We start from the raw sequence: 144,179 nt of genomic DNA, 5'->3' as shown, positions 1-144,179 counted from the left end.
TACCAAAGCCTAATTTTAGCATAATTCTAGCGTAAAAATACGCGCCTAATATCATAATAATTGAATATTTCAAAATGAATCAGTGTCTTTTACAAATGAAAAAGATATAATTTATTCAATATTAATTTGCAGTATTTTGTACACTCTAGCATGTATAATGCTTAGAAATTACCACTTTTCCCCAAGATACTACACTATATTTCATGACAATTTATCAATGTTAAAACTCATTTTGATAAACATGGATTAGCATTTACATTCTGAGATCAGTTGTGATTCAGAGATTAAATGTCTTCTTAGTGTCGCAGAATCCACTTGAAAACAAGGATTGTGAATAATGCAAAATACATGACTTTCCATTCCCGAGATGCGAGAATTGAGAAATGTTTGCGATATTCTACATAGAGAAATCTTATCTCTCGAACATGCAAATTGATTGCTTCAAAAGATAAATATATAAAAATAACTCAAGTTACTATAATACTGTTATCAACAAGTAATAAACATTTATGAGAATCACCATAAAAAAACTATCAATTTGATATTGTTTTAACCACCTTTCGTATTTTTTTACAACAGCTTGAGAATATAAGGAGGTTTGGTACTTCATATGCAAAAGATAAATACAGTACAAAAGGATGATTTAAAATGTTCCTTTGGAGATGTTCAATAAAATAGAAATATTTAAGGTTTTCAATATAAACCCATAAAACTAAACACATGATACAACTTTTAAAATATCCATTGGCTTGATTTGAATGTTGTTTGATTTTATTCATTTCATACGATGAACTTGAATTTTTTTCCCTTTAAATGCCAATAACGTATTTTCTAGTAACCCCATAAATTTCATAGTCACCATCTGCTTTAAATAACCCAAAGAAATAAAAAGAATATGACTAACGAGAGCTCGCCTCGTGGTCGAAAACTCGACCAAAATGATCTATTTTGCAAACTTCTCTATTTTCACCCCACGCTGTAAATAAAACATGTGATTAGAATTTCTTCCATTTGTTTTGATTTTCTGTTTATATTTTGTTGATATTTCGTCACCAATTTGGCAACCCATAAGATCCATGTTAATTTATTACAATTTTAATTTCATTTTTTGTATTTATTTTTGAGCCTATTTTAATGTGTAAAGGGATTCTGCACATCTCCAGGAGAATATCTTTCATTTGGTACCAACAGCGTGTAATTTGGTCCAGTAGTATGGTCAGGCTAGCTGTTTTGTAAAAGTTGTTTAGTATATCAAATGTGTTTTACAAAATAAGTTAGAAACCAATTAGTAAAAGAATTATGGGAAATATAACCCAGTTACAAGGCTTGTGATAGACTTCCTAATGCATTAAAAAGTTAGGTAATGAATTAGTTTATTTAAACGCGATTCAATAAAGTTATATGTTTTGTAATAAACTAAACAACCTAGGCAACAAAACAAAACTGTCATAGTAAAAATGTGATAGCCAGTAAATGAGACCTAAAGAAAACAATACCAGGTGTAAAGGAATCTGTTTCAAAAGTCATATCGACGGATTCAAGAGAATTTAGAACATCAGTTCATTTAACTGTTGAAGATGACAGCAGAAACTTTGACTTTTGTCTTTGTCTGAAGTTTTAACGAGATAAATCAGATGTGGGACGATTCCTTTGACAACTTTGTTGTGATAAAAAGGCTGAGAGAACTATTTATAAATTATAAATTCTGGTAGTCAATTCACTTGATTAGATAATATACGGGCATCAAAGGACTTATAAACGTTTTAACTACACTGTTTAAATGGTATTCCACTAAAGGAACATAAACAAATCAACTTAAATAATAGAAGATGGATGCGTTATTACCTTGTGGGGAAACGTATTTATTTATCAAAGTATACAGAGGAGACTGGTTTACTTAGCTTCTGTTTGGAAAGTTCCATTTGCATTTCCATCGTTTGAGTTAGTTTGTAATGAAAGTCAAACAGGTAGCATCATATTTAACTGTGCTAATATTAGTTTTAAAATGTTTGAAAGTGATGCACCATATCATAAAAGTATCTGCTTTTCATCATCATTTAATGTTTGAATCAGTTTTAATCATAACTAGCTGTTACCCACGGGCTTCACCCCTTTTGACTTTATAAGTATCAACGTTAAAGCAATTGATTGGTTAAGTTAAGCTGAAATAAACAAACACACTCCAAAAATACAAATAAATAATCACATCAGATTTTAATAAGGTAATAAATTGAAATAATAACACACAAATAAGTACAGCTGAGGTATTTTTAACATAAGGTATTTGGAAAGTTCCCTTTGGAAAGAAATTACGACATTAGGGAATTTATGAAATAATGGATAGTTTTGAGCACGGTTTCTCGTCATGACGAACATTTTAAGTATATGGTTTATGGGGGTGTGACTTGTAAGTTCATGGGTGCTTTGGGATTTATATATGGATATCATATGATCATTCGACAATAACGCTAAATTAAAATTACCACAAAGGTTTTCTCGTTAAAAGAGTAGTTCACTCTCAATGTTGTAATGAAAGTCAACCAGGTAGCATCATATTGTCTCCTTCAAATGAATGTTTTATTTATTAACAAGCCTTTTAGTCAATGATTTTTGTCATTTGCAGTGTGAACCTTGATAATAAATACTTACATTCAAAGAATATAAATTTAAATATCAGGCGTATAATTTATTTGACCTAATAATTTCAAAACGAAAATAATACAAGTTGTTTTTTCATAAGTGGAGTCCAAGATACCTGGACGTTACGACCTAGTTCACAATCAGTGTTCAAAGACTTTAGGTACTCATTATATATGCGATAAAACAATTACAAGTTATTATTATACTATTGTTTCCATACTCTACGACAAATGTAGAATAAGTTTCACACATATATTATCACATTATATAAAAAATTACAATTTCTTCAGTAAACAGGAAAAGTGATTAAGGTTCATAACAGGATTTTCTTATTGTTATCTGTTAAGTTACACAAATACTTAAACAGATACATTCAGAGATTCAATCGTTGGACACATACACTCACTACAGTAGTTTCCAAAAAGGTATCTTAATAAATGTTTTTGTATCAGATTCACCGTGCCGTGCAAAGAACTTACTTTAATTGCTACATGAACTAGCATAGTACTATGTATATACTGTATATATATAAAACAATTTGAACGCATAGGGGTTTTTTTTTTTGCAACTGGAGAAATCAAAATTAAAAATTCGGTCCCGAATCTAGAATCTAGGTCTTACCGTACCACTTACGTGAATAGCTACTTTCCAATAGGGAAATTTTCTAAAATATTATCAAAACATGCGATATCAATAATAACTATATTTTTAACAGTACTTATATTTTGAACTATTCACAAATTTTTTTGTAGCTTTGTCTAGTTGTCATAAATGTTTGTGCAAAGTTTCAACTTCGTATGTTTAACCAATCTTCAGAAAAAAATTAATAAGTGAAAAAAAACAAAATGGCGGCTATCTGAGTAAGTAAGGACCTCCGGACAATTTAAATATGATATTTAGATATGTTTCTTACCCAGGAACAATGCCCTAAAATATTGGTAGAGAGTTCCGGGACACCCTGTATAATAGTAATATAATAATTATAATTGCTGGTTGCATAAATATCGAGATAAGCTTAATTTTCGTGCGGGATTGCGACGTCATAATCCCTGCCAGCTGTCACTGCAGTCGACGTATTAATTAAATTAACTTTATCTTCAATTTGTTGTTTTTATAAACAGTTAAATTTATTTGTCCGCATTCATTTTGGATAAATACAGTCGTAATGTATCCATCATATTATGCTTGAGTTGATTTAACCAACAATCTAAATTAAGGTTATCAACGTATTTTATCATTTAACAAAGACAATTATTAATACATTATGTTACGTTAAAATTATTTACTAAGTTTGTATCCCATGGATGAATTATATTAAGATTTTATAGGAAATTAACTAATACCCCACTGGAGTCACAAATAAAAGGATTGATTAAACTAAAAAAAAATAGTATTAACAGTTTTTGTATATATTTGAATTTTTAGTATATTGATCGCCATTCTTTAACAAGCTAATATAACCTTTCTCAATATTACCTTTCTCAAAAAAAATTAAACAATGGTGTATTTATATTATATATAACGCTATATGTTGCAATATTAAAACATTAAATAAACTATATTAATAGTCGTTTATTGTTTCACAATACAAATGAGGTTGGTTAACATGTGTTTCAGTAATTACCTAAGGGATTGTGGGAGAGAAACAGTTTTTCCTCTCATTTGTCAAGCTCCACTGCAGTGCTACTGATCTAACACATGTTTTAGTGAACATTATCATTCTAAAGCACAATTTGTGTTTATTACATTAATGTTACAAATAATTAAAAGAAGTATAGATTAACACTGAGAAATTATATTTTTTGTAATGTTAACAGCAAACAGTTTCATAAAGAATTGCCCCCTCATTGTTTTTTTATCGAATTTATGATATAGGAAATATGCTAATATCGTAGGTCTTGTCGTAAGTCCTTGACCCGGGACCGATTTTCTTTTTTGAAAAATAAGTAGCATACAAAATAATTCAGTCTATTTGTAGAAAAGTTTAAAAACGTAAACTCGAATTCCCATGTTTTTCTTGTGGAGAAGAAAAAAACTGTTGCAGTTTGTTTGATTTTGGATACATGTTAATTGAATCTGGCAAATTTGTTTTTAAGCAAATCTAAGTAATCAATAAAATTACTCTTATTTAAATTGGAAATGAATATGAAATTTTGAAGGGAATAGTTTGGTAAAAATCCAGCCAGGTAAATGGGAACTCGCTTTGTCTGCAGGTTTACTGTGGCGGGGGTATTTACTATTAAGCTTATGTCGAGCAAATTTACTTCAATGCAAAATAAATTGTGATTTTCATAGCTCCATCTGATTAACTGTTGGTTTACTCTTGTTGTAGTCCATAACGCATAATGTAGCGGTATATCAAACAAAACTTGGAACGATGAGATTTCCTGGTGATTATAAATACTTAAGAAAACTATTGAACTATAGAAAAGAAAACTACAACTGTTTATACTAGATGTAAATTGTAAGGCTGCTTCGGATATGTAGCGTATTTCTACTTAAGTTCTAAGTCAGTATAAGATCTAGGTTGCTTTAAGGGCTAGATCACTTCAGGTTCTATGTACTAGAGTATGTAAATGAGATTTAATCGATCTAAGTAAAGGTAGATCCTTTACTTTGACGCCGCAAAATGGTGAGGCATATATCGTAGCAAAAGTCAACATTTTTTGGTTTAATTGAATAAAATATATCCCAGTATATAACTCATCATCTAGATATTACACGCTTTAAAAATATTCATAGGAGAACGAAACTACGGATAGTAACTTCTAAAGTGATTTGATAAATCTTCATTATTAGCATGGTGGTTCTTTTCCTGTTCAAACATTCATCTAGTATGAAAGCCTGAAAGCTAAACAAAAATATTTTATTAGAATTGTTTCAACAGCTTTCCTGTGATATTCAAAGCGATTGATAGCTTCATGTACGTACATTGGTAGTATTGGCTTTGCCTCTGAAACAAGGCTTTTGTTGTGACTATTCCACATAAACAATCCCGACATGTCCACAATCAATGGATGGCAAGATCGCGTCAAGAGCTCTAGACCTCTCCAGATTTTTTGGAATACACACTCTCACAATCGTAAAATGTTGATAACCCATATGATACTTCAGACATGTGTTCTTTTTACAGAGGAAATGCTCGTTTTCCATTTCAGTCACTGAGTACCATAATCACGATAACAATTTAAATGTTGGTTTAGATCTTAAGTAAGAGCGTTGAACCATAGACCATTTGATCCTGAAGTAGACGTCTCATCTATATGGACCAGCTGTAGCAATTTTTTTGTCAAAAAAGAACGTAGTTGTGTGAGCATGTCACAGATTGTGCTAGTGACTGAAATTCTATTTTCTACCTTATTTTTTGTTGCTGTCCAAGTTGATGCGTCATAGCTCACAATAAGTAATTCCATTCTGTTGAATTGGTAAAAAAGATTGTGTATTCAACAGAAATCAGCAATTTAGATCAGCACTATCAGGTGGCTCACATCAACTACGATTTTGGAAAATAAGCTGGCTACAAATTTAACATGGGTATGGAATATCTAGTGGAACGTAAGGACGAATCACAATAGTCCATGTTTTATCGACGTGCCCAGTGGGTCAGAGCCCTCCTTAAGCAGGAATACAACGTAAGATAGGTTTACTTAGAAAGCCAAAAGAGATATATATATATTTAGGGACTACTCCAGTAGTCGTTTGGATGGAATTATAACACTCTTATAAGGGAAGGCAGCAAAATCCCCTAAATATTCTGGGATGCCGGTGTTCAAAAACAAGGCAAGCAACACGACCCTTGAGTTATTTATTTCATTTTAACCTGTCATGAAAACATAATTAGTTTTTTTCTGCAAAACTTCTATCAGTTATGTTCACTGGTAATTGTATCGATGTATTACTCAGAAAAATATTCATGCAGTGTTTCGATAGTAAAAAAATTACTAATTTGTACCTTCGATGATAGTTCTCATGCGCTGAAGTTTTATAAATTTCCTCCAAAATTTAATTCTGTATATTCAACAAAAGTTTTACAGTACACTAATGTGACTAAATTCCCTTCTTAAAAATGTAGTCAAACATTCAAAATATCGGTCAACCTTGTACAGAACTAACTATACCTAACTACAAAGTTATTCAAATATTATTTTGGTACATAAGAGTGAATGATATTTTATTCTAAATTTTTAAAAAAAAATGTGAAGAGTAATGAATAATTCTGCTAGCTGTTGACTTTTTTGAATTAAAATATAAAAACTAGGTTATCTGAGATAGGAAAAATATAAATAATATATACTAATGTAGATTGCAATGGTGTAGTATTTATTTTGTAGATAAATTCTTTCCTCATATCCTAGTTTCCTAACATGCTAGGCTCTGAAAACATTGGATAGAAAGCTGCAGTTCGCGAGTGGGAGGGTGTCATCCCCTAAGATAAGTTTAGATTTTATGCATCAACTGTTTCCAACATTTTTGTTTTCTTCCAAGGAAGTCTTATTTTAGCGAATTTATACTCAAAGCAGTTTTATCTTACACATTTTATCTCTCATCATTGAATTGTACTTTTTTCTCAAGGGGAAAGAAGATAAAATCTAATCGCTGAATAATAGCTAACTTGGAAGAAGTTGCATTGGATGGAAAAAAAGAAGAGCGTTTTAAAGTGTTTTGTAAATATATACAGGACACAAAATTTTGTCTAAAGTATGTAAAATCCGTTAATTTTTTTATGACCATGACAATTCTTCACTTTCAAACATAACTTATAGATTAAAAGAACTAACGTAACTACGAAATAGATATCTTCCTAATAACAAGTTTCATAATCTTTATAACCGAAATTTACTAAATTGGTCCGTGTTAAATGCCAAATAGTCTACATTGGAAATGGCTCAACAAATTATTTTAGACCTATAGCCCCTACTCTAGCCGAAATTTTATCATTTTTACATTACCATCATAATTATAATGCATTGTCTTATGTACGATAAATTTTATAAAAGATCTCAGTTACAAACAGATTTTCCAAATTGTCTTTCACCAAAAAATGTTAATGAAAATCTTTAAAAGTTAGATTATGTCAGCATTTTTAGGATTTATGGAAGTGTCAAAAAATATATCGTATTTCGTGTTTCTACTCGCTCATACTTAATAGTTTCAAAGGTAACAATTTTTTCCCATTTCACAATAGTTTAGTTTAGTTGTTAATTCATGATTGCAACAGTACAAATACTTTTGAACAGTTTATATCAGAATACAAAACAACATTCCCACTGTATACCTAGTCATTCCTGCTCCACTAGTAAACTCATTTAAATATCATCTAGGTAAATTAAAATATAATCTTAATGTTGCAATAATAACCGTTACGTGGTAAAGTGGATACTTTCTACACTATCGGACAAACAGCTCGCTGAGGCTTTTAGCGTTCTCACGAAACAACTAAAAACACGTATTTCCATACCACTGGGTGGATTTATAGTGGTCAGAAATAGTGCATGGAAGTTGTTCTGTTACACGTTATCCATTAATTATTTGCTAGTTTTAACTTCAACCTTTGCTAAGTATTATAAGACAGCGACATACATTGTGTGCTCGTTTTGGGTGAATATAAAAAACACAGTGGGAGTAAATTGGATTAATATGACTTTTGTCACTTTTTTACGAACACCTGCTTCTTCAGCCCTACTTATTTTTCTTTTTATCCAACCTGTGATCTTAAGAATGTTATACAAAAACTATTTTCCCAGCTTATAACTATCAACCAAAATTAACTCTATGTAAAGTTTATGTTAATTCAGTTTATAATGTATCTTGCCCTACAAAAACGCATAAAGAGAAGGCAAACAGTTTTTTCAAAAAATTTTTGTTTTAGTTGAGCCTGAAACCCTTGTAAATTCACAAATTGTTTATAGATTTTTGTCACCAAAATATTTAATGTTAAGCTAAAAACTCTGACGTTTGTATTGTTTACTAATTTTACTTGTTTATCCTGAGATGCGAAAATCAATCTTAAATTATAAGTTCATACCTGAATTATTAGCTTAGCATCAAGTTATGATCTATAGGTGACGAGAGATAACATGGGAAAGAGAAACCTTACATATTCTAGTTACAAGTCTTGGTGGTGATGAGATATTCATAGTAGCATTCATAAATGGGCTTAATATAGATATCGTAGTCTAATAGTAGTTTACGCAACGATTGCGTTAAGTTAGTCTTTACGACACGAGTAGAAAATTTAAAAACTTAAAACTTAAGTTTTAAACTTTAACATTTAAACTTAAAACTTAAAGTTAACTTAAAAACTTCTACGAGTGTCGTAAAGACTATTAACGCGAGTTGCGTACACTACTTTACCTACGACAGTTTTTTAAGTACTAACAATCTGGTTTTTAATTACTAACAATCACTACTCATAACTTCCTAGAGCGGTTATGTTTTCGTTGATTGTCATTGCCACTGAAAGTGATGCAACGACTTATTGTATAATCAGCTGATTTCATGTAATTGCATGTACATCTCGTCAACTTTACTTTCACTAAAACTGAAATTGATAAATCAGTTTAATCTACCTTCCTTTAACCACCAACTTAGGTTAAAATTACGCGAGTATCAACAGGAACATTGAACAAGACGGACCAACAATTAAAATTCGAAACATTACAATTTTACTTATTTTTTCTCAATCCTTGAATCTCATTGGTCCGTTACCCGTGTTGTTATGAAAAAACTATGCTGTTATGAAATGAAACTATGCTGTTCTGAAAGTAAACAGCTGTTAAGTGAAATCTTTTCAATTCTAAGAACTAAACGTAATTGGCTACTTAAAAAAACGGTCGTAGGTAAAATAGTTTTCAAGCTAAATAGACTCTCAAAATAGTATAATACTACGAATTTTATATTTACCTCAACCATACCAGAGTATAATTTTTTCTTAGACCTAACTTTTTGAAGGCCAGTGGACATATTTTCCTAATGGTAAGGATTGTCGCTGTTCATTGAAGGAAACCGCGTTTATGGACAATATAACTGGCAAGTTATTTTATAACACAGGAATATGATGCCAACTTTTACCTTGCCTTTTTGGAACAAAAAATAAAGGTATAAGACAAGCGTCCACAATGTACTCCATATAGATAAAAAATTAAATGGATTAAAAAACCTTTTGTAAATTATATCATACTATACAACTCTTTACATTGACTAGTAAAACGTAACAAACCAACTGAGTAAATATTTGACACAGTATTCCAGAGTGTATAAAAACTAACAGGTTTGATCCATGGGGTAACTTTAAGCCTATTGTACGCTGTTCTCTACTCCAGGAATAGTCTGTGATAAATTTTGTACATCTTAATTCTCTTATTCCCTTTGGTCAGTCGAGTCTGCTTTATAAATCATTTGCTAGCCTCTGGAATGGAGATTTACAAACTACCATTTATGTGCTCTTTGATTACATTGATACTGTCTGTATTAACACTTAGGGTTTCAAAACTGTATAATTGTATTCGTTTGCATTCGGGGTTTTAATATAAAATCCAAGATATTTGCATATACAAATTCTGTCACCATATATTGTTAATGAAATACTAAGATAATGCAGCTTGAGTTCTATTAAATATTGTTATATCTTTAAACACATTAACATATTTGTCCTTAAATAAACATATTTGAAATTTAAACCATAGATTCATGTGTGGTAGTCAACGTGTAAATGCTATATACTTAAAAAAAACCTTTTAATAATTATTATAATTTATTACATAATTATTTTTGTTACATGAGAGGTATAATGTTCGTTTTGTTATGTGAATATAATTTTTGTCTATGATATGAGTGAAGGATATGAGTTTAATAGAATGAGATGCTGTTTGGAGCTTTGTTACAAATACAGCAGTTTCTTTAGCTAGTCCAATTTCTCATAAGTCCAGTGATCAGGGAGAGCTTCAGTTTTGAAGAAATTTCCTACTGGTCTAACACAGGCTGGCTAACCTCCTAGTACCTACTATACAATTATAGCAGGATTAAATCAAATTTAACCAAGTACTCCGTAACTATATAAAATGACAGTCTATTAATGGATAATTACAAACAAAAATACATTTCGACCACAGAGTATTCTGATCGTAGACAGTTCTTTATCCGTTACCAATATAGATCAAATGTGCTGTGACACACTGATATATGTAAAGTATAATTACAAACGTCATACGCAGACGGAAAGAAAGTTATGAGTGCGTATGTATATTTATGACTACGGATAACAGAATGTCTATTTCAGAATCCGTTGACAATATTTATGCCACAATAAATCGATCAGCTCTATAATTGAAAACTATTTCAAGCTATTTAATATTGGTAATGTTTACCACCACATAAAATAATATTATCTGTAATACATACTAATTTCCTTGGATGTATGGATGACCAATTCAACATCTCAACAATTAATAACTATTGCCCTTCATTGAACTTCCACAAGTAAGGATCTACAGTTATAGTCTATGACTCCAGGTGATTTTTTGCCTAAGAATTCATAGAAATAGTCTAACCTTACAGCTGATTTACAAAGACAGTCGTTTTCGTAAAATAACTCTGACAATACTTCATACGAAGTAAAATCTCAAAACGCAATGCTGTAAAGATAGTTTTAAATTAAAAAAACTAATCGAGTGCAACAAATGCTACTTATGAGATTCCTAGGACACCAAGACACTTCTCGGGCACAACAAGGCGCCGTGCGCCACGTCATGTAAATATTTGATAACCCTGGCTAACACTGTCTCAATTGTGATACGGTATATTTATTGCGGTGGCGCCCTACTATCAAGGACCTCCTGGTAAACAGTCAACAATGATGTGAAACCTGCTACAGGAAACACATCCTTTACCTCCAGTGACTGAGAACACGATCATACGTACGCCGTCAATGAGTTACATTAGACATAAGATCAGCACATTTAGTTAGACTTCGGATAGTTCGGACCTCGGATGGTTCCAACTTCTGATAGTTCGGACTTCGAATAGTTCGAACAGCAATTTACGTATTTTGGATATTATCGCGCATAACGTGTTGGATCTTGAGCTGCTTAAGTAAAGTCCTGGAGTAACAAACATCCAGAACTGTACGGATGTTTTTTGGTGCTCTTTTTATTTACATGCAGCACTGTAGTTTAATATCTACGGGCTGCACAAGTAATTTTTTGTTTAACCAGGAAACCCATTCATTGTTCCCATCCCATTTGATCTAACTCAACCGGACAAGGGTCTGCCCCAAGGTATTTGACCAGCAGAAGTTCACTGTAGAGTATATCAATGCGTCAGTATTTGTGTGTCTGTACCGAATTTTCCAAGTTTACCAAGTCAATAAAGGTAGTGGCTCCTGACTACAACCAATTCTCGTAACTCGCACATTGAAGTTCGTCTGTTGCAGCAGTAGACATCACATCATCGTCAGACAGTGCCACATGGGCTTTTTGCGCTCTTGTATAAACTGATACCCAGAGTTAATAGGAACAGAATAAGTAGTGTCTACTTCTTACTTCTGTTTTGGTGTTAAGAATTTCCTTCGCAAACCTACACATCACTAGTAAATTATTTTCTAAATACCGCACTTTCAACGTTTCTCATAAATAGGATATTTTACAGTTATTATCTAGTCTAAGGTGAATACTCTGTTTCAGGTGAGTGTTTGACAGCAGTTCATGAATGTAAGTATAGAATTACCACTTTTCTAGAATATTAATTCCAACGTTTAAATGAGCTAACTGTACATTAATTCAATAACATGCATATTGTGGTGTAGTTATCGTAATGTGTGTATTATATTTTACAGTGAATCTTTTCGTATTTGTGTTTATACTGAAACTATGTTTAAAGCTGTAATCAGGAGCAATTTTCACAATCATAAATATTATTTTGGAAAAGGTATCTTAAAAGTTTCACTTTATGGATACATTATGCACTCTGACACGAATAAAAAGCTTTGACTCAAAACTGTATACAAATAAACAAATGGTTCACGGGACATTTGACACAGCAAATTGGCGAGACGATACGCACGAGTTTGTCATCTTGTTTGGCAGAGGTCGTGCTGAGCGTCTTGACACGTTGAGCTATTTCTGTACTACAAGTCTTGCAAATATCTGCAAATTTTTGTCTCGACTAACTAATGGCTGTCTGGTTTTAGTGCTTCTGTATAATTGAATGAATCATTAGTGTTATTAGCTTAATAATGACCGTCTGGTTTGGTTTGTTGTAAGTTGGAATAGGTTTATTTTATGTCTAGTTAAACAGTTATCTATTTTATTGCCCGGACACTTTTAACATTGACTAAAAAAGAAGGGAAAATCCTATTTTTCTTGAATTTTTACTGTAATTTAAAAGCTGCTGTATCGATCAAAATGTATTTAATTTATCTTCAAGTGCAGCCGGTTACGTTAACTGTAAGCATACTTACTTAACATAAAATGCTAAAGAAAGCATATTTTGGAACATCACGTACATAGAGTTGATATAAGATAAGTACAACAGACAATAAAATATTTAATTAAATAATACTGTTAATACCTTGTGGCATACCTATACCAAAACCTATACCCAACCAGAAGTGTTTTTCTACAAATATATTCGCATAAATGTAACTACTTTTTTCATTTATTTACTTTGAATAAATATTAAAATGTGATTTGTCAGTTTTGTAGAATGTTCGAGTGTGTGTTTAGCTAACAATCCATCGTTTTAGGATTCGGCGAGTTAAACAGCATTCAACGATAATTACCTAAGGGAAAATGGGAATACAGTTAATAGTGGCTACGTTGTACCCGTACATCCGCTAACAGGTGAACTGGCATTGCATGCTTTGTGAGTGTTGCTTTGGAAATACAAATGTTTGGATGATTCGTTTATTTGTTGTGAAAATGTATATGGACGATTTACTGTTGATACATTTGCACTTCAATATTTATAACAGATGTTGAAAGGTGATGGGTTTGACTAATTTCCATCGGAATGTTTATTGAAAAGAAAATAACCCTCGGGTGCAAAAAACTATTTAGGAAAACATAAAGCTATCTAAAAACAAGAATGTAATTCAGTAGTAGAAATATCAACTACCTTTTCTCGACTGCAGTGTTCTTGGTTTTTACAATGTATCAGCAGCCGGCAAAACAATTAAATGGAGTACTGACAACCAGAACCAATATAAGTTTTGGTAAAAGAGCCATTGTGGGATCATTAAAGATCTATTTTCTTACGTACCACCTTCACGTCCTGTAACACTAGGCTATAAATAAGAATCGTTTCACTTATTACTTCTGGCGAGGCAGACATGGTTCATTGTGAATTTAAGAGATTCAAGCTCGAGACCCCGGAGAAAAAAATGCGGTTTAGAAATACTAAGCTTTACCATGATGCAAAATCTTTTTGTGTTGATTAAGTCATCCCACTAAATGAAAACCCCCAGAGCAAATATCCAGAATATACCCTAAGAGTAGATGAATATTAAACACATTATCAAATTGCTAATTTTTTTGCTGACGAAATTTTTGTTTTTAAACATGGGGAGTGAACAAATGAAAAAAAAAACTATTGCATCTTGTTTCTAAGGCTACGTGCTTTGATTATTTGAGTAATGTTACGTTTTTCAACTCCTTTGATAATACGTTAATTGGAACATTTTCGTAGTCTGAAGTGTCAAAGTGTTCTTCGCCTGTTTTGGTAATCGACCGGTTTTGTGGAATACAAGTGATTCCACTTAAAGCCAACAACCTCAAACAAATCATGCCAACTCTTCCCTTTCTCCTAAGTCACATTCCAGAGGTTTGCTATTCACACAGTTTCAAAATATATGTCTCAAAGTCGATACTTCATCTTCTAGGCTAATTAAAACGGATGAAAAGATTGAACCAAAAGTAATTTGTATATACATTGGCAGGTATTTATTTATTTTATGAGCACAAGAAGAACCAAATATTAAACCCTACGATTTTACAAGTTGTTTGTTGTTCGTAGACCCATGTGATTTAATGGTTAGATTGAAATAAAACTGGATGAGTTATTTTGAAATAATTTATGTTAAAGACCAATATGTTTAGCTGGCAGAGTTATGTTTTTAATATGTAATCCTCCAATAGTCGTTATTACTTTTTATTTCCGGATTTTTTCACTTACTGTGAATTTTAATGCAAACTATTCAACACACATGGATAATTTGTTTGCTCTTTCTGTAGGATTAATTAAACAGAAATGCTTGAAGAGGTTGAAATATAACAATTTGCCTAAGATTCGTATCAACCGCATTTTTTACATGTAAGTGATAAACAGTAAAGTGGAATAAATGTATTTCAGCGTGAAATTAGAATTAAAATATTAACCTGAATAATAAACTTTATTTGGCTTATCTAGAAAAATTAAAAGACTCACTAAACGTGATTTGGGTTAAGTATTTTTCCTTAGTATGCGCATAATACTTCTTATGTTATTTTATTTGGTTATTTATAAATGAAAAAAAACTATTGCGCTAATTTTTTCGTAGTTTGAAATAAACCCATTTGATTTTTTTTAAATAATAAGTGACTTCACACATATCACTGCAATTGCTATATTAAAATATTAATATATATGGTTTAAAGGCAATTATATTAATCCTATTTTATCAAAGTCAAATCAGTTTAATTCAGTACATTTAGTAGGTGGGTTTATACCTCAGGATTTCACATTAACTGATTAATTAAATGAGATTCATACGCAATCAGATTATCAACAGTGGCATTAGTTTACGCTAATCCTGCAAATCCATATAATCATAGAATCCTTATTAGGTCACATAAACTGGCCGTTGGAAGGTTTTGAGATGAATGCTCATTAGTATTAGTGATACCTAGTAAGACAAAGTTCTTGTGTACGTCTTTTTAGACACCTATTAATGTATACTCTACCAATTTGGAGTCCATTATGGATTTATTAAATAGTTATGGAAAATCAAATATCGCAGTCGTAATTACCGTTCCGAATACTTTTTTTATAAACATAGATAAAGTTATTCCTCTACTTCACAGAATTGTGATTAAAATTTAATGAGCTATGCACTATTTTATAAAGAACCCAACTAAGAAAAGGCGTACCTGTTTTATAAACGAAAAATTTGACTGGATGTATTATTATTTTGTTTTGATAATCGTTTACAAATACCGACAACAAGCTCCCATTCGCTTTATATCAAAGTATTAATAAGTTTTTGATCTTTAAAACCATTTACAATGTGTTATTTTATTGGGCCGCAATAAAAACACTGGCAAACAGATTCTGTTGTAAAGAATCTTTACGCTATATGACAAGAAAGAGATAAATACCAACAAAGGTTTTGCTCTGAAAGACAATGGAAGTTTTACCCATAAAGATCTGATTTCGAAATAACTCCCAGCCTTAAAACAACGTCTTTCAAACAATAAGACAAAAACAAAGGAACGCCATACAGCACATATCTGATTTGGTTAAAACATGACATGAAAATGTATTCTAATGAGATGCGACAGATTTTTCTCTTCGTCGAATTCGTATCTTTGAACTGCCTTATGTTAATTGATGTTCTGTAAGAAACTGTTTTCGTTTGTTGACGATGTAGAGTTCTATTGTTTGATCTTTCCACAAAATAGTGTAAGATTTGAGTGGATAAGAAATCAGTTATTTTAGTATAGTAATAGTACTCAATATATTCACATGCATGCTTTGATATATAAATTAGCTAAATTCCTATTACATTTTGACATGTATGAAAATTCATCATAAGGCGTAAATCGGGACCCTACAGAATACCACTTTTTATTTTAATAATTTTGTTGTGTGTTTTATATATGTAAAGAAAAATTGCATAATACTTTGATACTCCTTCAGAATTCTTTAACCTTGTAAAATTACCATAATAGTTACTAAAAACATTTTTTCATCTTGTATTATAAAAATATATTATTAGGCTATAGCATCATGAATTACTTCATGAATATTGTAATGATATACGTAAGTTTACTATACGCGGATCGATGTTTTCAATCAATGAGTAGGGTTTTATTTTAGTATACATTTCCCTCTCTAAGCTATGCTTAAAAGTACCAGGGTATTAAAGTACTCTTGATCCTCTTGAAGAAGAAAAGTGCCTTCTCAAACCCCCATTTTACCAATTTGACTTGGGTTTGTAGCATAAATAGCAAACCACAATGTATATGCCACCATGCAAGGGGCGATGGAGTATAATTTTAAAATCAAATACCTATTTAGAAGATTTAAAGAATGTTTTTCACTATGAATTTTATCAATGCCTTTTTGAACTTACAGTACAAAGAATCTTCTTCTATTAACATATTGATTAAATTTATTGCACTATTTGTTAGTATAAATATTATTTCTTTCTTCAACTAAGCACCTAAAAAGAATCACATATGGCCTGACTTCAGCCATTGGCGACCAAATGGTTAGTCAAAACATGTTCTATTTTAGAATCCAAAACGAAACACAACACGAAACATATTGAACGCGTCTCGAATCAACAAACAAAATCCATACCGACCCAAACTATGCTACTTCCTTCCTTAATTTTTATTTCAAGGATAAAAATAAGGATTTTTGTAAGTCGCATAATCATAGGCTCTTCTTAATTAATTATCCTGTTTTATAACTTAATTTTTTTTACGCCACACAACACTATTTTGACCAACTTCCCACGCAAGGATTTAGTCCAGAAAACAGCTGTTTGCCGCCAGCTTAATCAAATGGGGTTTCATTGCGTACTGCTGTACTGTAATGAGTTTTACCGGACACCAATCAGCTGATTATACTGTATTTTGGTGGCAATGAGTAGTTATAAACAAAAACATAACCTCTCTTAGAGTTTATGACTAGTTATTTTCAGTCCTTTAGTTGGTGGTAATATATAAGAATTTTTACAGATTTAGTAGTATGGCTTAAACTATCGTACGTAACTTGTCCAGAATGTGTTTACTCGTATGGTAATGCCGTACTCGACTTCGTCTCATACGGGAACGACCACACTCGTCCGGTAAACACTTATTTTCAGGACTAGTAACGTAATATACTATTTCAATGATCGCACGAATTTGCTACAAACAAAAAATTATTTGTATTCTCTTCATGTTGTACTACAAAGTTTTTAGGTCAACGGTCTTTAAAACCCACGGAACTCGCAGAGTGTCATTGCGAATATTATTCACAGTGAATATCGAATGTGCGATCTTGAATATCAATCAAACCGACAATGTTTCACGCGGCAGGAAATTGAAAATGTGACGGAAGTGAGAAAATAACAAATTCAAACGGACCGCTTCGCTTGGCCAACAACCGATACTTTGATATCTGGCGCTAGTTGATTGTATTCATTGTTGCGTCCAATATAACTTCCTCTTAGAAGTGTGAAAACTTCATAACTGTATTTACAAAGTTTTAGGCCTTTTGTTGCTCTTTTTAACTCCTACAGATTGACATTTGGACACCAAAGGTACAATGATTTATCTTGGACAGAGAAACCTCAGATTTTACTGTTAATTATACCTTATTTTTCACCCAACCAAACAACATTGGTTAATCCAAAACCCAAGTATTTGACCAACTACAATGTTGGTAGTATTTGACCAACTAGATTTTGACCAATCTTCACTCCTAGGTTGTAGCTTTAACTCATTAGAATGGTTGTAGCCTATGTCAGACATAGCGTCTATGATTGGGTTTACATCGCATATTGATTTGTAAGAAGAGGTTCGGCCATGTTACTAATATTCCTGAAATGTCAGACTTTGTAGTTTAAAGGGTTCTTAAAATAACCATAGTGCTTATTATACAAACAAATGTAACATCAAGATTTTACTATTGTTTTAACTAGTCCATAACCTATAATTAAATGTCATTGGTGAATTTTTAATTTAACTAAGTTCATTTTCCACAGACATAGTAAACACTATTACATTTACACTAATATAAATTCGCACAAACAAAACTGTTCATAGGTAAAAAAATGCATAAAAGATTCCTTCCAGAGTGTCCATTTCGCAGGGTCGCTTAACACAAAGAAATTACTATATGCAACTCTCCTTTTAATGTTTTTTTTTTTATAGTAATTAATTACCGTATTACAAAAAGAACCAAACTTACAAAGTATTTCAAATTTGATAAAAATTTACTTCGTCAAATTGTCAAACATACGATTACGATATATTGTACAGAGGCTAATAATTCCGCAAATAACTTAAAAGGTACAATTTATGTACGGTACTTAAAATAGGATACATTTTAGATTGATGAAATTGTTATACGAATTTGACGAACTTCTATTCGGATGGATCAAACTAGACACAATCTTATACACACATGTGTTACTTAACTTGAACGATTTGATTTGTAGAATTATAAGTAGGCTTAATTAAAATAAACTCCATAGTAACGTTACAATTATGCATATAAAACAGCAGTTTTACCATGGACAATTTACTCAACATCCAAGTTATCTTGTAAATGGTTAACCTTTTTATTATCTTACCTGTTTTTGTGTTTAATTGATCAGATTTTTTTATCCGTGTTGAGGAGAGAAATATGTTTCGTATCCATAGGAACATGGAAATGACTCCTCCTGGGCACAAATTCGTTGTTATTTGGTGGTGTTCAAAATTTGTAATCTGTGTAAAGCAATATTTAGAGAATGTTTATATGTGAAGTCAAGGTAAATATAATTTAAGGTTTGGTAAAATAATACTTAACTGGATCACGAAATATTTATACTCGTTGTTAATTACTCGATAATTTACAGGACAGAAACAATTTGGAACGTCATTTATCAAGCAATAAGCGAGAACTGGGCATAAATGCTACCTATGTGCATCTCATTCCACTCATGTATCTAACTAAAACAATAGCTATCTAAAGTTGTGTGCATTGTTCTACAATGGCTATGTATGTTGACAATGTTATCGTTGAAGCACTCTAATTGGTCGATGATATGTGTAGACCCACTTTAAACAGATATTGGATATGTATTCATTACAATTAGGAACATGACAAAACTCATAGCAGTTTTAGATAATGCCTTCAATTTAAAGTTAATCCAGTATTTACCTTGGTTGTACAATTTTGGTTGTTGAAATTTTGAAACAGTTGACAAAACAATGACAAATCTTTGTTTGTTTACATCGGCAAAATCCATAAAAGATAGTAAACATTACATTCGCATAGCAAACATTCTTTTGCCGTAGTAAACAATGTACGGTAATGATGAATTTTTGCAGGCGATAAACATGTAACGAAAACAGGTCATTTCATAGTAGGGTAGCGAAAATAATATTTTATTCTCCGTGTTAACCCACTGTTGTTAGTGCCTACGACAATGGAAAATCACAGTACCTAAAATCACACCGAAAGATGCTAAAGACTAGGCTAACAACCCACATACAAATACCTTTGAATCCCACAAGGACCAACATATGAATTAAATGTGCAATATAGCCGTATCTTCTTACAATCTGTTGACAAACTGTAACATGTAGACATTCCAACAAAACCTAGAAGACGCTTCGACTGCGTCTTTCAGATACTGCGACAAGCGGGACTCATCATACAACTGATCTCAGCAAGTTCCATCACGTACAAGACACAACACGTAGACCACGATCAGCTGTTTAGCTTACCAGATGTCACAACAATGATGCAAACTCTGTGAATGCTGTGCAGATATAATCATGTGGGTCGCGTCATTTATCTTGTTAACGTCGATATAGTTTATGCATTGCGTCTTTATGAACCTTAGTTTGTACACTGATTTTATGATAGTATACATAGCTGAGATTTGGTTACTATTGGTGCAAAGGTCAATGTTTCCAAACATCAACTGCTCTTTACTATTTGTTCCGTGCTTCGGTGTAAAGAAAACGGAATTTCTGTATGATATTTATCCGTGTCGTAACACTTCGGCCCAGTAACATTTCGGCCCGAAACCCTCAGATGTGGCCTACGGTCCAACTCTCTACCTGCCCACTAGTAACACTTCGTCCCAGCAAAATATTTTGACAGGTTAGGTTAGGTTAGGTTAGGTTAGGTTAGGTTAGGTTAGGATAGGTTAGGTTAGGTTAGATAGGTTAGGTTAGGTTAGGTAAGATTCCACCGATTCTCCGTCATGTGAGGTCAGAGGATGCAAGGGGTTACGGTTGGGCGACATTCCACCAGAGGGTGGTTGCAAAGTATACAGGTCATGTACCTCTTACTACCTGAACTGCGTTCCTCAACCCTTGTCAATTTTTCGTCGGGCCGAAATGTTACTCCATTAGCTTATTTAATCATCTGTAAAAGCGAGTGGGACGAAGTGATACTGTTTTTCTAAGAAATTTGAGTTTGGAAAGACCATTTATTTGTAATCAGTGATATATTGAATGCGGATGTCTTTGAACCACCTATGAATTGTACACTACTTATGGCTTATCGGTGCAAAAGGATTAAAATGAGTTACAGAGTTCAGTACTAAACTGATGTCTGTTGTTTAGTTTTGACTATTGAGCTTTTCAATTAAGTTGTTTGTTTTTCCCTCGGTAATGGTGAAAAACTAATCAATTTGTATGTAAACATTAACCATCAAACTCATGAGAACTAACGTAGCCAGTACGTTATGCATATCTTCCATAGTTGCTTTCATCATGTATATTTTTAAACTTACGTAAGTATTTGCAATAAAAACATTCAAATTATGAAATTAAAGAATAGCTTTGGAAATATAAAAATAAAACAACTACCTACACCAAAATACCAACTAGGTTTTGTCATTAGTTTATTAATTTTCCTCATGGCTTATAATTAGTTTATTTATACCGCATAATTTTACCTACTACAATTATGGCTTTTGATGATCCAATTCACTCGCAAAAGCTTTACAACCAACCTGAGCAACTGGTTTAAATCTATGTTAAATATAGTCATTTAATCTGCTAAGGTTTCGGATGATATTGTATTTATTTTGTGTTCTTAGTTCAAATACTTAAATATTTCATTTATTGGTGATTTCCAAATTATTAAGTGGTTAGGAAATCGGAACTGTATTAGTTAGGTACAACTATCTTTGATATTTATTTATCAAAATATAAACTCAATGATTAACGTATCAAAAAGGTCTGCTTTAAACGTTCACAAGTTAAGACAGTTTTAATAAAAACTTAATAAAAATGAAATATTTTTTACTTGTTTAGTCTGTATATTTTACAATGAACTATAAAAACATAATCCATCAGAACAAGTTACGATTGTAGTTAAATTGATTCTCGAATTGAAACTTCAGAGTACAACTGCTAACATGATTAAATTGCTTTCGTCCAGGGAACCAATCTGTTATTGTAGTGACTATCCAGTTGGTTTAATCTATACAATAGCAGTAACGAAATGTTTCAAATTATGCTGGTTAAATAAGCAAAAAACTTCTTAGTTTAAGATCGTCACGATAAAAAACATGCATAAAAGGTTTTTTTATTATGTAACAAAATAAGTTACTAGTTTCAATCTTTTTAAAATGAGATTTTCTTAAACTATATATTTCTAAAATGTTAACAAAAGGGTTCGCTTTTAATTCAGCATTTATAAAGCTAAAATACAGAATTACAGGGGCTTATGTCCTAGGGGCTTAATTAAAACGTGTCATTTTTGTGATGTCCACGGAATAGAGCCTTTAGCCAGGTTTTAATTTGTTATAGGGTTGCAGTGACTGGTTTTAAATAATAAATATATTTTTTTGCTTTTTAGCGAATTTCCCATATAGGGAATAAGCTATTACCGTAGTACTCATGGTAAGACCTGGACGCGGGACCGATTTTTTCTTTCGTTTTGAGGTCTTTAGGGGCCAAAAACACCATCCGTTCAAATTCATATATATATATATGTCCGTCAGCACGATAACTCGAGCAAAAATGATCCGATTTTGATAAAATTTGGTACAAACGTGTAAACGTACGTTTATTCGAACGAGTTCGCGATCCAGCATGATCGGACCATGGGAACGGGGGTTTACGGGGGGTTTTATGGGGTAAAAATAGGTTTTTCCCATTTTTGACCCAAAAAACATAAAATTTAGCAATTTCTTTCCAAACCATTTTGTAGAGCTTAAAAAAACAAATAATTTAGTATATTGAAGCGTTATTATGCGCCTAATGGTTACGGAGAAAATTCCAAAAAATGTAAATTTAAAATTCCCATGTTATTCTTATGGAGAATAAGTCAACTGTTCTAGTTGGCTTGTTTGTGAACATATCTTGATCAAATTTGGAAAATGTTTTTATTTCTTACTAACTATTCACATTTTACAAAAAAAAAGCACTTTTACCCTCTCTGATGCAGCAAACCACTTAAGTACCTGTTTAAGTACTTGTTAAACTAATTCTATTTAAATCAAGAATAAATGTTATATTTGTAAGTAGACATTTCAGTGTAAATCCAATCAGTTAAATGGAAATTCGCTTAGTCTGCAGGTTTGCTGCGGCGGGGGTATTTAATATTTTCGGTATTAAGTCTTTTTAGTTAGTCAATAAAAAATAAATGAAAAAGCAACTCAAATAGCTTAAGCTTTCCAGCGACACATTTTTTTTAATCGATCCAATAGAACTGAAGATTAATCGTACAAAGTTGAAAAGATTCAGGAGTTGCTTAACGTTTTTGCATTTTATAACTTTTGAATGGTGAGAAAATCTACGAAAGTGGAAGGTAATACTCCAAAAGAAAAGAAAATTTCCTACATTTTACCATTATGCATTTCTTGAAAATAATCAATGAAGGCAGCCTAGAATTTCCTCAAAATGAAGAAATATGAAGATCGGGTTTTCAATGTAGAGACAATATCCATAGTAAACAATTTATTTTTATTTTTTAGGTAATCTTTGGCTACGTATATTGAGTATTTTCAAGAAATACGAAATAGTAAATTGTAGGAAATTTCATTCTCTTTCGGAATATTACCTTCCAAGTTTGGTCGATTTCCTCACCATTTAAAAGTAATGTGTAAAAACGTTAAGCAACCTCCGAATTTATAGTTGTGAAAAAATGTGGAGATCTATTTTTAGTTTTGTGCAATTAAATCTACAGTGTCATTGGGTAGATTTTTTTAATAATTGGTGTGTCGTTGGAAAGCATAAACTCTTTGAGCTGATTTGAAAGCGATGTGTTATTTATAGCGGTAAGTTCAAAATATAAAAGTTATAAAGTGCTAAAGCCCTGTTATTTATTTAATAACACCCGGTATTATCATTAACCTTACGATGCTAAAGTAGACACACTACCTATCAGGACCATGCCGTTGAGTATAAACAACTTCTTGATCAGCATTGTACTTGCTGATTTAAATTTAACTTAGTTAACACTTAGCTTAAATTGAATTAAGTGGAATTAGACGTATTTTTTATTTACTTTCCGTTGAGTATAAATAAAGGTATTTGTTATACTTACTATATGTCATAATGCGGTGACCTGATGCTTCAATCGTGACGAATGAGTAGTTCAGACCACGCTTCATCTAGCCAAAAAACAATAAAGGCTATGTTTTTCAGAAAGAGAACATTCTTCTCAATATTGGAGGATAAAGAACTCCCTCCATTTATTTTTTGGTAATAATCGGTAGGAGAAAAATTAGAAACAGTATAACTTCATGGACCTGGGTTATTGGAAAGTCAGTTTTTCTTGTTTAAAGAGATATATTGCGTATTATACCCAGATCAACTACTGATTGGATGTTGTAAACATATTTCTTAGCCCTTTTTAAAGTTAAGTAATATTTTAATGTTTTATTTAAACATTGAAAGTCCTGACAAATAGGCCTTCCTACTGCAACGACACAAGTTTACGATGCGGTTTTGTTTATGACGTCATAAAGACCGGTTTGGCGCTGCAGACATATTATGACCTCATGAACATTTGTTGAACATGTCACGTTTTATATTACCTAAAGTTCATAAACGTGACATCATGAAGGTGGGTGGTGTAACAGTTTTCTTTTAAGTTAAATGCCAATTTTGGCGATTGTACGTAAAAAATGTATATGCAATTGAAATTTATATTTTTTATTTTATTGATTAATAATATCACTACATGAATTAACAATATTATTGCAACACAAAGTATGAATTATAGAAAAAACTCAATATAAGCCACTTGTTTGATAGCTACCAAATAGTTTGGCTAACGGTAATAATTCAATGCTTATGTATGGATTCTGGAGGGATTTTGCTTATTCATGAAGATAGGCTAGTTATTTGATTCCATGTTACTAACCTAATTACTTATGACTCATTAATTTTAGTAAACAAAAACTTGGTATACCTACAGTGTCCTAGCAAATGTAATTGAAATTGTCTATCCATCCATCCGTTCGGTGCTATTTTTCATAATGTTCAACATTTGTTTGGAGTTAAAATATTTCTCCATACAACTTCAAACGTTCTACTGTACCACGAAGCTGAAAAGTCTGACAGACTATAACTACCAATTATAAAATAACACAAGGAATTTTTTGTTGTCAACATAACCTTTCTTTGACCTTTTGGCTATGTTATTTACTAGGTCATTAATTTATTACAAATATAACCCCTCAAGACGTTGGTTGTGAGATCAGGTTAGGTTTAAACTAAAATGTTCGAGTGATATTTATACTTACTGATCGAATTATTTCCACACTTATGTGTGCACTAAAACAGACGTATTCTATTATTTTTACCATATTAATACTAGGCATTAGTGTATTAAGTTTATCTTACATCATTCAAATTTAAAATATCTAACTTAAAACTTATTCATCAAAATATTTATGAATATAAAATAGCGAAATTCAAAAAATGGATGAGAAAGATTGGCAGTAAGTAAGTCTACTACTCAGGTAATTTTATGAAAGAAGTACAATAAAAGTTAATTCATCTAAAACCCGCCTTAATTAAAGGTTTTCCCGCCATTAATGTAATGGATCTGTCTCCGCTTGCCTAACTAGACAGCCAACAATGAAGGCACGTTATCTTAGTAATTTCGTTGTTTTTGATATTTATTATTTTCTATTCCATTTCATAGTGCTCCTTCCTACACTACCAGAATACTATTTATTTTTGAAAACAAGGCTGGTTTATATCAGTAGCAGTTTACAGTCGTACATTTCTTATTTGTATCTTGAAATATCAGTAGTAAGTTATATAGTTTTTATCCATAAAATGTGAGTGTAGAGCAAAATAGGTCAGTGCAGGTCCAGATCTATTGCACTTTGGTGAAGTAAAGTGAAAAAGGCCATCTGCTAAACTATACTCGATTCTGTAGTAGAAGAAAAATTTTATATGTAAAAATGAAGAATTTAAATAATAAAAGCTGTGTAAATCAAGTGTTTTAAAACAGATTTTTAAGAAAACTTCGCTAATTATTATACTTGGTTTGTAAAAATAAAACTGAAATTTGTATTCATACATTATTTAGACATTTTAGTTTATTTAAAGATGAATTTTTGTAACTGCGGTTTTGTGCCAATTGATCAATGTTAAGAAATTAAGCTAACGAATATTTTTGTTGGCCATTTCGAAACAATTTCATTCAAAGCAGAAGTTGGTTTTTGGGCAGATGGCCAGCGATAAGTGACCCTTACAGGTTCTGTATTTTGATCACGTTCTCTGGTTATAGCATTTCAAAAACAGCATTTCCTTCATTTTCTTAAGTGTTTTAGTTATTTGTAATGACAATTTATTTTTAAATAGTAGTAAACTATGTAATTAGAAAAGGGTGGTTAAAAACATACAACAATAATATTATACGTTCCCGTATTAAACATTTCCCTCTTAAGTAATTTTTTTTTTATATATGTATAGTTTATTTATTTAGTTCAATTCCACATCACAGGAATTCACCTAGTTAATATTAAACCATCCAATACACGGTGATCATGTAATTAAAAAATCGATATACTTTTATAAAGAGCACAATAATGTTCAAATTTATCATGCTATCTTACAAAAGGTCGGCATTAGATAGTAACAAAACTGACAAGACTGTCTCTAAGCATAAAATATTTAAATATCCCATTGGCTCATAAACAAAAAAAATCTAAATAATTAGATCCAATACATTGTATTGTATTTTAAAGTAACTTGTATATTTTACAAATCCAAACTTTTAGTGGATAAATGTCTGAAACTGCAACATTTTATTTTCGTTTGGTTTACAGGACTAAAAACGGTCTTAGCAGGTGTTGGTAAATATTTATAAACATGTTAAAAACTCCACAGTTATATTAGTGATTCTTATAAGTTAGTACACACAGGTAATCAAAATGAGTACATGTAAAATGGCTCAATTCTGTTTTTCTAATCGTCCGTCGATTAAACACATTTCACATCAAACAAAGCAACTTTTGCTGGGCTTGTAGGGAAATTTGCCGTTGGGAAGAGTAACTTTTCCTGTTCATTCATAGAGTTACTTGCATAGATCTATTTTCTAAATAATTTTAAAAACCTTGTAGGCCTACTCAGTAATGAGCAATGTATTCAGTATTTTTTGTATTCATTCAACATAGACCTACAGTTATTCTGTCTTCCTTATAGTTATTTAAAAGAAATATGTATTATTGCACATTAAGTTGGCAATTTAATTTATTACCTTATATAATAGAGTTATGACCATATGACTTTGGTAGGGCTATGAGTTCTGAAATACAGAGAAAAGTCTTCTCACCCTTAATTTTTGTTGCGTTTTGTTAATGTGGGCTCCAAACACACAACAGTAATCAGTAGATTTAAGCCAGTGGTGGATTGCGGGATTTGAACCCGATATTCTTTGGAAGAGGTCTTATTCTCTAAACCACTAGAGTAGACGGGTTTTCATATTTATAAATAGTGTGTGTTAATATGAAGGTTACACACAATGCCAAAGAATACCTTTATTTTGGATCAATTTTTAATCTAAGACAGTTGATTGTTTATTTCCAGTATAGGCGTACGCAGATTTTGGGAATTTATTTATCAACCCATTGTAAAGCTATTTTAACTAAATAAAATGCAAATTTTGTCAACTTTCTGTTATCAATGTTAAAAATCTACTAAAATACGAACGAAAATTGTTTCGACATCAGCACTCTCGAATTCAATCAAAACAAACATCAACACGTGATTAAATTGTACTGAAGGAGGACAAAACATGTTCTGAGCCGTGACTATTTCCACCGGGCGAATGTCACGACTCATGATCAATGGTTCAAGTGTTTTTTTTATAGTAGGCTAGTTCAGTGTTTCTCACTCCACGACCCCGAACAAGGCTGTGGGTTTTGTTCTTATTACTCCCACCGCCGACGATTCAGAGGCTCCGAGACTTTCGTTAGCGCTGCATCGGCATAAATTTTGCATCGTCTTTCATCTTAATTTTGTAGTATGTTTGCGTTGTATTTTTGCCTTTTCCTTACTTGTGTGAAGATATTCTCTACTATGCAGTAAATTAAGAGCGCCCAGCGCGCTTGATGGGTAAGTTTGGACTATTTTCTGATACTTAGGTTAGAGCACATGTTGCACTAGGTCTGGAACCTAGTCTTGGGGTCGTGGAACCCTTTTTGATAGTTAGTTTCCCTGTTCTCTGTGGTTTTGTATAATTCAGGGCTTTGCCCGAAATGCTAGGCCTAGAATTGACTGAGAAATGTTTGTTGGAAGGCCGCTATTTGAGAGAAACTGCCAAGTCAGTTTTGGGTCCTTCTGACTGTTTTGTGGTAGGCCTAGGCTTACAATTTTTGCTCAGTAAATGTAATTGTCTTAGGCTACTACTTCTGGTAGTCTTTTGTTTCTGTGTCCCGTACAATTTTTAGTGTTGTTTTGTCTTGTAAAATGTTCAGTTTGTGTTACCCAGTCAAGTAAGGTTAAAGTCTTTTATTTTGCTTTGTCCTTGCCAAACTAGTTAAATTAAGTTGAATTAACTGCTCTTAAAGCTCCCCTGAAAGTTTGAGTCATTTTACTCAAGTTTTAAGAAAGTTACAGTAACTTTTAGTTTGGCAACTTTTCATTCAGGTTTGAACTGGGTAACCAATAGGCCAACTGGTTTCAGCCTTTGAGTTAAGGTTTGGGATGGTCTGGAGAAGCTGCTGGAACATTCCCCCCAGCTTTTAAGACCTTTCCGAACAAATTCGGATCACAACTTTTGGAGAAATTAGCAAAAATACATGAGTCGTTGCGTTAGGCCTTAAATTTTTGTATGGAACGTTTTTTTGTCAATTTTAAAGTATTTCTCTGTGTTTAAGTGTCAATTGTTCTCTGTTAACTTGTTCTTCTGGCCACTTTGGACCAGGCAATTTAAATATTTTCTCTCTATTGGTGAAATTTATCACTGTCACATACCCGTCTAGCCTGCTGACACCTTTACCGCAAATATTAATGTTACCGTTCTTGTACTGTTTAACCTGTTAATTGTTATGTTTAAAATATTGTTATTGTTTGAAATGTTTTATATTGATAGAGAGCTGTGATAGAGAGACAAACCTTTTAAAAAATTTAGAAACTTGAAAATGATATGTTAGGCCTAAAGCAGTGAAATATTGGAACTAAATGTAAATGGTGAAAGATGTGACAGTGAACCTTGCGGATATGGACTCAGTCTATTACTCTTACTACTGTGTTTCCTGGGTTTTGTCACTCAGGGCCCGTGAGGAGGAACATGGAGTACCGGTAGTCTGCATCAGCCTTGGCGGAGTGGGAATTACAACTCTTGGCCACCCCTGGATCTTGGCCCCCCTCTTCCGTCATGCCTGCTTCCCCTCCGGTGCTGCTCGCCCAGAAACATGAACTAGTACCGCAAATTCCGCAAGTTTTAGGCCTAATTAATTATTGCTAACCACCGTCCTGGACTTGGAGATTTCGTTACCTATTTGTTAATTTGTGCACAGAGATTTATTAATTGTTTTTCTTTTTAAATTTTAAATTCTTTAGCCTAGGCTACTTGTTGATCTTTTTTAAATTTTATAATTTTATTAAATATTCTATTGAATTCTAATTTGGGGCCCCTAAAGTTTCTATAGTTACCAGATGAAATGAATTTATTAAAAGAGTCATTATATATATCATGTTGTAATTTGTTAATTTAAAGTTTTTTGAAAGGTAAAAGCTAGTAAGATTTATTTTTGAAATTTAGCCTATTTGAAAATGATTAATGAAATAATTGTAAGTTAGTAGGGTAAACGGGTATCAAAATTTTTAAAGTTTAATTGAGAGTATTTAATTCATGTATTATTGTTAATTATTGTTGTTGATGTTATTGTTGTGTTATTTTTTTAAATGGTTAATTACAGCTCGTTTCTCTCAAATGGCGTGTTGTTCTTGAGCCTCCATCCATGGTTCTCATTTTGTTATGTAAAGTTTTGTGAGCCGCTCCTCGGGCCTGCGCATGGATCACGCTTCCTTTTCGTTAGTCTGGGTGCAGGCGCGAGGGCATGGTTCATCTGGTAGCAGAGCGTGGTTAGTGGGTTGCGTCCTGGGTGCCTTGTCGTGAAACTTGGTTTCACGACTCGGATACTTAGAGATGCGATCACTGTCCGCGTTCTGTTTTTTGTTTTGTTTTGAAGAGCCGTGGATGGATTGGTTTCTTGGAAATGTTCTGGCCTGGCAGTTTTGGAAAAAGGTCTTGTTGTTGTTGTGGTGGGGCGTAAACACATTTTTATTAGGAGCTCGCCCTTTGGCCGAGGCACCGGGTGGAATCGGTGGTAATGACTTGCATCCTTCGGGAGCAAGAGTGTCAAAAGCATGGTCATGTGTCAAAAAAAAAAAAAAAAAAAAAAGGTTTGTGTGTACCCCCCATCACACAAGTGTTAGGTGTTGTCTAGTGTATGTATCGGTGTATGTTTGTGTGTGTGTACGTTCGTGGGTCATTTGTTGTTGTTTTTTCTTGCGGTACTTGCGGTATGAATGGGCAGGTTCTTCTTTTGGGCCCCATCAGGTGCGTAGGCATCAACGTCCAGAAGCCTTAGGAATTAAATTTCTGTGTTTGTTTTGTGAAAAAATTTTGTTGGCTGTTATTTTGAGTCAAGTGCTGGTTGAGACTCGGTATGGCGTCAATTGTGCCGGAATATTTGAGGAAGCCGGAGCTGGTGTACGAGGTGCGGTCCCGGGGGGAGACTCCTGGAACTGATGTACGCACTTTGCGTACACAGTTCAGACAAATTGCTAGCATGCCTCAAGCTTGGGTTGAGTCGCTCAGTTTGGATGAGGAACTGGAGGCATGTAAAGAGAGGATGGAAGAGCTAAGTGGGGAAATTGATAGTTGGAGTAGTTTGCCTATGGGCTCAGCTAAGAGTTCGGCTATCACACAGCTGACGCACTGGCGTAAGCGTCTGCTCTTGGTTTCAGGGCAACCTGAAATCCAAGATGAGGACAAGAGCTGGGTGGAAGCCAGAATTCTTGAGCTGGAAGGAATTTTGGAGAGTATTAAGGCAGGAAAGTCTGTCAAGGAGAAAGTTGAAATTTTTGAAGACAACCGTTCTTCGGAAACTTCAAACGAAGTGCCAAAGTCTGTTGTTGAAGTTGTGGCTCCAGTGGGTACCCCCCAGGCTCCGCCTACGCCAAGTACACTGCTCCAGTTGCCTGCAAATGTTCAAATGTCAAATGCAAATGTCACACCGTCCCCCTCTCACACGTCCACCTTGGCTGCGGCTACGCTGAATGTCCAGTCCCCATCTCCCTTTCCTTCTCAAGTTCATAGTTCCCCTTCCATCTCTAACTCCTTTGGCAAACTTCCCCATCCCCTTGCCTCTGTCCTGAGTGGTTTCCGGCCGGTGGACGGGTTAGATGTGAATGGTCTTTGTTTTTTTCTGGAGAGTGTTTTGCGCATGCGTGAATACCCTGGCATGTCAGACGCAACTTTGATGGAACTCATTGCTCCATACTGTCTGAAACCGTTGGGGGACAGATTGCTTGATTGTTTGCGCAGAGGCGTCACCTTTGATGTTTTCCATAAAGAAGTTTTGGAGCTTTTCATGCCCCGTCGGGTCATGGAGAAGCTGAAAGTTGAGAGAGTTTTTCGTCCTCAGCAGCCAGCCGAGTCTCTCAGCCAGTACGTGGGGGACATTCGCACGGTGGAAAGGGTCTTGCGTTTGGGGATCAGTGAGCTTGAGCTCATTGACATTGTGCTTCAGGGGTTGAAGCCTGAGGAACGCTCCCGTCTGGTTTTTGCACCACGGCCTTCTTCTTTTGCGGATCTGGACAGACTTTCCATCCTTTCGAGATCTGTCCAGGACGCTGATTTTCAGAGAGACCAAGCGGCGGGGCATCTTCCCCTAGCTGGTCATCATGCTGTCGTAGCACCCGTGGGAGTGTTGGGTCCTGAACCGCCGCAGTGGCAGAGGCAACCTGTTGTTTGTTTTGGTTGTGGGCAACCAGGTCACATTCGGCGGCATTGCCGTCAAGGTGGAAATTTTGGACGTGGTCCAAAAAACTAGTTTGCTCACAGGAGGAAAAATTGCCCAATCCTTCCTGTGAGGTTGTTGGTGATAATGTAAAGGGCAATAATTTGAATGTTTTTTCAAGTAAGTCAAAGTCTAAGTTAAAGTCAGTTAATGTTTCTGTTGCCTCCCCTTCTGGGAGTGTTGTGCCTGTGACCGAGCCTCTGCTGCGGGGGATTGCGGGCCTTGCTTCCATGGGCGTGAAAGCGGCGCGCTCAACTTGCCCACGTCTCAACATCTTCATAGGTTCCACGGTGCAGAAGGCCCTAGTGGATTCTGGGTCAGCCCGTTGCCTCATTTCCTTGTCCCTTTTTGAAAACCTTGAATCGTCTGGGCTTATCAAGCAAGTTGAGCGAAAAACCCCTATCTGCTGGACTGCGTCAAATTCACCCCTTCCCATCATCTATGAAGCCCGTTTCAAGTTCAAAATTGAACATTTTTCTTGGGTTTGGAGTTTTTGGGTGGCTAAGGACCTTTGTTTCCCTGTCATTTTGGGAGCGGATTTTATCAAGCACACTGGCCTAATTTTGGATTTAGGCAGAGGTCAGTGTTTTTTCCGATTTGCGAGACGGGTATTAATATCTTTTGCTGATGAAATTGGTGGTGGTGCTGCGGTAGTCGAGCCTGAGATACCCAGCAAGCCAACAATTGATCCGTTAGGGCATCTGACTACTTGCGAGGCTGAAGCCATCAGAACCTTGTGTTCTCGTTTCCCAGATGTGCTGACGCCAAAGCTTGGAGTCACTAACCTGTTGGAGTACGAGATTCGTCTAACAGATACCCGTCCCGTTCGTTCTCACCCATACAAATTAGCTCCACCCAAAATGGAAACTCTCAGAAAAATCATTGACGAACTTCTGGAAAATGGTGTCATTGAACCTTCCCGTTCGAGCTACGCTAGTCCAGCCTTTCTCGTCCCAAAACCCAATGGCAAGTCCCGAATGGTTTTGGACTATCGCAAATTGAATGCGCAAATTGAAATCGACTCTGTGCCTCTCCCCGATTTGCATTCTGCGTTTGATTGGTTCGGTAAGGCCAAGTATTTTTCTGTTTTTGATCTGAATCAGGCCTATCATCAGATTCCTTTGAAACCTGAGTCTCGACCTCTCACTGCTTTCTGCGTTCCGTGGAATTTGTATCAGTTCACAAGAGTTCCGATGGGTCTTGCTGTGGGGGCCCAGACTCTCACCAGACTCCTTGATTCCATCTTTCATGATGTCAAGTTCAAGTTTGTGTTCAATTACCTCGACGATCTCTTGGTGTACAGTGAGAGCTTCGAAGATCACCTGATTCATCTTGAAGAAGTCATGAGTAGATTGAATAGGGCTGGCCTTACCGTGAATCCTGACAAGGTTAGTTTTGCAAAGCCGGAAATTTCGTTCCTTGGTCATCTTATCTCTCATAGAGGCGTCTGCATCGACCCCGCTAGAACCCAGGCTATCAGGGAGTTTCCTCCTCCCAGAGATGTCAAGGGTATTGCTAGGTTCATCGGCATGGTAGGTTTTTACCGACGCTTCATACCCAATGTTGCTGAATTGGCGGCTCCTCTCAATGAGCTTCGGAAGAAGGGCGCCAAGTTTGTCTGGGGTGAAGCGCAGCAGACGTCTTTTGATCTTCTCAAGGAGGCTATCATGCAGCCCCCTGTTTTGGCGATGCCGGATTTCAATCAAAACTTTGTCTTGCAAACAGATGCTTCCTCCGTCGCAATTGCGGCTGTGTTGTCACAAGAGGTGGATGGTGTTAGGCAGCCAATTGCGTACGCCTCACGCACTTTGAGTCCCTGCGAAAAGAAAAGCTCTTCGGTGTATGAACTCGAGTGTTTGGCTGTCGTGTTTGGAGTCAATAAATTCAGACGCTTTTTGGAGCACAAGGAGTTTTTATTGGAAACCGACAACCAGGCACTCTCGTGGCTTCTTGCACATCCACGCCAGCTTGGGAAAATTGGTCGTTGGGTTGTCCAAATATCGTCCCTTAAGTTCCAAGTGCAACACGTTCGAGGCACTCAGAATGTGATTGCTGACACACTATCTAGGATGTACCATTCACCCGACGATCATCCTTCTGACCAAGAGCAACCGGGTTGTGCCGTGCTCTTGGAGTTTCCACTCGCCTTTTCTGATTTCATTCCCCATCAGCTGAAGGATCCTGAGCTGGCAAAGATCATTGGTGAGCTTCAAAATGGGGGAGCCCACCCCCCATATTTTCTGTCCCAGGGTGCCCTTTGCTGTCGCGCTCGGCAGCGAGGTAAACCTAAAGTTGTGCTGCCTAGTCTTCTAATCCCTATGGTCTTTGAGTATTTTCATTCGTCTCCTGTGGGTGGGCATCTAGGTATCCACAAGACCATTGCGAAGGTTAGGGAAATGTTCATCTGGAAGGGTATGGATCGGGATCTTGCTGCTAGGGTGCGTTCTTGTCAAACGTGCTCACTGAGCAAGCCCGCTCAAAACTCTAAGTTTGGTTTGTTGTCATCTGAGGTGGCGGAAAGACCTTTGGAGAAGGTTTTCATTGACTATGTGGGGCCTCTCCCGCGTAGCAAGTCAGGAAATAAGTTCCTACTTGTTTGTGTGGATGCCTTCTCCAAGTTTTGTTGGCTTTTCCCCTTAAGGAATGCCACTGCACAGCTCACCGTGCAGGTACTTCGAACTCACCTTTTCCAACATTTTGGAATACCCGCCACCATTGTTTCCGACAACGGAACACAGTTTGTTTCCCATCTGTTCAAAAGAATGTGCTTTGGGCACGGAATCCGCCATGTGACTACTTCCCCTTACTATCCACAGCCTTCTCATGCTGAAAGGTTCAATCGCAATCTTCGCTCCGCTCTCATAGCTTTCCATGCTGACAAGCAGACCACCTGGGATCAGGAACTCCCTTGGCTTCAGTTTGCTTTCAATACTGCTCACCATGAGAGTCACAAGGCGGTCCCTTTCGAGCTGTTTCTAGGCTATCCGCCTAACAACCCGTTAGCGAATGTGTGGGGAATTGGCGACCTTCTGCCACCTCCTGGTGCGGCTGATGTCAAGGCAACTTGGCAAGCGGCCAGGAGAAACTTGATCAGAGCTAGGGAATTGGTCCGGAGGAAGCACAATCGTGGTAGAGTAGACAACCCTTTCCAGGTGGGGGATTTGGTGTTTTGTAAAGCTCATCCAGCCAGTTCGGCTGTGGACAAGAGAGCTGCAAAGTTGTGTCATCGGTGGTCAGGTCCCCACCGCATCCTGAGGTTTTTGACGCCTGTCACGGCGGAGCTTGGAGATCCGCGGACTGGAAAAGTTTTCCGGAGGGCGCACATTTCTCATCTCAAGCCCTTCCGCGGAACTCTTCCGTAGGCAATTTTCTTTCCTCTTGTGTCTAGGTGGGAAGTGCACTGGGCCAGAGAACCTGATCACTTCTCCTGTCCCCTGTGTTCTGCGAAGGAATTTCCCTCACAAAATTTTCCAGCTCTGGCCAGAGCAAACCCTGGGGGTGAGTTTTCCCCTCAGTTTGGAAGTCCCTTGGCGTTCCCCACCACAGACACTTGAGTTGTCTTTCAGGTCAATCTCTTTTCAGGAAGTGGGGGAGAGGCTTGTTTGTTTGTCCCTTTTGGAGAGGAGTGTCCTCTTTTGGGGAGGGAGGTTGAGCCGTGACTATTTCCACCGGGCGAATGTCACGACTCATGATCAATGGTTCAAGTGTTTTTTTTATAGTAGGCTAGTTCAGTGTTTCTCACTCCACGACCCCGAACAAGGCTGTGGGTTTTGTTCTTATTACTCCCACCGCCGACGATTCAGAGGCTCCGAGACTTTCGTTAGCGCTGCATCGGCATAAATTTTGCATCGTCTTTCATCTTAATTTTGTAGTATGTTTGCGTTGTATTTTTGCCTTTTCCTTACTTGTGTGAAGATATTCTCTACTATGCAGTAAATTAAGAGCGCCCAGCGCGCTTGATGGGTAAGTTTGGACTATTTTCTGATACTTAGGTTAGAGCACATGTTGCACTAGGTCTGGAACCTAGTCTTGGGGTCGTGGAACCCTTTTTGATAGTTAGTTTCCCTGTTCTCTGTGGTTTTGTATAATTCAGGGCTTTGCCCGAAATGCTAGGCCTAGAATTGACTGAGAAATGTTTGTTGGAAGGCCGCTATTTGAGAGAAACTGCCAAGTCAGTTTTGGGTCCTTCTGACTGTTTTGTGGTAGGCCTAGGCTTACAATTTTTGCTCAGTAAATGTAATTGTCTTAGGCTACTACTTCTGGTAGTCTTTTGTTTCTGTGTCCCGTACAATTTTTAGTGTTGTTTTGTCTTGTAAAATGTTCAGTTTGTGTTACCCAGTCAAGTAAGGTTAAAGTCTTTTATTTTGCTTTGTCCTTGCCAAACTAGTTAAATTAAGTTGAATTAACTGCTCTTAAAGCTCCCCTGAAAGTTTGAGTCATTTTACTCAAGTTTTAAGAAAGTTACAGTAACTTTTAGTTTGGCAACTTTTCATTCAGGTTTGAAGTGGGTAACCAATAGGCCAACTGGTTTCAGCCTTTGAGTTAAGGTTTGGGATGGTCTGGAGAAGCTGCTGGAACATTCCCCCCAGCTTTTAAGACCTTTCCGAACAAATTCGGATCACAACTTTTGGAGAAATTAGCAAAAATACATGAGTCGTTGCGTTAGGCCTTAAATTTTTGTATGGAACGTTTTTTTGTCAATTTTAAAGTATTTCTCTGTGTTTAAGTGTCAATTGTTCTCTGTTAACTTGTTCTTCTGGCCACTTTGGACCAGGCAATTTAAATATTTTCTCTCTATTGGTGAAATTTATCACTGTCACATACCCGTCTAGCCTGCTGACACCTTTACCGCAAATATTAATGTTACCGTTCTTGTACTGTTTAACCTGTTAATTGTTATGTTTAAAATATTGTTATTGTTTGAAATGTTTTATATTGATAGAGAGCTGTGATAGAGAGACAAACCTTTTAAAAAATTTAGAAACTTGAAAATGATATGTTAGGCCTAAAGCAGTGAAATATTGGAACTAAATGTAAATGGTGAAAGATGTGACAGTGAACCTTGCGGATATGGACTCAGTCTATTACTCTTACTACTGTGTTTCCTGGGTTTTGTCACTCAGGGCCCGTGAGGAGGAACATGGAGTACCGGTAGTCTGCATCAGCCTTGGCGGAGTGGGAATTACAACTCTTGGCCACCCCTGGATCTTGGCCCCCCTCTTCCGTCATGCCTGCTTCCCCTCCGGTGCTGCTCGCCCAGAAACATGAACTAGTACCGCAAATTCCGCAAGTTTTAGGCCTAATTAATTATTGCTAACCACCGTCCTGGACTTGGAGATTTCGTTACCTATTTGTTAATTTGTGCACAGAGATTTATTAATTGTTTTTCTTTTTAAATTTTAAATTCTTTAGCCTAGGCTACTTGTTGATCTTTTTTAAATTTTATAATTTTATTAAATATTCTATTGAATTCTAATTTGGGGCCCCTAAAGTTTCTATAGTTACCAGATGAAATGAATTTATTAAAAGAGTCATTATATATATCATGTTGTAATTTGTTAATTTAAAGTTTTTTGAAAGGTAAAAGCTAGTAAGATTTATTTTTGAAATTTAGCCTATTTGAAAATGATTAATGAAATAATTGTAAGTTAGTAGGGTAAACGGGTATCAAAATTTTTAAAGTTTAATTGAGAGTATTTAATTCATGTATTATTGTTAATTATTGTTGTTGATGTTATTGTTGTGTTATTTTTTTAAATGGTTAATTACAGCTCGTTTCTCTCAAATGGCGTGTTGTTCTTGAGCCTCCATCCATGGTTCTCATTTTGTTATGTAAAGTTTTGTGAGCCGCTCCTCGGGCCTGCGCATGGATCACGCTTCCTTTTCGTTAGTCTGGGTGCAGGCGCGAGGGCATGGTTCAGTTCTCTCAATATACAATGTCAAAGAAATAAAATTTATTACAGAGAAAATGTTGACGTTTTTGCTTACAGGTTGTCCGAAAATATTATTTATCCCAAACCCTACACCTTATCCTGCATACAAATGTGAAGGCTTGTATTTATTGCTGAGGTACTAGGACAAAACTTAAATTAAACAATTATTTACTGTAACATACAAGTTAAAGTCTGGTCTTTATATATTATTTAATAGACCTAATATTTATTTGGAAATTACAGTTTAAGGAAAATTTAAGTATAAAATAACAAACTATCGCTGTTATAATATTCACCAAGTTTTAAAATATTTCTTCTAGAAGAACTTTGAACTGAATCGGTGAAGTCAGTATTAAAACCACTTCATAACTTCGTCGACTTGTCTAAACAACAAAGATCTCAGAAAAAGAAAGTTTGCCGTGGTTATTTTCCCTTCTTATATCCACTATATATCTTCTTAGAAGAATAGAATTGAATCATTTCAACTCTTGACATGGCTGTGGAACTTTGAAAACATATTGTATATAAATATCTATAAATAATAATTTATAATCTATCTGCCCACATACGTCTTTTATAAACTATGGCATGAACATAGTTTGATTGTGTCGTTAATTTTGGATTACCATCGTATTGAGTTATCTTATGAGTTTTTTATGTGCATTCATAACCAAACCGGTTATGGCTTAAAGAATATTTTACAGAGTTTACCGTATTACCTTATTAGAGTTAAACACCAAGGAACTGTCGCTAGTCCCTTAAAAATGAACTAATCCATTAAGGAGTATGAAAAAGTCTTAGGAAATTACACATTCTAGTAACTGTAACGAATATTTTCACATCCATTGAACATACCTACTTGAGAGGATGACGTATATACTTGATGTGAAGAGTTAATAATCGCACGTTCCTAGAATCTGATCAACCCTAGATATAAGTTTCCGCCCCTAAGGCTACTTTAGAGGGCTTTACCGTTATGTTTACAACTGGTACAACCTACTTATCTATCACCCAGAGGAACTCATTCTGGTGATTTAGCAGACGGGGATAGAGATTATCTTTATGATTAAGCCCACAACGTATTTAAGTCCCCAAAAAATTCAGGATAAACCTAATTTGTTATCTCCTGTATATACTTACTGTAAACGTTTTGGTCGTTGAATTCAGTTACCTAACATTTTCTACCCGTTTGAAAGTTAAGCTTATGTATGCAATGTATCCATAAAATCAAGGGGTGAGTGGTTTCAGTACAAAACCGAATTAAACTGATACATTTCGAGTCTGGATTATCGAGACACGAATCCACGATAGTTCGTCGCAATAGAGACAAATACACTGACTCATCATACAAATATTTAAAGAATCATGTTTCTAATCTACTTTTTTGAATATCCTAACATAGATTTTATAGATTTAAGCGTAATAGTCAAAATAAAATGTTCGCCCAGATAAAGTTACCTCGTAAAATATTTTAAACGCTTTTAGTCAAAGATTTTCTTGTTAGCTAAGAAAACAAAAATCTCTCCTATAACATTATAAATTAATTCAATAGATTTATTCACAAGAAACAAATCAACAATACACGAAGAAGGTATAGTGCTTTATTATTAACTATTTATAAAGTATGACCCTATTATAAATTTGTCTCCATGTTGTCATCGCATACCAGTACAAATAGCTAAACAACACAAATAATTATTATTATAAACTTGCTCGATTAAAATAGTATAATATATATTTTTACATTTTTCCCGTGGAAACTTCACATCCTACTATATTTTTGTTGTTGTTCCTTTATCGCTATTCAAATATTTCTTACAGTATGCCTATATTATTCCCAATCTAGCAATTAATTTCATTTGCCTCATGTTGGTTGGTGAAATCAGTGACTATTAATTACTATTCAAGACGGATTAAACCGCATTTCAACTAAAGCAATTAGAGCTTTCTCAACTAAATTTCACAAGGGATAGATAAAACGAATCGAACAGAAAAAAGTTATAAACTGCTACAAGCAGAGTCATGGTGAAGAATAAAGTACAGAATTTCATCAAGTGACCAATAAATCACCAGCATGACTCACACTAATTACAGAAATCTCTTAACGACCCATGGACAGTTGGGAAATGGTGAATCACTGCATGTTGGGGCGGGTAGGAGGGGAGGTCACCCCAATCAGCTGTGGCATTGTTGCTAGCCGACATCGTGATCATATGGGTCGAACCTACCCTAACATGGATAACCTTACAGCCTCACTGTCGACAAACATAACTGTAGGTGCTCGAGTTGCAATATGTTGTTGTGTTTTATTAAATTTTAATTTAAAATACGTGTTGGTTTTCATGGGTCAATTACAAACTCATTCTATTTTACTTTCTCCAGACACATAGCATACGGAGAAAGTGTTGTATTCGTAAAAATTTTCAAGTTTGATTTTTGAGTGAATATATATGTTTCGGGTCGCCCTGAACCCAAAAAAGTGGTTTTCGAAGTGATGAGTGTCCATGAGTGTATCCGTCCGTCTGTATGTGTGGATGTTTACAGATCTACAGACCACACCTTTAGTCCGATTTTGATTAAATGTGGTATGTAGGTATTAATCCATGGTATCTCCAGGTATTTTTGTATTATTTATATTTTTAATGGCGATTTTCCCATAAAATAAAGTAAAAATCAAAATTTTCTCGAAAGTTGCCCGAACGGTTTTGTTACAAATTTAATATGTTGTAGGCCTTTAAATTGTGAACAAAATGGTTGATTCCTGTAAAATTACTGTACAAAATTTATTGTAACTTATGTTGTTTTCTCATAAAACCAATGAAAAAAAAACGGAAAAATATATTTTTTTAAACCCGGTACTGACTGAAATTTGTCTGTTATTATAATTTTAAACAAAATTGGGAAACCTTCAATTACTGTAAAATTTGCTGTTTAAAAGTGAATTCTACCTTAGTGAATTCCTTATTAAATATCATAGTTAACATTAAAAGTCATAGTTAAAACTAACCAAAAACATCGGACTACAAGAAACAATGAACCAAATCCTAAAAGTAGACCAAAAACCTTGATCTCCTCCGAAAATCTGATCCCAAACATACCTTGATAGTAATTAAAACTCTTCACATCAAAATAAGCAAATTGTAATGACCTTTTTTAAGCTAGGGAATGTCCCGTAATGTTCTTATACCACTGTGTGTGCCAAGTTATGTGTGATCAGCACATACGTTTGTGCTTGCATTTCTCTTATCACTTCAGCGGAAGACGTCTACTGATAACAAACTGTGCTGTCTGCTGCTGAACATGTGGTGTGATAGCGTCTCTAAAGCATCTCTCAGGGTCTTTGCTGACTGCTTAGAAACGTAGTTTACCAAGAAGTATGGAATACTAGCACTAATTATTTTGTCTCTGCACTGTAGAGAATGTAAAAGATTATGAGGAATTAGTCTTCGATTGAGGCTGGTGAGGTGTGTGGCTGGTTGAAACCAACTAATATTGTGACATCTTATACACAGAGACTACATTTACTGTTTTAAACATGTGTAAAGTTGTGTAGATGTTGTGTAGATAAGTGTAGGCTTAATCTTATATTCGTCAAATCTATAGACATTATGGCTGGGCTATGCTCGTACTACTGTAAATGATGCCAGTTCGATCCTGTTTAGGTAATTTTTTTACTATACCAAACAGGTCCCAGCTGACGTTAAATATTTTGTAATGAATGATCCTTGCTTTTAAGCCAGCTTATTGTGATCAAATTTAAAAATTGTATGTCCTCTCTTTCCACTGTGTAAAATACGTTCGAGTGTAAAATCATTTTACTTTCGATCTGTAGTAAAAAAAAGCTTAAACATATGTTTTTCATATCACAGATACAAAGTTTTCCTCTAATTCAAATATATACATTTTCGTCTTCAGATAAAACATTTGGTTCTGTTTTAAGGTATTAAAATAATAATGAGTACGTGGTTATTTTGTATTCCAAACCAGGTTTTTGTAATTTTTCCATACTAAAGAATGGAGTTACCATGAGTAAACTAACTCTAGAACTTTAAATAAGACCGCATTCTAACATGATAAAACACTACACCGAATGTATTCAGGAAACTAAAATTCAGAAGGCATTTCTTGACAAAATAACCCCTTCTACGAGGCTATTTAGTCCTATAAATGGCCTGTTTAAAGGTGCTAAAGTGATGTTGAAGTTAATGCGTTATTTTAAAAGAAAGCTTCATTGAGAAAACTTTTCTTAGACCTTTAAATATTGCTCGGCAAGATTTAACCATTAGCAAAGAAAGGAAGGGTACATAAATAACCTTCCTTTGTTGTTGGAAATTTAATTTAATCCTTCACCGGGCATCTATAAAATCTTTTATGTATTTCCATTTTCCTCCATCACGTCTTTAATATTACGGAGGACCGGGAAAGGATAATTTATTTCCTAAGTAATCAACTGATCTTAGGGAAAGATATAACAATTCAATTTCATTTTATTGGCTTGAATGGTGTTCCAACATTAAATAAATTATATTGAAGTAATACAGAAATATTGTAATTAGCATTATGTGAATTTTTGTAGAATGGCTTTAATACATGCATATCCATGGACTCTATGATCTTAAAAAAATTATGGGCGATAACAATGAAGGAAATATAATAGACTTTTTTTACTTCTTGTAGGACTGAGGGTGGTTAGTTTTAAAAATCGAATCAAGTAGGTAGGCATGACAGTCGACAATACTTCAACTACTTATTTTATGCAGGTAGTTAAGCCGTTGAACAAAAACCAGCACTACAGAGCCGAAACTAAATTTTAAAACAATTAAGTTTCAAGTAATAAAATAAAAGCATTCTTGGTGTTCAAATCATATTAGTCTGTTTGGCATTTATTCAACTACAGTACATGTATGATGTGGTCTATTGTCTAAGTGTTATGATTTTTTGTAAATTAAGATACTATGCTTCGTTCAAAAAATTTAGGTGGTTGGAGGAGGAAGTCCCACACTACTTTTTTTGCTAAATATATAAGTAGCAGCTAATTGGTATTTTGGAAAACCTCAGCTGTTGAGCTATTATATCAAACATATGATCAAGTAGAGAGGATATATTTTCTTTCCCTAAAACCACCTAAATTCTTTGACCGGAGTATAGGGATTTGTAAAATATAGAAACTTAGTTTCCTTGAATGTTTCAGATATTATTTTTCAGATACACCCAATTGAAATATAACCAAATTATTGTTTTATATCATTACTTAAACTTGAAATTGAAAATATCAAAAAGTCACTTACATATAACATAAGCTACTTATATAAACAAAGTGTTGTTATATTTTCAGGTTAATTCACTTGAAACAGAAATGGAACTTTCAAATTATTGTGACTTTAAGTTTGCGCCGGTAAAAGCTCCAGTAAAACCGTTGGTTTATTGATATGGGACAACCCACACACCTTGCTGATGGACTATTTACAAAGTCACTTGAATGCAAATAAGCTGCTTTTGCCAAAGTTACGGGGTTCAGATTGCTAATTTGTTCATTCCATTCCAATTTCGTACTTTAATTGGAAAGGTATACAAGGCATTTTTTGTTCTTTTGAACTTGAATCTGATTTTGTTAAGCACTCTAAAAGTCGTTTAGTTGTTTTTTGTTGAGTGGCATTTTGTTGCTGAGAACTCAAAAAGCATTTTAAGGAACGCACTTAGAAGGAGAGGTATTCCTCTTACAAATCTCTGATTTTTTTTAGATATCCTAAAGATCAAACTTGTGTCTTTTGTAATAGTTTTCTTAACCACGGAGCAAAGCAACACACACTAAACCGGAAGGAACTTTAATCCGATATGTTAAAACAGTCAGGAGTACTTACAATAAGCTTCAGAATAATACATGCCGAATATGACTAAGCTTAAATATTTTATGGATAATTGAATTGTATATACTTTTAAAATTATTTTTAGGCTTGTAGCTATATTTTACTCACTTTATAGTGATAACAATTTCAAAATTATCCGTAATTTTAAGGAATAATGTAATAGTTGTTTGTAAGTGCAAAGTGACACTTTTTAAACAAGATAAAATCCTCATGCGTAAGTATTTTCGAGTAAAAAATACGTGTGATCACGAATTTCATTTTATACATTGATTGTCAGTCTTAGACAGGTACTAATATTGACTAATATAATCTTTTACTCAAAAACTGACTAACAGCATTGAGATAAGGCTGAGTAGCTGTGTATTGATTAACAATTTCATTGCCAACTTTGAATTCAAAAAATACTATTCCTATCACATACTGTTAATAATCTTAAAAAATTATAACTTTATAGTTGTTATAGTAAAGCTTTGTTAATAACATTTATTTATATATAACGTTAACTATGTAGGATGAAATTTAATCATTCAACGGCATTTCATGTTGTTTATTTTTCAATTAAACTCACCATTTTTTTATAAGATATCATCCGGAGTGAAGATATCTTAAGTAGTGAAGTGGCCAAAGTAAATTTTGGGAATTAGCTGTTTTGTAAACTAGCTCAAGTGAACAAAATGCCACTTGTGTGACTTCGTAGTCAAAATAATTTACCGGGGTTTTCTTAAATTTTGTTTCATCTTTACTTAAACGTAACCATATATAAAACCACACTCTAATAAGCTGCAGGTTTTACGTTATGACGAGAAGTCTACTTACATTGTTGAAGCTAGTGGCAAAACGTAGTATTGTTTCACACATGACCTTGATAAATGTTGAAAAACCTAATAAGGCCAGACTGCTGGGTGCCTGGGAGGTTATCGAAAGGTCTGTTATCTTGAATTCAACCTCAATATATATCTTGTAACATGTAACGCATTCATTAAACTGAGTTTTACAACAATACAAACGCAAACTCGTTTATACCATTTTAAAATATTGTGTCTGAATTTTCAGCACAGGAAAATCACTGTGTACGATTAGTTGAAATTTTCCACATACAGTAGATAGTCTAATTCGCAACTGTCCGGGCTAAATAATTCTGTATCCACGCGTAGGCTCAGCGACCTTTAACGACAAAATGTGTCCCTAAATAAACAAGTATTTCTCTTCATTCATTCATTCATTCATGTGATCATTTAGTCCTATTTGATCGCTTTTATAGGCCATGGTGACAAAATATTTAAAATAGTAAAGGTAGAAATTCCATGAATCTTAAGTGATAGTTATAAATATACAGCTTTTTGCATTTATCAAATTCAAATTGAACAACCAATTTACTCATACAAAATATTACCTGCTAGGTGCTTCTCCTTTAACCCATTCCCTTGAATTGATATATTTCTTAAACTATTCTAGGCCAACTAATTTGTAAGTAATGCAATCAAATTTACTAACTTCTGTTAGGTACTTATAAAACCGTATATTTTCAAACTAATGTTTTTGCACTGTTTGATTAGAAACTAAGTTTAAATCTTTGATTTTTAAAATATGAGTAGAAATTTTTATTAAGCACATAAACCAAATCCCCGTTAGAAGAAAGCGTTCTGCAAAACATTTATGTAAATGTATTCAAATTACTAGAAACCAGCTGGACATAAGGATTTGGCAAGACAAACGGATTAGCTTATAAAGCAAACTGTGGGTTCCATAAACCACTTGTGGGCTTGTGTGAGAGAGAAGGAAAGTGTGTTTGTGCGTGTGTGTGTGTAGTTATGTGTCTAGCACGGACTTGAAACGTGGGACTTTAAATGAAACACCTGGAAAAGATGGTTATTTTTAATTGGTTGGACGCCATCTCCTTTGCCAAACAAAACTTGGTATTTTTAGACTCTCCAACAGACAAGGTCATGTTTTCGATATTTTTAAATATATTTTTATTGAGTATGTTTAGAATATTAGTTCTAGATGATATTGACTAAGCCCTTGAGAAGGTAGATTGTTTTGTTGCTCGTACAGTAAATGAGCAATTCCAGGAAATATCACTCTTCTTTTTTAGTTTGTAGCAATATACAGTCTTTAAGTTATCGATATTCAAACCATAACAATTTTTCTGTCAGTATTTCTTTTCCAACGCCAGTGGCATTTCACAAGAGTGTCACGAGAGAATAAATATTTGTCTGAATCGAGTATTGAACCGGCAACCTTCTTGTTAGCCCTACAACTGCTCAGCTGATCAATATTGATTGTATAATTTATCCTACAATACCTATATTGACACCATACCACTTAAACGTAGCCAAGCATAAAACACATATAGTCCGTACCCATTTAAAATGGTGAAAAGTGCTAGGAGTATTCAAAGTCAATGTTTTAACCAACGACAGCATCGACGAATTAGTCGTTCTCGTCATGTAAATGTACTAAAACAATGGTTTTCATGAAAATACTCAACTGTAGTAAACCATACTCACATAGCTGGGTAGCTGAGTGGTTATAATGCTCGCCTAATGAATTGAAAGGTCACCGGTTCGATCCTGAAGAAAGTCAGAAGCATTTTGATGGTTCAACCCGGACCCATCTGATATTAGGCTATATAATGATCCTGAATGATTTACCAGCTGATCTTAGTCAGTGACAAAGCTACATCTCATAACATTCTCCAGCCATCCTTCACTTGTTTTCGGGTTAAAATACGCACCTAGGTGGTGGCACCATCTCAAAGTAATTGATTATTGTATTGAGTTTAACTTCTGTTATTGGGCAATATTATGATCCTAAATGATAAAACCTCTTATCTTAGTCAGTAACAAAGCTACATCTTACAACATTATCCACTCATCCTTCACTTACATTTGGGTTAAAATACGCACCTAGGTGGCGGCACCATATGAAATAATTGATAATTGTATTGAATTGAACTTATTTATCTCCGGTCCATACAGTATGTATACAATACACAAGTCCACATATACATAAGTTGACGTTATATAAGGCTGATGTTAATGATACACAAATAGATCAAAAACTGAAATACTTAAGTTTTATTACGTACTAAAAACTATTAGCGAATTCCCCATATAGAGAATAAGCTATTACCGTAGTACTCATGGTAAGACCTGGACCCGGGACAAATTTACTTTTTTGTTTTGAGGTCCCTAGAGGCCAAAAACTCCATCCATTCAAATTCATATATATATATGTCCGTTAGCACGATAGCTTGAGCAAAAAGTAATCAGATTTTAATTAAATCTGGCATGAATGTGAAAGCCTACAATTATTCGAACGAGTTCGCGAACCAGCATGAGCGGACTATGGAAATGGGTATTTATTGGGTAAAAATTGGGTTTTCCCATTTTTTACAAAAAAAAAAACATAAATTTTAGCAATTTATTTCCAAAAAATTTGTAGAGCTTAAAAATAAATAATTTAGTATATTGAAGCGTTATAATGTGCCTAATAGTTACGGAGAAAATGCCAAAAAAATAAATTTAAAATTCCCATGTTATTATTATGGAGAATAAGTAAACTGTTGTAGTTTGCCTGTTTATGAACATATTTTAATCAAATTTGGAAAATGCATTTATATCTTAATAAACTATTAAAATTAAAAAAACACCTTTACCCTCCCTGTTGCAGCAAACCTAAGTACTCGTTAAACTAATTCTATTTAAACAGGGCTTAAATGTGGTATTTTTAAGGAGACATTTTAGTGTAAATCCAATCAGGCAATTGAAATTCGCTTAGTCAGCAGGATTGCTGTGGCGGGGGGTATTTTTTTCATTCAAAGCACCGAACTGTATCAAATCAATATCAAATATTATGTTTATTGGTCCATTAGTATGTTCCAAACGCACAATACCCTCGTATACCTTCGCTGATGTATCACGTAGGTCCATGCTGTACAGATGCTGAGTCCACTTATTGTTTATTGCTCTCTCAGCATTGCGTGCGTCTAATGGTTTGCTTCGCCAGCATTAATCTCTGCCGCTCGTTGCACGCCAATCGGTTCCTTTTGAACATGCAGCCATTAATAACAGCGTTTACGGAGTTATTGCTTTAAACGTTTTGGAATCGCTTCATTAGTGGGCCTAAATTGCATCTTTTTTTTCTTAATAAAATGTGAATTGATTTTACCTACGACAGTTTTTTTTAGCCGTTTCAGTACAGTTCTTAGAATTGAAAAGTATCTCATAACAGCATTGTTTACTTTCACAACAGCATAGTTTTACTCATAACAACACTGGTAAAGGACCAATGAGGTTCAAGGATTGAGAGAGGAAAAGTAAAATTGTAATGATTCGAAATTCAACTAATCAGCTGTTCAGGCCAATTTAATTGTTGATTGGTCCAATTAGTGTTTGATACAATGTTTTGTTACATCACTGTCAGTGACAATGAGAGGTTATAAACGAAATCATAACCTCTTTTAGAAGTTATAAGTAGTGATTTTTAGTAATTAAAACACCGTCCTAGGTAAAGTAGTGTACGCAATAATGTTAACGTCACTCGTAAAAGCACTCGCCAAGGCTCGTACCTTAAATTTTCTACTCGTGTCGTTAACACTATCTTTACGCAATCGTTGCGTAAACTACTATTAAATTTTATTCTGAATACATTTAAAGGGCAAGATGTGGTAGATGTGTGTTTTTGTTTGCAGTTTTGTATTACTTTTGTATTCATTATTGTCAGGGTTACTTTAGCATTGCATACATTTTGCTTTTATTTATTACTAGAGGTCGTCCAGTGTTTGAAAACTAGACCAAAAATATGTAATGTACAAAGTTCTCTATTTTCACCCCACGCTGTAAATAAAACATGTAATTGGAAATTCGTCACCATCATAGCAACCCATAAGATCAATGTTAAATTTTCTTGAATTTTAAATTAATTTTTGTTCGAATTTTTAGCTAGTTTTAATTTTTAAAGGGATTATGCTCATCTACAGAAAACATCTTTCTATCAGTATGCACCAATTTTCCTTGTGATACACACGAGCTGGGAAAAAAGGTTTTTAAGAAACATGCCTATTAATATAGGATCTGTTGTAATCATTCATAGCTCAGTAGTAGAGTGGTTAAAGTGCTTGACTAACAAAAAGACGCCATTCTACATTGAAAAAGTTAGCTCTTCTATTGAAAATAGGCCGAGCTCATAATGTTTTCTTTCTTAATAATAATAGTCCTGACAAAGGAAACAGCTGAACCTAATCACTAATAGAGATATGTGGTACACGGATCACCCCCCCCCCCAAACCGTCCCGTAATATTTATTATTATCAATCATATTTATTTTATAATATGCACTGAGGTTTACACCACTATTCGAAAACAATTGTAATAATTTAAATAAAGATTCGGCGTAATTGTTTCTGTTTTCTTTTTGTATTTCCCCTAGCTAATGTTTTAATATGGTCTTAGATTTATGGTTGCAAAACCACTCAATGATTTTTCCACAAATTTTTAGTATAAATATCTAGAGATATCATATTATGTTTTGCATTTTTACTCAATCGTCATTTTTATTTCTTAAATGTCAGACGATTTCATTTGAAAAAAAAAAATACTTAGATTATTTTTAGTAAAGTATTTTCTGTTTGCAATAATATTTTAGTAATCAAACATCATACGCATTCTCTTGGGCACAGAAACTAGCTTAGTTCATGATGCCTTGATAGGTTTTGATTGCCTAATTAAGATCAGTAGAACTAGATGACCTCGAAATATTTTCTTGGTTGACTTGTCGTGTTGATTCTACTTCGTGTGTACTATTTATTATGTACTGTATATGCAATTTTAAATACTGTGTATTATAATATTATGATCTTTCTGGTGTAGAGAGATGAAATAACACATACTATACAGGCATTCCAACACTAGGTAGGAATTTTTTACTCAGAAAATCGCTCTTCTAATTTTTGGTGCCAATATTACATCCATAGTAATTTTTATTCATTAAGAAAATCATTAGAATAGGTTAGTAGGCCTACTTACACTCTGACTCTTTAACTAAAATCCCATTCCGTATCAAACTGTAAGTGTTAGTTATGTAATAAAACGATTATAATTTTATATGTATCTTCGTTTTAAATAATAACAGTTTTTTTATACAACGCCCTCTTGCATTCTATAAACTGTCGTCTCATCAAAATTTAATTTGATTGCACTTACAAGAATTTAACATATTGAACACCACAAAATCAAGTCTAAAAATAGTGTATGCAGGATGAATAATTGATGACTGTTAGCGTGGTAGATCCAGTTTGGCTCTTTGCCTTCAACTCTCACCGAATTGCAAATGTATCGCTCTTGATTGATAAGTTTCATGTAAATCTGCGTTATTCAGTGTTATTCATATTCATCTCCCAAGTATATTCCTGGGAAAATCTTATTTTATCCGTTCAGAGTAATTTTAAATTCATTTTGTGCGTTTGGCAATGTTGTGTTTGATCGTATAGTAGAGGCAATATGCCGGTTTAAAGTCACTTGGGGCATTTTTCCCCATAAGAATAACATGGTGAGCTTTTTTTGACCACTTTTTTAAAAATCCAGCTCTCGGCCTATACAAGCCTATATAAATGTTCAATACCATTGTATAACACTATTCCACATCCATTCACAGATATATTTTCAAAATCGAGCGAGGTTTGCACGCGAACTCAGCTCATGGCGCGTTCCCTTGGACATCCTTAGTGGAAATCCATGAGTTCTGGCTACTTGGGAATCCAAGCCATTTGACATACAATAAATCACCCTTCCTCCTAATTACTTTTTCTATCAAATACATGTCTTTATATTTGGTCTTTAACAACTCCTCTGTATAGAAGCCTCCCCTGATTATATTGCCATTTTCATCTTTCAAGATATAAGTCACAGGCTTTGTATTCTTAACTTCTGCTATTGTAAATAGCTCACCTGTCCAATTCGGAGTATAACCTTTACTAAACACATGTTTATACTTGGAAATCCTTACGCTATCACCTACCTTATATCTTGGCTTTTTAACTTGCACTACTTTAGAAGTCAACCTCTCATGCACATATTTACTATTCTTAATACTCACTTGGTTAGGCTTCATTCCTATAGATCTATGCACCTTATTATTATATTTTCGAATTAACTTTGGAAGTAAATCCAACCATTTATAACTTCCCTGAGCACTAAATTCCCTATATAACCAATTCTTTAAAGTTCTTTGAAACCTCTCATCAATTGCCGCCTTAGTTGTAGAAAAAGTGTGATAGTGATTAATATTTAAGTTTTTCATTAGTTTGCTAAAATGTTGATTAAAAAATTCTTTTCCATTGTCAGATTGAATGTTTTTAACCCCCTTTGGTAGAATGGTTTTAATGGCTTCTGTAACCACCAAACCCGTCTTATTCTTTAGTGGAGCAGCATAAGCTTTTTTAGAAAATGTATCTATTAAAGTTAAAATATATTTATTGCCAGAATTCTCTCTAGCATAGTTTTGCATATCAATTAAATCTATTTGTACAGTTTCGTTTATACCTAATACTTTAAAAGACCTTCTAATGAAATTCTTTCTTGCAGGCTTATGAAGTTCGTATGCAATTTCATTCATTTTTTATAACATCACTCTTTCCTTGTACTGTAAATATATTACCATTAGCCCCAATCAATAGATTATCTTCCATTCTTTTAAATACATAGTTTTCTGGTATATATGGTCTATTATCTATATACTTAAATCCGCTCAAAGATGTAGGGTCGGCAACTAATAAATCAGGATTGTATTCCATCAAATTAAATTTTCTTCCTGCATATACAAATTTTGATCCATCATAATACATAGCTTGTGACATTAAACAAATATCATCTAAATATTCCCCCATTAGTAGATTTCTTATATATTGTTCTTAAAACGGTTGAAATTCTGGCAAACGTAGTGGGTGTCAACTTTTGATTATAAACAATATTACAACATAAAAAAATCAAAAAGTAAGAAAAAAATTTAACATTATTTTATATGGGTACAAATAAAATTTACCATGAAAAATCGTCTAAGTCCGTAAAACTATCTAAAAACGCTTATATCTCGAAAACGGCTTGAGATACGGCAAAACGGTTGAAATTCTAGCAAACGTAGTGGGTGTCAACTTTTGATTATAAACAATATTACAACATAAAAAAATCAAAAAGTAAGAAAAAAATTTAACATTATTTTATATGGGTAGCATGCATTTTATATGGGGGAGCGCGCACGAGTTCGCGTGCAAACCTCGCTCGATTTTGTGAATGGATGTGGAATAGTGTTATACTGTACAATGGTATTGAACATTTATATAGGCTTGTATAGGCCGAGAGCTGGATTTTTAAAAAAGTGGTCAAAAAAAGCTCACCATGTTATTCTTATGGGGAAAAACGCCCCAAGTGACTTTAAACCGGCACATTGCCTCTACTTCGTATGTATTGCGATTTATTTATTATTTAGTTTATTTTGAATTATGGTACGAGATGTTATGTTTTTTCGTTTTTTTAATTAGTAATATTTTGTTTAATATTTTTAAGGCCTCTGTAGTTAAAATAAGTAAATGAATTATAGAATTAATTAATTTATACATTCACTCTTACATAAGAAAAACAAGACTAAAATGTTTTAATTCATCATATTGAAAGTGTAATACGATTTGTGGCACTTTACCTTTTACCTAGTAGTTCGCTTCACAGACATGGGTGCGAGAATGGACAGATAAGATCCCCGGTTTATATCCAAAGATTTGAGAATTTTTGACCGTATAGTCTTAAAACCATATTTTTTCACACAAAATCGTGAATTCAGTAGATCCCTTGACTGTTTGAGCTTACAAATTATTTTGGGATAAGTTGTCTTCACACAGGACATGTGTGGATGCGGACTATTTCAAATTATAAGGAGTCTCACAATGTAATAATGTAATCACGTCACTGTAGTAAACATTAATAAAAAACATCAGTTTCGTGAATTTTATTTTATTCGTGTTTATCTACGTTCTTGCCATTTTTACGGTTTTAAGGGCAGTCCGAACCCCGGACTTGTACATATCAAACATTGACCATTAGAGCACCAATGCCTAATCAGCTACCTAGACAGCTTATGGTCTAAATTTAATCCGTAGAAATTAGTAGTTTACGGAACGATTGCGTTAAGTTAGTCTTTACGACACGAGTAGAAAATTTAAGACAGGAGCCTTGGCGAGTGCCTTAAAAACTTCTACGAGTGTCGTAAAGACTATTAACGCGAGTTGCGTACACTACTTTACCTACGACCGTTTTTTAATTACTAATAATCTGGTTTTTTATTACTAACAATCACTACTCATAACTTCCTAGAGAGGTTATGTTTTCGTTTATTGTCATTGTCACTGAAAGTGATGCAACGACTTATTGTATAGTCAGCTGATTTCATGTAATTACGTGTTTGTAAAACTTTGTTAAATAATACGTTACTTTTTCAGGCAATAGGTTCTGCTAGCAGCATTCTTACCATAAATACTGTATCAGGTACAATTAGGGAAATATTGCATATATTTTTGGATAACTGAATAATATAGTGAAACAGTTAATTTACAGTTAGATCCCAGCATCGAATATGTGGTCCACAACGAGTTGGATGAAAAAGTGGTTAAGAGGTTTTCAAAATAAACCAGAAAAACATTTTCATTTATCAATTTAACCTTATTTTGTTTCGTCCATTTAATGAATTGCTGGTATGTAATTGCATATGGTACCTTTGCTTTGATTTTGGTGGCAAAGGATTAGCACAAACAGTTTGTGCTCTCATTTCTATCTCGTCAACATCACTTTCACTAACTGATATTTTAAAATCAACCTTCATTTAACTTCCACCAACTTAGGTTAAAAATACGCGAGTATAGACAGGAACAAGTCGGATCAACAATTAAAATTGTCAACTGATCAGCTGATCAGCTGATTAGGTGAAGTATTACAATTGTACTTCTTTTCTCTCAATCCTTGAAACTCATTGGTCCATTACCCGTGTTGATATGAGAAAAACTATGCTGATATGAAATGAAACTATGCTGATATGAAAGTAAACAGCTGTTAAGTGAAACTTTTCAATTCTAAGATCTGAACTGAAATGGCTGCTTTAAAAAAACGGTCGTAGGTAAAATATTTACCCAAACTGAGCAAACCATATGGTAGATGATGGCCTATCATAGCAGCCTAACCGTCCCAAACTCATTATCGGATACGACCTCCTAATCCGGACCCTCACTACATCGCAAATCCTTCAGACGTTGAGTCTATTTTATCGCCGGCGCCGAGTTTTGTAGCCTACGCCGAGAAAGTCGTTATTTAGGATTTGGCAGACTCTGTTACTTTCATAGCTTGTTTTGTAATTCCTAATCACTCCATAAATATTTGTAATCTCATTTCGAAGGTTTATGATATACTTGAGTATAGGAAATAGTTATTTGTGAAACTAGTGAGCAAAGGGAGCAATTGACTCACTCGAGAGAAATACTTACTCACGAGCCGTAGGCGAGTGAGGAATGGTTTCTCGAGTTAGGCAATTGCACTTTGCACTCGAGTTGCACATTATATTTTTCCTACAGTTACCATAAAACAAATAAATTGGTAAAGAAACGTGACATATTTTTACACAGAAGTGAACTTTTAATATTACATTTAATGATACAACAGTACAACAGCTGACCAGCTGATTTACAGCCAGTGCTGCCAACGTATTTCGCGCGCATACGACCTTGTCTGCATGTTACGCGCTCACTATTTCGTGCCTTCACGTTGCAAATCTGGAGTGAGTGAGACAAAGTAATTAGAGTGAGACAATGTTAACATTGTCTCACTGATGAGCGAATTGGCCACTTTGCTTTCTTTGAATTATCAGTGAGAGAACATGTACATTGTTAGGTAACTGTAGGAAAAATTCTATTTTTGGAGCCATTAGGGTTTGGAAATGTAAGTTTACAAGACAGCGTTGTTATAAGTACATGACCAATAAAACTTATCATATTTTGATGATATAGGTAGACTTCCAATCATATTGTAAAATTATAATCGTCATATATGATGCGATAAGAGTTTCATGCCCTACGACTTAGGACGTTGACATAAAATTTACATAGTGTATTCAACTGCCTGGTTGTAATACCAGAAGACATGTAACAATTGTGTTTAATTTGTGTGTTTCGACGCTTTTTGTTTTTTTTTAAGGGACAGTCTTATTCATGGTGGACATTTTGTTGAACAGCTTGATTAAGTTTAATGTGATGTCATCTTGAACAAGGATCGGTCCGGATTTGGATTGATTAACCTACAAATTTGATAATCACTCGTTCAATCATACTATTCCCTTTTTGTAAATTATTAGTTTTAAATGGACCATCATATTTGGTAAAGTAGACAGTAAAAGTAAAAAATAATGTATATTCACTATATACCCAAGAGAATCCATATTTCTTTAGCTTTAGATAATCTATAAGGATGTTACATAGGTTGTTAGGCTCTAAAAAGGGTTTTTTACGAATCCAAGTTGTGCATCATTATATGGTAACACAATGTAATGCACAATAGGATGTATAGAATTTTAGTAAGCATGTTTTTTACATTTAAATAATATTAGTGAAAACTACAATTAGGCTTACTGGTAAGAATATCAATGCACAAAAGAAACTAAAAAGCACATCTACGACCATTTATTACATTGCTTGTAAATTTATATTTTGTATATTCAAAACACAAATTATTTGTAAGAACGCAGACTCTTCCATTAACCATCGAATAGAGTGTTTACCATTTAAAGACAATTTTCGTCTCATCCACTGCTACAGAGAGCTACACGATTGAAACAAAATAGCGATAGTTCATGTATTGTTTGCAGAACGGAAGTTGTCAGAGTATATGCAAGTCATTTGGCACTTAATACTTGGTTTCAGTAGCCTACTGCCAGACTGGCAACTGGTGCCAAAAACACGTACTTTTTGTACCAGTGAAATTGTAATTGTCTATAAATATCCCACGATGAGTGCAAAGCTACAAAGTAATTATGTCAAGCTTGCCAAATTACTTTTCCACTTAGTAAGACTGTTTTCTCGATAAAGATATTTGTTTGTTTTTTTATGAATAATTCTTAGGGGTTTAGTGAGTGAGGAGCAATGTACTGCCTTTGTCTCTTAAATTGAGACACAATTTATTTCATTTTTAGTTTGAATAGAAATTCAATAATTGTTTTTAATGTGTTTACTTAACATGACATGATATAATATTATATTTTCAGCCGTCACAATGCTAACAACTGCCTTAATATTGGCACTTTATACTACAGACTTGTTCCTAAGTGTTTTCCGAATACAATAATACACGTCTTCCTACATGTTTTGTTGATAATTAAATACATTGAATGTTGATATATCGATGATATACACTTCGATATATTTTCAAGTACCGTCAAATCACTGTGTTAACATCGTTTAATTATTTTTAACGTATTGTATTCAAAGTATATGTTTGATTGGACACATAAGTACTGCATTCGTATTTAACATCAAAGCAATAGTTTAAGTGTAAAATTCGATGGCTGACTGAATAGAAACAATTGATTGTACTCACTGTATTCCATTCAAATAGGTTAAAAGTTGTACCTTAAAAATAATCTGAGAAATATTTCTGTAGGAGAATTTAATTACGAAGTTTAGAAATGCCAGCCCCGCGGCTGGTCAATTTTGAACTGCAATAGCTAGGCCATTAACGCAGACCCCATGCTGGGTGCCAATAGAGGTGACCCAATGGCAATAAGACAAGGGGCCATTGACTTTCCAGCCAATAGTTAATGTAATTTAGAATTCTCAATGTAAATTGAACTGAAAATTAATCTGACTTATTCTCAAATTTCCTTAAGATTAAAATGTTTTCAGGCCTAGATGATTTTCTTATAACGATTTACATTTTATTTACAAACAAATTCACGTTTCATGTTAAAATAGACTAATTTAATGATATTAAAATTTACAATATTCCATTAGTATTATTAAATAGTGGTCTCAATAATATAAAAGAAATTATTCTAATATTTAAACAAACAATAAAATATTTTTTATCTATGTGTCATAATAGATATTCCTGTACGCCATATCTTTTGTGTAAAACAGTTTGTTGTTTGTCTTTGTTTGCCAATAAATCATTCGAATCACTACATAGGTTTAACCTAAAGGCAGCAAACTTATAATTGTTTGTGAATGCTGGTTTATTAAGGTAGCTTTGGTCTTGTAGTTAATGGTGAAAAAAGACTTCCCTGGTTGGAATTTTGGAAATTGTCTTCGTCAAATATGAAAAGGTAAATAAAGGTATGTTGTAGAACATGTATTAACGACAGTTTGTCAAAGATTTAAAGATGACCGACAGTTTACATTAGCCAAAAGAGTCTTAAGTAAATTTGAAATTTAGTATATTTCACACTTGTGCATGATGATGATGATGTATAACTTTTCAAAAATTTTTACAAATTCAACAAGTACTATTCATGCTATTTTGCTGTTTTACTTTGAATAAGTACGAGTGATGTTGAAAGAGTTTTATCTTAGTATAATAGTACTGATTCGTATATTTCTGATCAATAAGTTATTTATTCGTAGAAAATGTGACATAATGAACGGGTTAATGATGGTTTTAAGGGTTCGTTGAGAAGTTTAAAAAAAAATATATGTCCGTATGGATTATTATATGGTAAATAACCACCTGTAACTAGTAATATGTAAATATGACTAACATTTTACATGTAAGCCATAGCTCCCCGATGTTAATGATGTTTAAATAATTGCAAATTGCACGATAATCAGAATTAATTAAGAAATCCGACAATCCCATTTCCAAATGACATACCTTAATGGCTAATGTCATTTAATAAGATAACACATTTTTAAAAATTGATATTAAATATAAAAAAATTTGTGTTAATGTAAATTCATAAAATAAATATAATACGGAACACACATCAACTTTATATAAATGCAACATATTATTTCTCAAAAATAATATTTTACAAGAAATAACGTGAAATCTGTTATAACTGGCGATCTTTTGTAATGTTTTATTTCAACATCTAAAAAAACATTTCTGATTGTTTCTCAAAGAGACAGATTTAACGATAAGTTTACAGTTTTGCTTTACTTATGTTTATTGATTATACTGTATGAACAAGTATATTTATATAGTTATAAAATTTTAAATCCTAGAATTTAGTATCTTGCATAAGGTCCCTGAATAGAATAGAATAGAATAGTCATTTATTCAGTCTTTAAACAATACATTATTGTAATTGACATCGTCATTATTATTGTAAAAGATATAAGATGCAATACTTATAATTATTAAAATTTGACATGAAAATTCCAAAATATAGGCTGCCCTTATTGAACATTTAACAGGTTTAAAATAATTTTTTAAAAATAGGCAAACTTAACAAACTTAAATTATGAATAATAGTGGGTCTTTCTTAAAAAGGCTAATGGTTATCACAGGTGTACAATGAACATAGAGGGACAAAATTACTAACATTATCACAGATGGAATATGGTAAAAAAAACATATCAAAATAGTGAACATGAAATATATGAAAATTAATTACAGTAATAAAAATCCTAGCCTAACTTAAAACAAAATTTCTAACATTATCACAGATGGAATATGGTAAAAAAAAATATCAAAATAGTGAACATGAAAAATATGAAAATTAATTACAGTAATAAAAATCCTAGCCTAACTTAAAAGCATTTAACATTAGCAAAAAATGAGATCACCTTCAAAAAATTCCTCAATTTTGTAAAATGGGTGAGATGAAAGCCACATAGTTAATTTTCTTTTAAAGACACTTAACGGCAAGGACTTGACTTGGGGATGAAGCTTATTAAATAATTTAATACCTAAAACAAAATGACTGTTTGCAGTTTTCTGTAGCCTACAGTGAGGTACATCAACTAGACCCCTATTCCTTGTGTTATAACCATGAATGTCTTGGCGCAAATCATACTCTTTTTCCTTTTTCTTAACATTAATCAGACAATGCAGGATAAAAACATTAATGACAGTTAATATGCCAGTGCCCACAAATAACGGTTTACAATGTGCTCTTCGGCGAGATCTAGTTATGATTCTCACAGCCTTCTTTTGAATTAACAATACATTATTTACATGGGTACTATTACCCCATAACAAAATACCATAACTTAAAATTTAGTGAAAAAAAGCATAATACACAGACTTTAAATAATTCTGAGGCAGACTAGAGCTAAGACATTTAAGAAGATAAATACACCTAGACAACTTACCACTAATGAAATCAATGTGTTGAGACCAGGTCAAACAGTTGTCAATCACTAAACCTAAAATTTTTATGTCATTTGGTTCATTGTAATCATCGACTCTATTTCTAGTCTGACAGAGTAAGTGTTGAGTTTTATTCTCATTAATAATCAAACCATTAGCACTAAACCATTGCTTGGCTTCTAAAATAGTATTTTTGGCAATATTAGACAAGACATTTGTATCATTGCTTATACTAAGAAAGGTTGTGTCGTCTGCAAACATTGTAGTTGAAGAAAGGGACACATTGGCAGGTAGGTCATTAATTGATAAAAGGAATAATAAAGGCCCCAAGATAGAACCCTGTGGTACTCCCATTATTACATCCAGACATCTTGAACGATCACCCTTCAACTCTACAAACTGAGATCTTCCATGCAAGTATGATTCAAAAAACTTCAAACACGAACCCCTAATGCCGTAAAAACTTAATTTTTCTAATAACACAGAGTGATCTACAAGATCGAATGCCTTGCTCAGATCACAAGCAGTAATCTGAGCAAAGCTCCCGTCTTCAAAAGCTTTAATAATTTTGAACAACATCGACTCAATTGCATCTATTGTGGATAACTTTTTACGAAAACCAAATTGAGTCTCGCTAAGAATATTATTACTTGCTAGGAAGAAACACATTTGGTTATAGATAATACGCTTCATAATTTTACCAAACAAAGGAACTAATGATACAGGCCTATAATTACTAACCTCAGATTTCTTGCCTTTTTTGAACACTGGAACTACCCGTGAAATCTTTTGGGATTCAGGAAAAACTCCATCGTTTAGGCAAACATTTACACAGTGAGTGAGTGGTACTACGATTGCACTTATCACAGACTTTAACACCGCGTTTGACACACCATAAGCATCTTTGCTTTTTGACATTTTCAGCTTTGACACCACACTTAACACTTCATCCTGAGAGACAGGCAACCACTGGTTCAACGAGGCTTGCTGATGGTACTCCGTGTTATGAAGTAGGTCGCTAGAAGAGACAGGAGGTGGGATGATGGATGCCTTCGCTGACTGCACTGACTCCAAGAAGAAGTTGTTATGCTGCTCTGCCGAGATCATAGAGTGCACCCTTTCCGCAGTCGAGGTTGTAGACTTACGAATCAGAGACCAGGCAGCCTGACACTTATTACTGGATGATTCAATAAAGTTCATGTTAGCAGACATCTTTGCTTCATTCACTGCATTTTTATAAAGGTTTCGTAGAGCTTTGTAGGCTTTAAAAGATAGTTCAGATTTAGTTGTTCTATGTACTGTAAGATAGGCCATAACTCTTTCTCTCATTATCTTTAATTCAGGAGTATACCACTTAAGAACTACTTTTCTCTGATTTTTTGAGTTAAAGGATTTTTTGCGAAGTGTCTTTAAAGGGCAACTTACATTATAAATTTCCATAAAACTATCAAAAAACAATTTAAATGTCCGTTCAGCAGACCCATTACCTTTTGAGAGCACTGGACACCAATTAATATCACATAAATGTGAATTTAAACTGTTCAAACTTGCTGCTGATGTATCTCTGAAGGTAACTGACTCAGTAGGCTTCCTCAGGTTTGAATCGACAAAGCCTTCCACTCTAACCAACACTTCGAGTCCTTCATGGTCAGCTATGTGCGGGTGAACAACGCAACAGTCAAAGTCCATGCAGTTAGTGAACGCATTATCAAGACATGCCTTACCCCGTGTAGGCTGATTGTTTGTGTAACAACAATTAAATTGCTTAAGCAGGTTCTTTAGTTCTTTGACGGATGGAAGGTTTGCATTTACATCAAATTTGGCGTTTACATCGCCACCAAGAATAATTGAACACTTGTGACTAGATAAATAAATTAATAAATTTTCAAGTCTTTCCAAAAATATATTTATATCACCAGTAGGAGAGCGATAAAGACTGCCTACTATGATATTTGGGCGACTTAGCTTGATCACACAGCACTCAAAATGTATATCGGAGCACAGCCATTGAATGTCAATATTCTTATACACAATGTCTTTAGTGACAAATATGCAAACTCCACCTCTCAAACTACTTTTTCTACAGTAAGATGAGGCTAAAATATAACCTTGCATAATCATAAAATTTACTTGAATATCCTTTAGCCAGGTTTCGTTAAGACAAAGAACATCGTAATTATTTATGTTACAATGTATGTTGAGCATATTTAATTTACCATCCAAACCTTGAACGTTTAAAAAAAGCAGTTTAATAGCCTTGAATATACTAGAAGCAGAGACAGTCATAGGCACTGTTAGGTTACGAGGTTTTCCGCAGAGCTTTGGGAGTTTAAATCCACATTAGGCTTAGGCTTACGCTTGTTATTGAACATAGATACAAATATGTTTTTAGGCCAGAAGTTGGAGTTAAAGACATCATCCAACACATTAGATGGGATGCCCACTTTGAATGAAGAATATTCCTCTGGATATTTAGAGTTCAACTTGACAACATCAGGTTCACTTTGTATTTTACTACGAATGTAACTTTCCATATCTTCAACCTTAGTAGCGGAATTCAGCCTTGATACAAATAAATAAACTTTCCTTTCTACTGAAGATAATGTACCAGTCTCGGACGACTGACCTGTGATGAACTTGTTTGTTTGAGCTTTAACAGATTTTCGCCCAGATCGATCAGGAATTGACACCATAGGCCTAGTCTTAGGATTGATCTTATCGAATTTTCCACTGTTAGGCCTATCAATGTTTTTATTTCTACGTTTGCTCACTAACTTGAAATCATCTTCGTTAGACTGGGTGCAATTTACTTGAAGTGAAGCGAGCGGTAGGTTTTCATCAGCTAGGCCTATATAGTTATTTACAGGGCTAGGCCTAGAAGTGACTTGGGGAATTTGAGGATTTAATTGTCCATTAGTGTTCAAGTTGGAAATGTAGTTTGGAATCATAGGATTTTTTAACTTACTTGCATAGGTTTGTTTAGCGTCACCAACCAATAAATCACTAATTGCCTCAGCCTGATTGCTCAGAGCAGTTTTGAGGTTAAAATTATCTTCATTGAGAGACTTAATTTCTTGATTCATTTGTTCATGATTTCTTGAAAGTTCGAGAATTTGATCACTTAATATCTTGACATGTTCAGATAGAGAAGAATTAATATCAGCAGTAGATTCAGGAGTGTTCATTGTGTTGAGAAGAGGTCGACAGCCGTCACATAGCCACAAAGCTTTACCATTGAGATCACAGAAGTGTTGAAACTCTTCATCATTAATATCCACACAATTAACGTGAAACCACGAATGGCAAATTCCACTGCAGCCGATCGATTTAGAATTTTTAGAAACAATTTTATTACAAGACCCACATTTAGCCTGTTTGCCAGTAGGCGCCATCTTGGGAAAAAAAAAGAAAAAAGAAAAAAAAAATATCTTAATTATTTTTACTAAGCTTAGAGACCTATTGCTGTACATACCTTGTTTTGGCATTATTTTATACAGTATGCCTTTGAATTTTTACACGATGTACATGTTTTTCGTATAAATGAAGTGCTTTTTATATCCAATTTGAAACTTATTTTATTACTTAAGACAAAACCACTGTAATGTATCACCCATTAGATCTCCCCTTCTGTATTTTGTAGAGGATTTAGTTAGTATTTCCAGGATTACAAACTAGATGTCTTATGTGTTTAGTTCTACAATATTTCACGTGTACTTAAACCATATTTTTACCATCTAACATGGTTATACAACAACATGTTTTTTAAATCCTTGATAAAACAATACCAAAATCCTTTGCCGAGACCCTAAAAGTCTTACTTAACGTACCGGTAACCTATAAATTGTAAAATATTTTGTTCAAGAATTGACTAAATTGACTTAAAAAAGGCTCATCATTCTATTATGAAATAGGTTTGGCAGGTGTTACATGATTGGTATTAACACTGGAATCGAACTACTAAGTATCTAAGACTAAAAGTTGCTAACATATTGAATGTCAAATATACAGTAGTATACGTTTACACTTTCTTTATGGAACCAGAAAACACACGAAACTTAAAGGTTTATACTTTTTTGTTTGTTAAATAGTTTTTGAGTTAATAAACTCAATAGAAAAAAATAATCAAACTACATTTTACCAAAATCATAAGAAACTTCTTTATCTGATTGAAATGTTTAATCTATATGTATTGGTTTTATCTATGAATATTGTACTCTAATAACCGCTGAAAATGAACTATACACCGAACAGCTATACAAAAACCTGCTTTACACACAGGACTACAAAGCATAGCCTTACAAAGGCCAACAAAATGTAGGAGTGGAATTGAATTTTTAACTTCGTAAAACCTTTAGCAAGCCTTTGTGTTTGGGTTGGTCCGTGAATATCTCAGCTGTGATTTCTGGAGCGATTTCTTGGTTTCTTTATTTACGGTGACTTCCCCTTTTATTTGTTGACATACTGGATGATTTATGAATGCAAATGTGTGTTTTTCGTTGTAGCAAAGTTTTTCTGTATATTTTGTGTTTAAATATTAACCAATATTTATTTAAATAATTCTAAATCCACAATGTATTTTATTCTAAATATAATCTCCAATAAGATATAAATAATAATAATAACCTGTCTGAAATAAAATATAAATATAACCCTCAGATTGACTGAAATAAAAGATAATGGCGTAAAACCCTTCGGAAAATTTTTCTGAACATCTTTTGAAATATGCATGATCAAATAGCCACTTTTATTTACTTTTTGACTATCACTCTTAACCATTACTTAAAACTTAAATACTTTAAATCAACTTATAAATTTAATTTAATTATCAGGCTTAATTTAAATAGGCTGACTTTGATTTGTCAGATGTAACTATTTATACATTTTAAGGTGCAAAGAGGGTTAATTCAGATTAACTCAGACAATTAGGGTACTCTCACGAGAACCAAAGAGAGCTTATTTTTATGGATTAATTCCAACATTTATTTTTAATAACTTGCAATTGTTTCCGTTTGTGCATTTAAATGGTAACTATGATATTATTGAAGCTGTAATTAAAAATTTGGATTACTTTAATCAAATCTTTTAATTTATTTTCTAAATTTATGGGTATAAAATATAAAATCGTGTTTACGATTATTTTTTGATACGAGTTCACCAAGCGTGCTAACCAAAATAATGAAACCAACATGAGCTTGATATTTAACCTTTTCTTTATACTATACCAATTACAATTACAAGACTTGTATTTTTTTTGTCCCAAAACGAAAGAGTTGCATTTAATTTTAATTAGGATTCATGTTTATTTTTACTGAAATGTTGGAGGCATGAAAACGTCAAGATAAATTACAAAGGTGGTAGCTTATCTTCATCAAGATGGTGGTTCCTCACACGTCACATGCCTACAATCATATCAGGCAAAATAGAAAACAATATTTTGCCAACGTAATAGCTGAAAAATGTAAACCAATTAATTACGTACATTCTGTATAAATTGTTGTACTTCAAGAATAATTTACAAACCTGTATGCAACGATGAAACGTGTAAAGTGTATTTGAAGCTAGGTATAAAAATAAACTAAGTTATACAGGGTGTTCCATAAGTAAATTACCAAATTCGGGGAAGTGGTTCTATTGGCCATAAAATAAAGAACATCAAATGGCATTATTTCCAAAAAGGCTTTGTTTACTAGATAACTAACACTACAGTTTCTACGCAGAAATTTAATTTTAAATTTTTATGTTGTTTAATTTTAACATAGGTACAGAATATCACACATTTATATTTTCCAAAATAAGTATCGATTGAACACAATATACAGGGTGTCCCGTAACTCTCTGGACACTTGTACATAGCGTTATTCCTTAGGTCAAGACAAACACATTTCACCGTAGGAACATGGGTCTGTGGTGTCTAGTTTACCGACTGTCGGCATTTATGTGTTTTTTACATAAACATTAATAAATCCTAAACGGTTTGAGATACAGCTTTGATATTTTGCGAGAATGTTAACCTTATTAAGACCTATTATTGTTAGAAATTATACTATAAAATTATTAACAAAAAAATTGCAAATGACAAAAAAGTTTGTAAATTTTATGTAGTTTTCAATGATACCTTATTTGTTAATATTGGATAAATAATAACAGAGAAACGTGTTGTTTTCGTAATGTATGACCACTTTTCTCCATTTAAACAATGCTAATACTCCTTTTACGTTGTTTAGCATTGTTTAAATGGAGAAAAGTGGTCATACATTACGAAAACAACACGATTCTCTGTTATTATTTATCCAATCTTAACAAATAAGTAAACATTGTAAACTACATAAAATTTACAAACTTTTTTGTCATTTGCAATTTTTTTTTAAGTTAACGGTTTTCGTGAAATTTGGCATCAAATATTTTAAATCGCCGCCATTTTGAAACGGATAATGATATTTTAGTATAATTTCTAACGATAATAGGTCTTAATAAGGTTAACATTCTCGCAAAATATCAAAGCTGTATCTCAAACCGTTTAGGAGTTATTAATGTTTATGTAAAAAACACATAAATGCCGACAGTCGGTAAACTAGACACCACAGACCCATGTTCCTATGGTGAAATGTGTTTGTCTTGACCTAAGGAATAACGCTATATACAAGTGTCCATAGAGTTACGGGACACCCTGTATTTTACCATGGAATACGTTATCTGGAGTTGGCTCATATGACATGTGCCTCGTGTGGGCGCAGCCTACTTTATTAGTCAGAAATGCATCCGTGACGTCATCAGCTTGGCAGAAGCGTCAGTCAGAAATAACCTTGGGACTGTAACACTGTCTGTTGCTGAGATGTCATACGGTCTGTTCCGGTAAATGAACAAGCGATGCTACATGCGAAGAGCTCAGACACAGATTTGAACAGATTCTATTGTTGTATCGTAATCGTATTACTAAAAGAATTTGGTTCTTGGTAAACCGTGATTGATAAATTGATGTAACAGGTGTTTTTGTAACTGAGGATAAGTGACACAATAATTTCCTTTATTCCACCAACCAAAAACATTTTCCATCAATTATCGTATTAGTAAACAAGTTTTACGACATTTTTGGATGAAGTTAGCCCTTTGATTGAAAAATGCAACTAGTTCCATCTAGGTTTTTATCTAGTCATCTAGTTGTCGTATAGGAGGTGTATAACTTAAATTTCATCGTCTCAACTTTGAATATTAATAAGGTTATGTAGTTAAAAATGTAACAATGTTTCCTATCCAATATACAATGTGTTTGCAAATGAAAAATTTTGTAACTTCAATTTCACCTTCTTATCTTTAAACACAGTGTTGATATTAATATGATTATAAGAGAAAACACTCGTATTTAAAACTTTACCCGAGTATTACGAAACTGGGAACAAACAAATAATATGTTAGTTACCCACTTTGTCACACACAGGATAATTTATAGTCGAAATCTCATCTTCTGATCTTTGATCAGTCTGGTTCAAAATAAGTACACCGGGGTAACAAATCATATTTGTTATTAAAAGGGTATGATTAACGGGCCATAAGCAGGTCCCAGGGGGAGATATAAGCGTACAACGTTGTTTATGATGTCAGAGTAAGACCAGCTGTTGCGGTTCTTGTATGCTTTGAGGTATGGAGGAGAGTGAATTCCACTCAGTTCAAGGTCAAATTAAGAGCTAAAAAAGATTAATAGTTTAATTTGGTACGATTAAATCAAGTTAAGTTTTAATGTTGTTTGTTGCAAGAATATTAGGAATAATGTATTAGTTTTAAGCATCTGACGTGACATTTGAAGCCAAAAGCGGATCTATGATTGACTGGACATGTAATATGGAGGAAGAAGAAGGTATGATAAAGTAAACATGAAAGGATCTGATTTGAGAAGAGCTTCTGGACTAAAGGAGAGGGGGGAATATCTAATGGCCAGGAAAATTAGAATGTCAAGAGCTGAAGAAGAATACACAGGATTCAAAGGTGTAAAGACTGCTAGTTGGGTATGAAGTAACTAAAGGAATAAATAGAATGCTAAGAGCCAATCAATAAGAAGCTCAAGATGGAAAGAAGTGGACGCAGTCAGGCATTTTGTGAGAACGAATATTTCGAGATATTGAGTGTCTACTTTATCTCCAAGAATAACGGATATAAAAGTAGGAGAAAGCTGATAAATTGTTTCTGTCTTAGTGAAACCCCCAAACTATCTTCCCGCACATAGGTTCTTCAAAAATAAAGAGATAGACGAAAATTTTGGTTTTACTTAAACTTTGAATTATTTTGTATATTTTATTGAGTTAGATACGAGTGCTGTTTGAGGAAAATAAGAAATATATGTAGGGTACATACAGTATGATAATCTATAAATGAAAATGTATAAAGAGAAAATAAGGCTGGGTTGTTATGAACGTATGTGATAGAAATCCAAAATAAATTTGCATTATCTGTTACAATTACAGTATTACTATTAGCAATTATCAAATATACGGCTTAATACTAAGAGATGTAGGTCATACACATGAAAAGTTCCAAAAGAAAAAAAAACTATAATAAACCTTTCACATAATAGAAAGGTTAAGTATGAAGGCCGTATATTCAAAATAAAAATAACACATAACACATAAAAACCATCATATGGCTTTTAATGCCCAACGCTAATTTTATTGTGCATTAATACAACGCCGATCAAACCATTGTAAGCCTTTTTTTTATCAATTACTTATTAAACTACTACATAGTTATTTTACCCAAGTTCTTTACCTTACTTCATAATCGCAGGTAAAAATAAAAGGACATCTATAAACTGAGTAAATGTCAGATGGTGATTAATTGAGACAAGCCGAACAAAAGGCTGAAGGTACAAAAGGTCCGAGTCTATGGCTTTTGTCTCCTACTCTGGGTATTTCGAAATAATAATCTTCTGTCAACACAGGGCTATAATCGAAGCCTTCTAAAGACCTTTTGCATTTCGTGAAAATTCAAATACATTCAGTAGTTCGGTGTTAACAATATGGTAACTTTTAAGCTAGTTACATTCATTTTGTAAATTGTTTATAGGTTGTCATTGGTATTTTTAAAGTAGCCTATAAGGTTTACGATCGTGTTAAAATAAATGTATATAAAAACAGATAAGTAGATAAGTTAATAAACTCTGTGGTTTAATTTCTCATTTTTTAATTTTTGTCATTTTTTCAGCCATTTGATGAAGTTGATTCATGTAAAGTTACATCATTATTATTAAAGCATTGTGTGATGAAAATTCAAAATAGATACAATGAATACAGTGAATTTGGAACTGTACTGTAAATTAGATACAAGTTGCTTTATTCCACAAAGAATGCTGATTTCCTAAATAACTTTTCTAATAATCTAGTCAAACTGTATATAAACTAGATTTACTTATACAAGTTAATAACTGCTTTTCATACTGAAGCATGTATTTTGATTACTATCCTTCAAACTTGATGGATTGAACCAAAGTTATTCGCAAATCTCACATCTGAGAGCACTTAAAACCAACTCCAGATTTACATTAAAGTGGGCCCCCTTAACAGCCACTCAGAAGTTGGCAACTCGATAAAGTTGTGGTTTTATTAGAGCTTTCACAAATCCAAATGAAGCCAAATCACAGCAAATTTGTTCGCTTTAAGATAATATTGGTACACTTTATTTACTTGTTTTAGTTTTTCATTTGGCATGAATGAAATATTTTTTATATTGTTGTGGTTATTTTAGTTAATAAATAGTAGTGTACTAGGTTAAGGTATATTTTAAAGGGGATTCTTACTACTTAGGAACATTAATGTTTTATTGGAGGAGTGTACACCAAAAGATATATTCACGACTGTAACAAATGGAATTGCTGTGTCTGTTGACAATTTAAAAATATAATAGTACAGATTTAAAAGTTTTTTCTTTAATCTGTGGTAATAGTAGTAGAGCAATGAAAAACTACAACGTCAAATGAAATTGTAAATAATTCCATATTAATAATGCAAGAGCTAATTACTAAGGCCTAAAATGTCTTTTCTCGACATGTGCTCCATTTAAACTAGCCTATGGTCTGTAAGAGGGTAATGGTCGAAAAGAATTTTTGTGGTGAACCATGTTTTATGTCAAACCACGCCGTTTTTTTTAACTTATTTATTTATTAAAAATAAAGGTTGTAGTTTTATCATGAGTTAGCATCCAATATTGTTTTGCAATATATTTTAAAGGAAGATTAGATGGTTTAGATATTTATTACTCAGCTAATGCAACAGGCAATTAATGCTTAAGTTATTAAAATTCGCCATGTTTCAATTTTATATCAATAAAGGAGTATTTACTCTTACACTGTAGTGAAATATATATAATGATGAATAAAGCCACTTTTAGACTAACATTAAACTAATTACTGGTAATGGTCTGAAAGTTTTTCACGTATAATTTAATACCTTTTTACAAACATGTTCATAGTGGTACCAAAGAACATGAAAGAAACTTTAACTTTTTTAAATCCACGTAATCCAAACTTTACGTACAAAAGTGTATTTGTACATACATTTCTGACACAGGTAAATTTAAATTATTTTTGTATTTGCATGCGACCCAGAAAACATAAATATCATCTGCCCAAACCATAATTTAAATTTATGCACCAGCTGTTTTCAACAAGCGCAATGTAAAAGCTTGCATTCTGAGATGGGCGAGATTCTTCCATCACATAAATTTGAGTTCCGGTGATCAAGACAACAAGCTGCAGATAGAGACTCTTAAAACGTCCGCCATATTAATTACATACAGCGGACTGAAATTTGGCGTGTTCCCAAAGTGCTCCCCATCTGGGTTTTCTCGAAATTCATGCATAACTGGTGATGGATTAACTGGTTTTTTCCTAACCCAATTTTTGTATGGAATCTTGGAATAAAATAACGTATTTTTACCAGGCGTAAGTTTTTATTTTTTTGTAATAATGTGTTTTTTGCCTTTAAAAAAAAATCATGTTCCTTCCAACGCCATTATTTATATTTGCAGCTGTTAGTGAGAGAAAGAACCAATCCCTGGACTATGTAAAGTTCAACTATCACTAAAAACTCATTAATTCAAGGTTCCTTGTAGTTACACCAAGCTCTGAATTCGTTCCCTCGTTTGGGATTGAACTAGCGATCTGTAGACTCGGGGTTAATTTTAACCTCGTGGATAGGTACTCTTAAATCAACATTTTGATTTAAACATAGACAGTGAAACTTTTCTGAGGTATATAACATTTTTTTATTATCACTTTAGAAACTAAATAAACAGTTATACCGCTAAAATAAACTAGATGTGGTAACGGAAATTAAACTTAAATACAAGTGGGATGAGCTGACTTTAGGTTAACAGAGTTATTTTTTCATAACTTCCTAAGTCAATTAAAACAAAAAGCTGGATGATTGATTTTCTATTTAATTGATAATTTTTTAGAAGGAAACGGTTGCCCAGGATATTTTGGATTTCATTAGCTTCAAGATTTATTTTCAATATAGCAAGGCTGTTGTTAAATTAGATAAACATTTACTGTTAAATTTTAGAGAGCAATTATCCTTGATTTTTCTTCCTTTTAGAGTCGTAATAACATTGAAACCGCATAACGCAGTTTTTACTTGTACAAAAACATTTCTATATTTCTTGAATGTTTCTCCGATACGGTTATAGAAAAATACCAAACTCAAAATTTTTATTTTTCTAGTAAATTACAGTATGTGAATCTGTTACATTAAATATATATATAATTTTTTTTACCAAAAAGTTATATTTTACCACTATTGTAAAAAGACTTTACTTTAAAATTGTTACACAATCTTAATTAGCATAAAAACAAAACTCCTAACTTAAAGATTTCTCTAAATCCAATAACTTTCACACACCGTTAAACTGTTTACTCTGTATTTGTCAGAGTCTTGTTCCAGTGGAGCAAATAATGAACAATATGCTGATAGTTAAATACAACAGAGAGAAACTTGTTTGATTCACAGCCGAGTTGTGCTTCGAGTGAGGACGAACTTATTCACACGTCTCGTTAAACTGGCTTTGTGTAATCTGGCTTGAATTATTTGCTTATTTGCAGTTTTATGGTTTGTTTTCTCGCTGCAGAGTTAAGTTTATATTTCAACATCTCACTTTATAGCTTTGCCATATTTCAATCAGCCAGCTCAAAGAATCGTAATAAAATAGGTAAAATGGTAAAGCTTAAAAATAGAGTCTCGTCCCTGTAAAAGGAGTAGTAGTTTTTTTTTTGTTTTGATAATACTGTTTTGACATGGGTGATTCTAAATGAATGACCCTGTTTTAACGCTTTATGACTTTTATACTATTAAACTTACCGCTATAAAATACACATCAAACGAAAAAGCAACTCAAAGAGATTATGCCTTCCAAAGACACATTATTTAACAAAATCGATCCTGCAGAACTGTAGATTTAATTGTACAAAGTTAAAAAGTAATCTCCAACTTTTTACCACTAGAAATTTGGAGGTTACTTGACGTTTTTTCAAATAACTTTTAAATGGTGAGGAAACCGACCAAAGTGAAAGGTAATATTCTGAAAGAGAATAAAATTTCCTACATTCTACTATTATGCATTTTTTGAAAATACTCAAGAAAGTTACCAAAAATTGCCTAAAAAAAATTGAAAAACCCCGTCTTTAATGTGGACAATAAACATAGCAAACATTAAATTTCACACTTTTTCATTTTAAGCCAAATTTAGGCTACATTTATTGAGTTTTTTCAAAAAATGCATAATAGTAGATTGTAGGAAATGTTATTCTCTTTCGAAATATTACCTTCCACTTTGGTCGATTTCCTCACCATTTAAAAGTTGTTTGCAAAAACGTCAAGTAACCTCCAAATTTGTAATGGTAAAAAAAGTTGGAGATTACTTTTTAACTTTGTACAATTAAATCTCCAGTTCTGCTGGATCGATTTTGTTAAATGATGTGTCTTTGGAAGGGATAAACTCTTTGAGTTGCTTTTTCGTTTGATGGGTATTTTATAGCGGTAAGTTTAATAGTATAAAAGTTATAAAGCGTTAAAACTGGGTCATTCATTTATAATCACCTTGTATTATGTGTGATTTTGTAAGAATAAGATTTTAATTTGGATTGTGTTTTTCAACGTCATGTGGATGTCTTACGGTTTTGTAAGGGAACTGTCCAAACCTAGTCTTGGTGCTATCGAACAATAAACTTCTTTTAGTTATTATCAAAAATGCATAGTCCAACTAGAAATAGTTGCTGGCTCCAGAATCATCTTACTCCGCGTTTGAACTAGCAACTTTTGTATATCAAGGTGATCACTAGAGCGTACTTGGTTACGCAGACCTCTGGGCTATGATTTTTTGCCATCCTCTTAAAACCAGTCTACTGTTAATTGACAAAAGTTAATATAGCCTAAGTTAATATTGTGTATGGTTAATTTTGGTTTCAATTAATCCTGAGACTTTGTGGGAGTTTATTTCCAATTAAATAACGTAAATAGCAGCATCACTTCTAGTATGATTTCTGGAAAAAGTGGTCAAAGTTGTCAGCTACTTAAATATATGAATACAAAAATACGTTGGCATCTTTTAACATCACGTATCGGTTAGGTTAAAATTACAGGACCACGATTACTCATTTACTAGATTTCTATTAACTCTCTAAGTTTGCGATAAAAGTATCGAGGATATTATGTTCTCGAAATTATGTGTTAAGGGAAATGCAACATTCTACCAAGGAATTGAGCTTCTTAGGCAAGATAAAAGGAGCTTTTGAATAGCTACAAGTAGTAGCAGCTAAGTTAGTTAGTAAATTGCGTATTAGGTAACTATAATAAGTAACTATAAACCTAATATCCGTAGTTTTAATTGTTAAAAGTTCAAATTTTAGTTTTTATTAACTATTCCAATAAGTTTTTGTTTTACCATTTTTTATCATCTAATAACTTTTCTAATTTGAAAGACAAGTGGCCTTTTCAACAAATCTTTTGATTTTTTGTATGATATTTGCGTAAAATTCCCTTTTTCAATTTCATTTATTTTCTTTTTTTTATTCTAATATTATTTATATATTCATTCCACTATCTTGCGTGATGTTGTATAAAACTAGGTGTCTGATGTCAATAAAATATCTTAAAATATAACTATCGAGTACCAAATTAATTTGTGTGCAATCATATAGACAAAGATAGCAATACAATTTACTAGGTCAAACTTTAACAGCTTCATCACTGATAAGAGTAATTACATTCAAAATACTTTTTTAGATGACAGGGGGTTTGACACTAAATTTTAATTAAACTAGATCGGATTTGTTCCAAAACCTTACGAAAGTTTACATCCGACGAATACAAATTTAACATGAGGGTGTTCACAAGTTTAAAAAAATTAAACGTAAAAACAATAAAAGCTTTTTTAACTAAAATTTGATAGTAAAAAATGACCAAATTTGGTGACAAATATAATACCCGATGGGTACGATTTTGACATCAATTCAATTTACTTCGAACACAGACTAAGAAAAAGTAATATGGAGAAGAAATACATATTTCCAGAAGAATAATAGTAGTTACAAACCATTTAACGGGCATTCACTCGATAAAAACACGACTCTCGGTTAAAGCAACGACCCTTAAAAGTTTTCTGGGCGATTTGACAACTTTGTTCTCCCCTAAAGAACGATAATTGAAACAAGGCAATGTTCTTTTTGTGTATAACCGTTTAACACCACCAGTAAAAAGTGTGTCCCCTTTTACACTTTGTAATTTTGTAACTGCGATTTTAATGCACAATTTAACCTGTATTTTTATGATTATTAAACTATGTATTGATCTATATTGACATGTTTTAATTGTTTAGAGTAAGACTCTGTGCTACAACTCAGAAGATGTAAATTTATATGATTCATGCAAATCCTATATGTCATATAATGGTTGTTTTAAGATTCACACGGGTAACATGTGCATGCATTAAAATAGTTTCTGAGATCCGAAAACTGTATTTTGTATAAGGTATTAATTTTCGGTTTATTAATTTGTATTACATATGTAACCAGTACCAATTGTATAGCCGGTTTTGAGATACAAACATTATCGTCGTGTTTTTATTATTGAACGTTTTAAACGAAAATTTCTTTTAAATTTCCCGGATTAAATGACCAACAGCTTAGAGTGGGCTCTGTACTGCACTATTACGTTATTATCTTGTTAAAAGGTATTGGTAACTAGGGGGATTTGGACCTAAGGCTTTATATTATTCTCAACCTATAATACATATAACATTACTGAATTAAAATAATTTACCTTAAGATTGACAGGTTTGAAAACAAAATACTCCTAAATCGTCCAAACAATATGGAGATTTCTTCATGCAACAATTGAACTAGAACGAAATCTTTTCGTTCGATTCCAACTTGAGTCTATTATTTCATCGTAACGTCGAAAAGAAGGTCACTTTATCTTAAGAAGCGTGTAGTACTAAACCTCCACGCGACCTTCACTTGGCCTGGATTACTTTTCTTGTTTTCTTTTAACATGTAAACTTCCGTTTGTATAGAAACCATCGGCAATGTAATTTATTGGAAGATACACCCTAAGCAAATCCCCATAGCGTTCAAATACTTTAATTATTTTTTAGATATTATTAAAATATTTTAATAATATTGTGCGTGTTTGACGGTTTAAATTACACATTGTATAGCCTCTTACGCATACACTGCGGTACATTAAAAAGTTCCTTGGTATCAAAAGGTTTTCATGGGTTAACAATGTCCCCATTTAAAATTTCTGTACGAATCAAAGTCGGATAATTTCTTTATTTTCCCATTGTATTATACTCAATACCTATTTTGAAGCTGAAAAATACATTTACAAGCTTTTTTACATTGTCTATATAGTTGCCTAACCCTAAATAGAATCAACGGCAAGTTAACTAATGCATGAAATATAATGAAAATGCAATTATTAAATTTCTTCAATGTTATCCTGATTTTGTACATTAAATTTAAATTGTAGCAGTTAAACATATTGAGATATTTAAAACTAAGAATAAACAAAATTCATTGCTTTACATAATACTTTAATCCACTACACTGATGGTGAAATCAAAAGATACTATTAACAAAATAATATAGATTAAAACGGTGCCGTTTTTACTATTACTACTATTGTCCTTGTGTTACACATCCTACTGCTAGGAAAACCATGATTAACTCCATGTGTATGGTAAGTTTTGGTGCTATTTATGTGCATTTTCTAACAAGTCACTTTTAATGTTATGCTATTTTTCAATGTCAATTATTTCAATCTTTTGAGTGCATATTGTTAGTCAACTGTAAATATTGTGATTTACTATTATGTATACGGCAATTAGGTCGATCAAATGAATTCACATTCAAAATTTTCCAGTATTTTTCAAACTATTCTTAAAGTTTTATAAAAACTCTTCATATTTCCATCAAAACGATCGGAACAAATAACGATTTGTCAAACCACTCTTACTCATTGATGATTCCTCCGGGTGACCCTAGTGGACCAGATGATTGGAGGGGGGGCACGTGCCAACGGGGGGCGAGAGCTCAGATGCATCTCTGAGCTCGAGCTCAGTGTGTTTTGGACCGTGCCGCGAGGAGCTTCGTACTTCGCGAGTTCGGGATACGAAAAGTGAAGTGTCGAAGTGATATCTGTGTTCCGATTTTTAGTGATTTTTCCAACAATGAAACCTTTACTGTTTCTCTCCTTACTCATCCTAGTGGACGGCTACGACCAAGTCCATCGTCACAGACACTCCCATTCAGAATACAACTTGGATAGGTTGATGAACAGGCTGGACAGCATTACAACTCAACCACCCTTATCATCTTCTACGGAAGAACCGGAGAACTCTTTGTGGGATGATGACTTCCCCTTCAGCTCAGTGTCCCCCCTGGACATGGACCGGTGGGATAAGATCATCAGTGAGAAGGAGAAGCAACGAGAGGATAGGGAGGATGCTGAGGAGGAGGAACAGAGTGAGGAGGAAGGATTTGAGGACCAGAAGGAACAGGCTGATTCTTACAGGAGTTGGGTGAGTAAGATGATAAGATTGAGTAATTTAATTTGATGTGCAATGGGTGAAATTTGAACTCTTCCTATTTATTGAATAATACATTGATAAGTTAAAGGTTCACTACGATGAAACGTCTGTAATGTCCTAAGCTTGCTTGAAAACAATATTTATAGTGTCATAGACTGACCAATACAAGGGTTTTACAACCAACTAGGGAAGGGTGTTGGGATCCGATATGCGGAGTTGGAAGAGTTAGGGTTGATGTTATACTTCTTGGGTCACAATTGGATATGATATTCTTATCGATTGAGACGCATACAGATTTATATAAGTGACCCGTTGTAAGATCCTAAGCTTTGCAAATAATAATATTACCCCTATATATGTGTTGAGATGCTATGATAGTTAACTGTTGAACCTAGGATAACTCAATATCTAAATTACATGCTGCCAAAAATATTAATTTCCTTAATGCAATTTTAAAAGAAGCGTATTTGTATCTTTACACCAAGCATCGTTTTTTTCAATATACAAAATTGCCTTAGTAAAGTAAAAAATCAATGTTTTTGTAAATATAATTTAATTATTTTCCCCACAAACAAGTAATGTTTATAAACATTTTCGAATTACACAACCATCTTATAAATTAGACCCACTGAGCTTACTTGTGATCGATGAAATTTATTTTATAGTTGAAAAATACAATTTAAATACATTTTTATATTCACAAAAACTGTAATCACACCCAACCATTGAGAATCATAACTGAATGATTAGAAAGTTTTTTCCCCTTTTCATTAGTTAAACACATTCTTTTAAGGCGTTTTATTAGTAAACTATATGTTACACTATGGAAACTTCCCATAGTGTAGGCGCAGTGTAAACATTACCTGGGTTAAGTATTAAAATGATAACTTTTAAAAGGTGACAGCCGTGGGAATAGTGTTGTATTTCTGTCGTTACTAATGATAAAAAATCTGATTTTTTATGATTAAGTTTATTTATTAAAAGGATTAGTCATAAATCATGTTTACTATCGAAAATTATACAGATTTTCTTAAGCTTTTGTTTTTACAAAGGTTATCTAGCATATCGTTAAAACTTTCATTGTTTTCAGCAATCCCTTAAAATACATGAATATACGTTGTCGCATAACATGATATATTTTATAAGTGAATATAAGCTTGATAAATACAACGTTGGACCCATACTAAAAGATATTATTTAACTTAACATAATAAATAAGAACATGAGGGAAATACTTATTTCCAACTTAGAACAACGTTGTTTCATTTTTCCAGAATAGATCTCGGTTTTTGTTAAATCAACGACTTTCAGAATAATAATTTAAAATGTTGCAAATTAATACGGTAACGCAATAATACAAATTAAGTCCACTATTTTTTTATTTTTATTATCCAACACGTTTGAGCTAACAAGATCACCCCTTAAACATTCATTTTATAATAAATAGTTATTAATCTAGTGATAAGTAATCGTCAACTTCAATTATAGTCTTTGCAGTTTTACTAGTTTTGTAAGAATGCTTAAATTGTAAACTACAGCCTCATCCAAAGTAACAATTAGCATTGCCCAACTATTATCTATCTGACCGCTGATAACAGTGACTCACTTGGAACATCGCCAGAAAGGAACAGACGTCAGCGGTTGATTAATTGCGATCAATGTGCAACTGTTACACCAAACAAACCGTTCCTAAAATAACCGTTGCGGTGATATTATCTTTATCATATCTGTTTCGTTGAACAGATGAGCACCATGTGATGATACTCGTGTGAATCATGTCAATTAATTGAGGTTGAGTCATGATTGTTGCGAAATATCAGAATTAAGACAAAATTACAAAATTACTTTATTATTAGTAATCTCATAAAAGTTAGTAAACGTAAAAGTTGACTGGTACATAGTTATTTTGTTGTTATACCCAAAAAGCCCAATGAAATTAAGTTTTTTTTTGTTTAATCTCCAAAGACATTTTATTCCTTCTATGTTTGTAACACGTAAATTTTACTTCTTTTAATGGTAATAATGTTGTCTGAAAATAAAAAAATACGTCAAATAACACGTATAGTAATATTTTTACACTTATACTGTGTACTCACAAGACGGTAGATACATATAAAATATGGTAATTGGATGGTACCACTTACCATCTTTCATATGTATTTACATTTACATTTTCAGTAATTTCATCTTGTGAATAAACAGATAAGAGTAAATATATTATAACGAGTGTTAACAATTTTTTTTTATTTTCAGGTAATTTAGCACGTACGATGCTGATCAAGAAGCTATTTAATAATTTTGTATAACTTTTAGTCTAGAGGCTATTCAATGCAGAAAAAATTACTCATAGCCAGAGGTACCGATCATTTTCTGTCTGTATTGAAATTTGTGATATACAAGTTAGGTTGTGCTAGGTTAGGTTTTAAATTAGAGCAGTTTAGCTTAAGTTATATATTAGTTATATTATAGTTGGCAGAAACTTAACATCAATTTAGCTAAAAGCTATCATCACTTTAATTTGCATAGAGTAAATTTCAATTGGCACTCCTCATCTTGAAATGACCCTCTGACGTAGGCCTACTACTAGACATTCCATCCTCATGTTAAATTTGTATCCAGCTTTTTTATGAAAATTGTCATAGTTTATGTTAGCCACCAGATTGCGCTGATCTACATTACTAAATTCTGCCGAATACACAATCGTTTTAACCAAGCCAAACTTAGGGAATGACTTATGATGAGATATAGCAACTGTTATGACCCATCAACCTGGTCAGCAACAAAAAATAGAAATATAATTTTAGACACTAGCACATTCTGTGATTGGCTCACACAACTACATTCTTTTTTAATAAATAATTGGCTACAGCTGGTCCATATAGATGAGTCTAACTACTGAACTACCCAGCTATCCACATGTTCTGTATAGGTAGACACGTGCTGTAGGGCGGTGGTGTCTGGCAGACGAGTGTTTATTTAGTCTAATCACCGACATTCTCCTTGTCTGATAGCGCCAGACAACGCAAACGCCTCCAACATTCCTGCATACTGACTCACCAAAGTTACTCGTAATTTAAAAAATTAAAGTTTGTTGAAACAGTTAACTAAGTACTTCATAGCTCGTAGAAAATAATTACACTTTACTTAAAATTGTTTCCATATTGAAATCATTATTATTCGGAAGGACTTGGAATGATTACATTAATTATTTACAGACAAAAACATATAATCATGAACAGCCTCGGTTTGACCAAAAGAACGTTTTTTACGAACATATTCCACGTGTTATAAAGTGTAACGGTATATTTAGAAATATCAAGAATTGTTCACGTTTTGTACTATTTTCGTATTCAAGCCTACATAATGTTTTGCTAAATCCTTTCAACTTTACAAGTCACACCTTATCATCTGGTAGACGGGTTGTAAACCACGTCAGAAGGGATAACCTGTTGCTATCACTGAGATAAGGCTGTGTCCCGGTTACCTGGTAAAGAGACTATCTCATGAGCTCACCACTTTTACTTTCGTCCCTGTGTAGCTTGGTGATGGTAAGATAATATTAGACAACGAAATCAGGGTGTTTTGAGGTGAAGATGAGTGTAGAATGGTGTGAGATGATCTGTAGCTTTGTAACCGACTAAGATCAGTTGTTTCATTAGACATGATCATTTATTTAAGCCTAATAACCAGGAACAGCTGAGTCTAGCTTCGAACTGTCAAAAAGTTAATGACTTTTCTCAGGATCGAACCGGCGACAAGATAAGAATAAGTACATCAAGCTTTTTGAGCAAAATCAAGACATTTGACCTTTATTGGATGATAAAAAAGCATTTGAAATTCACATTAAACGCAGCCGTCTTCGCATTAGTATTTTGCACAAAAAAAAGAACAACTCAGTGGGTTTTTATATACTTTGAGTAGCGTCTAGCTGCTCCTTGTCCTTTCTTCATCTCGAGTTATTAGTTGGGACAGGCTAGACAAGGATACGAATTTTATTTCCACTTTTTACAAATATACTATATATTTTTTGATATGGGTGTCAAATTTCTATCATAACCTAACCTGTCCCAGCTTGCATATAGAAGGCTTTGTTGCAGCTTACGTATTGCAAACTTATTTATTACGTATTGCAAACGTATTGCAATCAAACTAACGAGTGATTGTATAAAACGTATTATGTATTTGTAAAACAATCAAATACGTCAAGTTTTGATGACTCAAGACGAAACTCAATCAATTAACTTCGAATCTTCCAAATAAGAAAGAGTGCAGTATTAACTATGTCTATGAACGGTTTACCTTAGCTATTTACTGCTCTGGGTGCTCAATATCCAAAAGAGCTTTAACTTTTTGCATGGATGTGATTATTTAAAGAAACAACTTTGCGCTCAAATTCGATTCAAACGAACTCATAGACTACCAATGAGAGTCCGTAAAAAAACTAGCAACTGTTTGGAACACCTACAGGCATATCTTGAGTAATTCAGTAACATATCTTCATTCTCATGGGGCGCAGAGGTCAGTCATTTATTAGACAGTCTCAGAGACCACAATTTGGGGTTCGTCTGTCAGCAGGGAAGCTGGGGCGTTGATTTTGACACTTGTTTCTCACACCACTTCAAGTCTTAGCCTAATTTCTCTAACACTAACCTTATTAATCTACGTCTTTTTTGAACTAGCATTTTCAAATTACATTCACAGACTACACATGATTCACTGGCTCGTTGTAGTATAGATTAATTCAACTACTAGTGTTATCCTTGACAGTATTTCGATGGTAAACGGTAAACGAGATGTTTTGCGTATTTCCCTTGCAAAGTTATTTCAAACCAAAACAATATTAGGGGTACATGCAATATTACATTCCTACTGCAATGATCGTCACAAACTCCATATTAGTAGTCTTTTTCGTTTATCTAATTTTTACCTCTAAAACTTATATTGCCTTAAATATGACTTGAAAGAACAATTACAGATTATTTTTAGTTATAAATAGCTGCTGTACCCGTGCTTTGCAACGGGAAGAGGATGAGAAAAAATGTTCTTTACATATGCAACCTAATTTATTTGCAGTAGATAAGACATTATTACTGTCACTTTTATGTTTACTATATATTTTTTAATAATAAATCAAATTAAAACAATTTCTTGTTTGAGATATTTAAATTTTTATGCATTTTTTTTGTTAATTTGCAATTGTATGCCAAGGAATCTTGTGTTACAATACTTATGGTGCTATAATTTCTTTGTAATATAATACTTTGATTTCTCACAGTGCGTTGAATACAGTGTCTATTTCCAGTTCCTTTTCAGTAGCCATGTCTGAAACTATGCCCACTTAACAAGGCAGTATAACTCATCAAGATAAATGAACTGAGAAATTCTTGTCTGCGTTGTTGTTACGTTATAAATCTTGTTAAATCTCTAGATTGATTACACAGTACAATGTTTTGACTTGAAATAATGGTTAGTTTAAATCATTCTTACTTTAAAAGTTTTCTATTAAAGTGTAGGTAACAACGTAAGAGATTGTAATGTGAAAATAATATTATGTATTTATTTAAAAACTTGTTTTTTACTCATTTAAAATTAGGAGTGCAATTAAGTAGGAAGAAAAAGATTTGTTTTGTCATACTAAAATTCATTTGGTTTACAATTTCCTGAAAAATCTCCTTTCTAATTGTTTTTATCTTATAATTGGACTGATTGTCTTGTCTGGTTGTTTCGTTATCCTATAATTATCGTATGTTTTCATTTATTATATCTTATTTTCATTATACAATGATAACCTATATTTTAGAGAAAATGTACCTTCAGACTGCAAACATTTTTCAAATGTATCCCATTTGATCATTATACACTTACAACTTTTATAGCTATTTGTTTTTCATGAAACCTTAATTTCTTCCATTTTATATGCATATCAATAAATTTTTTTATCGAAATATTCGGAAAACTACAATTCACCTAGTGAAAAGCTAAATTTACTGCCTCTGAAAATTAGGACAGTATTTTTGCCAATTTAAAGGTGTGGCCATTTTACGAAGACATTGACCTTGGAATCCTTATTAAAACTGGACAAATGTTAAAATTAATGTATTTCGCCTCTAAATATGAGGTATTCCTATTAAACTAACCCTTCCACCCTCAGAATTTCAAATTAACCCAACCCATCAAGGTTCTCTGACAGGTCCCACCCTTTAGGTCTGATTCCCTCCTAACCCCACCCGTCTAGACTGGGTGGTCCCCAAAAATGCAATTCAAAACGTTTCCTAATCTTCCGCCATTATCATTATGCAACTAGGGAGTGGGGTATAATGGCCTGTTTAATATCGTTGTTGACGAGTCTTTGTTGACCCATTAATGACCTCTAAGAGGTTCACGTGTAGAAATGGGCCAATTAATGCAGATTGGGCTTTATTTCGGTTATTGTCACTGGTAAACGAATTTCACAAGGAACTCAGCTTTAGCGGGTTTTAATAATTAGTTATACATCTAGGAAAATTTTATTCCGTGATGGCGCATGAAAAATTATATTTCTTGACTACGAGTTAAATGATGAATCTCATTGAAATTATGTTAACGAACGTTACTGTCCTAACCTACTTCTAAATTATTACTATAAAGTCATCGTTTCAATCAAAGAACCTGATTGGTAATTTTGTTCCAACTTCAGCTGATGCAATGCTACACACGTCAACCAATTCATTCCTGATTCATGTAGTTACACATGGCTTTAAAATTCAAAATATGCTTTAAATATGAAACGATGTGCTCTTTAAACATTAATAAATCAACCACTCCTGTTTAGTTTGAAGAGCGTGATTTCAATATCCCTGAAAACCCGTTCGCCTTTTAGTCGACTACTTACTTTTAGCGAATTTCCCTATAGGGAAGTAGCTATTACCGTAGGTCTCATGGTAAGACTTAGGCCCGGGACCGATTTACTTTTTCATTTTAATGTCCCCAGAGGCCAAAAACACCATTCGTTCAAATTTTTATATATATATATATATATAGATATATATATATATATATAGATTTATATATATATATATAGATTTATATATATATGTGTCCGTGAACACGATAACTTGAGTAATTTTTATCCGATTTTGATGAAATTTGGTTTGAAGGTGTAAGGCGGGATAAACTTGAATGAGTTCGCGATCCAGCATGATCGGACCATGGGAACAGGGTTTTATGGGGGGTTTTATGGGGTAAAAATTGGTTTTTCTCACTTCTTACCCTCAAAACACAAAATTTCCCAATTTTTCTCTAAACCTTCTTAAAGAGCTTAAAAAAACAAACAATTCAGTATATCAAAGTGTTTTAGTACGGTTAATGGTTACAGAGAAAACTAAAAAAATGGTAAATTTAAAATTCCCATGTTATTCTTATGGAGAATATTGTAAAATGTTGTAGTTTGCTTGTTTATGGATATATTTTGATCAAACTTGGCAAATTTATTTATTTTATAGTAAGCTATCAATATTTTACTAAAAACACACTACTTTATTTGTTTCCTTGTAGCAGCAAACCTAGGTACTCGTTAAACCTAATGTTATTTAAATAGATCAATTGAAAATCAATTCGGCCAAATGGAAATTCGCTTAGACGGCAGGTTTGCTGCGGCGGGGGTATTTTAAATGTTATTGCGCTCAAATTAAGTGTAGTTTCAATAACTTATTCAAAAATAGTTACATATAACAAGGATGGTTAACATTACGGATACCACGGGTGCCTAGCAGTTGTCCGACAAATGGAAAATATACTACTTGTCGCTCTGAAAATATACTTTACTTTATACTTTAATCTAAAATGGTGACCATACAAATTTAGGTATTTTAAGCTGTCGACAAAGTAATGTTTCGTAATTATTAATTCAATTTAAAATTAGTCAACTCGATTGAGGACCAGGTAATTTGACACAAAGTTAAAATATATCCCAAAACACCTCAGGATCTTGTGCAAAAACAATCCAAGAGTTTCTGCGGTAAATAAAAAGGAAGCAAAGTTTAGCTGATTACACTTTTACATTCTTCTTGCGCTAAACAATCATGAGGGAATCCACGTGAGCTTGCACGGAATGTCAGTCACAGCTGATGTGTCGTCTGCATCTCCAGCGACCCACGCCGACCACCTGTCTCTGGCGGTCTTTGGTCGTAAACAGTGGTTGTAGGGTACATACCATTACCTCCAATGGATAGCTTAGCAGATCAGTGCCTTTGAAGGTTCAATATATAATTTATTTTACATAAACTTGGGTTTTTCATGATGACAAAGTGAATGATTATAGGCCGAAGAATTGTTTAGCAATATAAAGGCCTCCCAGGTACGTATTTTGAGCTGAGTATCAATGTAAGTTGAGTGTAAAATAGATGGAGGTACACCTGATGTAAATACACAATACACAAACGATGTAAATATAAGTGAGTTGTGCATTGTGCCTGTAATTGCCACCAGGTAGTATGTCCAAGCAGCGAAAGCAGAAAAACATTTGTTTTTTTAGTGTTCGCTGGGGAAAAGTACAAATTTAGACTGTTACCACAACGTTGTATTTAATGAAGTTCTGCTTCGCACAATGAAACTGTGATAAGTCAGCCTTGAAAACATGCTGAGTATCATGGAGTAATTGAATGTAATATATAGTTGAAAGTTACAAGAAATAATTTTTCACATTTGTCGTTTGTGTAAGGAGTCTTTTATGGTGTAGTGCAGCATAAAAAAGCTGTTTTAACAAAATATTTTCCTATTATTTTACTATACGTAGAAACATACAGGTAATCAGTCAACTTAAAGCTTTGGAAATTAAATATCTGGGAACTTAAATGCAAAAAGGGTTTTCTTGGGATAATCCGTCCCAAAGGTATTGCAAGTAAACCTTCTGAATGTAGAAACCCTGTATTAAATAAATGAGTTAGCTAAGATATGGCTAGATAAATACATGGTACAGTAGTAAGAGAAGATGATGATTAAAAAAGAAAAGGAAACCCGTCATAAAAGAGAAGGTGGTTTGCGGGTTGTATGACCTTTGGAAATCCCTGATAACTATCCCCTAATACATGCCAGATTGGACAGACAAATATAAGGAAATCAGCAATAAGATTTATGGGATATACCTGTCTGGAACCTCGCCAACTGAGTCAGACTAACTACCCTGACACTCGTTTTAGCCCACAACTACCACAACTCATGAATCACTTCACCAACGTCCCTGTCTGTCTACCCTCTCATCAGCTGTGTATTGTTGGGCCCGCCACCCCTATGTCTCACCCCTCCCTGACACACTGTTGACAAGCAAATGTAGGTCACGGTTACCCGATCAAAACATTCATCAAATGTAATATGAGAGTCTTAACATGATAAAGCAAGTCTAGCCACTGACGTGAACGAGTTGTTTTAACGGATGAAGTGATTTTATAATAGAATTATGATTCGGTTGATTCGGGGATTGTATTGTGGGTTTTCGGTCACAGGGATTGTGTACTAATACCGCTAATCACCAATGGGGATTACGTATGTGATGAAAGGGTAGCCCGGTGGTTTGAAGATGACCATAATTTGTGGGCACAAAAAACTGGCTGGGTAGCTGAGTGATTTAAAGTGCTCGCCTAAAATTCAAAAGGTCACTGGTTCAATCCTGAGAAAAGCCAGTAGCTTTTGAAGGTTCGAAACTGGGCCTAGCCCTTTTTGATCATTGAGATTTAAATAAATGACCCTGGCTAATGAAACAGCTGATCTTAGGCATTAACAAAGCTAGACAGATCATCTCACACCATTCCACACTCATCTTTCACTCATATTTGGGTTAAAATACGCACCCAAGGGTCATCCTCATCTCAATTAATTGATAATAGTTGATAATTTAGAAAACGAAACATGACAGGTATCTTGAACGACAATTTTCTCTGCATTTACTTAATGTATCTTTGAAAGAAATAAGTAACCTGTGAGTTTAGTCTTGCCTCTAAAACTAATCCGAGAAGATTCCCTTATCTTGTTCCTCCAGTAAAACCTTCCCTTCTTTTCCACGGCCTGTGAATCCCAAATACGTGTGTGAAGGCTTAAATTATTTCTAATTTATTGACATTATAACTACAGGTTAGAACATACAATGTATTTGGTCGCAAGACCGTTTGAAAAATTCTTATCTGAAACAGTATGCTATTTTAAGACGTAAATGGCACATCCTCCAGTAGGAAAATTATTTTCTAATGCTACTTTAAATTGATAATCTCCTTTGAGCACAAGGTCCTTTATGATGGTTTACAATTTCTTTTGTAACCTTCTGAGTATGCTCTTTCAACATAATAATAGGTCCTCTTTCTTAATTGTTTGCAATTTCTTTTGTGATCTTTCAACAGATATTCATAATTTTCATAATTTTATAATATTTTTCATAATTTTTTCATTGACGTTTTTGCTGTTTCTGTATTGTAAGTTACATTTTTTTGTTCTTCACTATCCTGTACGAGGCTTATTTGATGTAAACTTAACTAACACAAATTTAACTATAGAAACCATTTATATTTTATAACCTCATATTTGTGGCAGTAGATTATGAGATCGTCAGAAGACAACCACTATTTTTATAAATTTTGAACTACCTTCATACAACACGAAAACAAACAAAATAACTCATGACCTAAACAGTATAGTAAATAGCAAGATGGTAATGCGATACATGTGGTCAGGTGGCCTATTGTACAGCACTGTAGGGACCACTTGTCCAGTATGTTATTAGTACTGGTGCGATGTCTAGACCAGATATGTGGGTGTTGGTGTACTTTATACCTCCTTTATCCTTTGTGCCATGTATCGATAACAGCATGCTAGACATATATTAGCGAGGTATATTTTAGATATCTAGTGTAGTATATTAGTAGAGGTGGTTTATTTTTGTCTGCGTCTGTGTTTGTTTCTGGCGAACGCTAATACTATTGAAATAATGGTCTGTCATTTTACGCTAAGGTAGATGATGAACATGGCAAACATAAAACCTCTTCTGATTCTTTAAATACCATCGTAAAGACAAAAGCTTCAATAAAGAGCTTTAAAAATATAAAATCGATGGTCACTATGACAACAACAGTAAAAACCTTGATGTTAGAATTTTGCTGTAATAATATTGACTTTGTCTTATTTTCATTAAGTTGTAATTTTTTACCATATAACTGATTTAAATAAGCCTAAGATTATACACAAAAAAACTGAGTGGTATGGTAGAGTGCTGTTTCTAGTGTTAGAATGGTGTTACTGGTTTCTTACAAAGGGTTACAAACTCCCAAATTATTCTGTCCTGCGTCCAGCATGGTGACTAGTAGAACTAACTAGTAGAATGTATGAAAGATAATATTGTTTTATATAATAGGACGTTCACTGCTATGCTTTATTTCCATGCTCAGATAATTATTTACGGACTTTTTAAAATTAATTTCTATGTAGATCAGCATTACTTTACGTCCAGTTATATTATGAAAAGTAAAAATGTCAATACTTTATATACTTTTATACTTTTCTTTGAAATGGCGACCATACAAAGTAGGTATTTTAAGCCAAGTATGAATGGAGATGAGTGTAGGATGAGTGGCGCGATCTTGTAGTCTTGTTAGTGACTAAGGCCGACATATTCCTTAGATACAGCTGTTAATTAATAGCCCATACAGCTAATGGCGACTAAGGGACCTACAGTTTATAGTGGAATCCGAACCACATTTTTCCTTGGTATATACGAATTGGTCTAATTATCAGGATAGTACCCTACTGCAGATAGTCGTAGTACTCACCCCCCGTGCGTATACAAATATACGAGTACGTTCACGTAGGTGCTCAATCAAAACATTTTGACAGTAAATCAGAATCGGAACTAACGTAGTGATGTGACTTCTTTATATTTTTTCCATTTAGAAATTTGATTTATTTTTAAATAATATTCTAGTCTGACATCAAAAGAAGCTACGGGACTGATAGAAACTTGATAATTAGATTGCTTACCATAATTTGCCACGTGCAAAATTCTGTTTTACAACAACTCGAGGTGTGAGGGAAAAGGATTGTATCAAGAAGTTTGTAACAAGTAACCCTCATCTATTCTAAAATCAATAATCCATCAACATATTTTGTTATTGAACCTTAGAAGCTCACTGCCCTAAATACAAGGAACTGAGGAAACCTGAACTACTCCAAAATGCTTCGTACTTTTATTACTACCTACTTTATGGATGGTTTATGGACACTTTCAGGACCATTTGACAGATTGCGGATTTTAATAGTGTTCAAAACTTGTTCCAAGCAAACCAATTAATTAAATGCATTTTACTTTGCAAAGGTCCTCATTGAAGTTTTAATACCATTATTATAAGGTTGATAAAACATCTATCCCCTTTTCTATAGTAAGAATTGAATTAAACTCTTTATACCATAAAGAGTGATTTGCCTACCTAAATCAGGTTACATTTAGCAATAAAAATAGCCTATTTGGAATGCATTTTTTTAATAAATTTTTATCGACGGTTTTGTCCCTTGTTTACAATCTGACTGTTAAACAAATACGGGATCAGCTGTTAAAGTTAATTGAAATTAGGGCGAAGCCCTAAAGAAAATTAATTTTTAAGTTGCCATTCATACCTCCGCTAGATTATAAGCTGTAAAACGACACCTAAATCGTAACAATAGGTTAATTAGCTGGTAAAATGTATGTTACAGAGAAAACACTTATTGCACTAAGTAAATATATGTAAAAATTGGTTCTTTACGTTTAGACATGTTGCGAAAGTAAGGATTTAGTGAAACACATACTCCATGGGAGTACAGATGATCCTTTAACTCCATGGCAGACCCACCAGATGGTCCATAAAGGCTACAGACTCCTGAGCTCTCACCAAGATTGCCGTCTGGCAGGCTTTTATCTCGCAGAACTCTTTAGATAAGTACACTCTAATGGATCCTCTACGAAACACCAAAAATTAATAAAAAACGCATAGTTGTTTTGCCATTGCATCTGTGTATGTCACAATAACGAATGAGTTGTCAAATTGTAAAATGGATTTAATATTTCATCTCTTTACGCAATGGCGTTGACCGGTTTAAAGTTCACACCAAAACGTTTCGAGGAACTAAAGCTAAACACTATCGATATCAAGCAAATTATTGATTTGGTTTTCTATCTGGTTTAATTCGCTTGCATTATAGAATGCTAAAGAGAGGGTAGAGCACAAATTTGACATAAGTGTTATTCCTGACATTATGCATCAATCCATCAATGATTATCAATCATGATTAACTATATTCGTCAATGATTAGTAAAAAGCTTTCGTTGGTTTCTTGTTTTCATTGCTATACTGTATATTTTTGTGTTGATTCTATGTATGGAGTTTCTTTCGCAGTTTTCTAGGAGCAGGGCTTATGCACGAAGCCTGTAAAGTTTATATTCTTTCTCACCTGTGGTTGGGATCATATTCTGGATTCAGAAGCATTGTGAAAACTTATTTTTACTAATAATGGGACATTACTACAATAATCTCTTATCTAATAAATCCAAAGATGAACTTCTATGGAAGAAAAGTTGTTGAAGGAAGTAAAATAATATTATAAAAATGGTTCGTTCAAAGTTTTTCTCGTTAAAGTAAACACTTTTTATACCTACCCTCGTTACTATTAACAAACAAATGAACAAATCTTTTTTGAGAAATTCAGAGTACCCGCTTTTATTAAATCTCTTCATTATATTTTAGTATTTTAAAAGAAGTTTTTACATGCTAAATGCATGTCCGTGCAGTATTGTTAGATAGCCTATAAGGGTTGGTAGAGGACCCAAATTAGATGAGGTTTTAAGTTATTTAAATTGGAGATTTTAAAGGTAAAATAAATATTTCAGCCTTACAAATTCTGAATCTGAACCCCTGCTCCTACCTCTATTGTTTAAGGCACACCTAAGAAAACTATTTCTACATTGAGTATGTTGCAAAGAAACAATATAGATTTTCAATCAATCAGGCTTACTTATCCGTGATTTTTTTTTAGTGAACTGTATGTTACTGTACATTAATCATAGAAAGGAGGGGGGGCTTTAATACTCATTTGTAAAAAATCAAATTAGTTACGAAATACACTTCTTGTAAATCAGAACGAAAAGGTAGGAAAAAATAGTTGATGGAACTGAAGCAAAGTCGTTCCAGAGCCCAGTCCGAGGCTACAGACATTTCTTAATTTAATAATGACGTAATGGTTCCATTAAATATACAGTATCCTATTCCCTGAAACACGTTCAAATTACGTTAGCAATTTATTACTTGATGACAGCAAAACTATTTTGATTTCAAATAGTTTATTTAAATATCTATTGAGCATACTGACTTACAAATCCTCTACAAAAGCCTATATAACCCCAACGTGGTTTAATGCTGTAATTTTCATTGCATGCTCACCTTGTCGATCAAGATATTGGTATGGATTATAATTAGAGCTAGATCATTCTTATGAATCATTTGCACACAACGTGATACATTAGTTAGTTCTGACCGTTTGACGGTCAAAGCATTATGGTGATTAATATTCGATAACCTGTTTTGTAACTAACTAAAAAGATTGAGAATTAAAAAATATATAGGAATATCTTAAAACTAATGATTTTTCTTTACTACATACCGTATAAAATAAAATTATATGAGTGTGGAATGAAATTAGATTTGTAATGAGTTAAGTATCCTTGCCAACTAGATTTACTGTTCCTTTAGTCAGGGCTAATTATTTAAAGTCCAAATTTGGTGGCCTTATTTGGACCAGCTAGGCTTATTTCAGGATCAAACCGAAAACCTTCTGTCAGATGAGCACTTAAACAAATCATCTACCCAGCTAATTTCCTCCTCTTATTGCAGCAATGTCTCTAGAAGGATAAGTCACACTGATCTTAATCATGATGGAAACTGTACTCGTGCGCGTTTACTAGGGAAATGCGACTGCGCTGTGATAACGCACTCTGGGACGACTGTATTGCGCAGTGCACTACGCATGTGCAAAGCTAGGCAAGCTGCAGTACGCATGTGCAAAGCTAGGCAAGCTGCAGTACGCATGTGCAAAGCTAGGCAAGCTGCAGTACGCAGACGGAGACACACTACGCATGTGCAAGGCTAGGCAAGCTGCAGTACGCAGACGGAGACGCACTACGCATGTGCAAAGCTAGGCAAGCTGCAGTACGCAGACGGAGACACACTGCGCATGTGCAAAGCTAGGCAAGCTGCAGTACACAGACGGACACACACTACGCAGCAACGTGAGGGAATGTACGTTGTGGGCGAGGGAGGTCGAACACGCGTGTGCTGTAAACAGCGTGCGGAGATTACTGCCATTATGTGACGTCACCTGGTAACCACGGGGTATCTCAAGGAACACCATCTGTGAGGCAGGAGTGGCTAGATGCTGTGACTTATCTGGATTTGTTTATTTTAACGTAAACTATTTTCCCGTGCAGTTCACTGTTTTATTTACTTGCAGTAGAGTCATATTTCAAACTGATAGGGACCAAACCCAGTTTTATTGGCAACGGTTTAGATTATGTGAAGTTGTGTGGTATAACAAAACATATCTGGTTCTCCAAGAAACATACCTTTTTCATCTCCGATTTTTACGATTGAGGTGTCATTTTAAAGCTCTAGAGGTGGGACGAACTGTAACCAAACAGATAATTGTTTCCTCTAGGGATTGCCACCCTAGCGTTTGATTTATTTCCTTAGTGCTTTTTAAGGTCAAGTGCTGCTAACTAACTGTTTAAATGTTTATTTACGTAAATTGTCCGTTAACATCTGATTACCTCAAGTTACATTTTAAACAATAAGAGGCAGACAAGTCAACCAGTTAGGATCAGACAACTTTTAGTGGGTATTGTAGATGGTGAGTAAACTACTCTTTTTTGTATTTATGATCAACAAATTATATACTGTATTTCGAATGCTATAAAGTAAGAATATTTTTAAAATAAAATTTTCAGAGAAATATTTGTATCTTTTTAATTTAATATGAAGATGTACTGCTAGAGTAATAACTTTTTATCAAAAAAATCTTTAAAAGGTAAAATGGTGTTTTATTTTGCTTTGAAGGAAAGTTTTGAAAGCAAAAAATACACTGCAATTTAGTCACTGTCAGGTGATCGGAGATTATTTACGTGATGAATAATATTATAAACTGATGAACTTTGTGTCTCCTTAGTGATGCAGCCGATATAAATTGATTATAGTTGTGGTTTCCCCTTAGTCATGATAATCGGGTTATTTTTAATCAGATAAAAAATCGTTTCAGATACTTAAAACATATAAACAGACGATTATTGTGATTTATTTTAAGTACAACAAATATACCCATGTCCTCATAGCCACTAACATGTATAAACTGACGAATAGTTTCTGGACCATCAAGTATTCTAACAGCTGGACAGGCGTGGGTCGTAAGTGATGAAATCTTAATAAACTGTGTTAAGCTTGTATTAGCCTCGAGCACGGTTAAAATCTATGATTAACCTAATCTAATAACACTTTAACTATTCCCAAACCTAATGTAGTAGTCAGAGATAATGATGTATGAGTTACATGAACAGAACGTCGCCGTTTCCCTATGTTGTAGCTGAACAAAACGGGCAAGTTTTGAGACTAAGGGAAGATTACTACATGTAATTTTGTATCACTGGTATACGAAACAGAATTGTTATTGCCTTTTCTTACACTACTAGGTTTGTGTACTAATCGTGTAGATTAAAAATAGTGTTGGGACAGTTCCATTACGTGAGACAGGTACCTAAATTCCAAAACGTTACTGTTCACATACTGTATCACCTTCACGTGGTTTTTATACAGTAAGCTTAAAAGCAACAATTGAGAACCACTAACAATGATGTTGAAACTTAAGAAGCCAATAATACTCAATTCAATATCATTCTTATTGCGCGCTTAACAAATAATATTAGTATTAGTATTATGTTAACAATCATATATTCAATTTGTTTGTATTCAAGCACTATATCTTAGACTCCAAACATCAAACAGATACTATAAAATGAGTCGTACACCAAACCACTCACAACATATTATGTACAGTATATTAGTAACTGAATTAGTAAACGCATGTGCAAATCAAACTGCTGTTTATGGGAATAATTTTTTTACTAAGTATTTTAAATTCCCCGAAAGAAACTTCTCACTTCACTATTGTTCCCGTGACTGCCACCGACTCCACCGTGTCACCTGGACGGCTACCTCCCACATCGCGGCTGAGGGTGACATCACCTCCTCGGATGACGGGAAGTCGTGATAGTAGACAGGAATCTCACCGCAGTCTTCTGAGAACTCTGGGCGTGACGGCAAAAACACTTCAAACACTCTCATTAAACGATAGTGACTGAGAAGTCACCGGCGAGTGCATTTGCCGCTGTCTAATTGACGTAGGGATAAAGGGATGCAAATCACGACGTCCAAAATGTAATTTTTGAGTTTTATGACGTCCAAAAGTACAGTCACTGCAATAAACATAGTTATTCTACAAGCTTTTGGCGTCATGGGATTGGTCATCATGAAACAGTGCACTTCACACTCTTAAAAAAGTAGTATTAGCACCACGTCCAAAGCCGCTGCCAGTTGCACGACGTCCAATATCTTAGCGCTATCCCACGACGGCAAGAGTGACTGCACACTGTGAGTATTGTTTTACCGTCTTTAGTGCATGCTATATCCTAACGTAACTTAACCTAATCTAACCTTGATCCGTATGCAGGAGCTCACGACGTCGTGCAACTTGGCAGCGGCCTTGGACGTGGTGTTACTTAAAGTTATAAAGCTATATGGTGCGCTGTTTTACGACAACCAATGCCAAGCTTGTAGAAAGACTTTGTTTCTTACAGTTACTGTACTTTTAGACATGATGAGATTTGGACGTCGTGCAATAGTTGAATAGTTTATATTGGACATCATGAGACAGCTCAAAAATTATATTTTGGACGTCATGACACTGACTTATATCATTGGATGTCGTGCACTCCCCTCGCAAGTACTGCAGATATTTTATTCCTATTAACACTTATAAGTAAGGTGGGGAGTAAGTGGTGTCTAGCGCTAATCCCTGGTGTCTAGGACAAAGTCCAACACCGTCCCCGCATCATCATGTACAACGCTCACTTACCTTGCTGTGCTATTACATTTGTGATATAAATAAGAGTTTGTAGTAATTGATCAGTAATAACCATGAAAATCGGACCAAACTGTCCTTCATCTTTGTGCTTTTAATTAATGGCCCTGGTTAAAGAATAAGTCTTAGGCAGTAACAAAGGCGCCTTACTCAATGTAATACCACATTCATCCCTCATTTATAGGGTTAAAAACGCCCTATTAGCGTTAACGTGTTAGTGGGTGTTTTCCCAATCTGGAATCCCGTTTATATTGTGCAAGCGGAGAAAGTATTTGTTGTTTACTTTTTGTTTGTGTTTTTGTATTAAGATGTCAAACAAAATAGTTTTTCCTTGAAGCAATATTTTTAGGTTAAGTAAATTTAAACCGACGACTACAATTATTGCTATCTTCAGATAAAGAAACTCACCAGACTACTTACACGGCACCTGTAGAATTATTTTGGGTCGCAAAATCCCATTAATACTCTTATATAAAAAAAATATCTTAAGTAGATTCATCTGTAGAAATTTAGTTAAGAAATAATACAAATTGTATAATACTACAGAATATCTGGATACCACTAGTCTTTTGTAACATTTTTTTACCATTATTCTCATGTAAAAAAATGATGTGAATGATGTGAAAAAGATAAAGTTAGTAACACTTCATCTTTGGAATTAAAAATGAAAATAAAGCTATTTGTTTATTTTTAACTAACTCCTCTACGATTATAAAATATTCAGAAGCCCAAACATTCGCTGCAGACGAGCCTATGATGAAGGTGCGAACAGGGACTCTTAAACTTCCCAGGCTTAGTTATGTCCGGCGGTTTATAGGTTGGCCAGGCCCCAAAGTGGCTCGAGTCTGGTTAGCGTCAAATATGCAGGTCATTCAATCAGTACATTAATATAAATATAGTTTTATTAATTTATTTTCCTTTAGAATATAAATTATTTTATTTTTGCTAACTTTTAACATCTGTGTGAGAAGAAAAGAGTAATTGTTTATGTTAACAGAAACATGTTACAATCGTTTTTTGATTGTTTCTATGCTTTTGAAACGGTTTAAGAAATGATAAGGATTTTTGATGTAACAAACAACTGTGTATTCTTTTTCAATAAAGGGGTTTACCACGATCTTTGTTTTGTATGTTGAAAATACAGTTAAACTATAAAAATTGTTAAACACTAGTAAATATCTAAGAGTATTATATTGGGAAATATTTTAACCATAGAAAACTAGACGACCCGAACAAAAAGTTAAGTAAATTTATCAAAACAATTTTAAATAGCTTTGCTTTTTTTAGTAAGCTTTATAACAAGTTTTACACACATTAACTATAAAAAAATTTTAACATACCTGCAGTGGTAGAAGTTCAAAATATTTAAATGATAAGCATTTAAAAAAAATAATCATTTAAACTTATACGTACCTATCTTCCAACTCATTTTCTACATTTCAAGTGAATTCGGTGTTACGTTGGCTATTTTAGCGGGTTTAGCCTATTGCAATCCATCGTCTTTAGGAGCCCGGGTAAAATCCTGATATGCAAGAGGCTATTCACTACACCAAATTGCTTAAACTTTGCGAAAGAATCCCTCTCATCTAGAAACAACATCGAATGAGACTTGTACGACTGAAAGGGTGGACGTTAACGTAAAATCTCCCTAACCTAAATGAAGCTTCAGAAAGGATATTGTAATAATCGAGAGTGTAAAACTTCTTCCTCTATGTGTTTAGGTAGGAGAAAGAGGTAGTGCTCAAAAATAAAATTAGTAAGGTTTACTTGTGTCCTCCGGTGTGACAGATTTTAAAATTACTCCCTATGAAAAACCAGCTCAGAATTTAAAATCTAACAATCCTAGCATTTATTTGTTCACAGTACTGAACAGATTGTAAAATAAAATAAAGTAAAAAAAACAGAACGCACCGGTTCTATGAAACTAGTGGTCCCAATTACTCTAGGGACTTTTTTTCTTCCCGTAGTAATAATATGTGCGTGTATCAGTGGGTGGTCTACCCATATAATAGGTCTGGCTATTAGGCGCCCTTTTCAGCCTATTCTTTGTACCAGCCGTGAAAAATTAGCTCGTAGCTACCGTAAGTCGATGCATCATCCATGATAACTTCGGCTGCACTAATGACGTCACTGTGTGATGGATTTAGCACAATTGACCAGCTGATTTGTCTCAAACGTAATTCTCCGTTCCATGAGAGGCGTCAAAACTGTATTTTATAAAATATTGAAACGTACATTTGGAAACTGGCTATTCAAGCGGGAGTTTAAACGCTTGCATTTGTATTTATTTATTTATTGTTCCACCATTTCAATAGTTTTATCACGTTCCCGATACGAATAAATTTAGAGATAAGTTTCTAATGTTAAGCACATTTGATATCTAGTAACCATATTGTTTACAATAATGCAGAACACCCATATTTCGTATCTCAATAAAAAAAGATCTGCTAGTTAAATTTTGTTTTCGTATTTACATAGGAGTAATAGCGTGAAAATAAATTTCCTCACTAGGCCCTAAAGTAACTCTTTCGACACAAGCTTATGTTTACAAACTCAATCCCATGCTGGAAAATTATTGAAAAAAAATCAGCTTTTGTCTTTACACTGAAGCATTCTGTATGCTAACTAATCTCGCTATAGTTTTACATCGAGAATAAAACTTCAAATCATACTTTACAAGCAATAACAACGAACATATCATATCGGCCCAGTGAGACTCTTCGCAGGGTTATAGCTGCTATCATAAAAGCAACGAAGAATATACCTCACCATAACTATAGGTGAGCATATAAAATAATGGGACTGTTTATATGCACAGCCTACGAACGAGGTTATAACTAGGTTTATAGTTCTATTCTGCACTAGTTGTTATTGATTGGCTGATGTTATTGTTTATAAGCTTGTGACTTTGATTTGATGAATAAAACTGATATTTTTAAGAGTTATTGACAAATTCACTATTTCCGTTTGAACGAAAATCATCTTTTTATATTTAAGTTTACGGTGAATCATGTAGGTAACCACGCAGTCGACTATTTTGTATTTTTAACTTGCTTTAGATATTTTCTTCTCCAGGCTGTACATATTTTGGTTTTATTAATTTATTATTTTTGTCAAGATTAATTGACTGTTATCAAATTTACCAAGACATGTGGAACCACCATAAAAGTGTATAGTAAAACGATACTCTTTAGACTCATGTTTATAAAGAAAAATTCATGAATTATACAATTGGCTATTTTAGTGGAACTTGATAACTATGTAAACATCTGAACAAATTCACAAATGTATAGATATACTAGCTTAATGATTATACCTGTACGTTTTCAGCAAATTTTCAACGAGAAAATCGTATACATAGTAGGTTTTCTGAAAGTATTTCCCTTATACTTTAATTGTATTTTGTGCAAACATATATTCTTTTCAGCAGGTAAGTTTCATAGATAAATTGTTACTCCCCTTTTAATACTTTGCAAACAATAGTTGGATACAAGTTATTTGTTATTTTTAATCTATAATTATTGATGGGAAATGTTTTGAAGATAAATGCAAAAGTACAAAACAACAATAAAACGTCAATAAAAACTGGTACATGATAGTGGAATACGTGTGGATTTTTAGTCTGGGATAGCATCCACCACTGAAAATCAGGCTACAGCCACTTAAATAATCAAAATGTTAAAGATTTTAGTTATGCGTTTCACCAAAAACACAAATAAATAGAGAATACGTGTTATAGAAACACTTAAGATATCAAAACATCTTTTCAAAGATTAATCTGGACCAATGATGTGGTAAATTACATTAAGAGAATGGAGGGTGTCAATTGATTCAACAATTAGTAGCTCTACTTATGAAGTCATCGCTCTTATTTTTAGTGTTGGTGTAGACTTTCATTTGGATTTATCGCTGGCGCTGGCCATTTTAATTATGATTCATTGCGAGAGGTTTCCGGACTAGGGGACACGGATTGGGGCAATCTGACGTAATTTTATTTGTTGGCTCAAAAAGAATAGAAACTCTGCAACCCCCTTTGTTTATATTGGACAGTGATCTATATTTATTTACAACATTTCAGTGCAGTCAAACTATTTAGGTTTTAATTTTATTAAAAACAGAATCCGATTAAGGACAGATTTAATTGCTTACTTTAGACTTTGTGCTGCGTGAAAAAATTTGGTGTTACATTATCATCTATCATCCTTAAATTCAATATTTAACGTGCAAAGAGATAGGATTTTTAAGATAGTAGGGCCTATTACTTAAAACTTAAAAAATTTATTGCTTACAAATAAATATACATAAAATACCACGCAGTTTATAACGTTTCCTAGTACAAATCCCTCGAAGTTCCTAAGAATTTTTTCGTTTGTCGGAAAATTCATGAAATGCCAATTTGGCAACTCTTTCCTCAGCTGCAAGACCCACCAAGGAAATTACTAAATAGTCGACCGAAATAGGATTAGCAAGTGTTTTTATTTTCCATGTTGTACCCTATAAGAAACTAGCGTTTAGGTCAAATAACACAAATTAAAACTATTAACTATAAAAGTTTATATAAATGTGCTTTACAAAATCTACGGTTCAAGAATAGAACATGTTTAAGATCCGTATACAAGGAAACATAAGTTCATATTAAACTAGAGGATCCACGCTGCTCCGTAGCATTAAAATAAATATAATATCCGAGAAATAATCAAATTTATGATTTTTGATTGAGTAATCCATTATCTTGAGTTGAACTGATTCAAACGATAGTTCAAATTAAAGCCTATAATTTACTAATTAAGTCTAAAATATAAAAAAAACATTAAAAATACTGGAGAGATTGATTTTTAATCATAGAAAAACCTTATGAAAAATAAATTTATTTGCGTTTGCTTGAAACTCGTCCGATTTGAATAACTAATAGCTTAAATGAAAGCCGGTATTTCACTGAAGGTTCTTAGGCCGAAATATATAGGATTATATAATTATAACTGGTGAAATAGATCTTAAATTGAAGTAAGGATTCATAAATGAATCAAATTATGTTTTTTGGTCGATTAATACAGTAGGTAAATATATGCCGAAGCTTGATGGCAAATATGTGCGTGCCCATCAATTTGATACTTCAATCATGAAAATCGGTCGGGTAGAAGAGCCAATCGAACTCGGAAAAGAAAAACCAAATTTTTTTAATATATAAGATATCTTGAGAACTAAAATTCTTGTAACCGATAAATAATATGACAAACAATAACGTATATTTTATAACAAATTATGGACAGTACCAAGAGACACATTTTAACACGCATATACCAAATCAACCCTTTCATGAAATGCCAAGACGGAGTTCAAGTCGGAGGCCCACAAGTCAAAATGACGGAGAAGAGAGAAGAGGAGATAGAAGAGAAGGTGAAGAAGGAGTCTACATAAATTGCCAGCCATGGATTATGGTGATCGAAAATTTTATTGTATGGCTGATGCCCCCAGCCCCTGGAGGGCATTAAGCGAAATTTCAAAAAACATGGCACATCAAGTATAAATTCATGTAATGTATTTTCCGTTACATTTAGTATTCGTTTTGTTAACGAATAAAAAGGGAATCAAACTAACGTTGTCTTTTTTCATACAAATAAATATTTATTCTAAGTTATGCCATAGTTCTACACAATTTTACTCTGTATATCTTCCAATAAGACGCAAGGACCACGTTAATGCGTGAAAGAGGTATACAATTTGCAGATATTTTATCCGCATTAGCTGGTTTTGTCAAAAGATAATACTTTACTACAGTACATAGGTAATATAGAACGAAAATGTGACGACGTGTAATCATCTGTGTGGGTTCACCATCGAACCCATACAATTTAAAATAAAGATTGAAGCACTGCTCCCATTCAGATAAAAACGTATGATAATATATAGCCGCAAAAGGTTTGAAGTTTTTTATTAAATTGTTATACTCTATGCAAAAGGTATCATAATTCGATGATTTTACCAACTACATAAACGTTAAACGGATTTGCTTAAAATCTGCACAAAATACTTCTGGCGTTACTTACACAGACCAAAATTCAATATTTTCACCAAGATAAGCATTGTCACCGTTATTTCATTTTATTAATTTTATAGAAATATAAAACTGCCAATCTTTTCTAAATTACACTCGATCTAGTCAAATATTTCAGATTATTATACAGATAAAATATATCTAAGATTTTTAGGAGAAGTGACATAACAGAATGAAATTCAGGCATTCGAATAAAAGCCATATGCCACAAAAAACACCTTGTAAAGGAACTACAAAACACTAACTGGTGCCGGTGTTTTTACAATGTAAATTATTTGCTTTCGGTGTGACCCGCACGTGACCGTGCATCGGCCCGCCAGATCGGGTTCCCGCCAAACCACACAGCCATTAATCAGCTGGTAATCAGGTGTTGAACAGGTCGGCTGATAAACATCTGACTGCTACACTTACCCAGTAATTGCTGTTCCGCCTTCTATGCCAGATGTATAGTAGTTTAAGTTGTTATATAGTTAGTTTTATATATAGTTTTTTTTAGTTTACCGTTGTGAATTGATACGTATTTTAGAGAAATATTTTTTTATTTGACAATATAAGTACTAGAATGGTAAAATTTTAAAATTTTTCATCCTAATTTCTAGGAAAATTCCCTTGGAATGTCTATCATGGCATGACGGCGAATTTAAATTTAAATTAGTAATTACAAATATTTTAAATTAACTTTTCCCCCCATTTGCTAATATAGTTTAATTTTAATATTCTCTCTCATATAAATCCTGCAAAACTGTTTATATTGAAGCATTAGAAGCCCAAGAGGGTTGAAAGGTTTTAAATTGCCAATAAGAAAAAATAATTTTAGATTAATGTTTTAAAAAATTTTAAGGTGATCAAAACAACCATTAGTAACAAAGAACAGCTGGATAAAGATTTAATACAATACGTACAATTTGGAATATCTTATCATAGTGCTGTTCATTCATTATAGGTAATTTAAATTATGACTATGTAATGAAATTATTTATAATGTATTTTATTTGCATTACATAAATCAAACAACTTTAATTTATACTTTTAGTCTATTAATGTGTATTTGTTAATGTAAGAATTTCATATTCTTGGCTTGGCGTGATCGTAATACGGTGTATCGTAATATTTCAAAAAGACCACGGATCTAATCTAAGACAATATTAATTAAAGAGAACCCCAATTTTATCCATTACTAAGTTATTGTGTATGTATACACCTTGTATGTATGAATACACCTGTATTTTTGCAAAATTTCTCTAATTAATAAAATCCTCTAATCATAAATATTATTTTCTATGACATAGTTTCACTACAAATTAGCACTATCTTGTACAGTTCGGTTTCCACCATAGAATGTCATATAATGTATAAACAGTTTACTTAATGTTAATTGTATTTTTTTTATTTAAACCCCAACATTAAAAACTTTCCTATTTCCAGTGTGTATTAGTTATATCGCCTCTACAAACAATTGGTTGTTATGAAGGATTATAAGGCCTAATTGGTTGTTATGTAGGATCAGGCTTAGTCAATCTAATCTATATTGCTGTTCTTGAAATGAAATACTTTATTGTTTGTTCCAGAACTCTAGAAGTGGAGAGTCCTACTCCAATTGGAAATGGGAACAGATGGGAAACCGAAAATCGTTGGATAACCTCTTTCAAGTGTATCGTTCAGGACTTCTAAAACCAGGTTTGTGAATCGCAGGTTTATGAGAACTACTCTTATGCATTGACATTACCTACTAGTATTTAGATGAGTATACAATAATAAAATTCACCCTTTAACACTATTTACTGTGTGATTGGTGGGTTAAAATGTACATGCATTAGGCATATCTTATGATTTATATAAACGTACTTACCACATTGTAAATGTTTACAGTAAAAATTTTTATGCGTCAAGGAGATGTATTTATCATGGTATAGTTTAAGTGCGAACAAGTATAGCAGGCTATTTAAAGGATGGGTACAACCACAGACCAATTTCCTTGTCTGTCATAACCTATCAAACAAAATATTTTACAAAAGTACGTGTATGCTTGGCGAAAGAAAACATACATCGTCCAGTCCCTAATAAATTCAAATTCACACAACAACTCATAATAAACACAAATATAGCTTAAAAAATTCATACGCACATATTAAATATGCATATTGCATACTGATAGTAAAACACACTTGAAAAAAACTTCCCCATTCATGTAAGTAGAAACGTAGAAACCCCATGATGAATTACTAGGCTTGAGTTAATTCACCACCAAACAGGTAATTGAGTATGGGAGTTAATAATAAATCCTGAACCTGCCTCACTCCCAGAATAGACTCAACAAAAAACTAAACCAATAGCAATTAGTTATAGCTAATCTGGGACATCTCAACCTGGCCTTTCCCTTAGTTTGAGCGGGTTTATGGATTAGTTTGGATGTTTTAGTTTGTTGCTGTCGCACCTTGTCCATTTGCAAATTGTGTTGGAAGTCTGTTTGAAACTTGTTTAAAATGAGTAGGTCTTGTGAAAATTTGATTGATCGGCCGTAGAACGATTGGCACACATTTTTAGCCGATTTGGAATAGCACGACTGGCACAATCATTAGAGGGGATTAAGAAGGGTCAAACTGTAAGGTTCGGAAAGGCACGATTCGTACAACAGACCGGTAAGGAAGTAGTAGGCAGGTAGCCAGAATGCGGGAGAATGGAAATTGTTTTGTCCCCACAAAGTCCCCGCTGTAGTGCTTATTAGAGTTAGCAATTACTGTACTTCATCCATGGTGTAAGTTTGAGCGACAAATCTGCTGCTAAGGTCACTGCCCCTGCTGGACCCAAATAAAACTACACTAACCCAACCTAACTTAACTAAACCTAACCTAACTTAACTTAACTAACCTAACCTAACTTAACCTAACCTAACTTAACCTAACCTAACCTAACCTAACTTAACTTAACCTAACATAACCTAACGTAACCATTGAAAATACGCGATATTACCGGAAAATGACTGTCGTACGGAATGAGTTTACGGGGAATTTTAAACTTCCCGTTTTCCCTCGTTCAATGGCGTTTACCTGGTCGAGCGGTTGTGCCAATCGTGCCTTTTCCAAGCAGGCGAGTTGACCCTACTTATTCTGCTCAAATGATTGTGCCAATACTGCCATGGGCAGAAGATCCAAAAATGTGGGCCAATCGTCCCGTTCCCGATTGATCGTAAAATAAATATACGTGTGCAAGCTGAGACGAATGGCTAATGTTGTTTTTGGTTTGTGTATTTTCAAGTTATGATTTTTAATTTGTTTCATGAGTGTGGAGAAGGTGTTTTAGCAAAAGCTTAATAAATCCAGAAAGTTTTTGTACGTACTCTTTTGAATATTTTTGCATGAAATCAGTGATTTTTGTTTTCTTACAATGAATGTATTGCTAGTAAAAATAATAAATGAGCAATTCGCTTGCAAGAGCTAATGTCTCCAGTTATATTTCTAACATTTCCAAACAACCCGATTTCGTAGTACTTTTATAATATCTCAAGTCAAAATAACAATTTCTCTTGGACAATTAAGAACTTCTTAGGGTAGTAGAAGGTGGTTTTAAATGAATTTGAAAAATTTCAAAAGCAAAGCTATTTTTACTTGTAAAAACATTTTGATTTGGGAAAATCCTAACAGTTTCATATAAGCTAAAAATTGACCAATACTTGCCAAGGATGTCTTATAAATACTTTTTAGTCGTATTTATCAGTAATATATATGCCACAGTACGATCATTAAATGTATGTACTAAGTAATCGCATGAAATTCTGACTCAATTATTATTTTAAATTACTTTATATTACTACACAAACTACATAATTTTCAATTGAATCATACTCGCCTTCCATAACCCAAATTTTAGCTCAAAACCGATACATCACAAATTGTAATCTTGTATTTAAACAACACATCAAAAACTCCCTTTGAAATATTCTAAAATCGTCTGTTAATCCACGAGACCAACAACGTGGCAAAACAAATCTGCCACAAAAAACCAACAGCAGGCGTCAACAATCCACTTATCTTGTTGGGAATCAGCTGTAAATCTGGGAAGGGTGTAATGGGTTGTTATTATAGATAATAAATCACCATAACAGCTAGACCGACACTTCCTGTAACTTGGACCCTCCCCTCCCCCTACTAGGACACCCCTAATCTCCATCTCCCTCACACCTTGACACGTGGTGTTTAGAAGGTGGGGGAGGGGACTGTTGTACACTGGTCATGGAACGATTAGAGATTTTTGACGATTTACACGTTTACCTCCTTTGGTGTGTATATTCGTAACCTATCAACAATTGTCTAATGAACTATACTTTGTCGTAAATATTTACTTGGTTTTTGCCAAACTGTTGCTTGTAATTTTCTGTTTTTCTAATCCAAGTTAGGTGGATTAATTTTTTTTATAAAAACTGCTTCACAATATTTTTTATAGCAAGCCCACAGATCGTATGGGCTTTTCTATGTCTGCTGATTCCCTTTATGACAAACAAAATTGAATTTTTCAAAACTTTTGTAGCAACCAGTGTGGCATATAACAGGTTATTTATTCGTCTAGAGGTGTAGTAATCTTATTTATCTGCTTAAATAGGCACAAAGGCTAAGAATACAATCACTGCAAGAACTCTTTAAAAGTCAAAATAGAATTTTTGACTTCGTAGCTGTCTACAACACGTTCTTTAAAGTATAATGATATCATTCTGCAAAAGATTAACTGCATAGGCTATATGCATCTTAAATTTAAAATTATTTGATAAGCCAAATATATATGCATTATTATTCTCTCATATATAAATGTACATACTGTACAAAAAAATTAAAATATCGCGTCGTACTGACCGAATAAAACATGTGTCTTACATAAAAGGAAAATCATTCGCTTTAGCGCTCAACCGGTTAAAAGGTACTATAAAATAAACACCGCTCGTTTCATCCTGGTATTAATATATTCAACACAAGGTCGATTTATTTCGAACATAAACACGATTAGAACATAGAGGGTTCGCCGGTTATGTTAGCGTCTCTTTGCCATCGCACTACATGATTATATTGTATTAACGTGTTTATGTTCAGCAAAATCACCTAATAGATTGTCATTAAATAGTTGAAACATTACAAATAAATTAACAAGCTAATCAAATTAAGGGGCAATAAATCTTCCCGAACTAAATGTACATTTAAATAATATAGAAGGTCATTTAGTGGTCAGATATAATAATCATCGTTGATAAGAGAACGTTGAAACGTTTATGAACAAAAGTAACAACGTCAACATTTAATTTACCATGCCAACCGTTGAACATATTTTGCATTTGTATTGAGTCGTTCAGAAAGTAAACAAAGTATAAGAAAATTATAGATAGAAAATTATGTAATCATCTAAGAAACAAGTAGTATAATTGAATAGAAGACACAGATAACGATAGTGCAGTGGGATATCAATTATACAGTTCTTAATTTTGAACCTAGGTTTCATTAATTAAGTTTAATAGATTAATAAAAGATTCAATTAAAGATTAGGTGGGTTTCAAATATACTCGAACAGACACATTAAATCATTCTATTCTGTCGAAATTGACAAGTAAACTAACAAATACCTTGTATTATTATGGTACATGACTTACACAAATACTAAACAAACAGTTTCTGTTCTTAGACTAGGCATGGTCCTTTTCAAATATATTTACATAGGCTACATTATTTCAGATACTAATGTTTAGCCTGTCTAGATTCTATGTGGACCAAAGATTTGCGGATCCTATTGATTACAAAGCAGCTGACATTGAATTGTCTAATCGTGAAGCTTTAAATGTTTGATTACAATAAGTCAAGTAAATATTTCCGTCAAATCTTCATTATCTCATTTCTTCACCGTTCAGATATATGCTGCATACCTAGATCCAACAGTCTGCTGAAAACACTTCAGACAAAACATATTAAAATGAAATGTTTTTATTGTCCTTAGAATTTTCACAAATTATTGAAAAAGTCATCAACCTGCTAAAGTGTATAGCATAGTCAGTTAATAAATGCAGCAAGATACAATATAGCTAACTACATGAAATGAGACATGTTACAATACATATTTTAAATATTACAATTGAACAATCTTATTCGAAAAAAAAATTGTGGCATTGAAAATAATGGAAGCGATTAAACCGCATAACCAACAAAGTCCAACAGTACTTTGGTCAATTCGCTAACTGTACTTAAAAATTAATACCAGACATTAAAAAAAAATTATTTAGAGAATAGAATGGGTTGTTCAAAAGCCATCTGTAGGATTTAGTTTTAAAAGTATTTTCCGGATATTTTCGTATTAAATGTGTGTGTTATATTTTTAGTGAGATTACAATATGGGTTTTAAGAGTTTTAGACAGTCTGAAAAAATCAATGGTAGCAACTCTTTTATTCCTTGTATAATGAACATGAGAATTTTGTTTGATTAAGTTGGGATTTTTTAGAACGTATGATACAGACTCAAATGAATAAATGTTAATCACTGTTGGAATTTGTAGCTGAATGAACAGGGATTTACAGTGTTCCTGTTGGGGTTCATAAGATATAATTCTAACCAACTTCTTTTGTAAGACTAAAATTTCCTCTATCCTACTGCAATTTCCGTAAAAGATAATATTGTATCTAAAAATGGATTGAAAATAAGCAAAGTAGACTGTTTTAATATAATTTTGAACTATACAATGTATTTAGTTTAGTCATAAGACAAATTACCCTTGAAAGCTTAGAACTTATGTAATCAATATGAGGTCCCCAAGGAAGAGTCTTATCCAGATAAATATCAAGAAATTTCACGTTGTCTACATAGCCATCCAACATAATTAATTCGCACGTTCTAAGGCAAAAAACATTTTTTTGAGTTTTATCTTTATTTAAGAGGAAGCCATTAGATTCAAACCAGAAGCTTCATTAATTGAGTTTTGAGCTAACTCTTGAAGTTGCTCATCGATGCACTCATAGATGTATGAGTGAGCCTCTTCGGTTTGATGAATATCTCGTCGCACTTTTTGACGACCTCTTCAAAAGTTTGTCTCGTCCGTGTTTATAAATATCTTCCTCTCGAGGTTGCGTGGCATTTAGTTCACAATTCACGTACTGTACAGCTGAGGAATTGTTGTAGATAATCCCCTTAGTTGAATTCAATTCAAACTTCTTTTTTCATTATTTTGTACAATATATACATCGAATAGTGTCAGGTTGTACAACAACTCAAACTAGCCTAAGTGACAATCTCATCCATTCTATGCAGGAGACTGAAAAAAAGTGTTTATGTATTCATTATGACTGTGATGGGTGGAAAAAAATCTTCAAAAGAATACAGAGATATTTTAATCAGATATTCTTTTAATCTTTTTTTATTTGTTTTTAATACTTTATTTTTTTATTTTTTTTTTAATTGTATTTAAATATCTTTGACCGATGTAGGAAGGTTTCTTTTCAAAAAATTTTGTTTGATGTTTATATGTTATTATTTAGTCTTTATGACGAGTATTGTATTTATGAAGGGTTGAAATATAATCTGAAGGACGAGAATCAGCTTTCTTAATTGCCATTAAAATGCAGTCAAAAATATACTGTCCGTAGACTTTTAAAATATTGAGTTCAAAAAAGTGTTTTTTCACAGAAGCATCACGCTGTAGTTTTAGCATTATTCTAATTGCATATTCTTGTTTTTTTAAATATATTGTCAAGATTAATTTTTGAAGTTGCTCCAAATAAACAAATCCCAAAAGCAATATGGGAATGTAGGCTATGTATGCAAAATAGATTTTACGCATTGTTTCAATATTACAATAAAAGGACATTTTCCTCAAAACAAATATTCCAGAACTAATTTTTGGTAAAATTTTGTCCACATGGTTATTCCAATCTAAATGCTGATCAATAGTTAAGCCAAGCATGTAGTTATGAAGAGACAATACAACGTTTCAAGAAGCTTCCATTATTTTAGCCATAATATTACTTTCAAGTATACCCACGTAGTGTAGTTAGTTTTATTCAATCTTGTTCTTACAACTTTATACAGCGTTCATTATGACGTATAAGCTTGTAAACTCCAAACAACAGTTTTGTTCAACCTCTATATTTTTGTGTAAACTTCCAGTTAAATTGCTATACACCTGTAAGTGCAATCAAAGATCACCGTTTTGATCCTGGGAAAAGTCAAACGCCTTTTAAAGGTTCAAAACTGGACGCAGCTGTTTTGATCATTGATCTTTTTTAATAAATGATCCTTGCTAATGAACCAGTTGGTATTAGTCAGTAGTAAAACTACACGAGGTATCCCACTTCATTTTAAACTCATCCTTCACACATATTTGGGTAGAAATACGCACCTAGTTGGCGTTATCATCAAATGTTATAACAAAATATAATTACTTTAAAATGTGTTTCCCTACTTTATACTGGATTCTAAAATTGGATATGTGATAAATGATCAAAATCTTATGTTGGTACTGTTAAGCCAGAGAACATAAATAAAACTTTCAATGAGGAACATAACAAATTTTGTTCATATAGAATTTATTTATTCTCGCAAGAAAAGGTTATTTCAGTTAACATAAGCAAAAAGCAAAAACTACAAGTAGATAAAATTATCGTAATTTTTGGTTTGGAATCCTTATTTATTTTTGTGGAGATAGTTCTGTACTTTATTATATGAGATACCTATCATTTTTGATCAGATACAGTACCTACAGTTTAAAGTGGAATCTGAACCGTAAGGTCTTGGCAATATCACTTATCTGACAATAATTGGGGATTCGGAGGATTTGAACCCGGAACTACGAGAAATATACTCTAACGCATAGCTCAGGCGTGTAGGGTCAATAAAAATATTTGGTAAATATACCCTTTAACCACCTATATCATATACAACCACAAATCCTTAACCTATCTATATTATCAAAGCCAATAATTAAAGCCCAATTATTCCCACTATTTTTCACTTTTTAGATCACACCGCTATTAGAAAGTTCAACAATCTAATCTCTCCAATGATTATTCATAGGCTTGTAAATCTAACACCAATCTAACATTGGGGCTACCATCACTTAATTAAATTAGCCTCGTAACTCTGCCTAGCTGTAAATTTTAATCGTCGCTTCGCTAGGCCTAAACAATCGACGCTATCAAAATGCTAATATCTCCAGGCCAGCATTTCAAACAAGTTTCGCCATTTTCTATTTTGGGTGCAATCAAGGAAATGTCATTGTGTTATTTATATTAGGGAATTTCACACTTGTTCTTTTATTTGATCTTTTATCAAATGAAATTTTAGTTTCATGGATTGGTTAAGTGATCTGTGTTTACATTTTGATATATAATACAAAACGTATTTTACTATACATGTTGATTGGTCCAGACCTCCTATTAACTCAAAACTATACTGCTTTTAATGCAAATTGTAAACTCAAATAATTAATCTATAATTTCGTTTATCAACATCCCCAGAATATACATCTATGTGCAAACATGATTGTTTGGAAAGTCAATCATTAACTGTGCAGCATTCATAATATTAATGTAGGGTTAAGAGGATATAATTATCCCTAAACATGTAATGTACAACTTTTTCAGCCAGGTAGAGAAATACACGCAGAACGAATGGAAAACTGATATGACCAAGGGAGTTACTTACGTGATATAGCCGAACACAAAATTAAGTTTTCAAAGTACCTTAAAAGTAGTTTATTACCTACTAATCCCGTTTGTCCTACTTCAAACTGTTGAATGATTCGTGTTCAAAAAGTAAAAAAATGTGATAATTGCTTTCTAAGAGTAGAGCTACTATTAAACTAAAGAATCCAAAATGACTTATTTATAACCAAATTCAGCGAAGGAAACATAAATTTCCCCATGAAATTAGACACCACGCCTCCACAAGTCAGCAGAGTCATAACACTGGGTCAGATTCACAATCAGCTGTTGCTAAGGAAATACAGCATTGTTGAAGTAGTAACATGATCTGACTCGTCGCCTCCTCAGTCGACTAAACTGTGCTACAAATCTGTGCATTTACCAAAATTGGGACTCGTAGGACCTGCTTGGCTTAATCTATTTTTAGAATTTGGTTACGTATTTGATTTAGGATTTGTAATCAAACACTCCTTGTGTGTTAGCAACGTCAGTTAGGCTTACTTCATAGTGAGAATGATTTTAGTATGAGTGGAGTGGGAAATTGAAAGTAGAATCGAAAACCGTTGTAGTTGAATTATATCCCAAATTAAATTATGTAAGGTTCAAAATAAAGTTCAACTCAAAGTCATCAAACAATACTAAACTATACTATTTGCCAAGACTGTATCAATGTTTGAAGATCTATAACCTAAAGAAGACTGCAAGATTCCATAAAAATAAAAAGTTGTGAGTCAAGTGTGGAACAGTAGCCCTTAGTTGTGAGATATCGTCCCACTTTAGGTGACAAATTGAATCAAGTGGGGGAGCGGTTTTTCAGTTGTTTAGTTCATTTGTCAGAGCGAAAACAGAACAACTCGTCCACGTGGCTTAACCCCTTTCATAAATAGAACTCTTTGTTTTAACTGCATTGTTAATAATTTAAACTACAATCTACTTTTATACTCTATTCTAACATACTGCAATTACACATACAAACTATTTCAATTGTAGTGTCATATACATGAAAATTGACCGACAGACCTTACTAGGTAACCCGAAATTGATGTGATATTTGTATATGATGTTCAATTAATAGACCAAGAATATATGTGGCTACAACTCAATCGAGATTCGCCTGTTGCATCAAGAGTCAATTCCCATTCCTTGCTTTTTTATATATCTAACAGTTTTTCCTCTGTAGCAAATACAAGAAAAGGAGTGGAATCTTGATAATTTATTTTGGTTTAGAGGGAATAGGTAGCCTAAAATGTTATTGTTATTTGGGGCGACATCGACTGACACATAAATACATAGGCAGCAATTTATACAGGGTGTCCCGGAACTCTCTACCAATATTTTAGGGCATTGCTCCTGGGTAAGAAACATACCTAAATATCATATTTAAAGTGTCCGGAAGTCCTTAGTTACTCACACAGCAGCCATTTTGTTTTTTTCAGTTATTATTTTTTTCTAAAGAGTTGTTAAACATACGAAATGGAAACTTTGCCGGCCATTTAAAATTTTTATAAAATCAACGGTTTTTGAGTTAATTAAGAAACACAAATTATAAATGGCCGCCATTTTGTTTCATGGATTTGAAAAATCGTCATAATTTTTTTGTAGCTTTGTCTACTTGTCTATAATGTTTGTGCAAAGTTTCCATTTCGTATGTTTAACCATTCTTTGGAAAAAAATTAATAACTGAAAAAAACTAAATGGCGGCTGTGTGAGTAACTAAGGACTTCCGGACAATTTAAATATGATATTTAGGTATGTTTCTTACCCAGGAGCAATGCCCTAAAATATTGGTAGAGAGTTCCGGGACACCCTGTATAGACTCGTTTCTGCATTCATAGGTATAAAAGTAAAAAAAAACCTCGTGAATCTTCCACTACAGGTAAAACTGTTTTTGATTCATATGGATTTGTATAATTATTAATCTTACTACTATAACAGGATGATGCTAGTCCTACCAGACAAGTATGAGTATGAAGATACTCACCGAGTATTCTATTCTCGGCCAGGTTATTTCGGCGGAAGCGTGCCTAGCATTGTTTCCTTAGCATGGTTTATGTTGCATGTTTATAAACACTTCACACAGTGATCTTAACTGTCAAAACACTACAATAAAACTCTGCAGCTTTATTTCAACTGTGGCATGTGAACTATCATAACAGATCAATATTTACATTATCAGGTCATCTGTTAGATTTTTATTGTTTATATAAATTATAGTACAGGGGACCGAGCCATTGCTTGTTAAAGACTAATTCTTTATTTTCAAAGTTAAAGTAAAATTTCAGCATGAGCATACTCTCTAAAATATTCTGGTATGATGGATTAGCTGAAGATAGTTAAGTCCGATTAAAACGTACATTGTTTATTGTAAATATTATTGTAATACTATAATTTTTAAGCTAATTCAACTGATACAGCTGTCCAAAATATGTAAACTATAAAAAAGAGTGTATACAAATTGTAAAATTTACCCTTAAATAAGAGTGAAACATTGAGTTGACAAAAGTGCACTCAACCGTCACCAACACGAAACACTCATAAATATATAATAATCAATATACAGTAACACTATTTTCCCCTATATCGAGTAATCTTCAATGTAATCTTTATAATAGTTTGTTACAATTGATGTTTTCCCCTTTATACTGTATTTTGTAACTTACTTTGTATACTGTGGATGACTTGTTATCAACATAAGTTACAATTTTCTTTTGTTTACTTTCTTATTGTTATTTTGTTTAACCAACATGGTTATTTGACAAACCATAAGGCAAATGTTAAATTTTTAAATTTTCAAATGTGTTGTGTAGCAAAATACGAATTTTCCTGAGGTTATGCCTGTAGCTAATCATATTTTAGCACTATAAGTACCTAATTCCAAAATGTAGTTAAATCCTTCCGCTGGATTTTTAGATATTACAGATTCAATATAGCTCGTATTAGAGTACAAGATACGATGGGATATGATAGGATACTTCTTTTGTGTTAAATAATCCATGTTTCTGTTCATATCAGACCCGAAAGAATAGGAAAAAACATAGCTGATGAATTGTGGTTTTCAAGTTAATTCACTCTAGGTAATTGAAAAAATTTTTACCAAAACAAGAAATTAGTTGTCAATTGGTCCAGGTGCATTACATTCCGCGTAAGAAACCTTTATTTTTTTAATGAATACCATATTTTATATAAGCTAATAAAACAACCTGTAAATTAAAGGCTGTCATAAGGTAATACATGGCTTACATTGTATAAAGATAGTCATTAATTATTGATGATGCCATTGGCAGTCAAAGGAAGGGACAGGTTTGTGGTATCCAAAACTGTTCAGGAAATACATAATTAAAAATCGAATTAATATAAAATAAATGGATAATTAACAGAAATTTCATCAGTAAAAAACATTACTTGCTTAATTTACGGATCTCTTAGCCCTTCTAAAAATTACAGACAATGACTGCTTGAGGCTCTAATAGTTCTAGATGTATACTTAGACTAGTTAATCATTACTATCCATCCCAATTATTTTTCATTTCTACAAGAGAATATAAATCAGGCCTAAATCAGTGTTGTCAACAAAAGTCATCAACTAGTTATTAATCACTTACAGTTTTTATTCACCAAATGTTTTATAGTCGTGCTAAGTGATTAACCCCATGCTGCTTCCAGATGTAAAGTGAATATTGTTCAAGGGCTTTCAACCTCCTAACAAATTGTAGATCATTTTTATTATTGTTTAACAAAATGTACGTTTTTAAGCTTAACCTTTAACGTATATTGCATGTCATCAAGATATTCATTTTGAGTATTAGAATAATATTTATGTTGTCTAGATCTTAAAACCACTTTAAACATTTGAGAACATTCGACAACTTCCAATGTCTTCTGTATTCTGATAATACAGAATTCTGTTTTCTTGTTTCTTCATAGTACTACCAAACGGCCTTTTCAGTATAAAAATAAATAAAATATAATAATAAACATTGTACAATGTTCTAATTTTAAATTCACCGATTATAGTTTGGTGTTTGGGTGAAAACTTTTACAGCATACCGATTAAAACATTTTGACACCATTAGATTATGTTTACGTATCATTGAACATTGCACATTATAAGACATTTCGTATATATGACAAATATTTTACTTTCTACTAAACCTTTTCACAACTCGTTCCCAAAGAGAATACGACGCACGAAAGACGTAAATCACCTGTAAATCTTTCTTGCCACTTTCACTTAGCATGATTCAAACACGCACTTCCTACTGCGACAACACGCAACAAGACGTCCGACATTTAACCCCTAGCGTTAAAATATAATCATTAGTGACACCACTGTCTATGATTAATAAAATACTAGTCGCACGCCATTTGAAACCATGTGACCATGATAAGTGAAATTCGAATATTTACGAAGATAATTGGATTGAGATGCACAAGTTGTTCTAAAATTAGGAAAGTGATTTTCGTCACCATTGTGGTTTAACAAATACTTCTAAAAATACCAAAAACATTTCCTATGAATGTTAAAAGTGCGAAGGCAGATCCCTAATTCATTTTGGAAACATAAATCGACCAAAAGTAATCCTAATTAAGTAGATAATATTTTCAGCAAATTCAGTGCGGTGGCTTTTGGGCATATAAAGACCGACAGGTATCTCGTTTTTAATATAGTAAGGATGAAGAAAATTAAATATAATCATCAAATACACAAAACTGAACAAAGTTATAAAATGCAGTAAGATACTTCAAGTACGGTACTGAACAATGAAATATAATGAGAAAGGTGATTATGTTTGGGATCTGGCGTCTGGGCGTTATCGGTTGGCCGAACTTCTACTCGACCGTGTCTTATTGTCAGATGTGTTTAGGGCTCTGTGAGACCAGGCTTATTGTTGCACTAGAATACCCGTCCTTCATACGGGGTTGGCGTTTAAGTATAAAATTCTTATAGAAGTTATACTCGTACTTTGCGTTTGCATTGGGAGAACACACGGTTTGAGGAAATTCGGTTCTTTTAAGTTTAAAAATTTTTTAATTCGGTTTTTTTCGGTCTTTTTTAGCGGGCAAAATGCTTTAATTCAGATAAGGTTAACATGGGAATCTGCAGAGCCACAAGGGCGGAGCCCAAAAGGATCTTTAAGATAAGAGTAAGTCTATATGTTAATCGGGAACGTAAGCTATCATGATACTAAATTTCAGCTCAATCCGATCAGTATTTAATGTCTGATTGAACTTCAAACAAACAAACACACAAACTTTTACATTTATAATATTAGTAAGATGAGATAATGTAACTGTAATTTATACACAAAAGTTGCAATCATGTCTTCAAGCAACCAAAAAACATTATGCTATTTCACCAGGATGAGTTGAAAATCGATAAAATAGTATACAAAACTCACCAGTAGGTTTTCACCGCATATCCATGCAAAACTTACGGCTAAAAGAGTGGTAAAAATATATCAATACCGGTAAGCTTAAGACAAAGAAAAGGTTCATTTTTAAAAACTAGAATTTAATGTTAAAATTGTTTATATTGTTTTTTAGTTAGATGAGCCTTAAGATCCTATAGGGCTATATATACCTAGAATAGCGCTGGTAAACACTATACAGCATAGATACTAGATGTTTATAAGATACCAACACTTAGATGTAAAGGTCATGGTCAACGGTAGGTCTATTGTCCAACCAAGAATGCATATGTTTATATTTCTTTCTCACATGCACAGATACTGTTAATAACGACATTCGTGTTACTGTAGTGCTAGCATTGTCTAGACTAGGAATGGAAATGATAAAATCTATGACAACATTCCTGTTACAGTGACCCTCTTATTGTCTAAAAAGGAATGTAGATGACAACATCTAGTTTATAACCTACTCTCGCATGCAATAACACTGCAAATGATAACATTCATGTTACAGAAGTTCTCGTATTGTCTGACTAGGAATGTAGATGACAACATCTAGTTTATGTCTTACTCTCACATGCATAGACACTATAAATGACAACATTCATGTTACAGAAGTTCTCGTATTGTCTGACTAGGAATGTAGATGACAACATCTAGTTTATGTCTTACTCTCATATGCATAGACACTATAAATGACAACATTCATGTTACAGAAGTTCTCGTATTGTCTGACTAGGAATGTAGATGACAACATCTAGTTTATTACTTACTCTCACATGCTCAGACACTGTAAATGACAACATTCATGTTACAGAAGTTCTCGTATTGTCTGACTAGGAATGTAGATGACAACATCTAGTTTATGTCTTACTCTCACATGCATAGACACTATAAATGACAACATTCATGTTACAGAAGTTCTCGTATTGTCTGACTAGGAATGTAGATGACAACATCTAGTTTATGTCTTACTCTCATATGCATAGACACTATAAATGACAACATTCATGTTACAGAAGTTCTCGTATTGTCTGACTAGGAATGTAGATGACAACATCTAGTTTATGTCTTACTCTCACATGCATAGACACTATAAATGACAACATTCATGTTACAGAAGTTCTCGTATTGTCTGACTAGGAATGTAGATGACAACATCTAGTTTATGTCTTACTCTCACATGCATAGACACTATAAATGACAACATTCATGTTACAGAAGTTCTCGTATTGTCTGACTAGGAATGTAGATGACAACATCTAGTTTATGTCTTACTCTCATATGCATAGACACTATAAATGACAACATTCATGTTACAGAAGTTCTCGTATTGTCTGACTAGGAATGTAGATGACAACATCTAGTTTATTACTTACTCTCACATGCTCAGACACTGTAAATGACAACATTCATGTTACAGTAGTCCTCACATTGTCTAAAAAGGAATGTAAATTACAACATCTAGTTTATGTCTTACTCTCACATGCTCAGACACTGTAAATGACAACATTCATGTTACATTAGTCCTTGCTTGTCTAAAAAGAAATGTAGATGACAAAATATAGTTTATGTCTTACTCTCACATACACAGACCCTGTAAATGACAACATTCATGTTACAGTAGTCCTCACATTGTCTGACTAGGAATGTAGATGACAACATCTAGTTTATGACTTACTCTCACATGCACAGACATTATAAATGACAACATTCATGTTATGGTAGTTCTCGTATTGTCTGACTAGGAATGTAGAAGACAACATATAGTTTATGACTTACTCTCACATGCACAGACATTATAAATGACAACATTCATGTTACAGTGACCCGCTTATTGTCTGACTAGGAATGTAGATGACAACATCTAGTTTATGACTTACTCTCACATGCACAGACACTGTAAATGACAGAATTCATGTTACAGTAGTCCTTGCATTGTCTAAAAAGGGATGTAGATGACAACATCTAGGTTATGACTTACTCTCACATGCACAGACCCTGTAAATGACAACATTCATGTTACAGTGACCCGCTTATTGTCTGACTAGGAATGTAGATGACAACATCTAGTTTATTACTTACTCTCACATGCACAGACACTGTAAATGACAACATTCATGTTACAGTAGTCCTCTTATTGTCTGACTAGGATTGTAGATTACAACATCTAGTTTATGACTTACTCTCACATACACAGACACTGTAAATGACAACATTCATGTTACAGTCTCTTATTGTCTGACTAGGAATGTAGATGACAACTATTTTACTCATCACTGATACTATTTAACGTGATCTTCTTTGAAAGTGCAATGGATTAAATTAGAAACAAACAGAAGCTGTGTCTGAAGGTCGACTGGTAATTTAACGTTTGGCGTAGGATCTGACTACACCGACGGACGATTACCTGGTTATTACGGTCTATTTCTGTCCAGCCTTGCTTGTATTCACCTCCAAGTCTCTTTGCATAATTTCTTTTTTGACAATGGCATACTCGTTTCACAAGTGCGTTTAATTTTTACTGAGGGTCACACTTTAGAATTAGATGCACAGAAAACTATGACGCTACGTGCAGACTATGTATATTTACTAGCAACTCTAATGGCAACTTCGTCTTCTCTGTGATTAAGTGTTAAAAACTTTTTTATTTATTATCTTTTAATACTTTTTATAATAATAGGGTTCGGTACTTGTTTTCGCAAAACTGTTAGGGAATTGGAATAGTATTTTTTTAATCTAGTAAGTTACTTAAGGATGGTGGTCAATATTCGTTTTATCAGCAATGTTTTTACTGTAAATCAGTTTTGAGGAAATTTTTAAACGTTGAAAGTTTAAACCAAAAAACTGTGTAGACGATGATGCATTTGGAGCACGTGTCGCCAAACACATATTTGGATACCTTTCCAGAATTCGTCTATGAAACTATTTCAATTACCTTAAGGTTGTTTTTTATTTGCCACGACAATATTTAAAACCTTGAATGATAACTGAAATCTTAGACCAATTTCACACCTTTAAAAATGTACTGATCCTTCTCACGACCAAACCTTTGACATTCTGATTGTAACACTATAACCATTATGACCGATCAGGCCAGAATACCATTTGTCCTCAAGTTTATGGTGAGTGACCACAGCCATTCACTAAAGCTATCAACATAAGATAGTAACAAGACTAAATCTATTCAAACCTAAATATATAAGACATATATTTAACAAATTTATAAATATAATAGGTACAGCTTTAATTAAAAGAAATATCCTGATATTGTAAAACAAAAGACCCCCGCAAACCTGCAGACTTAGCGAATTTCCATTTGCCTGATTGGATTTATACTAAAAAGTCTCCTTAAAAATATCACATTTATTCCCTATTTAAATCGAAATAGTTCAACGAGTACTTAGGTTTGCTGCAATGTAAAATGTTAATACTGTTGTTAGTAAGAAAATGAATGCATTTTCCAAATTTGATCAAAATATGTTCATAAACAAGCACACTACAACAGTTGACTTATTCTCCATAATAATGACATTGGAATTTTTAATTAACAATTTTCTCCGTAACCAGTAGGCGCATAATAACGCTTCAATATACTAAATAATTTTTTTGAGGTCTACAAAATATGGTTTGGAAAGATATTGTGAAATCTTGTGTTTTAGCGTCAAAAAAGGGTAAACCCTATTTTTACCCGATAAGCCCCCCATAAACTAAAAGATGATCTAAAAATAATATCATCAGGCTTTATATACTTATAGATAAATCCAGCTTAGCTGAGTTACTTAGTTTAAGTGCTGCCTTATAATTTCTGCAATCTTCATCCATTAATCGGCAAGCTACTTATAATGTGTTGTATTTCACCGAAAGAGCCGATGAAATGTGCTAGAACCCCTAATCCAAGCAAGTAGCCAAATATGGGTTAAAGTTAATAATTGGGCCTGTTAAAGTAAGGTTTATGATTGTCACTGTCCATAGACACCAAACCAGATCCTTAAACAGTTTGCACGCCAGGTACATGCGAATCCACTTAAACGGCAACATCAACCATGGATCATGCCAACTTTTACCTTGCCTTTTTGGAACCAATACAAATTTGCAAGTACAACACGGCGTTCCAATGACACCCATTTAGGTAAACAAACACTGAAATATTTACCAAGTAGTTTCATATAAGGAGTAATTTCTACTAATGAAGTTTTTAACTGATATTATTCAACAAAGCAACGTCATTGCTGATAAAATAGAAGAATAATGAATTATTAATACATCAAAATTATGATACCATAAAGTGGTTGGGAGAATCTAAAATGGGCAGGAAGCAGCTATCGACGAGACATCAATTTCAGAGGTTATGGCGCCCGAATGGTAATGTACGTTCAATGGAGCATATGATCGTCGATTGTCGTGTGTTAAGGGCAGTGTACGCAGTGAAGCGTGGTGCATTGTGGGAAATGTGAACCCACAGTAACAATGGACCAGCTGCTGCTGGACGAATAAAATAACTGTTAAGTGTTCTGTTTGGTATAAGTGTAAACCTTGAAAATTCAATAAGAATTGATATTGACTTTAAATAGAACACTTCTAATCATATTGTACAATAAATGCCAGATATGGGTAGTGTGACAGCTTAGGATGGCTTGGTTGTAATCGTGTCTTTTGGGGAACGTTTATGTTTGCATTTTATTTTGTTATTTAAAAAACAAATACTAACCTGATTATTTTGTCAGTTTTAAAACGTGTTGTTTCAGGGGAAATCCTTTTCTCAATACCTAGCTAGTGATTTCTTGCTTCTTTATCCAGTTTTAAATTGTATAGAATTACTAATCATTTGTCCAAGAATTGGACTCGAAACCCAAACTTTTGATTATCAGGCGATTAATATAACCATGTAGCTTACCTGCCACATAGCCTATCTAAATCGAGGCTGAACGGTGTAGAGTGGATACAATGCCTCACGAACTAAACAGTTAAGTTAGTTGTAATACTAATCACATAAAACTACAGTGCATAAGGATTTTGTTCACTTACCAATCCAGTAGATCCTAGACTTAATACTATTCGACATCTTACATTTCACTTATCCGTCTTTCAATTAGCAGTTTTGGAATAACGGTCCTATCTGCTGTGTAATGATGACATATGTTATAGGCCTATGACTATGCGATTTAATCACTTTCTCCACTAAACCTAGTTTAGACAATAGGGTTCGACAGATGTTCCTATTGCTGACAGGTGGTTGAAGTTTGATATAGGATGAATGACCTAGAGAAACCCAGAAAGATGTGATGAGCGGATTTCACTGAATGGTTTAACCGTTAATAATGGAGATCCATGCAGTGGTCCGAAAGGCAGTGCTTTTCGAAGCAGTGCCTGACCACGCAAATTCTTTCGGACCAATGCTTGACCCTTATTCTTTTCTGACTAGTGACTTCCGGTGTTATAACTTTCGGATCATTGCCTGGATGACATATTGTTTCGGAGCAGTGCCTGGATGCACAAAATGTTTCTGACTAGTGACTTTTGGAGTTGTGACTTTCGAACCAGTGCCTTTCGAACTTATGCCGTTCGGAGCAGTGCCTGACCACTAGAAAATATTCCCCATGCTTTTATTTCATTAGGATTTAAAAACGAATTTCTCAGTTTTCTCAGCATCCACACATTAAATGTCACTTACATGTAACATGGTACTTAAATGTCATAAGATTTTAAATTCCTGAGACAAACCGATAGCTATATAACCTCTCATGATTTAGTATTAGAATACCACTCAATTTTCATATTTTGTAAAATACTGTATTATGTCTTCACAAAGATATTATATTCTAAATCCGTTTTTGTGAAGTAGTTAATTTTTAAAAGTACAAGCTAGTTACCGTGACGTTAGTCTGACAGTAACGGGTCTGATCCTTAGCACATAACAGATTTGAAGGGTTTATACCAATTTACATTAAAACCTCTTACTATTTTGTTTTTATATTAAATTCCTTTTGCGTGGAAACCGACATAAAAATTCAAATTTAACACTTGCTTCCGACATATGACCAATCTGGCTTTTATTGCCTCCTACTTTTTCCTGCCGTTGCTTAACTTCTGTGAAAATATCTTGTTAAGTCCAATTCTTAGAAAAAATTGTTGCCTCCGTTTTCTTACCAAAGTTGGTAAAAGTTGGTTGACAGATATATCATTGTTAATACGTTTAATGATAATAAGTTTTAGCCTGTCATATTGGTAAATTTATATGTTTATTTACTATGATTGACATTAGAAATACTTGGTCTATAATTCACCATAGGAGAAAATTATAGACACAGATCACAATCTCCGCATTTTACCGTTAGATGTTTGACGAGTTTGAAGATGGCAAGATGCGTAGGATATAAATTTGAATATGAAAACACACAATGATAGACCACGGTGCTCTGTCTATGTGGGGGCCTATTTGTTCAGCGAGACAGTAATTCTCGCCTGGGATATTTCAGTCTAGAGAATTATGTTTTGATTCTTAAACCAAACCCAACTAAAAGTCCTGTAGTTTCTATAAGCCCACTTTTTTATCTGTTGAGTTTTTAACTCCTATATTTTGAAACCTATTGCAGTTATTTTGGTTTTATTTTGCTTAATTTGACCTGAAACAGTTTCTAATCACAATGGTCACAAGGAGGCATACAGGATGCGGCTCGCCCGAGTGCAGCGTCAGGCAGCACTGAGGGTAGCATCTGCCTACCGAACAGTGTCCGAGCCCGCCGTCCTGGTGATTGCTGGAGTCATCCCCGTCAAACTTTTGGCGGCGGAGAGAAAGGCAATTTACCGGCGCCGTGGGGAGGACGAGGCACGAACAGAGGAACGCACCCGCACCTACCAGCTGTGGCAGGAGGGCTGGGAACAGGAGACACGGGGACTCTGGGCCAGGCGACTGATACAGCAAGTCCAACCTTGGGTGGATCGGTGGCACGGAGAGGTGGACTTCTACCTCACCCAATTTCTGACGGGACACGGCTTTTTCCGGTCGTACCTGTTCAGGATGGGCAAAGCCGTGTCACCCGACTGCATATACTGCCCAGGCATTCTCGATGACGTGGAACATACATTTTTCCACTGCCAGCGCTGGGAAAGGCCCCGGATGGAGGCTCAACAGTTAGTAGGACTGCTGTCGGTGGACACGGTCATACCGATTATGACGGAGGGTGAGGACAATTGGACCTGTGTGTCACATTATATCCAGGGTATTCTCCGTGCCAAGAAGATCGACCTTGACCGGGATGTGGTGTAGGTCATTAAGAATCTAAATGCCAGAAACGGTGCGAGCCCTGAGGGCTTAGGTCACATGTTGGCCTGACTTGAAGTAATGTGACAAACAATTCCAGGTCTGTGTCCAACAGAGTAGAGGGGGTTTTTTAGTGAGTAGTCTGATAATTTTCAGGAGTCTCACACTACAGGCTGGCTACCTGTGTGCGTAAAAGCATTTTCCCTCCTCTCCCTAAGAAAAAAAGAAAAAAAAATCACAATGGTAAAAATGAAATTATCTGTAACTAAATACATTGGAATCACATTACATTACTGTAATCTTGCATGATGAATAGTTGAATACATAACTACCCGCAGTTCATATATACAGTAATAGAAAACAAGTAAAGCCGCTTTTGGAGCGCTATGTAGCATTTATAGTCGTTTTTATTTGTAATACGAACAGTAGCTTTAATAATTGTTCAATATGAGGAAAACATATTTAACCCATTTCGGTCTTTATTGTTTACCCATTTTCATCCATCATTAAACTTGAGTGCTTGAATACGAGTCGCTAAAGGAGAAATTATTATTTAATTAGCTTACATAGTAGGAAACTTTATCGTGGAAAACTTTACTACTCGTTCACCGACGTGAAGTAATATAGACTTCGTCAGGATTTAAAATGTACTATTTGTATTTAGAATGTACTTCTAAATATACTTCACGTATAATAATGATAAAACGTATTACTTCGTGTTAATTACCAACACCAGTAGCTACCAACCTCAGCCACTTGACTTCCACTTGAGGCGACTTCCTGTAATGCTACAACAGCTTCCGGGTATTTGGGTTTTGTTTATGACTTGACACACACGGCTTCATGTGTGGTTCAGACGGTGTGCCGGTGCATAGAGACGCCTATTGTAAGCATATGACCTTCCGTTTCGAAAATATATTGTACCGAGTTCATCAAGTATGGTTTTCTAGAATTTAGATCACTTGCCAACATATTTCCCTCTTGATTGATAAAATTAAACTTTGTACAAATATAGTTGGTTAGATAATGGACATATGTTATAGCATACACTTTTAGCAATGTTTATAATATAACTAGTGTCCCTGTTGCTCGAATTCGAGCAATTGCTAAGTATTACAGGCGTTATTTTAAAACAAATAACATCCATAATTTCTGATGACTAAGATTCGACTCAAAGATTATGGAAATGCTCAAGATGTAGGGCCTACATAACAGGTCGATATAATCAACATTTCTTGTCATTTTTATCATTTTTTTCTTGTCATTTCTTATCATTTTTCAAAAGCTGATCTTGTTTTTTTTGTGTGTTTTCTACAAATAGCCTTAGTCATAGCTGCATTAGGTTGTCCATAATAAGGATTATAAATAAAAAAAAAAACATTATTTCTATTTCTTCTCCTTGGTGGTGTTCTATGACTTTCATATGTTTCTATAGTTTGAAAATCGGCTCTTTCAATGATTACTAAGTAATGCAGCACAGTGTTAATTCGGTTTTCTTTTAGTATATTAATTTATACAGGCTCTCTCGCTTTTTTCCATGTAATATTTACGCCAAACCAAATTAAAATGGTAAATATTTAATTTCAACCAAGTCAGTAAATTTTTGTAGCAAACTGTTAAATTAGCAAACTTATTGACTGTTTACAATCAACCAAATATTTTCTTTTTCTCACTTTTAATTTCTGGCAACAGCTGGAGTTTCATAACAATTTTTCCCCATGTTAATCTTATGGAGAAATACGAAACTTTAAAGGGCCCCAGGGCCTCACTCTCTAATTATTTCCCTAAAAAGAAAGTTTCCTGCACAACTTCACGTTACGCTCTTTCCAATGACACCAAAAACATGTCAATCGGTTCAGTAGTTTCGGAGGAGTAATTGTCACAAAAAACCTGCTTGCGTATTAAATAAGTATATATAATAGATTGTGTTTTAAATTATTCTCAAATAATCTACCACTTCACACAGATCCTCTTCTTCACGCAATGATCTGTTTGTTTGGACCACTGCCAACAGCCAGGTGACCCCTGTAGTGAAGATCGTGATGCATCAATAGTCTCTAGCGCTAATCTGCACCCGCCATCACGACAATCTCATACAATGGTCCATCACTCATAGACTTACCTCGGACTGTATGTTACCAATGCTAGCCTCCTGCACTGTTTGCGATAGTCTACAATGAACAATCTTCCATACTCAGGGGGGCATCAAAAACCAACTAGCACACATTAACAATAACAACTTATTACAAAGTGAAAGCTATGTCTAGAAATGGTCCTTTTTACCTTTACACATTAAATTTCAACTGTTCGGGGATTTTACACATATGATGGTACATTAATCGAACCCCAACAAAATGTGATCGGTACAACCCATTGTAAACGATATGAACAAATGCGATACAACGGTCGAATGCAATCGATACCATCAAAAGCAATTGATCAATCTTTAATTGCATGAAATCGGTACAACTGAATGCAGTCAGTACAACCTATCGATAATCGGTGACCGATAATCGATGTTGTTGGTCGATTGGTCAGAGTCTTGTTTGTTTGATCAATTTGTAATTACATGCTGTAAATTTTATCGCAGACGTTGAATGATCACCAGTATACAACCAATTAACCATCCTATTGTTAACACTGACACTAGTTTTTCAACAAATTCTTTGATAAAGTCTGTTAATTTTGCAAAATACAAATTTATTTTAAGGAAAGAAAGACTTTTTTTATGTTACTCATATTTATTTTTATGATTAGTTAAGGTCTTCTCTGATCAATCTGGTTTTAGTAGTCACAAGTCTATAACTAACTCCAACTCCACCTAATGTTAATTTATTACATGAATATTTAAACCCATACGATTCAAATGTGTTTTTTTTACATTCGTTTTTTCAGCCAAATCTTTGGATTAAATCGGAAAATCCCACCGAAATATCCATGACCATAGTTATCACTAGTCCTGCAAAATTGGCTTAAATGAGACATAAATAATCAGATGATCAGATCAGATAAGTGACCAGTAATCAGATTAGATCAGATACAATTAGAATAATCAAAGGAAAGAAGTAGCTTCTATTTGATCTCTTGATACCTCGGTGGTCCACGTGGATGCAGCACCTCCAAGGTCACATTGACGCATATTCACACCTACATTTGGTAAACAATAGATCTCCAAGGAGATTACCATAGCAACAGCTGACTCGCGGGGCTTTCATCCTGGATTAGAAAGCAGACTGCGGCCAGCTGTCATCACTGGGTGGTGGCGTTAGTGGGCGGAGGTTGTGAATGAGAGGCTGCTTCATTGAGTTATGTCAAATTATACGTGAAGAATCTGCATAGCCTTTGACTATGAAAATATAACTTTAATTTTTTCAGCTTTTAGTTTTTAGCAAGTTTTATACTGTTTGGTTTTAACTGGGTGTTAAATTGAGAACATTGACGTTTGCGTTGAATTGATCAACTGAGAGAGGTAAATTTATTGTAAAACATACATGAAATAAAAAAAATATAGGATTTGTCCCACACACAGCGTCATCTATGTCCTTTTTGGCTACAGCTGGTTCCAATTGAGCATTCCAATCGTTGTTATTATATTTACATGGCTACGATTAATTCTTATAAATAACTTTACCTGAGGCTATTTGATGTTGCATTTTAATTCAAAAGTTTTAAAGTAAACTGTACGGTATTTAAAGTTTATGGGTAAAAAAACATCAAATTCAAATTGGACAAACCAGCCAATAAGGACTCAACATTCCTAAATTAACGATCTAGGTTTAACATAAATTATTATGAAATATTAGTAACTATAACACAAGATAGAAATATAGATGGAGAATTTATTGCTCAATATATTACATAAATGATCAAATGTTATAACTGGAGAACCGTAAATCGTAACTGCCTAGACTTCTAATCTAAAAGTTCTGCAAATAACGCTTTACAACAAAGAAAACTATTCTGCTTAGTGGTAAATAAATCACAATGTTCTGCAATAAACATTCTAACTTTACCACAGAGGCCATCAACGCTAGACACTCCGCCATCGTTAGTAATAGAGAAACCTACAAACAGTACTACTTACTTTTGTACCTTACATAAAGTGTGCTACTTAATTTTGTACCATGCATAAACTGCAAGTAAAAGTATATGGTGTCAAACTTCACAATAGGTAGTAACCTTAGATACTTGAAGTAACCTTATGAACCTTATGTTTCATTTCTTGATCTTTTTATAGCCTTGTTACTTATTTAATTCTATTAAAACATCATGGATAAGAGGATGATCATGGTTGATGACCTTAATACCATTTTTAACCATGGTTCACATCGGGGACTCTAGGAAACTCAGCTGTCCTATAACTTTAACAGCCAAACGTCAAATTGTATTAGAAAAAATATTATATCTTATCAACCTATGAGTTTTTAGCACAATCGGGTTTAGATGTTTTCAGTTTTTTCCCTGGTTTTCAATTGAATTATGACTTCGATTCTAATAACGATTCTTTCTAAAAACAGGTCAACATGACGAAAAAGTTTTTTTATGTATGATATACAAACATTTTACTAGCTTGAAATACATTGAAATAATATTGTCAAAGAATACAGTGTTTCATTAAGTAAAATAATGAATGGGATCTATATTTGTGCAAATTGTTATTATATATTAAAGTATTGACTCAAGCCACTTGAAAGATATATTAAATTACATCAGTTCTGTTATTGATATCACTACCATTGTTAAATATTTACTTTTTTAAATCAGGACTAATAATTAAGCCCAATTATTGGGGTTCGAATCGATAATCTTCAGTCTTAAATCACGATCAAACAGGCAATATCATTAGTGATGCCTCACTCCGCCGCCAGGAGCGCCCTTTCTGTTTCGTTTACGATTTCAGTGTTCACACTTCACGGGTGGTCTTGTTCTGCTTAATTTACACGTCGCCAGTTTCTAAAACTAGGTCGGATTTAATCTGAATCTTTTTGACTCGCTGCCAAACAAGGTGATTCGGTCAACTAGTTTTTGTAAATTACGTGTAACACAATTGCAACATTGAAGAATGTTAAAGAAAAAAGACTATGTGTAAAGAAATAATAACTTTTTAGCAAAAACATCAGAATTTGCGTGTACGTATTTTTTAAATTCTTTAAAACTAATCCAACACTTAATACTAACTCTAATTTCAAATTCTATTTTACAGTTTAGGGTTAAAATTATATAGCTTGTTTTTTTTTTATTATAGGAGTTATCGTTTACTTCAAACTTCATCTTTGTTTGCAGACACTAGCAAACAGAACCAATCGCAATACAAGATGTACAAGCACAACCAGATTTCTTTGGTAGCAACATACCAGAAACATTTTCCTGGATTTTAAGTAATCGTTTTTGCAGATTTAAGTAATAGACATGTAAGACGCTGATGCCTTGTTCAAACACACGTTCAAACTCTATACTCACTTTTATGTGAGTATAGAGCGAGTAGACCTTTTTGCTCGTGCAGCGACTTGTCAGCATTTCAGGAATCCCTATCTCTTGCAGATTCAACCAGCAAGCGAGTAGACCTTCTTGCTCGTGCAGCGACTTGTCAGCATTTCAGGAATCCTTATCTCTTGCAGATTCAACCAGCAAGCGAGTATACCTTCTTGCCAGTGCAGCAACTTGTCAGCATTTCAGGAATCCTTATCTCTTGCAGATTCAACCAGCAAGCGAGTATACCTTCTTGCCAGCGCAGCAACTTGTCAGCATTTCAGGAATCCTTATCTCTTGCAGATTCAACCAGCAAAGAGAGCCAGGCGCAATACGAGGTGTACAAACACAGCAAGCAGATGTCCCGAGAGACGCTATGCAGAGTGCCCAAACCCAAAGTGATCAAGGTCTCTGACGTGTACCCAAGTACGAGCAAACTGTACGTGCCAGCCTGCACAGTGCTGCACCAGTGTGGGGAAGACACGGGGTGCTGCGGCGGCTCGGCTCAGCGGTGTGGTCCCAAGACTACCAAGAGGGTGGAACTGTACTTTTATGTGAGTATTTTTTCCAGTTTTCTATGAGTAAGCTAGTTGATTTGTCAACAGAAAACTACCATTGCCAATAGTAAACAATTGGGGAGTGAACTGATCGTAGAGCGCGGGACTTTGGTCTCTTAGATCTCAGGTTTTAATACCGCTAAATCAGCAATGAATTGAATCCAAGTTATAACCCCTCTATCCTGAAATTATGTGAAAAAATATTTCGGGCTAGTGCTAAGTGTCCGTGGACAACACGTCAGCAATTGCTTAGAGAACCTTTGACATAAAATAATTTGTTGTTAGTAAAGGTTTCTCCACGTGGCACCAAAGAGTTGAAGAAATAGTTTTTTTGGCTAAATCATACCTATCACCTTTGACTGCGAATTGGACAAAGACATTGCAATATAATGTTTCAGTTTTAGCAAGTTTTAGAACAAAAGTGATCGTAATTGAAATATAGCTTCTGGTAGAGTGCACAGATGTAAGTTATTAATTAATGTCAAACATGCCAACTTTCAGTTCAACATTGTGTCATGGGAATGTAGATCAAGTAAATCCAGACAGTTTAAATGTAAACCAAATTTATGAATAATTGAATAATTTATAATAATTAATAATAATTTATGAATAATCTTAGTTGTAGAATAACTACCACTAAAACCAAACTCAACTAAAAATTTTTGAGACTTTTATTTGCTCATGTATATTATGGAATAAGTTGGCCTGTGTTTATACATCAGCATAAATGAAATGATTTCAATTATCGCACATAAATTAATGTGAATAATTTAGAAAATTTCCATGTACCGTACTATTTATTTACCGCAGTAACAACTAATTTTGCAACTAAATCGACTAGAATTTGTAACTTTTAATGTGTTAATGCTGCATTCACAGTTCACAGAAACAGTAAGTATATGTTTGTGCATGACATTTGCATAGTATGATTTTCCATTATAATGGGAAAACTAGAGTAATTTACATTGGTGTTCGTTTACCCGTAAATTGTTTTACTCTTCAAGATTCAATATTTCATTTATTTAGTCACATAAGTGTTTAAAAGTTAGTAAAACCCCCAATGCATGTAATATCTTGGTTACGAGGCTTTTTCCTTCGAAGTTGACTCCTCTCAATCGCCAAAATCTTTAAATATAATATACCAACTAGAGTCGGTGCTTCAAATTCCATTCGACAACGCCCGCATATAAACAGGTGGGTCATATTTTACGATAGAAGAAGTCTTCTTGCAGTGTTTTAAGTCTATAATATCTTACAAATCTCCTTATGTTAAGCCATGAACCTATTCTTCATCTCTTAGACCAGTTTATAAACCATTACAAAATCAATTTCTCGTCGTACTAAATCTGCTTGTCATATGAGTTGAGGCGTTATTTTATCGCTTATATACTGCAGCTTTCAAATGGTGAGTTATATCTCATAACTCAAAGTGTCCTTGACTATTGCTGGGCCCAATTGTCTTGTTGGATCCACTTTGTATCCGAAGTAACCGCTGAATGTGATTAACCTACATCTGTTGACCTCAACGAATCTGTAATTGAATTTAGTACTACAGTTTTCTAATAGAGAAATGCAAGTACTATTGATGAAGAGGTACTAATGTATTGTAAATAGTGTGCTCTAACATTTCGATAGAAATTTTTGCAATTTTGTAAAAATTTAAAAAAGCTGCTATTTTTTTAGTTAAAAGAGGACACTATTTTCGGTAATTTTTTTTTTTTTTTTAGATTAAAAGTTCATTAATCTCAGTGTATATTTAAAAACGTAAATCTGCATTTAAATTTCCCAATTAAAGGGGGTAATTTTAATTGTTACTACTCAGAAGGATGCATTAATATGTTTTCACTTGATTCGAATAACATCTCGGTCAACTGTACAATTTGAAGACTGTCTTGGTGTGTGTTTTATGTTGGTTTATCTGTTTAAGAGTGCATTAATGTCGACTAAATGTTTCTTATTTATGTAAGGGCAGTGTTAAAAATCTGTGCTATACTTCGTGGTTAAAATATCAAAAGGAGAGCTATTGATTCGATTATTTTCGTTCAAACCGTTTTCGAAAGTGTGTTAAATGATGAAAAAACTAGTAGTAAACAACATCTCCAAACAAACCAAACAAAACTAATCAGAACTGGTTTAGGCTGATTCAAAAGGATAAATCTATATAGCAGCTTAATCCATAGTTTTAACTGGTATTTGCCGTTCAAAGGCGAGCCAAATGTTTATATTGACCTTGTATACTCTTCAAAGATATATTAAATAAAGCAGTTATATTTTTTCATGCACACATTACCTCTTTCCTTATGATAAGCTTAACCTGTTTTTACAACCTCTTTTTAATTGTTTGAAATTTTCCTTGTTGCAGACCACATACACAGTTCCTTCACACAGTCGCCGTACCAGTAGTGGACTAGAGAAACTTCCCTTTTACAATCACACGGAGTGTGAATGTCTGGACAAGCTGGAGGAGGTGATGCCAAGGGACGGACAGAATAGTGAACTACGGGGAGACAGGAGCTCTGAACAAGAGTAAGTGACATCGATAAAATAGCATGTGGAGTAATTTAATGAAGTTAGTAGTTAAGTTAATGGTTAAGGAACTATATTGTTAATATTGCCAGTGATTTACTCAGTAAGTACAAGATGTTCAAAAAAGGTGGGAGCATAATTTACCTAGTGATTCCTCGGGTAAAAATAAAGAGACCATCAAGAATACAACTTTTTCCTACTTCATTATCCAGATATCGGTAATTTTTCTATTATTTACATAACCATTTATATATTTATAAGACTAGCAGAACACCCGTCCTTCGTACGGGGTTGGCGTTTAAGTATAAAATGCTTATAGAAATTATACTCGTCCTTTGCGTTTGCAATGGGAGAGGACACGGTTTGAGGAAATTTGGTTCTTTTAATTTACGGAATGCTATAGTATAACACATCTTCCATAGCTATTATGTTCTACCTCTACACCTAAACAAAAAAAGTAACACAATATAAAAACAAATACATACACTTAACTGTAAACAATCCTACTTTGACAGTTCTCATTGTGTATCGCAGCTTTTTGTTGTTGCTTGGTTCAAATTATTAAGCTGTTGTCATAAATGAAAATAAACGGTACCAGCAATCCGACACATACTTTCTCCCATTTGCTTGTCAACAACCTATATCATAGGCAAGCGATAAATGTAACTAACTATGATATTTAAAAGGCGAAATCACAAAAGATGCATTTACTTTTGAACCTTAATTTTACAGGAATGAGGGGTTGTACACTTTGGATTAGAATTATAAGGACAATAACAGAAAGTTTTCGATCAGGGTTGGTTTTTTCTAAAAAATTTTATTATGTGTTTTTTCATGGGTTTTTATAGGAAAAGAACATAGTTTACAGGAACGAGAGTTCTACGATTTTGTTAAGAATTTAAAGGGTTACAACATACTAAATTTGTAATCAAAAGGATCTTTGAGATAAGAGTATGCCTATATGTTAATCGGGAACGGAAGCTAACATGATTCTAAAATTTCAGCTCAATCCGACCAGTAGTTAATGCCTGAGTAAACTTCAAACAAACACGCAAACATATAAACAACCAAACAAACACACAAACCTTCACATTTATAATATTAGTAAGATACTATGTAAAAGAGATCCATTTCAGAAAAAAAGTTAGGTTGATCCAGTTGTATATTCCAAAAAGGCAACAATTTAAATTTTTTTTACTTAAATTGAGAAAAAATGGCTTATTTTATGAAAAATTTTATGAAAAATGCACTTTCATTTAGCATTTGAAATTTCCTATCAAACTACACCAAAGTCAAAAAGATCGAATTAAAAATAGCTTATGTATCACGATTCTTAATTGTACAATGAGGCAAACCTCGCTAGCTTATGCTTATTCTACCCCATTTCAAAACTAAAAATCGTGTTATTTCAGTTATTTTTTATTCGATGTTTTTAACTTGGTCTTGTTATACAGTAAAGCGGCAAAACCTTTATATTGACTTCTAAAGACCGCTGTCTGTTCTTGAGGGTGACAATGCTCAATAATATTGTTGAATAATAATATAGAATCTAATATTTTTCAATGATTCCAACATAAGTATTGATTTGCCCATATTTAATCTGCAACTATTTAACTGTTATTCAAGGATATAAGAACGCACTTTAGAGAATACTCACGATCCAGATACACGGTTAAATAGTTTGACTATTAATGTTGTAATCATGTAGCATATTTATATATTTCAAAATTTAAAATTCGGTTTACGGACATTTCACTACGGAATGTGTTTTACCTTGAACGAAGCCAGAATATGAGTTGAATTTTAGAGATTTTGCAATACGTTATATGTAAATAACAACATTTACCTGAAGTCAACCTATTTAAATGTTGAGAACGATGATGCATAGGTTATTTTATGCAAGCTCTTTAACTAACTAAAGAATTATAGGGGTTAATTGAAAAGTCAACTTAAATCAATTGAAAACTCTTAAAGGAGTGGTAAAATAAAAGGATTTACACTTATTTCCACGGAAATGTGTTTAGTTGAATTGTGTTTTATTTTTGGTTCATGAATATTTACAGAATATAACATAAAGGGAGTTTATGTTTTCAGGTGTAAATGCCCGAGTGAGTTTACAGTGAGGAGGTTGGCGAACGGGTCCTGTTCCTGTGACTGTTTTGACAAACAAAGAGATTGTATAAAGTACAAGAAAGGAAAAGAGTATTTCAACCATAATGATCGATTGTAAGTAAAATTCAATAATCTTCCTTTAAAATCACTACATTATCATTTCAGTTCATATTTTTTTTGTAAAATTCTTAACTTATTAAGTAATTTTATATGACAATATTAAACATTCTGATTTCATCAACGTTAAAATAATTATTTAAATTATTATTCAGTGTTACATTTTCATATGGTACCTGGGGAGCTTTGATTGGGAAAAGTAATTAGTATACGCCGAGTATTTAGCAGTCTTTGGTCAATGTTATTTATTTAAATCCTCTTTATAGTTTAGTTTTAATCTGTTCAGATAGTAATATCGTAGTTGGCTGTATTTATGTAAGCAGCAGTTATGATTATTATATCATATATAAATTCTGGTTTTCTTTTTGTAACCAACACACATTAATCTAATAAACATTTAAAAACACGTTTAGTGTGAGTCGGAGGCTCAGTCGGTAGCGTCGCGGACTTCGGGCCCAAGGCAGCGATGTCGTGGGCTCGGATCCTGGTCACTGCCAACTAACTTTTATCAGTTAAGTTCACCTTTGTACTGTACCGGCTCACCCCTTGCTTTGCTGGATACGTTCCACGCACAGATCTGTAGTCTATGTGGACGGGCAAATGCAAGGTTAAAGGCCGCCAACCTCTTAAAAATATATATATATATATATACGTTTGATGGGCAAAAACGTTTAACTGGCCAACATTTAAGGACGTCGGACACTTTTGGAGCTTATTTTAAGATTTCCTTTTTGTAACCTTTGGCATGAACAAAATCCAGTTAATTTCAACCTATTTTTTGTAGTAAAGCTTATTCTTAGGAAAGGATTGTCAAGTTCTATCTTAAGTCAAAAGTTTAATCCTTAAACCTTTTCAGATGCATCGAGATGGGTACCTGCCAACTTCCGGTTTGTGACTTCGGCGCCTATCTCAGGAGTTCAGGAAGATGTCCAAGAAAACACGAGAAATTCCGCTCCTGGTCCCGATACTAGAGCGACACAAACGTCTTTCTGTTCGACACAAACTTTACACAAAACACGTAAAAGGATTAACGTCACAAATGTCCACGCCAACTAACAACTGTGGGACTTTGGTCCACGACTCAAAATCCTGTTATTGAGCACAAACCTTGCGTGGATCGGGAAGGATACGCAGTTCGTTTAATGTATTTGTCTAGTAATTTATGCTTGTAGAGTTTGGAATCAAATTCTCATTTGTGATAGTATTAGGGTAGTTTTTATTTTTGTATATTAATTTGTCTGCGATTTATTTGACAGGAGATATAGGTTTGGAATTTTGTGTTTGATAGTGATAAAATTTAAAAATTTTTAAAGAAAGCTTATAGTTATTAATTCAATTTGTATTAAAAAACTCTTTGCTATTTTTTTAACATACTATTTCTATGTAAAATCTAGAATTGACTTAGGTATGACGAATAGCAAATAAAGTAAAAAGATTTTAATTTAAAGGAATATATTAAACATGCATTTTTAAGTCTCTCATAACATTTCTCCTACGCTTGAGCTATTCAAACTTTTTGTCGGCAAAAATGTATTTTATTTTTATTTTTATTTTTGTGAATATAAACTTCTAGATATAAAATTGTATTGATGGGCAACAAAACGTTAAATTTAAGACTGAATAATTAATGACTGATTTACACATAACCATACTGTAAAAGAAAATAGTTCAATACTTAAATTAACTTTGAATGTCAATATCAAGATATCTCCTGATTATATATTTATGATAATTACTTGCGCATGCTTATTGTTTGGTTTTAGTTGCTATAAATTCACGTTTAACGATTCAAAATTAGGTAGTCTTAAAAAACTGAAGGATGTCATTTTTGCACATCCAAAAAAATAGGTCATTTATCTGTAAGTTTTATTAATAAATTATGTGCTTATAATAGTCATTTGAGCAGGCTAAATTTCAGAAAAATATAAACTATTGTAATTTAGGGTATAAAATTAAACTCTTACTACATATTTTAAAATGTAATTTATTTACTTTTTAATTTTCAACAGTAAAAGTTTTTACAATAAACCAACTAGCACTTCAAGATTAAAAGTATATTCTCACTCTTAGAAGGATAGAAGATAGTAAAATGTTGTTGTTCATATCAAAATAATATTAAATATTCTAAAAATAACAATTATTGTGGAAACCATAACATGCTACACCCTTAGTACTTACATTTCTATATCAATCTATTGCATTTAACAAATAACTTTATCAAATATGTAGCATCTACACCTAATCTATAGAGTCCTGTAGAATGTATAGATAGATACCATTCACGTTGCCATAATCATTGTACATTTTCAATATATCTTTAGCATCTATCGATGCTCTAACTAATATGTATATATTTTCTTTTTATATTTGTGTTCGTACTAGGCTAGGAAACCGTACCAATGTTTTAATGTACACTTAATTTAGTACAAAATAGATTTTTTATCAGACATTTAAAGACTGATAAAGTTTGTAAAGTGTTACAGAAAAGTGGAGGAACTTTTTGGTGAAAGTGACTGTGAAGGTATAAATCATTATGTTTAAGATTAAATAAGTACCCCTTCAGTGTATAATTGTAAAGTGTAATAAATCAATGTACAAATCGGTTTTGGTTTTTATTACCTTGTAAATATTGGATTTAGAAATCTTGGCGGTAAAATAGGTTTAATTACCTCTAATTTGATCCATCTTATATTGAGAAATCAATTATTGAATAATTTTTTTTTTTATAAAAAACCAATGGTAACCAACTGTATGGTGCAACAGTATAGGCTTATTTATTTTATACATTTAACAGAAATACTCACCATAATTATCCAATTGTTAACATAGCTATGCAGAAAATGTTATCTACATCGTATAAAATATGGATTTAGCAAAAATCTATTATTGTGAAAATGACTAAAGTTCATTGAAAGACACCTTCAGAATTTTACTATTAGAACAATAACTGAATCGAGCCATTGATTAAACAAACCATAATTCAAGCCATTTTGGAGCCATTTTTTGTTCCATGTTTGTTTTAAGCGAATATCCCATACAGGGAATACAGTAAGTTATTAACATAGGTCTCATGATAAGACATGGCTATTACAGTACATGACATATCTTCCTATTGAATTGTAACTATAAAAATAAGCTGTCCCCTCTATAATGGTTTAGTTTATCCAAAAACCAAAAAAGAATGTGTTTAAGGTTTACGTTAGGAGCAGTAGAACCTGTTATGGGTTTGGTGAATAAAGCCGGCTCCTTCAACACCCTAAATCCTACCTTTTACTACTTTTGATTTTCCTGGTCCCATCCTCAAAATACACCGTGAGAATTCCTTCAAAGTCAACCAAACCAGTTGTAAATCACTTTGACAAAACCCAACTCCTCAGATTAGACATTTATTGCGACTTGATGTGGCGAATCTCCTCGCATGAAACGATTACTTTTGTTGTATCATGCAAATTCTGCCCATAACTTGTCTTGATAGCCATTTGTCTTGGGCAGTCCTGTCGACTCGCCCATGACCTTGAATGATAAGGAGGTGATAGCGAGGTCAGGGTCGCCAGGAGCGTGTCTCCACTCTTTGTGTGCATATTGGGGTTTAAAGATTCTCGATCGTATAGAGAAATACAATAGATGGAATTTTTTTGGATTGAAATACTGTAAATCATCTAGGAAGCTTAAAACTGTCAAACAGATAAAATGCAAGGTCTTTCTTAATCAGTGTCAGGGTTTTAGCTTACATACAACTGTAAGATTCATTTTTAAAAATAGACACCTTACCTGCAGCGCCATCTGTAGCCATCTTTCACGGTCCTCACTTAAGATTTCTCATCTTCCATAATATCCAGGTTATAATTCACAAAGTTGTATCACCCTCATGTTGCTACCATGTTGGGTAAACATATGGATAATTATATATGCTTACTACTCACATCAACTTTGGGGTACTTAAAAATTTAATTGAACAATTTAATTTAATTTTAGATCAATTTATATCGTACATTAGTCAGAATATTGTATTTTAAGTTTTCTCATTTGTCTTAATGATCTCATATACCTATTTTTCATTATTATATACATTTGTTTTGGTGTTAGTGTAACCTCTATTAAATTATTATATTTTAATTTATTTACAGTAACTAATAGAGAGCAAAGAAATTCCTTGTAAAGAACCAAAGTACACTACAGTAACTGTGAGAAATGGTAATCCTTAGTTTGGAAATCTTCCATACTAAATACTTTCATCGAGAAGAATACAGGAAACAATCAAATGTATTCTGATTTCCATCACCCGCGCAGTATTATTATGGATATAGATAAAGCCATATTAATTACAAATAGTAAATAGTTACTATCCATGATAAAATCTACATCTGAAAATGAGAAAATATCTCGTTTATCACAATCAAAATGCTAAAATTGAATCTTGAAGTGAAACAAATGGGAAAACTTTGAAAGGAAACAACCACGAAAGCAACAAAGTGTTGTGAATTATAAATAACGTCCATTGAACTGACAGAATTGCTGTTTATATAACACCTAAATATCATAAGGTTATTTAACGGTGAAATATTATGGTACTAACAAGTTGAATATAATTATTAGCATCACAAAAACATTGACTAAGGATTCCTTTGATTTATTTTGATCATTGATGCCAACGATTTCATTAATTTCACTAATTTTATCTTTCGTTTATTTTAATTTCATGTGCATATAAAACATGGATGTTTGTAGTTTAATTTCTTTTGTACGTTTATGTTTTATTTTCAACACCATTAAACAATTTATACAGTTTTCTTGTGAACGTTGTGTACGGAAAGTAAAACATAAATAAGATTTTATCTATTCTTCAAGACATAAAAGACATACATAAAAGAGTATAAGTGATGTTCAATTTTGATTGGACAATCCAATCATCATCAGACTTAATAACTGAATTGGAAAAAGAGGTAGATAGTTAACCAGGATTTGTATTTTTTTCAAATGATCTCTTGTTATATAACATTATTAGTTCATAATTCACCATACAAATAGTATCTAGGTCCAAAATATATCTCATCCGGGTTTTAACGAGAAAAGTTTCATAATGTTAAAGGCTCTGGATCACTTGTATACTAAATGAAAGAATCGATGCATAATAACCCTTGATTTGATGACACGTGATTTTAAACCTAATGGTTCATCCTCAAAATTATCCATCCACCCTTATACTATCTGACAGAATCTTTATATTTGAACCATCTTCCAATATAAAAACATTAATTCTAGCGGTTTCATGTCATTGGATATACTATTTTTATACACATGTAAAAATATTTCTTCTCTAAAAACTTATGGGTAATTTTCTTATTGGTTCAAAGCATTATTAACCGATAATTCACATAAGATATCAACACAATCTTTCCTTAAAAAAAAACAATTTTTGGCGAAACAATTTTTAAGGATTCAAAACCTTGTGAGCCAATCAGCTACACTGCCAATTTCTTCAGGGCCAACTTTCATAGCAAAGTATGTATCAAACTTCACCAGCAACATGGAATTTATACTATCGTATTGTTTGATGTATATGAACTCTGAAATCAACCAATCTACCCTATAAAGCCTATTAGATTCTACTACATGTGTTGTGGGTGAGTGAGAGCGTAAACAAGCCATTTATCATCATGATTGGATTGGCTGGAGTAGAGCAACACAATAATAGCAGACGGGATACTGGTACTATGATATTGATTACAGTCTTAGCAAATATTGTCCATACAACATTTTTCAACTTTTTACTTTTTACTTCAATATCTAAAAAATTAGTAAATTTAATCTAAGAATTTGCAATATACTTGTCAAACTAAGAGACACCATTAGTTTCACAAAAATTTAAACCAAATGTATTATTTTCCCCAAAATTGCTAGCTTAAACAATTATGAATTATCTTCCATTTCAAAATGTTAAATTTTCCACAACAATTTTTTTAAGACAGACTCAGATTGTTTGCGCATTTTAAGACTCATTTTCAATTCGTTTAAGGATAAGTGTTTTGGAAGATATTTGCAGTGCTTATTGCAAGTAAAGCTGTGGGCAAATTAGGGGGTTTTATTCTGTACACTTTTAATTACTTGATTGAATTACTTTCATTATTGCTTTACTCTGAGCACAGCTCATAAAGAGGTTACAGCGCGAAACTTATGTACATGAGGCCCAAAAAATTAAACCATATAATTGCGCCAAGAACCAGTGAAGGAGTCCACCTTCAGCTGAATGTCCATCGATCCAAAAAAAGGTCAAGGGCAAGCATAACTTTCTATGCATTAGATCATTCTATCACTTACATTATAAAATTACATTACATTAGCTAATCTCGAGGTTCTGTTGTTGAGTCAACAAAGAAACAAACCACCCTTTATGTGCATTTTTCTAAAAAAAAAAAAAAAAAAAACACACAAACAATACACATCAACATTTTTTTTTACATTCGTGATGGAAAATTTCCGCAATAAACATTTGAACAACATTAACTCACCATCACCAACAATGAACTTCAAACAAAGAATACACATCATCTTTAAAGAAATATAAATTGGAGTGAAGATGTCACAATTAATTTCAGTAATGGGGAGTACTTTCTGTAATTTTTTAATCAGCCTAATTGAACCGAACAACCACTCTAATCACCTCCCGCCGAGAGAGGCTTGAGAAGACTGTTAGTTTGCTCATAACTCGTTCTCTATGAATTACACAGTTTATTTAACCACTTTTCAAAACAACCTAGTATAAACTGTTTACTCAAATGTTCTCTCAAAGCCCTCATTGGTTTCCGTAAAAGATGCATTCATTCTAGTGGTTTCATTTAATTGGATAATAGTAGTTTACGCAACGATTGCGTTAAGTGAGTCTTTACGACACGAGTGGAAAATTTAAGGCACGAGCCTTGGCGAGTGCCTTAAAAACTTATACGAGTGTCGTAAAGACTATTAACGCGAGTTGCGTACACTACTTTACCTACGACCGTTTTTTAATTACTATCAATCTGGATTTAATTACTAACAATCACTACTGATAACTTTTTAGAGAGGTTATGTTTTCGTGTATTGTCATTGCCACTGAAAGAGATGCAACGACTTGTTGTATAATCAGCTGATTTCCTGTAATTACGTGTTTGTTAAACTTCGTTAAATATTACATTGCTAGCAGCATTCTTACCATAAATAATATTGTATCAGGTACAATTCGGCAAATATTTAATTTATTTTTGGACTTCCACCAACTTAATTAAGAATAAAACATGAACAAGTCGGATCAACAATTAAGTTGGTCAACTGATCAGCTGGTCAGCTGATTAGTTGACGTTCGAAGCATTACAATTTTAATTCTTTTCTCTCAATACTTGATCCTCATTGGTCCGTTACCTGTGTGGATATGAGAAAACTATGCGGATATGAAATGAAACTATGCGGATATGAAAGTAAACAGCTGTAAAGTGAAACTTTTCAATTCTAAGAACTGGACTGAAATGGCTACTTTAAAAAACGGTCGTAGGTAAACTATTTTTCTACACATGTAAAAATATTTCTTCTCTAGAAACTAATGGATAATTTTCATAAGTATTATTAACCGATAATTCACATAAGATATAATATAATAATAATAATATACTCCTAAACACAAAAACTAAAAAAAAAAACATTTTATGGCGAGACAGTTTTAAAAAGTTAACTATGTATATCCATAATTTTAATAAACCACTGTTGGGACAGAAATTCAATAATGTATATAGTTTGCTCATTTCTCACTCTGTATGTGTTCTATTGTTCTTGCCAGAGGACATTTGTCTATAAGTGATAAGAGACAACTTCTGTAATCATTAATCATTTCAGTTCTTGTGTGTGTTTCTCCATACTGTTGCTGCAACTATTTAGATAAACTCGTTGTAAACATTAATTATGCATTTCATTGGTCCTAAAATTAATTTTACTTGTTCTATAATGTTACAAAATTGTCTCATGTAATATCCTATTTACTATTACGATTCGTCATTATATTTTCAAAATAATTTAATTTTTGTTTACTACTAAATTTGGCAGTTCTTCTTTATTGAACTTGTATATTTTTTAAACCAAGATTCAAATGTTAAAATATTTAAAAATTGCAAAATATTAAACATATTAGAACTTAATTACGTCTTCAAATTTATCTCTTGAATTTCTTTGATGTTTATTAGCTCATAATCTAGTCGGGATTCAAGACCTTAAAACCATTTTTATTTCAACTACACTGCTTTAGCACTATTTAAAACCAGTTTAAAAATCAGTTAATATTTAAATCATATTGATTATACAATACCCTGTCTTCGTTGATATTATGTTTGTAACAATTGACTTCATAATTATTTATACAATAAAATTACTACCATAAACGTAAAAAAATAACGTAATTAGATTGAGCTACCGACAAAGTGTGCTGTAAAATATCGTTTTTTTTATACACCAATCAGCAATTTGTATCGTGTAAATTTAAATCAAACACGTCAACTGTAGCATCTTCTAGGTCTTTAACAACTATCGTAGCATGAAACACTATTTGATTAAATAAAAATCCAATACTACGATTCCAAATAATTAAGTTTCTAAAAAAACTACATTATCGAAAGTGAATGGTTTTGTTTTCAACCCTTCCACTCCTATCATTTCACAAACATGAATGATCTATAAACCTATGCGAATCAAGAAGATAATTCCAGTAATAACTGAGAGTTATGGTAGATCCAGCCTTAAATCTAGCTAGCAGGTGTTGGCCTTAAATCTGCCTTTACTGGTAGTTAGCTAAGTAGAACATGCAGAAGCTTGTTGAACATTGAAGATGCTTCTGTGCCAAATGGTGCATTAGTATGAAAAGCTATCCGTTTGGAAATACTCTAAACTATCACAAATTGAACCGAAAGTTTATTATATAGTTATTAAAGTTTTAACTGATTAATTATGATTAATGGGATGCTAGTATGTAATGTAAAATTAAATTTCAAACAGCTTTTGATAACATAATAAACATTTTACAGCTACAATCTCAAAATTAATTTCAAATTATTAAAAACAAATGAATATACTACGAGAATTTACATTTTCTTTGTTTTGAGCTAAGTACAATATTATAAGTTTTACCCGTGATTCGCATGTGTCCATAGAAAAATCATTCAATATTTATATACATTTTGTATCCATCCCATTTAATTAGATTAAAGATATGTATAAAATGGTGAAAGGAGTTTAAGAAACTACATTGTGAGAAAACAATCTCTTAAATAACCCCAAGAAATAAAGGTTTCAGGAATTTATCTTTAGATATACCGAGCGAAGTTTGTGGCAAACCCATAATTGTGATTCTTCTACGTTGCATTGCCTCAATTTTTTTTTAGATATGAGTGTAACAAAAAGATCCTAATGTATGATTAAAGTCTATTACATACCCTTAAGTCGTCTTATAGACATAAAAAAGCTCTACACTTTGAAAAGTTAATCGTACAGATATTCATGTTAGTACTTGTAAGGCCTGTAGGAAAAAAGTCAGAGTAAAAAACGCAAACAGAGATTCACTGTTCCCTAAATAAATATATAAAAGGGGAAAATAGCCCCCAGTGAATCAATGAAAGTTATTAGGTAATAAATAATTGGGGAAATACTCCACCCGAGATCTTGATAGATCATATTTAAGTGTTTTCATAAAGAGAAAGCATAAATTGCCAATTTTTAAATAGTCCCACAATTAAACATTGAAATATACAAATTACAAAAGGGAAACGAACAACTGTCTATACTGCCCACTTCTACTGTAAACATCTCAATATGGAAAGACAACTTCTAGTACTCTGGTGAATGAAGACAATAAATCAGAGAACCTTGAGATGTCAGCTGATCACAATGATCAAACAGCTGTTGAGATTGATCAGCTGTAGGTGTACAACATAATCCACCTCATCCCAGCCTTCAATGCCGCACGAGGAAACCAATGGGATACAGATGGCAAAGATAAATTGTTCAGGTGTCGTAGGTGAATAAATAAGCATAAAATGTAAATAAATGTCGAATTGAATATGCAATCCATGTAACTCAATGATTTTACCGATGTGCGGAAGAAATGATTTCCATAATGTTTCTAAGTTACAGAAGAATTGATTTAGTAATTTCTTTTGCAATTCATAAAGTATGGTTAGACAAATTTTCATTTTCACAGAAAAATTATGTCATTAGTATTCATTTCAAGTCCATTCAGTTTTCAAATGAATCATTTATTTCATTAGACACATATGTAATTGAGTTATTTTTAAGGAAATCAACACAGTTAAAACAGATAAATACATATTTCCTACTGGAAGATGTGATGTTATCCTCTAAACATTCGTTTAATTTTCAACTCAAGCTTAAATTTATCAATACTTGTGTTAGAAGGCATCTTAAATTGCTATTTTATGAACATTTTAGTTTCCAAAATTACCGAAAAAGATCATCTAAATTATATTATTAGTGATGGAAGGAATCATATTTATAATTTTAACATCACAATTTCCCAAAGTTATTTCCAGGTCAAATATAAAATA

General features: G+C 33.4%; 1 protein-coding gene across 1 annotated transcript; it reads left to right on the top strand.

The window, feature by feature from the left end:
• The first annotated feature begins 75,808 nt into the window (after positions 1-75,808).
• LOC128985384 (uncharacterized) lies at positions 75,809-136,196 on the top strand. The gene is made up of 6 exons (XM_054404833.1): positions 75,809-76,252; positions 102,056-102,164; positions 128,594-128,844; positions 131,210-131,373; positions 133,468-133,599; positions 134,459-136,196. The coding sequence occupies exons 1-6, from the start codon at positions 75,902-75,904 to the stop codon at positions 134,571-134,573; spliced, it is 1,122 nt and encodes a 373-aa protein (XP_054260808.1). The 5' UTR covers positions 75,809-75,901; the 3' UTR covers positions 134,574-136,196.
• The last annotated feature ends 7,983 nt before the right edge of the window (positions 136,197-144,179 follow it).

This window comes from Macrosteles quadrilineatus, unplaced genomic scaffold (genome assembly GCF_028750875.1).
Source record: "Macrosteles quadrilineatus isolate MER2022 unplaced genomic scaffold, UCM_ALF_1.0 Scaffold_2__2_contigs__length_208266976, whole genome shotgun sequence".
Classification (NCBI taxonomy): domain Eukaryota; kingdom Metazoa; phylum Arthropoda; class Insecta; order Hemiptera; family Cicadellidae; genus Macrosteles; species Macrosteles quadrilineatus.
Note: the sequence above shows the minus strand (reverse complement) of the source record. Positions and strands in the feature narration are given on the sequence as shown.

What these genes read in the sequence shown, in the direction of transcription:
- LOC128985384 (XM_054404833.1), top strand. Translation starts at nt 75,902, where the DNA reads ATGAAACCTTTACTGTTTCTCTCCTTACTCATCCTAGTGGACGGCTAC. An exon ending in GGGTGGAACTGTACTTTTAT is followed by an intron (nt 128,845 to 131,209) that starts GTGAGTATTTTT and finishes TCCTTGTTGCAG; the next exon opens with ACCACATACACAGTTCCTTC. An exon ending in GACAGGAGCTCTGAACAAGA is followed by an intron (nt 131,374 to 133,467) that starts GTAAGTGACATC and finishes TTATGTTTTCAG; the next exon opens with GTGTAAATGCCCGAGTGAGT.